Source organism: Lissotriton helveticus, chromosome 1_1 (genome assembly GCF_964261635.1).
Source record: "Lissotriton helveticus chromosome 1_1, aLisHel1.1, whole genome shotgun sequence".
Lineage (NCBI taxonomy): Eukaryota > Metazoa > Chordata > Amphibia > Caudata > Salamandridae > Lissotriton > Lissotriton helveticus.
Window position 1 is genome coordinate 1,788,174,751 of NC_136057.1, and position 136,053 is coordinate 1,788,310,803.

At 47.7% G+C, this 136,053-nt stretch overlaps 2 protein-coding genes across 3 annotated transcripts; one reads left to right on the forward strand and one right to left on the reverse strand.

The window, feature by feature from the left end:
* Window positions 1–49,634: 49,634 nt before the first annotated feature.
* Window positions 49,635–111,782, reverse strand: FOXRED2 (FAD dependent oxidoreductase domain containing 2). 2 transcript variants are annotated; one of them, XM_078640495.1, is made up of 9 exons: window positions 111,681–111,782; window positions 74,916–76,094; window positions 74,548–74,799; window positions 60,438–60,686; window positions 59,241–59,407; window positions 56,605–56,770; window positions 54,442–54,689; window positions 52,875–53,045; window positions 49,635–50,779 (listed from the first exon to the last, which is right to left on the reverse strand). In XM_078640495.1, exons 2-9 carry the CDS (start codon window positions 75,419–75,421, stop codon window positions 50,523–50,525), a joined length of 2,016 nt encoding a protein of 671 aa, XP_078496621.1. In that variant the 5' UTR covers window positions 75,422–76,094; window positions 111,681–111,782; the 3' UTR covers window positions 49,635–50,522. The 2 variants fall into 2 exon arrangements, with proteins under 2 accessions (XP_078496621.1, XP_078496628.1); XM_078640502.1 differs by having other exon boundaries at window positions 74,916–75,442; window positions 111,681–111,769.
* LOC144765421 (uncharacterized) lies at window positions 110,517–117,769 on the forward strand. Its single transcript, XM_078650325.1, has 3 exons — window positions 110,517–110,664; window positions 115,509–115,685; window positions 116,169–117,769. Exons 1-3 carry the CDS (start codon window positions 110,517–110,519, stop codon window positions 116,696–116,698), a joined length of 855 nt encoding a protein of 284 aa, XP_078506451.1. The 3' UTR covers window positions 116,699–117,769.
* Window positions 117,770–136,053: the final 18,284 nt, after the last annotated feature.

Consider the following 136,053-nt stretch of genomic DNA (forward strand, 5'->3'; position numbering starts at 1 on the left):
CCTCAGGCCCAGTTCATGCCACATAAAACAAACAGAAAGTCACTTTGACAGATGGTTTAGAGTGGCAGAGACTCTGTTTATTGCACTGACTGAGGCTGCGGTGAGCCAATAGGGATCTGTTATGACCCTGCATCATATGCTCTTAGAAATGCTCCTTAGGAGTTGTATCCGGAAAGAGGCCAATCACCAGCTAGAAGACCAGGCCTGTGGACTGCAGACCCATAATGCAGCCATCTATCAAGTTAGTTACAAGCAACCTGAGCCAGTTCGGTCTGTCAGTGTCAACTCTGACAAGACAAGTACCAGTGGGTTTGCTTTAAAAGTTCTCAAGCCAGTGAGACCTGGTCAGACCACCCCCACTAAACTGATATGGCGGAGGGTTCACGATGTCACTGCCGAAAGGTCCACTAACTGATCATAGCATGCTCGCCAAAATCTATCAATGCTTTTCTTCGGGACTCACGAATATCTATTAAGAAAGTTCCACACGTTTGGGCAATGTCAGGTTTATCTGCCGCACTTACAGGCAATTATGATCTTGGGCATTCCCTCCTTCATACGAAGTTCTGAGCTTCTTTACGAATCCTTTACACAAGCAAAATTAAACATATTCTGCTACAGCCAGAAACAGGTCCAAATTTACGACCTCGGGTGGATTATCTCATTTAGCTCAAATGCTAGAGGATTTGATTCGATGTTGGTCTCTTTTGAATGCAGTTCAGTCCCCAGTGACAGCTTCTGTTTACACGTGTACTAACGGGAACCTCAGAGCAGAGTTATCATCGATATCTGTGCTTGTGGTAATGTTGAGAAAGGGTAGGGAAAAGAATCTTGCTTACACGTTTTAGGATGGGCATCATTCACAGGTCACTTAGTTTCCCAGTCAGAAATGATTGGTCCAGACACTTGACTAGATGCCCATGTGACGAGCTTTTAGCTCAATCCACCATGCACGTTTTATTTTTTTGTAAATTTGATCTACTTCAGAAGAAAAGGTGGAAACTCACGGTGCTCAGATCCCTTGGTTCGCCACAATGTCGTCCCACATTTATGGTTATGCAATCCCTCAGGGAAGAGCTTGTAATTTTATCCGTTTCGACGTTTTTAAAGTCTGTCTTCTTTTGCAGAAAGACTATCTCCATGTGAGAATTTGAACTGTATAATATAACTAATTGACTTCTTATATGGTGCTGTTCATCCAGTTTTTCTGGCTAATGTATTTCTTTTAACATGCTATTTTAACTATATTTTAATGTGCTTTTATGATTACTTTTATAAATAGTTGAATAAAGCTTGATTGATTGATTGATTGATTGAGTAAGGGTATCTCTTGCTTGAAAAGAACTGCACTGTAACCATGATCCGGAACATATTATCTTGACACCTCTGTCATTGCTACCACATGCAGCCACTTGTTAGACTTGGCTTTAGCATTTTGCGGGTTCCTCACAGAAACCGCTTGTGCTGGAGCTGATGTAGAACGCTGTGGTTCCTCTTGGTGTGAGTGTAGCATTTCACTTGTCTGGTGAAAGGCTTCACAGTGACTGCCAATGCTCGATTGACTGACTACAGAACAGAGCTGTCCTGGGCCTTGACCACTCTATTTACAAGGTAGAACTCTGAAGATTCTTCCTGTTCAAGGTGCCCATTCTTGGCAATGACAAAAGGCTCTCTGCCAGACATTACTGCAGCAACGTGACAGTTACTGTTGTTGAAGGAAATTCTATAAAGCCACCTTCTCTTTAAAGGAGAGTAAAGAGGGGAGCAGCTCCATTTGCGGCAGGCCCAAACAAGAGGTATTTAATAGTAGGAGGTCGTCAAAAACTGTGGCGGCACTGTGACTAGGAGCAGACAATTATCTTTTGAGCACTTTTAGGTATTTACAAGGTGCCAACAAAAATGCCCCTTTGTCCAAGCCCTTTAAATATTTATTGTATAAAATTAATACACATCCAGGGTTCTTTTACATTTTGGGACATGGAGCCTTAGCTTTCATTGTTGCAGCTAGTACTTCGCAGTAAAGAAACTTGAGGGGGCCCCCACGCGAAGTACATGAGGCACCCCCCCCCCCTCGGCCAACCACCTATCACTTTGCCCCACCGCCAAATAATCTGGTATATTTTGAATTTAAACCTCCAACATTTAATGCAATTCCTCAATATTGTCTTGCTCAAGGTTCTAACAAGAAAGTGAGAAACTCTTAACCTTTAAGCTATGTCATTTGGAACAATATTGTCAAGAGCAGATTATTTAACTGAGACAGCAATCAGAACAATGCTGAGTAGCAGTCCTATTGTTTCAGTAACTGCTTATCGTAGAAGAATAAAGAACAACTACCTAGGGCCTGAATTTGAATTGACATTCATGGAAAATAACTTGAAAATTTGAAAGACAAACTTGCAATTTCACAGACTCGACTGACAATATCCACAAGGAGTATAGAAGATGTAACTCAGTATCCTGCCAGCTCCAAGAGAAATAAACTAGTGTAAATTATCTGCATGCCACACACTTGCATCTATCAGGGGTTGTGCATGATAATAACTACTCTATAGTATTTGAAATGAACTGAGGAAGCAATTTCAATTTCTACCAACATGGCTTTCTTAGTAAGCACGACAAACACAGGCAGACAAACGAGGCCGAAGATGAAAATTGCTTGGATGCTTCAGAACACTGATGCAGATGTTTGTCTGTTTGCATTTATTAGGTCTGTAGTGTAAACAATGCTAATTTCAAGATTCAAAGCACTCATAGGGCCCGGGTCAGGGGACGCTCTGGCTACCAGCAAGAGTCCCTTGTTCTGTCGGCTGAGCGTGCCGCAAGCCACTCCCCCTCTCCACGTCAGGACGATGCTACTCGGCCGGTATGGCCGCGGGTGAGTTTTCGAGGAGCCAGAGGCTGTGGGACTGAAATACCTTCAACGTTGGGGTTGTTGGTTAAAATTGTCAACCCGAGGAAATCTTACTGCGTCCTCCAGCTGTAAGCGGACAGAAAATAAGCGTGTTGCTTGGGAGCTGGCGGGGGGCCATAAGGATTCACTGAGCTCCCGGTTTTTGGTTCTGCCTGTTGGGCTGCTCCATTTTACTCGATGACTGGGTCATACGGGCAAGGAGTCAATTACAGGACCAGTATTTTTGGCGCCCTCTAGACCCATAGGACAGCAGCAGCAGCTGGGAGAAATCTCCTCAATTGACTTTTTTGCGGTGATCCAAGTGTAGAAAAGGAGATTTTCAGTCCAAGTAAAAAATAGAGCCACTATTAGATTAAAAAAAATAGAAAGCTTTGAGTATAATTAGTCAGTACAGGATTGTAGGGCAGACAGGTTTTGAGGAGTCTCTCCAGTGGACTTAGAAGAAGTCTACATATAAAGTCACTAGATGATGGTTTTATCCAAATGCCTTGGAAACCGGTGGGTCTTTAAGCATTTCCTAAATTTGAAGTAATTATTTTCCAATTATAGGTGGGTATGTAAGGAGTTGCAGAGGAAGGTACCTTGAATAAGAAGGGTTTATCCTTTCCTGTATAGGGAGCCAATAGAGAGATCTCAGAGCACAGATAACATTCTCCTGAAGTTTGAGACTGAATAATAGTCGGGCATCTGAGTTCTGAACCAAGAGGTAATTAAAGGAAGTGATAGGAAGGCTGATATAGGGTCCATAACAATAACAGACAAGACAAGACCACTATGAGGATCAAGGCAATTTTCGATTTAAAATCCCCTTCATTGAAGAAAGAGGGAAAATTAATTTTTATATACTACATTTATCTGAGGAAAGAATGTGCGATTGTTATCAATGATTACTCACACATGGTGCACTCGAATCACCAGCCTGGGGGAAGCCTAAATCATCGCGGGCCAGAGGACTAACTGAGCTAAAGGGCAAAATATCAGCCTTTTCCCCATTAAGGCATAGACCGTTATTTTGTATCCACCAGTGAATATGCGAGAAACCACAGGAAAGCTTGATGGAATTTTTAGGGTTGTCCTGTAGCTTCAGGAAGAGCTGAATGTTGACAGCATACAGGTGGGATCCATAATTACAGGATTCCAGTATTTCTGCTAAGAGTGGCATGTAGGTGTTGAGTAGAATGGAAGACAAAGTAGAACCTTGAGAAACAACACAATGGATATTGGATGATCTTGAAAGAAGTATCATGGGTTTACTTGAATGTGCAGTTTTGTAGGATGGGGGATAACCCTACCAGTGCAGTACTGTCTTCGCTGGGTGAGGTTTATAGTTCATTTATGAGTATATTGTGGTTGATGGTGTCGAAGGTGGCAGATAGGTCGAGTAGTATCAGCACACGAGGGATACCTTAATCGCAGGCTGATAGAAGTTCCTCTCTTGTGTTTAGCAGCGTGGTATCAGTGCTTCTGTTTAGCATTATTAGTATGTGTGATGGTGTCACTGGACGTAACGCCACACAAACTATGATATGAATAACAACACAGACAAGCATTGGCAAAGTCCAAATATTTTGCCTATGCAAAATCAACTGGCTTTGTCATTGTTTTTACATGTTGCAGAGCAGCGAAAGCTGTTGTGCAATATGGCCTAAAGTTTTTTTTTAAAGCGTAAGCCAGCATTGACCATCTCATAGCACTTTTTGCCCTTTAAGCCATGATGCAGAGCAGCCCTCGCTACTGTGAGATTTGTCTAAAAATAACAGAACTAGAGTTGGGGGCAGGCAAAATGAGGGTGGGAAAGATAAAGAGAGCAGTAGGAGGACGGGGGGCTGGGTGACATAAAGGAGAGTAGGAGGAGGCAGGGGCTAGGAGCCATAACAAAGGGCGGAGTTGGTCAAACAACGGAAGCTGTGGGAGTGAAACAACTAAAGAAAGTGGGAGGAGGACAAGGTGTTGTTTTTAAAAAACAAGGGAGAGCGGCAGAATGGGGGCTAACATCTCATTATGGAACACGGAGTGAGGAGGGGTAGTGGCCATCTCTGCAGAAAACCATACTGACGTGCAGATAGGTAACAGAGAAGGATAAAACACATTACAGATAGGTGGATGAAAAGCAAGAATAAAGTTTGAGACAAAAAGTGTTCTGCACTGGAAAGAAGGAGGGTAAGAGGCTGTCTGAAACGACAAAGTGTGGGGGGTGAAACTACAGATGAGAGTGATAGACGGGAGAGGGTTGATTTTCAAAACAGCAAAGAGGGGGTGTGAGAAGTTGGCCTGGTATATGATGCTCACTAGTTCTAGTGATCACCTTGTACCATGCCAAGCAACCCTTATGATGATGGTTGTAAGTCAACCTTATAGACAAGCTATCCTAGGGGTAGCATGGACTAAGCAGTCTTAGGCTAAACTCTGTAAAGGCATGTGAAGCAAGCTGTTTTACCATACACAATCCCCTTGAATACCAAATGAAAGGACACCACACAGATATATATTGAAAATATATATAGATTTATTTCTACAAATATCCCCTATACTCTTTATGAGCACAGAAGCAAATGCATTAAAACAAAACACAGTTTAAATATACAAAAGTTGCACAATTTGGATGAGCCCTAGGGGCCACCTAAACTATATACTAAAATAGTGGTATAAGAACCACTATTGGGAAAGGAAAGAGGCCTAGGGCCTGGGGAATCGCTGGAGCTGTTCGGGACTAGCAGTGATGAAGTCGGGAAAGGCCCGCGGGACTCGGGTGCAGCGCTTAAAGCGCACGCATGCACCAATGCAATGTCAATGGTGCGTAAAAGATACAAAGTTAGTGTTTTAGGAACCTTCCGATGGACCTACAAGGATAAAACTTCAGACACAGGCACTAGAGGTGTATACCAGTGTGGGAACACCGGCGTTGCTGAGTTACCTCACCCACAGGAAGCGGGTGCACAGGTGCGAAGTAGTGTCGGGTTTCGTCACGCAGGTCGATGGTGCTTGGAGCTGAAGATGCTGCAGGCGGGTCGTCGAGGAGAGTTCCGGTGGATCCAAGGGTGGATCTGAAGAGGTGAAGACCTGAAAGCAGAGGGGACAATGTTCAAAGTCACTAGCCAGTGACTTCCGTGGAACCAGGATGGAACCAGGCAATGTCGGGTGCAAACAGGTGAAGAAGTGAAGATTGTCTCTGCAGCCACTTGGACACGAAGAGGTCAAGGACGTCCAGGCGATGGTCACGAGCTGTCCCACGAAGGCTCTAGCTGATGGCGGTGTCGGCTTCTTGATCGGAGCAAACAGGCCTTGGCTAATGCAAGCCACGCAGGAATCGATGCAAGCTTCTCACTCGGACCAGCAAGGTCAGAGCGGGTGCTCCTTTTCAGGGGAATAAGGGCCAGTCTGGAGCAACCAGACCAGCAGTGTAGTTTGTGGTTTTCATCGCCAAAATGGCCGCTAGCCACGTGGCAAGTGGCCGGGATGGCGCGTCGAGTGGCAAAGTGCAAAAGGGCCCCACGCAGATCGTGGAGATGCTGGGGGGCTAATCTTCGGTGCAAATGCTGCTCGGTGTTAGGGCTTCTCAAACCCCAAAGCACAGCGTCTCGGGTGCCTCGGGTGCTGCGCAGTCAGCTTCTCGGGGGTCTTTCAAGGTGTCCGGTCCCACGTCTCTCGGTGCCTCCACGGGTCTCTTCTTTTCAGGGACTGTGGATCGGGCTCTGAGATGTCTGGGAATCCAGTTCTTGTCGGGCTCTGGGCTCGGGCTCCGGCGGGAGGCGGCGGCAAAGCAGACCTCGAGTTACTGGTTGGTGCCTGTATTCACAGGGTGGTCACTCCTTGGCCACAAGGGAGATTCTCTTCAGTCTTCTGTGCAGCAGAATGTCGAAGTCCAGTTTTCTTCTTAGTTTCAAGTCGAGTTCAGGATGATCTGAAGTCTTAGGACACAGCTCCTACTCTTATTCTAAATCTAGGGGCCGGATTACCTGCTAGGTCCCTCCTCTGGGTGGGACCAGGAAGGGGGGTGGTTACACCCCCTTTCCTTTGTCCAGCTTCGAACCAAGACTGGGGCTGAAGAGCCCCAGCACCGGTTTGAACTGGCCTATGCACAGGGACACCTTGTGTGCCCCAGGCATGACTGATTCTATTCAGCCCTGTCCTACCCAATACACAAAATCCTGTCTGGGGTGGTGCTAGCACCTCCCAAGGCAGGAAACCCTTTGTCCAAGCCTCCCTCGCTGGAAGGACTCCCAGCAGCAGGAGGTCAGACTTGTGTCTATGGTGGCAGCATCCATTTTGTGATGCTAAGGGTCACGTTTAACTTTAACCGGGGTTCAGGTTAGGTACATGTCGTGTCCCTCTAAAAGGGTGGAATGCTACCCCCGTCGCCAGAACTGGCGAGGGGGTAGTATTCCAATTCGTTCGACACCTTACTCGATATGTTTTGATAAAGCCAAACCAAAGTTAGCATTTAACCGCGAGGATTATAATGCACTTAAGAGTATATGGTATGGCAGTATCATGAAACAGCTAAAGGACATGGTTCCGAAAGCTGCAGACAGGCTCAGCTCATGCCAGAGCACCATCTCACATATTTCCAAGCACTCTGCCTCCAGGATTGATGAGGCCTTCCATAGGAGTGGCTGATAGGAACACGTGTCCATTTTAGGTTAGACATAGGCATACTATACCTAAGTAAGGGGTGGTTACACCGACTTACCCCAGCTGAGTGATCAGCCAGTTGTGTCAAATATGGAGGCCAGGCCAGGGGTGGGGTGGCACAATATGTGCTGCAGCCCCTGGTAGGCCTTGGAAGCACCTATGCCCTGGGTACCTGAGGTACACTGTTACAGGGGCCAATAAGGTGAACCAGTTCCAATTTCGTAATGCACTTAATTTGCATTGGCATTAATTTAGAGAGAGAACAGCAGGCTGTGGGTCTGATTAGCAGGCCCACAGCCACATTAAGTCATAAACCAGTGAAGAAAAAGCAAACATTTGGGGTGACCATAGGATAGCAGACCCTACTCTCCTACAGGGGGGTGGCTGGAATCTGTTGTATAGGTATATATTTTATAGGTATGTGGACACTATTAAAACAATCAGAATAATGGCAACAACTGCGAGCATAGAAACAGCCTGCAAAACGATGCACTCTGCTACACGACAAAAAAAAGTACCTCTGTAGGCACAGACAGGAAGCAGTGCTTGGTCCAAGCTCCACAGCATGAACAGACACGAGGACACAGGGAGGAAGGTGGAAGCGGGGGTTCGGCACTGTCCAATAAGAAGCAAGAAAAGAAGAGCGATGTGGGAACCAAACAATGGTAAGTAAAGGTGAGCAATGAGCGGCTCTAAACCCCTTTTACGTTTTTTAGGTCTCGCCTAGGCTGCGTGCATACGCTACTGTAGGAGATGACCTTTTGAAATCGGTCTGCTCCTTTTTCAAGCACACTCGTGCTTGTGCTGGCATCCACCTTGCGGGAGCGAGCAGCGGCGCGTGTGGTAATTGAAAACATATGGCTCTCGCGCGGCTGCTCGCTCTTGTGGATGCCAGCACGAGTGCTTCGCCTGGCATTTTTTAAAATTCCTTTTAGCGTGCGCGCGCACCACTTCCGGGCTTTGAATTTTGAAATGGAGTCAGCTCCAACAGTAGATTTCAAAAAAAGAAAAAAAAATGGAAAAAGCACGCTTCCAATGCACTTTATTAATAAACAGTAACATTTTGCAACTAAAAACATCGTTGCATTATTATAAAGGGGTACCATGTCCTTTAATATACAAAACATTTTTATATTCAATCTCTTTCAATATTTGCTTTTTTAAATTACAAGTACAAATTAATTATCTTTCTTGTCCAAAACATTACATTTAAGTTACAATAATGAAGAATAAACGCCAGTCTCCGTTCAAACAAAAGGCAACTGTTATATGTCAAAGATGACGACCTTTCTGATGTACTTCGCTATCTTCTTCATTCCTGCGACTTGTTTGAGCGTCAAATTGTTGCCTCCCCCTGCTGCTGCCTGTAGGTGTGCTGTGTCCGTGTACATGTGAATGCCCCTACGAAGTTACGATCAGACATGTCGACCTCTGTGCTGTCAGTGGTGTCCTGATTCCTGGATGAGTATCTCAGCACCACCCCGCAGCGACTGAAGCAGCTGGATGCTTTCCTGCTGTACATTCTGCTGACAGGGGGCATGCAATTTTAATACTGTCTGCTGGTGGGCACCTTCCCTATCAACTCCTTCCTTTCTGGATTCACCTCCTGCGTGGGCTCCTTTATTCTGGGTAGTAAGTATGCTCCCTTTCCAACCACACAGCTGACTTATTAATCAAGGCCATATCCAGCCAACCCAGCAAAACCTAGAACATGTCAGACAGCCTAGGTCACCACTACCAGCATATTGAATGATGTCATAGCTTTCTGAAGCACTTTCAACACCTTAGCAGTATAGAACAATGGGGCATTACCCACCAAAAGGCATTAACTACTGTTTCATTGGGTAAACCCTAAACAACCGTCATCAGGCTTAGCAATGTAGCCAAGCCCACGTGAATATTCCTGCAGTGGATAAACCAAAGCATTACAGGAATAGATAAATAGCGCTGGAAAGGAAAGTGGAATTAAGGGGCATGCTATGTGGCGTATCATATCATGGAAAATATATCACAGAACATATTCTTAGTTGTTAGTGAAGAGCTCTTTTTACATTTTAGCTCACTGGTAGATGCCAGTGCAATTCATAACTTGTTGATTTCTTAAGAAAAAACTATATAGATTAAAAAAAATCTTTTGTAAACGTGTTTCACTTAATCCTTTGATTTTGGTTTGAAGCACAGGAATGTCAATTTATTAACAGTATCGTTTTCACTTCCCAGAGAAAAACAGATTATGTAGGATTTACATAATGTACACAGCAGAAAACAAGCCTAATCATACAAACGTCTTTTAATAAAAGACGTGCCTCATTTTGTTGATACATTCCAGTTATATTCCTAAACTTGTTTTCATTTGCAGAAATGTTACTAAGGTATTCACTACAAAGAAAAGTAGCATCCGCACCGGGGATGCTTTGCCAGCATGGCTAAAACATCGACAAAGCGAATAAGTCCTAAAGGCGAGACCTGTTGGCTTTGCCAATGCGTGTTTTTCATTGCAAGAGATTTCACAAGCACAACGCTAAGGAAAGACAACCGAGAAATGATGATGACAATAAACATAAAATGAAATACCGGCCCCTTACTAAAACAGATTCCTATTTTACAGTTGCACTAAGTGGATACTATACAAAGGAATGCAAATTAAGTGATGGACAATTATTATCTCCAAGTAGTGGAGAAACGCTCTATCCAAATTGTCTTTTTCAATTAACATAGGGTGTGCAGGAGAGCTGAGCTTGGGGATAGAAGGGTGTCTTGTAGCTTCTACAGCAGCTTGAGGCTCTTTTGCAGGGCTCGAGTCGGGGTACCACGCGGGTGGACGGCCACCCCCCACTTATTTTACCGGGAGCTCGATAACTGGAGCAAATAGAGCCACACATTCACTCATTGGCCTCTCTGGGGTGAGATCGGAGTGAGCTCATTTAGAACGCTGCTCACGCGCTGGCTTCTCTGATGCAATCGCATCTAAGGAGTGAGCGAGGGGAGGCAATGAGTTTGATGGTGCAAGCCACCTTTCGTGACATCACTTCCTGCCGTGACGTCAGCTTCCCCCACTTCTTTTTTTTGGATTTGCGCCCTTCTCTTTTGCACACAGCATAACTCAGGACAAAGGTATACCGAAGTCAGGTTTGAACCTTTCTGGCCAGGGGTGTCATTTAGCCTGCTTTGAGTGGCAGCTCAGTCTGCCCCCAAATATGTATGTCTCACTCGCAATGAGTGAGATGTCAGGTCTCTGGTTGTGCTGCCAAGCACACTCGCTCACCATCCAACATGCTGTCCCCACTCAAGGGCTGCGTGCGAAGCAGCTCCTTTGCAGGACTTTTCAGCAGTGTTGAGGTGTCTCCTCTCCGCCGCCACTCAACCTGCCCAGAACCAAGCAGAGGCCTGATTTTGCCTTCACACAGTCTACGTGCACTGACTCGGTAGCACAGTGCTTTAAATGGAAAACTAGAAGTGTCGGTAATCACTAATTAGACTGAATAGGTATTGAGGGGCATGTCTAGGGGGCGTGACTGTGAGCCAGGACTTTAATAATAGCCACATAAGTAAGCTTTAATGCAAATGCTCCGATTGTCATGTAAAGCGCTTAAATGCCCATGGGCCAAATTCACGCAAAATCAAACTGCCTCCTTACATAAGAGACATGGCAAGCATCAGCTTCTATGTCATAAGTGCAGAGCCTAATTTTTGGCAGTTTGATATTGCGCGGATTTGTGTCATGGGCATTTAAGCGATTTACATATAATCAGAACATCTGCATTAAAGCTTACTTTTTTAAGACCCCTGGTTAAAGGAGTTGTCCAGAACCACAGGATGATGAGTGGACGTCGGGATTCGACCCTGGTTCCTCAGTTCCACTCTCGGCACCTCTGACCATATCCTCATTCTTGTTGCAATGCCAATGAGAACCAGAAACGCAACTAGAGTCGCATTTCAGGGGGGGTCTAATTCTTTCAGCAATAGGCAGCAGTGAGAAACAACAAAGCATCATTAAAAAGCAATTGGTCTTTTATGAGAAGCTGTCTCATTCCGGGCTGCCACACGACGGCGGGAGGGGGGGATGGGGGTGTCTGATGAGAACCTAACACTGCAGGAGCAACCCAGCGCAGAAATACACAGACTGTTGCCAACCAGAGCAGCACATCAACACGCACCATCTGTTGCACGTACCCATACTTCAGGGCCTGAGCCCTGTTGCTTCATGGAATACCGGTACTCTCCTTGTCTGAAAATAAGTTCCGGTACTCAGGGGGAGAAAACTGAGAAGTGCCGGTACTCCGTACCGGTGAGTAGGTTCAGGGAGGACGCGTCAAACCCAGCCATGTTGGAAGGAAAAAGGCAGCTATGTTTCCCGCTGCTGACACCCTGGTGCCTACTGCAACACAAGCAAAAACAAGCATTTGCAATGCAATAGTTCTCGCATTTACGAGAGTTTGAGCTATTGGCATTGTAAATGACAATGCCTTTTATGTATGTGTTGCTTTTAAAAACAGATAAATAAAAGTCATTGTTATTTACAATGTCCATAGCTTAAACTCTTGCGAGACCTATTGCATTGCAATTAATTTTTTCTGGAAATGCAGACCATGCCGCGCTTTCACTTTAATAGCGGTCGCACAGCTTGTCTAAAGAAAAGAGCGCGGCTGCCATTAAAGTGAAAGTGTGGTATGGGGCTCTTTTACATAAAAAAGCATCTCTTTGTCAAGTTGACAAACAAATGCTTTTTTTTGTAAAATCGCCCTTATGCCGCGGTTTCACTTTAATAGTGGCCGCGCACCTTTATTTAGACGCAGCTCATCTAAAGAAAGGGGCGTGGCCACCATTACCATAGACGTGCGTGATGGGGCGTATTTACAAAAAAAAACATTTGTCAACTTGACAAACAGATGCTTTTTTTAGTAAAAGCGACTTATACCGCGCTTTCACTTTAATGGCGGCCTCGCCCCTTTCTTTAGATGAGCCACGTTACTAAATGAGACAAGGCTGTCCTAAGGATGTACTACTAAGCCTATTGACCAATGAAAAGCCACAGTTTACAAAGGACAATGACACAAGCCAATGAAAAATATGGGCAGAGAGTGGGCGGAGCTTCAATTCCATACCTGAATACAGCATGCCTCACAGCGCGTGCACTGCCCAGGCTCGACCTAAAAAGCAGAAACAACAGGCAAGCTGCACATAAGGCCTAGCTCTGATAAAAGATGAAATGCATCCCAGTCTTGGTAATCAACACTCCTCCATTCAATCCTGCTCCCACCACAGGTTCACTGTGGGCAAGCCACTGCCTGTAAGCCTGCTTCTGCTTAGCATCTTATCACTCCAGGTAGGTGGCCGCCTATCATGATAGAAGACAATAGATGGATGACATGCTCGACAGCTTCCCCACACATCACTGAACTCACAGTCCCTGTTTTACATCGGCCTCCAGAACCAGCTGCATCTGAAGGCCACTCTACCCTCTGGAAATGCAAATGGTTTATCTGGGCCTACTAAACCAGAGGTGCCCTTCCACAAAACAGGAAAATAAAAGAGTAAGTGAAAAGTATAAATGAAAGAAGCAGCAAAGACGGTTGCCAGTGCAGCCGAAGAAACTGGGAGACTGAAAGGAGAAAGGTTTTAGAGCCGTTTGCAAAATGAGAGTTGACTCGATTCCAAATGAAGTGAAAGAGGAAGGGAGTTCCAGATCTTCAGAGCAAGGAATGACAATAACTGATCACTCATATGATCTTTTACAGTCTTGGGAACACAAAGAACCAGCAAAGACAATGGATGAAGAATACGTGTATCTGACCCAACAGCAGGCAATCATGGAAATATGTAGGAAGGTTCACTTACAAGGAGTTAGCATAATCAGCTGGGAGAGGACTCTGCCTTGAATCACTCTCCGTCAACTATGATCACGGACAAGATGGATTGTCTTTCTGATCATTCTGAGGTAGAAAAAACAGTTGAAGTAAAAAGCAAGCAAAACAAAATTTATTTCGGCGACTGCCAAAAAAGCACATGCAATACAGTACATGTATACAGTTAAGCCTTTGAAATCCACACGACTGGAAGGAATCAAAGAACAAAGGAATAAAAGAAAGACAAAAAAGGCACGCATAAAGCAAACATACAAGTGCAATACAAAGTTAAAAGCAGTTTAACTTCATTCATTATGCTAATGATTGGTCCATATTTAAAGCTATGCAAGGTGCATACAAAGCAACTTTATAGTAGGCGTACTGGGAGTAAAATCAATTCCCTTAGGTGGGGAGGGTTGGGGTACCAAGAACTACTATTCAGTCGACTTCTTCACATTGAAAGTAAAAGTGGGAGACAGAGAGAACAATCAATTTGGAGGAATTGACTTGAGTATCCTAGATGCAGTTCTGAAGTCCCTAATGCCCTCCTGTAGGTATGATATTGCGGACAGAGGAATAATATGTGATCAATACATTCCCTGGACTCAGGGCGAAATGGGAAATTCATATCTACTTCGGAAAAAGGACCACGCCACTACGTAGTAAAGGTGCTAAGCGGCAATGTCCTGACCCAAAATTATTGAACAGAGACCTGGCGAGCAGGGTCTCAATGAGGTCCATGTAGGCTTCCGAGCAGTAAGCATCCAAAATTTCAAAAAGCCAAAAGAACAGTTGAAGTACACTTAGTTCTCTTTTCCACTCAGATTAACAGAGAGTCAAAATAAGACTCCCAGGTTTTCCCACAATGGGTAGGTGTAGGAGGAGACAGCTCATATGGCCATCATCCTGAAATCTTTTTTTTATCTTTATTTTTCATTTTATCAACATTAAACATGGCACTCATTGCATTAGTATACTTATCAAGATAATTTAGAGCTATACATGGAAGGTTCCACCATAAAACATTCAATGAGCACATATGTATATTTCTGCTCCTCAGACATCAAAGAAGGTGATAAAGAACCCCCATCCCATTCCTGCATGTGCACCTTGAGGAAGCTACAATGGCACATTAATCCCCTTTTTCCAAGCATCCATGGGCATTGAGTCATCGGAGTCTGCACTTGAATCCGAATCTGTTGTCGCAATGGGGTCTGGGTCTAAAGGTTTATTGCAAAAAGCTCGCCAGAAGCTAAGAGCGTCTTCGATTTTGTCAACTCTTCTGCTAAATCGTATATGTGTCTCTTCCACTACAGACCACTCGGCCACGTTCTTATAACAATGCACTATCGTCGAGGCTCACTGAGACATCCATGTAATTGCAATTCTATGGCAGGACTGGAGGCTTCGGATTATGCCTTCTTCCTTCGCTTTATTCCTACACAGCAATAAGAAACAAACAGTAATAAAAACTACATTTCCCATGAACACTTGAGAAAGCAAAAAGTCTTATCGGCAGTCCTTCGTCTGTGTCCGCACTCTGGCCAGCTCCCATCATGCACTGCTGCTGTTTCCTCTTCCTCTTTCTTCGCTGCACAGCAGCAAGATAAGTGTGTTTTTCTCTTCTCTCCTGGGTTTTGGGGGTTATTAACCCCTTGCATACTGATGACGGCCCCATCCGTCATGAACTACGGCGCTCGTGTGCTGATGACGGCTGGGGGCCACCCACTCGCGATTTTGCCGCACAGGCGCAGAAGGGGTTAATGTAGCGTTTTTTAAAAAAATATATTTTTTATTTTAACAGTAAGACAAGAGTAGGCATTACAGATATCAGGTGTCAAAAGGTAAAATTCAGAACAGGGACAGGCGGGGGAAGGATTCATACAAAAACCATCATAAGGAACACATGGCACATCACGATTACGCACATTAGAAAGGAGAAATAAACAGTCAATTATACGATCCAAAACAATCCCATCCGCGCGACCCCGTCCTCAATTATACAGGATAATTAAAGCCAGTGTAGACACCCGGACAATAAAGGATCTGTGGAGAGTAAACAGCCCACCTCTCGTTGATATGAAAAAGGAAAGACAAAAGGGCCATAGAACAAAACAAAGGCAAAATAAAAAAAACCTCCCCTAACCCCCCCACCCTGCACCCCTGCAATGGCTACGGCCTAACCCCACTAACAGCGTGCCTGTCGCCCAAGAACTACCCTAAAAGAAGGGAAAAAGAGAGAAAGTGGAGGAGGAGAAAGCAAACACACTCCCGGTCTCCCGTACCCCCCGCCAACAGCGATCACCCCGAGACGTGGTAAAACCAATAGTCAGCAAAATATACACACCAGTCGGGGGAGTATAGTCAATAACCACCCAACTCCCGTCACAGTATAGGCACAACCCCGGCATTGCATAAAGCTATTATATCAGATCTAAGCGATCAAGTTCAGCCCTGGCCAGTACGATCTTTCATAAGAGTCTTCTTCACTCGAGCCGCCATCTTGACGGAAAAGGCAAAGCGTTCATAAAAGTTCATGTCAGTGCAGTAGGATCGAATACAGGATAAAAGTTCACAAATCGAACGAGGAAAGGTGTCCAAGAACAGCGAGTATCTCGAACAGTTACTGAGGAACTTGTTACCACACAGAAGACCGTCCATAGATGTGTTAGGCGGCAGCAGAATCGAGCAGGAGACGCTGGCGATAAGCACGGGCTGGCTTGTTGTTAATTGGGGACCGCCAAGGCTCATTAAATCCGGGATCTGCACGGGGACCTCGATTCCAGACGTTCGGTGCACCGCTGGTACCACAGCTAGCTGGAAACTTAACGCAGAATCGCCCTCCGGTTCCAGGATACCGTCCACTTTCACAATCAGTGTCCGGAACACAGCGATGGCATGCGAATGGAGCGCCCCAATGGCGGCCATAACGGCCTGCAGCGATGGCGTGCCTTCCGTCCGCACCATCCCCTCTCAGTAGGCGACAGAGCAGGACTTGAACCCCGGAGGCCGGCTACTCCGGGGTAGCAGGCCACGCAAATTTGATGTCGAACAGTGGGCGCTCCTCGTCTAGCAGAACACACCTACGCCGACAGTGAGGGCCCCAGCCCGCCGACCCCGGGAGGGCAGCAAGGTCCCCGGGCACCGGACCCCCACCCCGGCAGCCGGTGTGACACGCTGGTGCGTCCTCGGTGTAGGTCATGCACAGGATCGTCACCAAAAATCAACAATTCACGGCACACTTCGGGAGACCGGGCTCAGTCCAGGTCTCACGGCCGATGTTGATCAATTCCAACCCGGATAGGCTAGAAATCGAGGCCCCGGCTTCCACACGTTGTTAGGCCGAGAATGGAAACACGGCGTATCTTCGTCAGCCTATGAGGTAGAAAACTCGGGATTGCGCCATTAGAAGCAGAATAACTTCATGAACAAGGAAATCTGGTGTAAGTGCAGGATTAAAGGCAGGATATTCGAGCTGCTGGCGGAGGTCAGCGGAGCCGGGAGCTTACGCGGCCATCTTGGTTGCTAGCGTGGCTCCTCCTAATGTAGCGTTTTTATTTAGTGGTTAAGCGCTTGCCTACTTCTGTATTACAGATTCCCCCTATTAATCGCGGGACGCTTTGGCGCTCCTAACGCGATTTTGAGCCCAGTTGACAGTGCGGTGCGGTCCTCCCACCGCTAGGGGGCGAGTGCTCCTCTCTGTGGTCAGCGCGAGTGTGAGGCATTTCTCACAGCGTTTTTCACACGCTGCCCACAGAGAGCCTGTCCTGCCTCCTTCCACCTCGTCAGACACCCTGAGGGGTCGTTTTTTCCACATTTTTCATTGCCCTGAACGCCCTGGTGGGTCTGTACATTGTGTATTTGGACACCCTGCGGGGTCGTAAATTGCACCCGTGTTTGTGGTGCGGCACTTTCCCGGGTGGTGCCCTGTGATAGTGAGGGCTGAAGCGTCCCCAGGGCTAGTCCCTTCAATTGTGTGCCTGCGCGCCACCCACATTTGTCTGGGCCCCCTCCCAGCTTCAATTGGTGCCCGTGAGGGTTCCCTTAATTTCTGCTGCCCACAGCTCCTGTGTGCCTGTGGAGCCTAACTTACCTTATAATGCAGGGGGAGCAGGGCCAGTACCCAGAGGAGGACCCTCTTAACTACGTCCCCTGGGATGATGACTTTTATCAGGCAGTGGACAGCTCTATTTACAAGGCCGTGGATCAGGCCATGATTCCCGTAGAGCAGCGTCTTTCTGCACAGTTGGATGAAGCCTATGCGAAGCTGGCAGCCCTTATTTCCATGCAGCCCCCGGCCCCTGCGCCCTCTCCCCCCCACCCCAGTAAGAAGCCTTGCACTGAGGGGGTAGACACGGAGGCTTTTGCGTGCGTTAAAAGCGCATTTGTGGTGCAGGAGGTTCCCCAACCAGTCCCATTGCCCCTGGCTGATAGCTTTCCACCAATCCCTCGGACAGTGTCCCCGGAGCCACAGGATGATGGGGATTCCCCAGACACAGGCGAGGAAGAATGCTCCTCTAGGTCCTGGCTTCCTACCCAGACTCCTGCCTCGGCGGGGCCATCTGACATGTTGGACCCGGACAATATCGTCCACCCTCGGTCTTCGGACTGGGTGCCTGGGGATAAAGTGGCCCAGTATGTGGCTAGCCGTCTGCATGAACCGGTGGATAAGGACGCTCGCAGCCGCCTTAGGGCGGAGTGCCCTCGCCCCACCTTAGAAGGGAAGGTGGCGTTGACCAGAAAATTGCAACATTCTTAACAAACTTTTTGAGGGACCCTAGGAAGGGTATAGACCGCTCTTGGCGTAACTGCCAAGACAAGCTGCTGGATGCTGTAGGGCCTATGACCTTAATTCTGGATATGGCCGAAGAGGCCAAGGTGTCGGGGGACCTTATCTCCCCGGAGGTTCTCTCTAATTGGGCGCAGAGGGCCATTGTGTTCCTCGGGAACACCAACTGCGCCCTCTCAACGGAGAGGTGGAGGTCGCTCCTTATTAAGATCGACCCTAAGCTGGGTGACCTTGCCTCTTCAGAGGCCGGTGCAGTGGCGCAAGGGGGCCTGTTAGGGGACACTTTCGTCAATGAATTAGGCAAGTTTGTAGCAACATTCATTTCCCTGGACAGGGCACAGTACAACATTAAAAATGTCTTTGCCCCACGGGTTTTTGATAGGGCCAGACGTGGCAGGGGCCGCTCGTTCGGCCGTGGCAACAGCTCCGATCGGGGGCAAGGCTCCAGCCGTGGGCAGTTCCAGGACAACGCCTCTTCAATAATTTCTACCCGACGAGAGGACAAAGGTTCCGTGGCCGAGGAGACCAAAGAGGACAGCAGCAGGGTGCTGGAAGAGGTGAGTGTGCTGCCCTCAGCAGGCTTGCGGGTAGGGGGGCGGCTTGACGCAGTTCTTCCTGGCTTGGATTTCCCTTACAAGCAACGCTTGGGTGCTGCAGATGGTCCAGGGCTTCCAGCTGGCGTTTCATGGCCGTCCCTGTCAGCTGTATCGCCCCTGCCCCATTACTTTCTCGCAGCGAGATGCAGACTTGGTGCGTCAAGAGGTTTTCGCCCTCCTCCAAAAAGGGGCGGTTTGTTGCACTCGAGAACACCCTGAGGGTTTTCTCAGCGATCTCTTTTTGGTCGATAAGGTCGACGGTGGCCGGCGGCCAGTCATCAACTTGAAAGAATTCAACGAGTGGCTGGTATAGAGCCATTTCAAAATGGAGGGTATTCACCTCCTGCGAGATGTGTTGCGTCCATCCGATTGGATGGTCAGACTCGACCTCAAGGACGCGTACCGGACGGTGCCGGTTTTCCCACCTCATCGGCGTTTCCTCCAATTCAGGTGGGACGGTCAGGTTTACGAATTCACTACACTCCCTTTCGGGCTCTCCTCCGCTCCGTGGTGCTTCACAAAGGTTCTTCGGCCGGTAGTGGAGTTCTTGTGAGCGCGGGGTATGAGGATGATCATGTACCTGGACGATATGCTGTTCATGGACCAGTGTCCCAAGCGGCTGTTCTCCCAGTTGCAAATTGCAGTCAACCTCCTTCAGGGGCTGGGCTTCTGGTTCCTGTCGAACATGCAACCTTTTTGGTGTTCAGCATAGACTCAGTGTCTTCCACCCTGAGTCTTCCCACCAGGAAGATGGCAAAGATCAGGCACGAACTACGCCAGACGTTAGCGAAACCTCAGATATCTCCTTGCCAGTTGGCGCAATTGGTAGGTCTCCTTTCCTCCTCAATTCAAGCCATATTCCTAGGTCCCCTTCATTATCGGGCCATGCAGCGTCTGAAGGCGTATCACCTCAGAAAGGGCCTAACGTAATCTCAACTGATTCCGTTGTCAGAGGAGGTAAGAGACGAAATGCAGTGGTGGCTCATGCACATGGAGGCCTGGAATGGCTGTGCGATTTTCGGTTCAGCCCCAGACATAGTTATCGAGTCGGACGCCAGTCGCTCCGGCTGGGGGGTCAGGTGCGGGGATTTTTCCACAGGGGGCGCCTGGGCCACTCACGAGCAGTTGTTACACATCAACTGCTTGGAGTTGCTAGCAGGGTCCTTTGCTGTTCAGTGCTGGACGAAGGACAGGGTGCAGTTGTGTGTCCACAACATCTCGGCGGTCCGGTATATCAACCATCTGGTGGGTACCAGATCAAAGATGCTGGCGGACCTTGCGAGGGATTTCTGGCACTTTTGCCTGGACCGTCAGGTATCGGTCACAGCGGAGTATCTGCCGGGTCGGCAGAACGAGGTGGCCGATTGGCACTCCCGGCACCTTCTGGATGCCAGCGTGTGGATGCTAGACCCTCAGGTGTTGTCCTTGCTGTCGGAGACGTGGGGTCCCTTCTAGGTGGATCTGTTCACGTCGCGCCTAGACCATCAACTCCCGAGGTTCTTCAGTTGGTGCCCGGATCCATTGGCGGAAGCAATGGATGCTTTCCTCCAGGATTGGTCAAGCGAGCAGGGGTATGCATTTCCCCCGTTCTCCATGATAACGCGAGTATCGGCGTTACTGTGGCCTCAGTTGGCGGAGGTAGTGTTGATCACGCCATGGTGGAGGTCTCAAGTATGGCTTCCGGTTCTACTGGAACTTTCTTGGGATTTTCCAATCCTACTCCCCCACTCTCCTCACATTCTGCTCAATCCAGACCTGGTTCACCACCGGTTGGTCCAGAAGGGTTCGCTGAGGCTGATGGCCTGGAGGATCTCCGGCGTCGCTAGTCGCTCCCAGGCCTTTCGGGTAAGGCTGCAGACCTGCTCTCCAAGGCATGGGCAGATAGCACGACGAGGAGATACAGGTCAGCCTGGCATAGATGGCCATGTTGGTGTGTGCAATGGGGTTTTGATCCCGTGGGGGCAGATGTAGTCCACGTACTTCATTTCTTGGCGAGTTTGGCGGAGGAGGGACTGGCCTATCGGTCAATCAACACCTTCCGTTCGGCAATCTCTGCTGGTCATGCGGTAGTGCTGGGTTCCCCGGTGGGGTAGCACCCCTTGGTGTGCAGGCTCCTGAGAGGGATCCGCCTCTCGCTGCCCCCGGAGCCACGCTACTCGGTCCTCTGGGACGTGAACAGAGCTTTGAACCTCTTCCTTTCTTGGCAGCCGAATAGGTTTCTTACGCGTAAGGAAGTGACTGCCAAATTGGCAATGGTGTTGTGCCTGGTTTCCTGCAGGTGGGTTTCGGACGTACGAGCCCTAGACATTTCTGCCAGAGTTTTTCCCCGGACGGAGTGTCCTTCACAGTGAGTAGGCGGACTAAGTCCAACACAAGGGTTATTTCATATCCGGCTTTTCCAGATTCCCCTAAACTGTGTGTAGTGCAGTGCCTCCATGCTTACGAAGACATGACTGATGATACCCGCCCTCCGGGCGAAAGACAGCTTCTCATTGCCTTACGTAAACCGTACAAGTCTGTTTCATCCCCAACAATTGCCAGGTGGGTGTGTTGGGTCATGCAGGAGGTGGGGATTGATTTTTTTTTTGAAAATCTGTTTATTAGCATAGTAACACGAGCATCAATACAGAAGCAACAGTTAGGATCAGCATGAGAAGGTGGCATGCTCTCGTGAACAGAATATCAGCAAGTACATCGTACATTTTGTAGTTTGTGGTATACTTAATAATGTAACAGCTCCCCGAACTAACCGGAACAAAAACCCCACCCTCCACCCTCAGGAACCTCCCCCCCTTCGACACTCGTAATACATGTATGTGTAGGCTAGGTCATGCCTGGTGGCACCCATGAGTCTATTCCACTCAGTAGTATTGATTAATACAGATACAGATAGTCATGAGCAACATCATGAGCAGCACGGGATATCCCGCGCCAGTAGCTAGTGCACCATAGATAGACGCGGCACATGAAATTCAGAATTCGTAGGACACAGTGCAGTGCTAAGGCATCGAATCAGCAGAGTCCCCATCCCCCTCTGCTTCGAACATCCCCAATATGGCAAACCAATCCAAGGAGATCGGCGTTTTCCTAAGACCTCTGCGTTCTTCGCGCTGCAGCGCCTCACCTTCCGCTTTGCTCCACCTCGCCACTTCCGCCCTCCATAGCTCGGGGTCAGGTGGTTTAGGTGACTTCCACCTCATCGTTATTGCCCGCTTCGCCAAGAGCATGGCCAGGTCAGCAAAGCGTGTTGCTACACTTCTAGCGCGCGCCGCGGGTCCCAACCCCAGTAGTGCGTATTCCAGTGTGGGAGTGCGTGTTAAGGCGCCTGCACTGGCGAGTGATCCGGCGACCACGGACCAGTAGTAGCCCAGCTTGGGGCAGTCCCACAGCATGTGTAGCAATGATGCGTCATCCGCAAAGCATCGGGGGCATGTGTCTACAGCAGTAGGGAACATGGCGTGTATGCGGCGAGGTGTCAAGTAAGCCCTATGGAGAAGCATGAGCTGAATGAACTTGAATTTGGGATTTCTGGCCACTTTTTTGGGGAACTGGAGGATGCGCTCCCATTCCTTGTCCCGTAGAGGTCTACCCATATCACCCTCCCATTTAGCCCTGAGAAGCGATAGCGGGAGTGTCCTCCCCGATTTAATACTAGCAGCTAACCATTTAGTGAGATGGCTCCCCGTCCCCATAAGATATAGCATCGTTGGCAAGGGATTAGTGGGAGGTTCCAGTCCTCCAGGTGCCCACCTAGTAGCCACGTAATGGCGAAGGCCGGCATGCATGAGGAACGATCCCCCGGGGACACCATGTGTAGTCCTAAAGTCTTCGAAGGACAGTAGCCGCCCCTCGGCAAAAAGGTCCCCTACGGTTGTCACGCCAGTGTCATGCCAAGGCGTGAGTATGTGAGTAGTAAGTGGGCCCGCCTCTAGTGGGACACCCAGAAGTGGGATCGTGGGGGCATAGGACGTCGCCGGGGTGGTATATCTCAGGGCCTTCCGCAAGTATTGGATGGCAAGCCGGAGCAGCGGCGGGGTATCGCCTGGCAAGGCTGAGCGGGGTAACAGCAGGGCATGTATCTTCCCTTTAGAGTGGTCTGTCTCTGTAATGTCGACCTCGTGCAGGTTCCGACCCGCTAGCCAGTAGGCCAGCCATTGCAGCTGGCATGCAAAGTTGTAGGCCCGAAAGTCAGGTACTCCCATGCCCCCTGCACCGGCGGGGAGCTGTAGTTTGGCAAGGCCTATGCGTCTCCGCCCTGGGCCCCATATGAGTTCCGTGAGGAGAGTATCCAGTGACTTAAACGTCGAGGCGGGAATCAGAAAAGGCAAGTTGGTAAAATAGTAAAGGAGGCGGGGGAGCATCACCATCTTAGAGATGGCAACCCTTCCAGCCACCGACAAGGGCAAGGACAACCAAAATTGTATTTGGGATTTGAGCGCTCTCATAGCCCGGCCGAGGTTGCCATCGATAATCAGATCTGCATCTCTGTAGATTTGTATCCCGAGATAGCGGAAGGTGGAGTCCGCCATTTGAAACGTGTGTGGTGCGAAGGGTAATGGTGTGGGTTGGTCAGGTGCTGCAAACATGAACCCGTAGGACTTGGACTCGCTGATGGTGAGGCCAGATAAAAGCCTAAAGTCCTCGAATATTTTAGACACAGAAGCAAGGTCCCCCCTCAAATCACGAAAGTACAGGATAATATCATCCGCGTATGCGGAGACCACATGGGTGGTCGTGCCCCTCCGAATCCCATAATGGGGAGCTACCGCCCTGAGCTTACAGAGCAGAGGTTCGAGGGCCAGAATAAACAGGAGTGGGGAGAGCGGGCAGCCCTGTCTGGTGCCCCTTGCTATATCCACTGGACTAGAGATGTGTCTGGATGTGCGCACTCGGGCCGTGGGACGAGTATAGAGCAGTTTGACCCATGCAATATACTCGGACGGGATCCCGAACCTTGCAAGCGCAATGAACATGAAATCCCATCTGAGGGAATCGAAGGCCTGTTTCAGGTCCAACGAGATGCAACCTTCCGAACCCAGTATCGCCGGGTCCCGGAGCATCAACTGAGCAAGCCGCCTAAGGTTCATGGCCGTGCTCCTCCCCGGCACAAACCCGCATTGGTCGGGGTGTATCAGGTGCGGGATGTATTGCGCCAAACGCATCGCTAGTATCTTGCTCAAAATCTTGCAGTCGGTGTTGAGGAGAGATAATGGCCTGTAATTAGCCATGTGCATGCCATCTTTACCTGGCTTTAAAAGGGAGGTTATTAGGGCTTGGAGGGAGGACTGGGGCAGCGAGGTAGTGCGCAACGCTTCCAGGTAAACAGTGTGGAGGCGCGGAGCCAGCAGGTCCACGAACGCAGCGTAGAACTCAGCCGGTAGTCCATCCATTCCGGGGGTCTTGCTCTTCGGGAGAGCACGTATTGCCTGCCTAATTTCCGCAATAGTAACGTCACGCTTCAGGTCTGCTGCTTGCCCGTCTGTGAGTTGGGGTAATTCAAGGTCCCTTACAAAGTCCTCCAGCGCGGTCTCGGATAGGCACTGGTGTGGACCACAAAGTGTGGCATAATAGTCCCGGAATGCGGCGTTAATGCCCACCTGGGACGAGACAAGCAATCCGTCCTGGTCCGATATTTCCAAGATCGGATGGTTTACCGGAGAGTCCCTTATAATGCGGGCCAGCAGAGGGCCCGATCTATCCGCCTGCGTGTGTTGTCTGACCGTGTATGCTCTGTAATCTAGGAGCCTTAAGTCTTCCAGCAATTCTGCGTGCTTAATATGCGCCTCTTGTAATGGAGTGAAGTGTGTGCCTGCGCCTGCAGCTTCGCATTCCAGCATTGCCAGTGTACCCTCCACCTCCTTTAGGTCATCTATTACCACCCTCCTCCTGCCCACTCGGGAGGCCATCGCCTCCCCCCTAATGTAGACCTTGAAAGCGTCCCACTCTACCTGTCTGGAGCTGGCAGTGTTTGCGTTGGAAGTAAAGTAGGTCTCAATAGCGTCCGCCATGGATGACCGGAAGACAGAGTCTTCAAGCAGTTCTATGGGTAACCTCCAGGTCGGGACAGGGGCCTGCATCCGGCCCCATTGCAAGGAGAGCTCCACTGAGCTATGATCCGAGAGGGTCTTCCCCATGTGTTGGGCTTGGACGATCGATCCCAGTAGGGAGCGGGAACAGAATACGTGGTCTATCCTAGTGTGTAGCTGGTGCGGGGGGGAGAAAAAGGTGTATTCTCTTTCCAGTGGGTGTGTGCTGCGCCATACATCTGCCAGGTCCCAACCCTCCGCCCACTGCGCCAGCGAATCCGCCTGTCTCCTGCTTTCCGTGGCATGTAGGGGGGGGTGAGACCTATCTAGAGTAACATCCAAGACAGCATTAAAATCTCCTCCAATCACCCATTGATGATCCACCCAATCCGCAAGGACCCTATTGACATGCACCAGAAAATCAGATTGGCCAGAATTTGGCGAGTATACACAGCCCATCACAATCGTTTCCCCATCCAACAGGCCCTTCACAAACACGTATCTGCCCTCATTATCAATTCGCTGTTCAATCGGCTTAAAAGGAACAGAATTGCGGAACCAAATTGCCGCCCCCCTGGAGAACGCCGAGTAGGACGTGGCAAAAAGTTGACCCCTCCACTTCTTCCTGAGTTTCAAGCCTTCAGCGCAGTTCAGGTGTGTCTCTTGCAGACAGGCTATCATGGCGCCTCTGCGATTTAGTTGGGCCAGTATCCTGTGTCTCTTGTGAACCGAGCCCATGCCCCGCACATTCCAGGTGCACATAACATAAACGTTAAGCGGTCCCATGACTAAACCTGCAATGTAACCATGGTGGGACCGTGGGCGACCATGCCAAGCGCAGCATGCCATATGATAAGAGTGTCGTGCAAACAGCTAACCCCTCAACATTAAGGTCCTCGGGCCAACGGGCCCGTGATCCAAACCAGGGTGCCCAACATGGGCAGAAAGTAAACAGTTCCAAGTGCATACGGAGGGGGAGAGTGGGCCTCTCGCGTCTAACTTGTACTGGCCTGCGGTGGTGCGGCAGCCCTCCGTGAAACCAAACCTGCTAGTTACCTCCCAGCATGTGAGGAAATGCGTAGATCATACATTACCACCCGGAACTCGTTCAGGGTGCAAGCTGCCAGTGTTAGTAGTCTTCCGCCGTCTGCGCCGTGATCTTGGGGAACAATTGTAGGCTGTCCGCCGACCCCGACACCTCAGTGTGTGTGCCGGAGACACCGGTCTGATCCCCTTCAGTGACCGCATCATGAGCAGCGAGGGCTTCCTCAGTGAGGTGTACCACCGACGATCCGCCGGTCAAGCGGTTCCCAGCGGGCCGTCCCCGTGAGGGAGATTTTTGTGAAGGGGCTCGCCCTCTATTAGAAGCCTGGTGACTCCGTTCTGATGGATTCCTGTGTTTCGCACTCCCAGATGCCGAAAGAGGGTCTTGTGAGGTCGGCGGCGTCAGCGTAACCTCCATCCACTCCGCTGCTTCCTCAGGTGAGTCGAAGAAGTGGGATTTGTTCTCATAAAGAATCTTGAGGCGAGCGGGGAACAGGAGGGCATATTTCAAGTCTCTTTCCCTCAGTCTGCGCTTCACCCCCAGGAAGGTGGACCTAGCTCTCTGTACCGTAGGCGTGAAGTCAGGGTATATGGAGATGTTCTTGTCTTCGTAGCGAATTGGTGCCTTCTCCCGGGCCAGCCTTAGCACAGTATCGCGGTCCTTGTAGTGAAGGAGTCGGGCGATCAAGGGGCGTGGGGGTGCCCCTGGTCGCGGGGGTCTCGACGGCATTCTATGTGCCCGCTCTACACTGTACAGCGACGTGAGTTCTTCCGGGCCCGCCAACTTTCTGATCCAGTCCTCCACGAATTGGGTGGGATTCCTCCCCTCGCTGCGCTCCGGAATGCCTAGGATGCGGACGTTGTTGCGGCGGGCCCTCCCTTCCGCATCATCCACCTTGTCCCACAGTTGCCTGAGTTGTTTCTCCATGCCTTCCAGCTTCGCCGAGTGCTCCGTCTGCTGGGGAATGAGGTCATTCAGCGCAAGTTTCTGCTCCGACACCCTTTCTGCAAGTTTGTTATGGTCGGCTCGGAGGAGGGAGAGGCCCGTCGCCATGTTGTCAATGCGTGACTCCAGAGCTTCCCGCGTGGCCCGTATTTCATTAAGTATGAGGTCCAGCTTGGCGTCCTGCGAGCCTTTCCCAGTCGGGGGGATAATGTCCGCAGTGGATGAGGTTAGGGGGTCCTCCGAGCCGGTGGACTGCATGTCCGCCGGTGCGTTAAGTCCCTGGGTCCTGCCTCGGGGCTTCCCCATTGACCTGGTGTGCAGGGTGGCGGGGCAGCAGACGTACTTCACGCGCACGGTTCGCGCCGCCTGATATCACTCAGGGCAATGGCACTCAGGGCAATGTATGTAGGTGTCCGTGCAGTCACCAGAGATACCACGGAGAAAAGAATAAAGAGTCTCACCCTCGAGCCACGCCAGGCCCACAGCGCAGGATCCTCGTCAGTGCAGTGGTGCTCAGTGGGTGGTCTTCCACCCAGTCGTGGTTCCGGCCACCTAGGGTGGTGTGCAGGGGCAATAGGCCACCAACGGGGGGTCCGGTGGAAGACAGCAAGAAGGAGGTCGCGTCATCACAGCCGAGCCGGAGGAGTTATGTAGCCCGGGAACCTCCACGGGCGTTTCAGGTGGCCGGGCCCCGCAGGAACGTTCAGGCACCCCCTCTTCACTGTGCAGGGGGGGGGGGGGGGGCGCGCAATGTGTCAGGGCTGTGACAGACCCACAGCCGCAGTGCGCCCGGTGCAATTCAGCGCTCCGCGCTGGGCGTTGGAAGGGCCCGGGGTGCTGGGTGAAAGCAAGATGGCGGCCGGACCCAGCGGTTGCGGGAGACCGGAGCGGGTGATCCCCGCGTCCACCACAGGAACAAGGAGTTGGGCGGTAGTGCCTGCAGTGCGTCTATCCCAGGTCCCAGCTCCTTACCGGTGCCAATCAGGCGCGGAGTCCCCTCGCTGTCCGGGCAGTAGCCGGGGCGGCTGCGGCGGCGGATCCGGGCAGGTCGGCTGGAGCGGGCCCCCGGGCTCGTAGATTGAAGGGAGATAGTGCGGCGGCAGAGGGGACCGCATCCGGCGCCGACCCGGCCAGCGCCTCCGGGCTCCGCAGTCTCGCTCCCCTCCGGAGCACGCCAGCAGTCAGCCAATGCAGCACAGCAGCCCCGCCCCCAGACCAATCTAGTCCGCGGCTTGCCACGAGGGTTCAGGCCTCAAGGATCTCCGCAGGTCCGCAGTGCCTCAGCGGCGTCCAAGAGGGGTGGAATGCTCCGAAGGTACGCCGCTCACTCCCTGAACTTCGGGAGTGCAGATGGGGGGAGGTAAAAGTGCAGGATGACAGGATAATCCGCGTGTATTCAGGGCTCAGGACGGAGCTCCTCAGCTACACGTCCGCCATAGACAGCTCTCGGCCACGCCCCCGAGGTGGGGATTGATACTAAACAATTTGGTGCTCATTCAGCGAGAGGGGCGATGGCCTCTAAAGCTTTCGCCCTAGGGGCAAGATTGGAGGATCTGATGCGAGCGGCCGATTGGTCCTCAGATTCCACCTTTAAGAAGTTTTATTTTAAACTTGTGTTGGAGGTGGCAAGGCTAGTTGTCGACAAGCTTTGAACTGGCATAATCTGAAGCCTCCGGTCCTGCCATAGAATGAAAATTTGCCTAGCCTTCGTGCTGGTAAGTTTCAATTCTATTAAGGACTCGGAGGCGCGAATTATCCCTCCCAATGACTTCCGAAACGTGGACTCTCCCCGTAAGGAATGTAAGTAAATCATTCATGGGTTTTTTCTGCTTTTATGAGGGTTGATGTTTTGCACTGTTTTCTCTCCATTCGAGATATTCTGCTGAGTGAGGTTCTGCCTCTGACACTGCCTCTTTTGCAGGAAACGACGGTCCCAAACAGGATGCGTGAGAATGTAACGACATGTGCTTCGCGCGAAGGAAGAGGAAACGGCAGCAGTGCATGATGGGAGCTGGCCAGAGTGTGGACACAGACGAAGGACTCCCGATAAGACTTTGTTTCCCAAGTGTTCATGGGAAATGTAGTTTTTGTTAGTTTGTTTCTTGTTGCTGTGTAGGAATAAAGCGAAGGAAGAAGGCATAATGCTCGCATCCGAATCCTTAATAGAATTGAAACTTACCAGCACGAAGGCTAGGTAAATTTTCATTCTACGCCGCACTAATATCATGGCCTGCTGACCGAACTTAGAAGTCATCTTACGACCCTTCAGGCATTTGAAGTTGCCCAGTTAGCAATACTGAAGTGTGAAAACTATGGGCAGATGTGTGGCTCGTACCATTTTGTCCACGACTTGTTCCCTGGGGCTATACACTGCATCACAGGTCCAAGCCAAGTGTAGAAAGTCAGCCCCCTGGTTTTACATCAAGGGCATGTATCTGACCAAGTCCTTGCCATGTGATGGAGTTCTTTGTAGGTTAAATAGGTCCTTTGCAAGAAATGGTAATGTATCAGTAGAAAGAGGGCATTGCTAGACCCTGTCCGTGTTAGTTCACAAACCGTAGCCATTCAGCATCTCCCATGGGGTGGCAAGGTCAATGTCCCACCCTGCACGGGCCCATAGTGGTGCTCCCGTCATGCCCGACCACATAGCTTCGTAAAGAAGCGTAATCAGAAATCTGCCTGAGCCACAAGTCAGCAATATCCCTAGGGTGTGAGTAGGTTGTGGGGCTGCTGGGTAACATGGGCAAGTTTGCTTAGCCTTGTCCATTAGGCTTGAGTGTTGTAAGAACTGCCCCTTACCTAGTCTAAAGTCTGCGCAGGTATTTCCAAATGAAATAAAGGACTCATCGGGGTACAGGACTCACTATTGCTCACATCCCCTCTCTCTCCATGAGCGGAAGGACATATTAGCCATCATCTGCCTGATTGGTTTTATTATCCATATTGGGAGTTCCCTATGGAAGATTGCACATTTTAGCACTGCCACATCAAACCGTTGGCACTCCCTGGCCGTCTGTCGCACTATATAAGGAGTGCCTTTATCATGCCCGCTCCCTCCATCAGTAGTCTCTGGATTGTTTTTGTTCAGGAATTCTTCCTGCAACAGAGGCACCCTTGTACCATGGTGCAAGGGTGCCTACATTGGCGCTGGCATCAAATTGTGCTCCAGCGCAGGGGGAATGGACAGGAATGCACTGTATTTCACAAATACGGTACATTCCTGCCCTTTCTTAGTATCGTAGGGCAGAGCAGCAAGAAGAGTTGCAGTGCTGCCCTACGCCAATTTCTCATAAATTAGGCCCTTACGTTGCACCTAGTACAGCACCCTCTGGAATCTGCATTAGAAAAAGTCAGGACGTCATAGGAACAAAATAACAACAGTCTGCAGTAGGTGCACACTGAAAAATTATTGCCACAACACAACAATCAAACTCTAGAACAGTCCAGCAATATAACCATTGGCAGCAGCCCGCTACAGCAGGTAAGGAATCATTCAAACTCGAGCTACATCAAACACTACCATGCAAACACAACACTGACCAACTCCACTAGATACAACCGAATAAATGGCATCACAAAACAATCACACGCATTCTCTGCCACCTGTACTACACGCCTGTAAAATCTTCCTATTTGACCAAAATGGTGAATGGTTCCAGAGCGCACTCAGGCGAAACTGTTGCAATCAGCCACAACACCACAGGGTACTGTACCGTACCAGATTTTCACTCCATAGGTTACATTTCCATGCAACTACTTATGAAACTGCACTTACCCCAGGGCACTCCCTGAATACTACCTCTAGTGACAGGAACTGCTCTTTCCCCAGGTCGCACAAACAAGAATGCTAGATGTGTATCTCTTGCAATGGGGTACTAACCCACTTCCACGATCCTTGGACATGCACACCCCCAGCAAGTATCTATACAAAAACTTCCAGACAGGCACTGCAACCTCTTCCCCACAAAACCAAAAGAAGAACATTTAGGAGTATTCATTCTTTTTTTAATTCTGAATGATTGCCCAGCCAACACGTGTTTCGTCTGGGGAACACCCCAAGACTTCTTCAGGGCTGAAAGGATGTACAGGATTACAGGTAATCATGAAAGAATACTTATGCTCACCAGTACCACGGACATATTCACTAGGGATTGAACAATTTGAATGTGGATCCTTTGGATCTTGTAAACAGAGGTTTTATCACTGATGGTGCTTATTCACCATGTCACCAGTCGCCTTGTACAAATGCACCTATTACCCTTCGGGTTTAAGTGTCTTATCTCCTCTCTTATTGTACATCCTTTCAGCCCTGAAGAAGTCTTGGGGTATTCCCCAGACGAAACACGTGTTGGCTGGTTGAGAAAAAAAAGAAGAACAATTAATACTCCTGAATGTTCTTCTTCCTGTGTAATCTACCGTGATAACATTGTCACACCAATGTATGTGAAACTTTTTGTACTGAGAGATTGCTCTCCTTACAACATGAACGTGTGCACAGGCCCATTGTTACTTTGCTGATTGTGTGTCTATTTCCAGGGGTTTCCTGTGGTAGAGTCATATATTAATTGTAGCTACATACTAACGCACACCCGCAGCAGGCGCCATCGCATACCGCATACGCTTAAACCCTGTCCTTTGTAGTTCCCCACAATACTAACTTGCTCCATATAACCAAAAAATATGGAGTTGAACGTAAATACTCTTGTAGTACTCTCACAACAACCTATGGGTAGTTAATATAAAGTTCCCAACCCGTCTTTCAGTACTAAACATTCAGTACACCACTGCATTAACAAACTAGTTCCCAAACAACAGAAGTCAACTTACAAGGAAACGTACCAACTCAACAAATGCATCATCAATAAGGTGTATATGGCACTGGCCAATATGCAAGGATCACCACCAAATACCGTTCCCCAACCTAATTAAGCTCACAGTTAATGAGAAACAAGGAGCATTTCTTTAAAGAGGCAAATACAATAATATGAACTCCATGAATACTAAATAACTCCACTGATTAACCAACTGCATGTCCTATTTTAACTTCGCTATTGGACAAATGGCAGGCTGGCACTTTTTCTACTTCCCATGACTTTTAGGCACAAATTAACCAGTAGGCCTTATGGTAATCTTCCTTCGATGTCTCCAGATCTGTCCCAATAAAGCATCAGCTTACTACCCTCTTTCACGATGTTCACGTCTACATAACAAGCACCTCCACTCCAACACCCAGGTCTAGACATTGTTGGAGCTTTCTCACAAGCTAGTAGAGCTGCTATGCCCCCAAACACCATGCCTTCTTGCTCCAGTGACGACAGACTCACGTGGGAGCTGCATCGCTTCCTCTGGTCACTCTGTGCTGGATGTAATAAAACAAGAGGAATGCCTCTAAGTGCTGTTAGAGACAAAGTGCTGTCCTCCTCAAACTCGATCAGGCCTCATGCGCTCACCAGGATCCTTGACTGCCACACAGCACACACGCCTCTAGCGATGCAGGCAGAGATGTGCCTCTCGCGAGAGCAGTGTCTGGGCTTGTGAGTGACATATGAGCCCAGCACTTGTGCCTCTTGACATTAAATTCAGCAATGGGTAACCGTCACAGTACGCTAACACCAACAGGGCACACAGGACTTTAAAAGCATAGACTAGTCTGGGCTACATTCACCTTAATTGGTAAATCCTACTGGCACTTAACAATTACTATTACTATTATGCTGTTTTATTACGCGCTCAATTACTGCTGGAGTATCCTTTCGCAAAAAGAGAAAAGAAAGCAGAAAAGAGGAATAAGCTATACGGAAAACTAAAAAGCCAACTTAAACAGATGGGTTTTCAAGGCTTTTTTAAATGGCCCAAAGTTCGGGGTAGCTCGCAAAAATAGAGGAAGGTCATTCCAGGCAGCAGCGGCCTTCACCGCAACCGACTGCCCTCCCAGCCGAGAGCGCTGAAAGCGTGGGACCTGCAGCAGATGTTGGGCGGCAGAACGCAAAGGTCTGTTAGGAAAGTACCGGCAAAATCGTTTCATCAGATAGGAAGGACCATGGCCGTTTATAGCTTTATGCGCCAGTGTAAGAATTTTAAAAACGATCCGTTGTGGCACTGGCAACCAGTGCAATCTCTGCAGATGATTCTTTACACTCACACGGCTAGAGATGTTGCATAGAAGTCTGGCGGTCGCATTTTGAATTACTTGGAGACGCCTCACCAGATAGGCCGGGGAGCCCCTCAGCAAGGCATTAGCGTAATCAAGACGCGAAAGAATTAATGCTTCTTCTTATGTGACCACCACTGTTGAATGTAGAACTGCCTGATGCTCCATGGGTCATTTCTCTGTAAAGGAGATTGTGCACGGTCTCCACAGTGATGTGCGTATAACACTGTCTCCATAGCAATACCCTTATGCTTAGAACCATACCTGGTTTCTAACTCCCCTCAGCAGGCACCTTGTCTTTCCAGACTTTGCCCACCCTCCTCATTGGGTTCCTTCTGCCCAGCAGCTTCAGCTCACAGCTCTTGCCAGTGGATTTGAGGGCACGTGGTCCCAAACTAGTCCTCCATGGTTACAGGGCCACCTTCCTTTTTAGAATAGGCCTCCTCCTCCCAAATGCCATTAGAGTCCTGCTGCATCTTCATGCAGGCCCTTTTAACAACGTCTCACCTCAATGTTGAAGTCAGACAGCAAGGTCTTCATATGGGAGTATAGCCTGGAGCCACCCAGGTAGGAGGTAAGTACTTTCTTTCATGTTAGTCCCTCAAGTTACAGAAACAGCAGGTAGGTTCTATCAGGATTCCATTCTCCCTCCAGCTGTCGCTCTCTTACCTCCCACTCTAGATCACACACCAACTGTCTATTACATCATTGACTCTCAGGATGCATCGCAGATACCCACAGAATTGATACGCTATGTCGCGCATGGGTTCCGCCCATGTAGTCCACCAAGATATTTCGCTTATGACTGCCCAGTTTTTGGACCTTTTCTGAGGGTGAGTCTCATTAACTGAATGTCACTCACTATAAATTCATGGTAATTGGACTCAGCATTTTTGCCACCACAGTCCATCTTTTAAGATCAGGCTGTTGTGACGCAGCTAGGGTAAGGGGCACTGGGCTAGTTACACATAAACACAAGTGCACACATGTGGGCTGTGTGTTGTGAGACTACAGTCCTGCACAGCCGGGTGAATGCACACAGGTGACCTGCTGCAGAAGGGACTCTGCAAAGATATGTGATAACCTTTCACAGGCCTTAAATATTAGGGGGCATTCATAGATATGTTCGTGGGGTTGGCGAGAAAATCTGTTGATCTTTCACTGTATTAAACATATAGGTAAAATCTGTCTTTAAGTGCAGTTTAGCTCCAATTAGGCCTACACAGCCCTGCAAAATGTACAACGGGTAAAACATACATACAAGTTTGATTTTGTAGTTCCCAACCCACTAAATCAATATCCTAAGGGTCTTCAAAAATGTTCATATTTCTCTGGCTCAGCTCATAATCAGTTTCCAGGCCTTTGCCCCCCTCCCCCCTTTCCCTCCAGCTCCTGCCCTTACTGGGAAAATGTAATTACTCTGCTCCCCAGCAGAGGGAGCAAAGGCCTTCATACATAAAATGGGCAATTTTCAGTGATTGGAGCTTCATAGGAAAGGAAGGGTCTGGGTGATCTGCATCTAACAACTAGCTTGTCACACTGCACCTGGGCTGGGACAACCCAGGCCCACTGAACAAAGAAGGAAGCCCACAAATCTGGAGCCAACACAAGAGGGGCTTACCTTTGAGGTTTTGGCGGGATGGGATCTGGCAATAATGTCAGCTACAGGTTGAGATTTGGCCTTAAGAGGAGCTCTATTCATAGAAAACTTGACAGTACCATATTGGATAGTTCCGGAATGCTGTGAGGGAGGGTTGGGACAGGGATGGAGGGATGTGGCATCCTAAGATTGACCGGTGGTGCATGGTGTTTAGAACATTCCACCCCACATAAAACCCCCTGTACAAGGGAGAGACAAGAAGAAGGCTCTAGGCCTGATAGATGACGACAGCGGAAGGAACACTAGCTGGAAATAGAAGCCACCTGATGCCCTTCCAAGACTGACTAAGGACTTTGAATCCCGCTGACCCCAGGACTAGGATAGGTCTCTCCAGGGCCAGTGACGCTGGCCACCGTATGTCAGCAGAGGACCAGAAAGGGGAAATCCTCAACTGCCCCCAGGTACTCTGCAAGACAGCAAGGAGGCTCTGGGGCCTGGGAGTGCAAGCAGGAAGGTGTTCTTTTAACTGGTAACATATGATATGCACAATATGCTCCCACCAGAAGGAGAGGAGCGCCAGGAGCAAGGCAGAGGCATAGTCTGGTGCAGAATGCCAGAAAACCAAGCTCCTAGTAAAATGCGCACTCGTAGAATCTAGGAGGCCTCGTGAAAATGCCCCTTGCGGCGAACACTGGCCATCAAGGAACAAAATAAGAAATACCTAAAGAAAATGTGCCCATCAGGTCCTGATATATGCTACAGTAAAGATAGTCCTTTTGAAACATGACCTGACAGCAGCTCCAGGATTGGTTGGATTTGTATGCAGGAAGTAAACCACCTTGCTGGCATTGTGAGGCATATCCTGTTACCACATGGAGGTGAACCAAAAAGGCTGAATGCAAGGGAATGTTCTTGTCTACAGCATATATAAAAGCACTTCTATTTATTATCTATATTTAACTGTTTCCAATCTAAAATGGCTGAACCCTTTTCTGGATTACATCCCATCTTGTTTGGGACTATATAAGGGGAGTCCAGTTGGGACCAAGAGTGTCACAATTGTGCTTGCTAGATTGCTTACTCACTGGAATTGTGGACTGTCTGCCTTCTGCAGTTTAAGCTTGTTATTCTTTGCTCTTCGCCAAGGTGCTTGGCCTGGACATTTGGAAGGTTTTACTGGTCTCCAGTTTTTTTTCCTTCCTGCTGGATATTATTTTCTCAAGCAATACTAGAATTAGAGTTACAATTTGACATTTCTGGAGATAGTAGGCCATTCCTAAGCATGAAGAAAATACCCCACACCAAGAAGACCTAATCTTGACATATGTGGCCTTAAGTTCCTGACTGATAGCCAAATACTTTACTAATACTTGTTTTTTTAACAATTATTGATAAACATTGCAATACTTATATTTACAATGAATGCACTTGAAACATGGTTATTGATTTTGATGGTCTTAATGATAAAACGTAACGTGTTTATCATTATATTAATGTTGTAACCTCTTGACAAAGCCAATAAGCATGTCTGATATATATTGATGTTGTAAAAGCCTATAGGCTTCCTTATACATCGATGTGGTGATCCTTTGAAAAAGCCAAGAAGCTGCCTATGCATAATGACACACCCTTTAAGAGTAATGTTACATTTGATATAGGCAAGGGGCTTGTGGTTATGGGGTTCAACATACACGGAATGAAATGTGAAATGAGGGCGTCACCGAAGGTATTTACATCTACTTGAATGTATAGGTTTGTATTTAGTAGTGTGTATAATGTACATGCTTTTCCTTTTTTAAAAGATAAGGCACTAACTGGACAAATAAATATTGAGTGTTGTTGTTGTGTGTCAGAAAATTGGGATTGTTAGCCCACACCATTTCCCCTGAGTAGGAGTTATACTTCTTTGCTACTGTGACAGAATCAAGTGCTACAATGGGATACTTGGTGCCCAAAAAAAACAATTTCTCACACATTAGCTCAGGCATATAGACATATAGACATAAAGATAGATAGATATATATATGGATTACCTAAGGAGAATAAAAACAATGACAGGAACTATAACCCAGACAGAAAGGAAAAGGAAAATGTAACTAGAATAATTGTTGACTATAACAACCAGAGTCAGGAACTAAAAAAAGCTTTGAAAAGAAATTGGAACATCTTAATGCTTAATGAAACATTGAAAGAAAATTTGACCTCTTATCCCAGCATTTGTTACAGAAAAACCTCATCGCTAGGCGACATTTTAACTCAAAGTCACCTACAGCTAAAAATCCCCCAAAAAATATCATGGCTTACAACACCGGGGTTCTGGAAATGCTTGAAATGCAAGGCCTGTGAACATGGTACGAACTTAAAAGAGTACAGACTACAGTGTGGCCGTATTGAAAAAACAAGGGACCACATAACATGTGAATCTAAGTGTGTGGTATACAGACTGTGGTGCCCTTGTGAAAAACTCTACATAGGGAGTACAATCAACAAACTTAAACTTAGAGTCTTGCAACATCTGAGAGCGATCAAGAATGCGGACACGAGTTACCCTATGGCAATACATTTTGCTAAGTGCCATCAATCCAATCCAAGTTTGCTGAGATATGCTGGAATAAAACTATGGAAATTATCTGAAAGAGGGGGAGACCAAACACTACTGTTACGCAAACTTGAGTCACGAATGATATTAGCAATGGGCACAGAACATCCCTTTAAGGCATAACTTGGATGCCGAACTACACGTACATCTGTGAAATGAGTATGAAATCACAAAATGCCTTGCTGATCCAAGAATCCTTCTGTATCTTGATTTATAAATCTGCAATATTGTGAAATTATTCAATAAGAAAGGTCGCCACATTAGATCAAGTTTGTTCAATATATATACAACTTTCTGACAAAACTATAATCTGTACATAGAGAAAGACTATAATTCGGTGAAATTCAAAAACCAATGTGTCCCGTACTATGTTCTAATTTTGAATGTACTTTACAAAGTTTAAAATTGCAAATACCAGGTGAAATGTTGAACTGTGATAGTTATCTGAGAGGGTAGATTGCAATGTACACATCAGGGAATTGGTGATGAAAAATGACCGAATCGTCTTGTAAATATGTGAAATATGTACAGTCCAAGTGTACTTTACACCTAGTTTTGTCTTTTGGACTTTAACGATGGGAGGGGCTACAGCACTTAACTGGGCATTAGAACTAAATGTTGCGTAAAAAGCAAACCACCCCCATAAATAGAGAATCATACACTGTATATATATTGTAAATATGTAAGTGCAATATATATATATAATGCAACAATCTAACAAAAAGTACTTCACAGTAATGTTTGACTTGATTTGTAAAGCGTTAGTACAATGCACCTTTAAACCATCTATAAAATGGCGACAATTTCTGTTTGTAAAAGTTAATACAAGGTTGACAGTCTAGACTTTTAATTGAAATGGAAAAGGGGACTTAATTTTTGTACTGCACAATGCACTTTAAAAAGGGTCTAGACATCAAGGACTCTATGGTCCAGTGGAAGGCTTGTAGTAGCCGAAACGCGTAGGCCGCCCTAATCGTTGCACGTTCTTTTGCACATGGTGTGTAAATAAATACTTTTGTTTAAAAATCTACCTGTTGCTGTGTCGTGACTTCAATCGCCAGGAGCGAGGTGAGAAGAATCCAAGAAAAAAAGAAAAAACACACAAAAACACACAAAAACACACACACAAAAACACACACACACACACACACACACACACACACACACACACACACACACACACACACACACACACACACACACACACACACACACACACACACACACACACACACACACACACACACACACACACACACACACACACACACACACACACACACACACACACACACACACACACCCACCCACCCACCCACCCACCCACCCACCCCCCCCCCCCCCCCACCCCACCCCCCCCACACACCCCACCCCATATAATACTGTTAAAGAATGGGCTGCATTATGACACATGCTTTTTTGATTGGATGCACTGTACACTGTACAATAATACCCAGCAGAAACCATTTTTAAAAATCAAAAATAAATATTTTATTTACATATATGCAAAAGGACAAGCATAGTTAAAATATACAAATAAAAATACACCAACAAAGTACATGAGTAAAGTATCTAGGTTGAGAAGATGTCAGAAACAGTTAATTTAGCTTCAGTTGTTGCATCAGTCAGTGAGAGTCCGGCAGAACCAGAGTGTAGTAGAGTAATGAACTTATGTGAGACAAAGGGTGTCGAAAGATAGTCCACGAGGCACAAATCCTTGCCAGATTTTCAGGATAACACGAATTATGGGAATTTAGTTATTTTATATTACTCGACAATCTTTGTTACCACTCCGGCACCAGCTGGCATTAGAGTGCTTTACATATAACTTAATTAACATAGTAACAATCAAATAAGCACAACAAGTAAACCTCAAAGTGGCGTTTCTCCTTCTGATCACATTTTGTCCACCACAATTGGGTAATAGCTCAGACTAAAAAGGAGGATTGTTTTGGTGAATAGCTTTCCATGAAAGGCACAAATGTTTGAAAGTGATCCATGTGATTCCTGTGATCCACTGGAGATCATGGAATATGGGGGTAATATGAGCAAAAGTCCTTAAAATGGAGATCAGTGTTGTAGCCAAGTGAAATATTGATTTGAGTCACACAAGAACCGATTGGCATCCGCGAAGTCCTACCTAGAAATTAGGGGATGGACTGCTATTTTCCAGAGGTTTCCAGACAGATATTTAACATTTTGAGGGAGTGAAGACAGAAATTAGTAGATTTAGCCACATTTTGATCAATGGCATGAAAGTTAGGTTGGGATCTGGTGTGAAGCCAAAGGAATTTGGGGAGGGAAATTTACTGTGGGAGAGTGAAGGAGAGAAAATGTAAGGTTTCACTGTATCCAGTACTGAGTGGTGCAATACAAGCCTCTGGGAAAGTGTCAGGATCATTCTCTTTTTTTGTGTGCGTTTAATGTAGGAAGTTTTCAGATATTCTTTTCTGAAGATTGTTCAAACAAGCGCCTACTGCGAGGATGTCTGATTGTTGGTGTTTATACATTTCAATGCTTTGAATTTATGTGGACGAGGTTTATAAATAATTCCTGTTTTTATTTATTTTATGTACATTTATACTGTATAGATGGCATTGATCCATAGAACGTGAACCAAAGTTGCCCTCCCTTTCCTGGGATTCTGTGACTCTCTGAAGCCTCATTGGAAGGCGTGACAGCGCCAGGAGTGGCCAAGAGCCCTGACAATAACCAGATGCAGGAATCTGGCCGATAACCAGATGCAGGAATCTTACTGCACCTGAGCTACAGGTGCAAAGCTTTATGGGAAGGTGTATTTTATCCCCCAATGCCTGGGCGTATTGCTAATGTTTGACAGGCCCACAAACATAACACTGGTATTTATTAATGCTTACAGTTATTTATAGAAAATAAGTTAATTGTGGTAAGCAAAGAGTAGAACATTCACAGAACTGCTCAAGTTATAATTCTTCTACAATGTGTCGCAACAATGCTACAACAAAAGGCAGTGTGTCCTATCCAAGTATTTCCATGTAGTACGGTATTTCCGAAAAGGGAGAGTATTAAATGTTCAACAGAAGACTGGATAATTGTAGGCATTGTACTCTCAAAAGCTGAAAGTATTTAAAACAAAAAAGAAATGTTATTGTATGTCTGGTAATTTCAATAATGTGCATGCGTGAGTGTTTATTTTATCCCTTTTATATTGTAATTATAATTGTTAATTAGTACGTGTATAGCTCAGAGCCTGCCATTAGTAAGTCATCAAATCACCCTTTAATAGAACTGGGTATGACTTTCCAAATGTTTCAGTCACAGTTTCGAGTCTGAATCGGTTTTGTCAATGGGTGCGGTTAGTATAGTGGTTATGATAGTTTTAAGTGAGTTTTTTGGTGACCTGGTGACTGTATCAAACTGCTTTCTTATTTCCTCTGAAAATGGACACACATTTGTAGATTATGGTAGCAAGTAGTACTGGATGCCTTAATAGACCATTCACTGCATGATCAGACTCTGTTGAGTATATGTTCAGGGTTCTGTCTGAATGTGTTGTACTGTTATATCTTTGTGGCATTTTTGGTAAGCATTGCTTTTGTAACACATCTACCATTTCTTTCCAACTGCCATACATATATATTTTAAACTTGCAATACTGCAGTGGCATTTGGCTTTGTTCTTCCTGATCATCCATGTTTTTTTAAAATAAGTCTACTTTTTATATATATATATATATATATATATATATATATATATATATATAATTGTTTGATAGATATGCAAGTCTCTACTTTTTATGCATTGAATAGACTGCTACGTACAGCTTATGTTTATGATTTGTGAGTTTGTAATTCAGAGTTTGTATCCGCTGCTTATGTTGATTTATTTCTGTTCAGATCAGATCACATAGTAGATCTGCATATTGTAATTTTAGGGTTAGTAACTGCAGCGTTAGGAGGTGTCTTTGTTTTATGGTTAATAAAAATATTTTGTGGAAAAACAAACAGACTGATAAGAATGGTGTGTCATCAAAGAATTTATATCCAGTGAGCTTGAAAATGGGGTTGCCGCTCAGGCAGGTATTAAGCTGAAGGCATTTTCAAACGAAGATATTTTTCAAACATATGGGCTCATTACGATGTCAGGCAGAAAGTGTCCGCCTGACACCGACCGACTTGTGGTCGGCGGTTCCGTCCACCACATTACGATGCAACTGAATACTGTTTAGTTGGGTTCCCCTTGTTTCCTACGGGAGCTCGTGTTTCGCCCGGCCGTAACACAGGCTCCTATGGGGAAATGGTGTGTGTAAAGCCCTGCACCCTGTCGCGGGCACCCCATGGTGCCTGCCACATGGTGCAGGGTTTTGTAGGGGATACTTTAGGTACCCCGTGGGCCCCCAACCTGAGGCCGCAGGATAAAGGGGGCCCTACTAGGGGCCTCAAAGTCACTTTCCGACAGCCTTTTCGTGTCCGACACAGAAAGGCTGTATGAAATAGGCATAGTAATCCCGATAACGGAAATGCTCTCCGTAGGGGTGTACGATACAGCTCCGGCCAACACGAATATTCCGAGAGCCAGTCGGAACCGTTTCAGAATGACCAAGCGGTTTAGTTCAGACCGCGAACATCGTAATCGGGCAGACTGATTGTAAACCGACCGAGTCAGTCAGAAGGGCTCCGACACGGTTGAGGAGATTCCGACTGTTGGGAGGAGGCTTTCCGCCCGACATTGTAATGAGCCCCATGGTTTGTAAATGCTTCCAAAACTAAGCCATTGGGGTTAAACAATGAAAATATTAACTAAAGCATTTGATAGATTTCAGTCACAGAACTGAAATGGTCTTAGACTTCTAAAATGTGCATTGATATCAAAGAAACACTTGTGTTATTTACATTTGTTGTTGTTACAAAAACAGATGCATTCATGTAATTGGATGTAGTAATTGGTAAAAATGCATTTGCACACGTGAGAAAACAATTTAGTGATATATCTGTAAAAGGAAACATTTTTTGATGTACAAGATGTTCAATGGCTGCTAAGACCCAAAAACAATCAGACATTTTTGTGACATTTGTGATCCCATTCCAATAATACCATGCAGGGTCTGCAGTACTTCACCCACTGACCATGAGCAATATTATTCTTTAATATTCTTCCCCAAGCGATAGCGATTATGGTATTTATCTGTTCAAAAGTCCACTTAGCACAATAAATGCAAGAGGTACCACAAGGTGAGATTGTGGCATACACATGAAGCATGTGAAATCATCTGTTGCATGACACTTTAATGGGCAAAAATGAAACAGCAAAAATGCATCTGCACAAATTATAAATGGTCTCCAAACACCCCTGGCATAGATCACATTTTAAATTTAAACCAGAGAGGTATGTACTGGACACGTGAGACAAGTGTACAAATCTAAATTTTTTATATAAGGATTTTGAACAGGCTAATTTCTTTTAAGGTAATGCAAGAATTTCAGCATAAGGAAGCTTTGTATGTATTTCTACATTGTTGTAGTATCATAATCAAGGACACTGGCATTATGAGTCAGGAGAGGGCCAAATTATGCCGCAAGAAAACCAATTTTTTTGCAGGGTAATATGGCACATTTTGTGGCACTATGATGTCATTATTTTGTCATTTGTACGCATGCTAACACTGTCTGGGCAAAGGTTATACCTCTTGAATATCAGTTTAACACCTAAATACAGCAAATGGACTGCCATTGCACGGAAACACTTGGCAGTGATTTCGTAACTTGTGTTTCTATTTGACCCAGAAACAAAATATTTTAGTTAAAATCTGCAATTTATGCCGAAGATAAATTATGTGGCAATTGCAGTAGTAGCTCAGACTATAATATACAAGCATAAGCTGTTTTAAATCAAGGCCACTACATTGGTCAAATACCAGTCCAGTTTATCCAACCGGAAAATTCGAATGGAGGTGGTCTTAACATTGTTACAAATTGGTTAAAAGGACAGTGCACTGAAGGGAGTCAAATTTGAAGGGACAATATTGAAAAAAGTGTGTTTGTGTGTGAGTGAGTGTATCTCTCACTAAGACAATTTAGATGTATACACTTGAAGAAGCTCAAAGCCAATATTTCCGCTTTGGAGCACTTGTATTGTTTTGGTATTTGAATAACACTTCCCTACCCCTTGCAAGGCCCAAACTTCTATGCTCTCTATTGGTTTTTTTCCCAAAAATATTTATTCTTCAGTGTTGCTAAAAATGCCTTATTACTTACCGGTAATCTTCATTACTCCTGGTCCGGTTGTCCTCTTCCCATTAATAAGCAAAGTGATCCTATCTCACCAACAGGAAAAAAGAAAAAAGGAATGCTGGCCCTACCCACCCTCTCCCACTGGGAGCACATAAATATACCTACCCCAGCATTCCCTCTGAACTACTAAGCCCAAGATGAAGGCAGGCAAATCCGGGAGGGAGGGTAGTAATTAATGGGACGAGGACAACGGGACCAGGAGTAATAGGGCATTACTCCCAGGTCCCTCCTGTCCTCGTTTCATTCATAAACAAAGTGAGAATACCCAAGCAACAACCGGTATTCATCATAACAAACCATCATGACACAAGGCAGGCAGCAAAACCCAGTGATTTATTGACACAGAAAATCAAGAAGTCAGGAGCACACAGCCCGCAGCACTACAAACCAAAATTAGCATCATCCCCCAGCAAATTCTGGATCTGATAATGCGTGACCAAAGTATTAGAGGACACCCAAGTAGCCACCCTACTGCTTTCTGACAGGGAAACCCCCCTGAACCTCTGCCCAGGAGGCCGCCCCTCCCCGGGTAGAACGGTCTTGCACACACTCAGGAGAAGGGTAACCCGAAAGGGAGTACGCCAACATAATGATCTGCTTTAGCCAGCGCCAATGGAAGAAGAAGAAGCCTTTCCCCCACAAGAGGAAACCCCAACAGGCAAAAACAGGGAGTCCGACGCGTGCAATCAAGGTAGATAAGCAAAGCTCGGCAGACATCAAGCATGGACCAAAGAAGGTCATAGCCTGACAACAGAGAAGCGCTCAAAGCAGGCAACACCAATTCCTGGGAAACGATGCAACTGAAAAGGCACCTTAGGGACAAAAGAGGAATCCAGGGCACCCCATCATCTGCAAAAGACAAAAAGGGCTCCCATGCCACCAGAGCTCCCAACCCCCCAAGGAGCCTAGGCAGACGTAATGGCCACCAAAAAAAAAAACACCTTCAACGTCACAAATTTGATGTCCCTCTCAGCCAAAGGGAGAAGCCACCAGAGCCCGCAACACCAGGGAAGGCCCCAAAAGGAAAAGGACGGCTGCACCACAGGATGGGCCAAAGAAAAACTCTTCAACAACCGAGAGACCACGTCCTCCACATCTGACAGATTCCCCCAAGGGGAACGGAATGCCGTAATAGCGGCCCATTGAGCACGCAAAGTGGAAATAAACAACCGCTTCTCCAACCCGTCTCAGAGAAACTGGAGCACCCCAGGCAGAGAGCAATCCAGGGGGGACAATTTCAGAGCCCGACACCAGCGCTGGAAATTCCCCCATTGCAGCCCATAGGACTTCAGAGTAGAAGGTTTACAAGACTGTTGTAGAGCCAAGGCTAAATGCTCTGGGAAATCCTGACGCCGCCACCCCTGCCTCTCAGCTTCAATACCGACACCCACAACCGCGGGAGAGACAACTTCAGAGATGACCACTGGGGAGACCGAAAGCAAGGGAGAAACCAGGGCCCAGCACCGCCAACAGGCTCAGAGTGGGGAACCAAAACCAACGAGCCAACACTGCACCACAACCATCACTTCCTGGGACTCCAGCCCCAGGCGAACCAACAACTATGGGATCAACGCAAGGGGCGGGAAGGCATACAGCAGGTGCGACGGCCAAGGGATGATCAGAGCATCCACCCCCCGCCTCCCTCCTGACGGACACGGGAGCAGAACCGAGGCAGTTGACCAATGTGCCAGGAAGCAAAGAGGTTGAGAAAGGAAAGACCAAATCCTCTGCACACAAGCCGAAATGCCTCTGGAGTCAGAGACAACTCCAGGAAAGCAGGGAAATAACGAGTGAGGGTATCTGCCACCCCGTTGTCCACACCCCGGATATGCCCAGCCATGAGAGACAACAGATGCCCCTTTGCCCAACAAAACAAGGGAAATCCCCACCACATTCAGAGACTTGGACGTGGACCCTCCTTGATGATTCAAGTAGGCCACCGACACCATATTGTCGGAACGCACCACCACATTGCGCCCCAACAACCGACTGCGAAATCCCATGACAGCCCGGGACACAGCCGTCAACTCCCGCTAATTCGAAGAACACCGCCCCTTCGGAAGGGACCAACGACACTGAAGAAGCAAGCCAGACTCCAACATTGTCCCCCACCCGAAAGCACTGGCATCCGTCGTCAGGACCGCCGGAGGAGAGGGCTGCAGCGGCAGACCCCAGGAAGATTGTCAGACACCGTCCATCAGTGCAGGGCAGGGAGGAAGGAAGGAGACACTGGAATCAGAAGGGCCAAATTGCGAGACAAAGGATTACAACGGATACACCCACAGAGGCCTGAGATGAAACCGCACCCAAGCCACTGTGAACACCGTTGCACCCATGAGACTCAGAAACCTCAACCAGAGATGGACTAGGAAAGAGAACCCCATCAAAAACTCTAGAGCAAGGAAACACAAGGTTACCGCCCAAGAGACAGACATGAACACCCTGTTCAGATTGGTGCGAAAGCGTGTCCTGATGAAAGTCAAGTCCTGTGAGGGCTCCAGTTGACACTTGGAAGGTTCAGCAGAAACCCATGAGCCCGCAACGCAGAACATAACAACTGCTCCCGAGATGGAGCATGGTTCAGCCAATCGTCCAGGTACAGGTAGACGAGGATACCCTGAAGAAGTAACTAAGCCACCAACGGCGCCACCACCTTTGTGAACACCCTCGAGCGGACAGGACCCGAAACTGAAAACGACGGCCCGAAGGAAAACTATCAGGAACCTGCGAGAGATGGGGTGAACCGGGACATGATAGTAAGTGTGCTGGAGATTGAGGGGGCACAAGAAATGGCCTGGGAGACCCAACAGATTCACCCTCTGAAGAGCCTCCATCCTAAAGGGCAGATGAATCACAAATTTGTTTAGGGCTTTTAAGTCCAGGACCAGCCGAAACCCCCACTGGCACCTTGGGAACCAGAAAAATCAGGGAGTAACCCCCCCCATCCACCTCCACCTCCAGATGAGGAACTTCCTGAATCACTCCCTTCTCCAAGAGAGACTTGATCCCCAGGGACAGCTCAGCCCGCTTGGTCTGACAGGACGGCCAAGGAGTCAGACGGATCCCTGAATCCGGAGGAGGCCCTAAAAACTCGATGCGATAACCCAGACGCAAAACGTCAAGAACCCAAACATCTGAACAGGACTGCAACCAGGCCGGGAGCAAGTATTGAAGCCGACCTCTGACCAACAATCCGGAATCCACTGCCATATAGTCAGGAATGAGGTTTAGGACGGGGGGACTTAGCTTTCCTATCCCGACCCCAACCAGAAGAGAACCTCCCATGGCCCCTTGAAAACTGTCTCTGGGAAGGGGGACGAAAAAAGGACTTAGGCTTTGAAGAAACAGCTGCAGTAGATGGCTGCTTAAAGCAAGAAGTGTGCTTTTTTGCTTTAAAAACCCTATGTAATTTGCCCTCCAACTCCTCCTCAAACATCATAGTCGACTGAAAAGGCAAGCGCCGGCAGAAGCATTCTGAACAGAATCAGTCTTCCAGTCCTTCAAAACAAGAATGCGGTGGGCATGCCACACCAGCGCCCCAAAAAGGGCCGAAGCCCTCACCATGTAGAAGGACACATCAGAGAGGAATTCCACCTGCCGCTCGATATGCTTCAAGAGCCCAGAACAGACAGACGTATCATCCAATGACTGATACAGGGCCTTGACATCCGAAATCAGAGACTGGGCAAAGTATGTACCATAAATGCCAGCCCGATGGGCCAGATGAGAACCCGAGTACACCTTCCGAAGGGAAGCGTCCACCTTCTTATCCACAGGATCTTTAATCACAGCATCCTTAGCCAAGGAAGTCCGCCCCACAAGACTAGCCTCAAAAGAATCAATTGGAATGGAATCCGGCAAGTCCTTTGACATGTCTTGAAGCGGGTAAAGTTTAGCCATGAACCTGGGAAGCATGATACGATCAGGATCCCTCCACTCCCGCTTCAGAACCTCATGGATGTAGGGATGGACCGGAAACTGGCACAGCAACGACCCACCAGATGTGCTGGGCGCCTCATCAATAGGAAAACTCACGTTGGACTTGACATGCTTCAGCAAGTCTGGCAACATATCCTTGTCAATGTATTTCCCTTTGTGCTCCTCAACCCCCATCCAATCCTCCTCAGAAACGGAAGAACGAGAGGAAGGAACAGGAAAAGAGCCCTTGCAACACCCACCCCATCTCTTGCAAAGTTTCCTTAACAGACCGCTTGATTCTAGCGTCATCACCCTCCATGCGGCATTTCGATTGTGTCAGAGAAGGAGAGAAAGAAGACTCATAAGAGGAAGACAATGAGTGCTCCACATGCTTGCACTTCCTGGAACGCATCCCCATGTCTTGCTGAACACCAAGACTCCAACAGCACTAGGAAGTCCCAGGCATCACACAACTAGCTGCTAACCAGGCCTGACCCTGTGCAAGTCACAGAAAAGTTCAGGAGCAAGAGAGAAGTATGGCGTGGGAATCCAAGGCCAACTGAACAAGGGGACACCAGGCATTGTTCCTCAGCCAGATGCGTTCAACACTGTAAGAAAATAAGTCCGAACTGTCCCACAGCCGAGGACAGATGAGTAACAGGCAGGCTCCAAGATTAGGGCCATGGAGGCACAGATCCAGCCCGATCCGACTGAACCACCGAAGAAGCTAAGGCAGAAGGAGACAGAGCTCATAACAACACCAATGCAGTCCAACACGGGTACCCACTAAAACCTCTATGTGGTACTCACCCAGGCCGGTCGTTTTCAAGGAAAAAAGCAGCTCTGCAGCCGACCGGCAAACCAGTGACTGACTTCCAGCCCCGCCTTCAAGCCGGAAGCCAGGCAACGAAACCCAGAAGGGAACTCCTCCTAGAAACCATCTCGCCGAAGTGAAGAGATGCCGAGCCTCCCGACGTGCCTGGCAACCCAGGAGGTGCAGCCCAGACCCCTCCAGCAGCAACAAGAACCTAGCAGGAGGGAATCCGCATGTCTCCCCCCAAGCCAGGCAGGAAAGGAGACACGCAAACCAGCAACCCCCCGCCCTGCAGCAGAAACATAAGTATACCATGAGCCTCCTGGCTTGTCCCACTCTGTCGGTAGACAGAAAAAAATAACAGAGCGAATGCTGGGATAGGTACGTTTATGTACTCCCAGTGGGAGGGGTTAGGGTAGGGCCAGCATTACTGCGTTCTTTTTTCTGTTGGTGAGATAGGATTATCTCACTTTGTTTATGAATGGGGCGAGGACAGGAGGGACCTGGGGGTAAAAGTATAAGTATAAGGGGATTAAGAACATATCATAAAGGATGGTTTGCATGCTCAGAAAACAGAAAGCATGAATGATTGAAAAATCAAGACAATTAAACACATTCATGCAAACTAAGCACAAAATGATCTTCTCTGCAAAAAGAGTGTTGTGTTGGTGTGATGTTATATTAGCACAATATTACTGCACTCCCTGTTCTGCCAGGCATCATCTGCTGCAGAATTTCTCTTTCATAATTTATAAATGTTATTGTTTTTATGTATTTTTAGCCTTTGTCTGTTCTCAGTGCCAAGATGCAGTGCTGTTGTGGCTTCAACAAATAAATAATAACATAACATTAAAACATCCAGGGCTACAGAAAAACCCCCATGCCTGACCTTATAAGGTGATTCCTAACTATCAAACAGAAACTTGCATCTGTAGCAGCGTGTGCATTTGGGCAAGCTGGAGTTTGGGGGTAGGATATGCACATAACATAAACATCAAGGACACACCAGGAGTTGCAGCAGCAGGATACCGAGCGGTCTAAAGGACTCCTCACAACCCACAGACGTTAAGATATTACATTCTTCCTAGCGAGTGTCAAATCCAAGTATAGCAAACAATATTTTAAGTAGAAACCTGCTATCTTTACAAATATTTATGATAGCCTGGTGTTGATGCCACTATGCTTTGACTCTCTTGGTTTCCAGCACTTTGTGCTTTCCTCTGTGATTTGAAGACCCTGTTCTCTGTCTCTCCCATCACTCCCCTGCAACTCCTTCTCCCCATTTATATAATTTGCTCTCAACACTTCCTTATCTCACTCCTTTCCTCTCTTCTGACATTCCTCCACCCTCTGCTTTACATTTAGTCTTATCAGTTCCTGTTCTCACTCAGAGCCTCTCTTACCACAGCAAGCCAGAGTCGCCTTCCTTTCCCGGATCTACCATCACTCTCCTCTCTTCCCAGCCATTCACAGAGCTCATGTTGGGGAGATTGAGAGGTCGATCAGCTTTATGGTTCTTAGCAGTTTTGATTGAGGCATATCATGGATGTAGAGTATGACAAGCTGTGCGGCCCATCAAAGCACACATTAATGAGCAGAGGTAGAAAAGCTCTACAGATTGCACTTAGGTAGATGATCATACGTGTGAACATTGGCATCTACATGTGGTCATTGGCGTGCTTACGCTGGTGGCAGTTATGAGACCTGAATGCTGACTAGATCTGTGGTCATTGTCAGAGTTCATGGAGTTTGTACCAATGGAACCCAGGTACCCACATGTCCTGTGTTCTTTGCACACCTTTCACTGGTAGTTGCAGTGAGATTCAGGTGCAGACATGATCTGTGGTCCTTTCCAGAGCTCATCTCTTTGTCAGAAGTGCGATCCCTAGGCTGTCATGCTTGGTGTTCATTGGAAAAACTCATGCTTGTATCTTTTGTGGAACACATATGCTAGGATGCTTTCAGCTTGCATGCTTGGTGGTCTGTCTCAGTTTACATTGGTGGCAGCGGTGGGATCTATGTGTTGGCCTCCTCTGGGATCTGGATGCTGATACTGGAGTGGAAGGTGAGGAAAGTTAGCTTGGGTGACAGGAGTTGGACTAGCAGTACTTGGCAAAACACAGTTTGTAAACAGCATTATAGTGATAACCACTGTAGGTGTATAAGACTTTGGAGAGGTCTTACTTGTGGGCTAAATTGGACAGCAGTGCCTGCACTCCCTGTTCTAGCAGTTGTTTTTACCATCAATATGTGCAGATCCGTATGATAAACCAGAGAAAGCTGTCGACTGCCTCCAACCTGTCTCTTCAGAGCCATCAATATGACAGTCCTGTCTAGGAAACATACAAACACCCTTTGTTGCTTTCAAGCTGGCAGCATTATAGTTCATCCTTTGCATCTTCTTGGTTCACATGGTTGCGTGGGTTGGATGCAGAGTGATCTGTGACCCAATCCCACAACTGTGCACTGTTCTGTGGAGTCTCTGGGCTTGGTGTTGTATAATTCTGCATAAGTCCTGCCTCAACAGCATGGCGCCAGAGCTGTTCATTTCCCAGCAGCCCTTGCATCTTCAAATAGCCCAGCTGGCAGAAAGGGGGCTGCTTTCTGCGGGTCAGTGCAAACAGAAAGCAGGACTCTGGGGGCAAAGTAGGAGAAAATACATTATGACCCAAATGCTAATGTTCTCCAGTCCACATTCAACTTTCCCATAAGAATGCACAGTGTTTCGAAACAAATGGATCTTATGAAACTTTTCAAGTATTGGGTTCCTTGCCTGCTCAACTCTTTGGCGGGCAGCACAACAAGGCTTATGCAATCTTACAAGGATAAGAACGAAGTCCCATCACATACATTTGCTATTACTCTCCTCACTGAACACTAGGGGGCATATGTAGGTAATTTCCATTTTGCTATTCTCAAATAGCGATTAAGGAATCGCTATTTGAAAATAGCAAAATGGAATGTAGGTAATAATTCGCAATTTTTTTGCAAATTTCTAAGGCCCCGATGCATCAAGGTAAAATCCGCTCGCAAAGGGGCAGATTCTCAGAATCTGCCCCTTTGCGACCGGTATTTTTGCATTTGGGATGCATCATCCCAAATGCAAAAATCGCAAATTAAGAATTCGCTAAATTGCGATTACTTGCATTTAAGGAATCTCAAATTGAGATTCCTTAAATGCAATGCATCAAAGTTAAAAAAAAATAGCGATTTCGCTAATAGGAGTAGCAAATTACCATGAAGTTCAACTTCATTGTAATTTGCTAAAACTTTGAAAAATGCACTTTTGTGCATTTTTCAAAGTTTCGTGTTGCGCACAAACGTGCTCTAAGGGCATGTGTGTGTGCAACATATGTGCACAGATCAATTTCAGGGGTGCAACAGGGTGTCCTTTGGACACCCCTGCACCCTTGAAATTTCATTCTCAATTTGCGATTCGCTAATTGCGATTCGCAAATTGAGAATGTCTTCCCATTCATTCCTATGGGCCCCTAGGCCCATAGGAATGAATGTGGAGGTATTCCTTAATTACGACTCGCAATTTGCGAGTCGCAATTAAGTAATTTTAAGAAATCGCTATTTTTTGAGCAAGTTCTTCTTGCATAGCATTTTGCTATTCCTTATTAGCGATTCCTTATTTTTCGCGAATAAGGAATCGCAAAATGGATGCTTGATGCATCAGGGGGTTACATTCCTTATCTGCGATTAGCAAATTGCGAATCGCAATTAAGGAATGAGTGTCCCATTCATTCCTATGGGCCAAAAGGCCCATAGGAATGAATGGGGATACATTCTCAAATTGCAATTTTCTGTGAGAAAATCGCAATGTGAGAATCGCAATTCCAAGGGTGCCAGGGTGTCCAAAGGACACCTGTTGCACCCCTAGAATGTGCCTGTATGTACATGTGGCACACATACATGCCCTAAGGGCATGTCTGCGCCACATGGCACTTTGAAATTTTTTTTAAAATGCATTTTTAAAGGAAATTGCAAAATACCATGTACTTGAAGTAGGTGGTATTTTGCGATTCCTTATGCCAAAATCGCTATTTTTAAGGCACCCCATCATAGCATTTAAAGAATCGCTAAATTGCGATTCCTTAAATGCTATAAGCAAAATAAGGAATCGCAATTTTTGCGATTCCTTATTTTGCTATGTGCCACCTACATACCAAAGGGGCGTTTGCGAATCGCAAACGCCTACCTACATATGCCCCAAAGTTCCTACAGTGATATCATAGTTTTCGCTATCTCATCCATGTATGCAAATAGTGACCTCGTTCCACAAACCCGACGTAAGACTGTGACATCACTCTGAGAAGCTGATCTCTAATTGTAAAGTTACTCCAGAAACTTGGAGAGAGACTGTTATATCTTTACAAGACCCTGGTGCTAACAGAGACACCTCTCCACTTCTGCAGTCTGACATTACACACCGACACCACCACAGTGAACTGGCACCAGACTATGACGTCATTCCAAGAAACAAACCTCACACTATGACATTCTTTAAGGAACCCGATCAGGAACCTGATATGAAACAGTAACCTAACACCAGTAACCTCACATCGGTCTGACATCACTCAGGAATATGTTGCACTGTAACATCAGGCTGCCCTAAGAGCAATGCAATAGGGCACACCAAACTTTCTTTTTCTCACCCATCTTTCCCTTATCATAACTCCAACCTATTTATAACTGTTCATTCCCCCACCCAGCTGGACTAGTACCTGCAAAGAAGGTGCGCAGGTCGGTGTCCAGGCAGTTTTCAAGGAAGCGGCGGAGGGGCAGGATGTGGGAAAGTGGTGCTGTCCAGTCTGTCAGAAAGTCCTCCACCATGTGGTGAATGGCATCCGGGCGGGGGAGGGGCCAGTTTTCTGGACGCAGCTTCATTTGTTTCTCTGTACAGGAAGGGAAGATATCAGAAAGCTATAAAGTGTTTGGCAAAAGAAAGAGGAATGTCGCTACTCCCAACTGTCTCCCCAGGGATATCCCCTTTTATATCATTGTGATTGCTTCCGGAGGTTATCATGGCAGAAACCACAGAACTTTGGCAGTGGTGGAGCAACTCACATTTATTGCAATTGTGGATAGAGCTCAGGGTGGTGATGAAGGTTAGAAAGTAGTTCAGTTGATGTAGTAAGGTGCAGTAGTCATATTGAACTCAAAAGTGATGGGTAGAGAGAGACCCCTGATTGTTAGCAGCAGTGGAACAGAGTTCAAGTTGGTGGGAGCAGAAGGATACGTCTGGTGGTAGTGGGATAGACCGTAGGTTAGGGAACGCAGTTAGATACAGCTGAGGTGGGTGGCAGCGGTTGAGTAGCCATTAGGTTAGTAGCAGCAGACGGATAAAGGTCAGGTTGGGGTCAAAAGTGGGGTAGACATTTCAGGGGACTGGGATAAAAGATAGGGTGGTGGGACAGAACCCATAGTGCTGGCACAGAATTTGGGATGGCAACAGTGGTGGAATAGAGCTCAGACTGGTAGTAGCTTTTGGGTGGTCCTCAAGTTGGTGACAGCAGTTTAACAGAGTTGTCAGGGTGATGGGATAAAACTCCAGGCAGGGGCAGCTGTGGGCCAGAGCTCAGACTGGCGGCAGCCGAGATAAAGGACACTCGTAAGCTGAATAAAACTGAGGGTGTTGGATGGAGCTTACTTTGGTGGCCAAGGATGGATAGAGGTCCAGTTGGCTTCAGAAGTGGGATAGAACACAGGGTGGTGACATAAACCTCTAGTTAGCTATGGCAGTGGGACATAGCTCCAGTTGACGGCAGCAGTAGAATAGAACTCAGGATGGTTGAACAGACTTCTAGCTGGCCAAAGCGATGGGGCACAGCTCAGGTTGATGGCAACTGTGGGATAGAACGCAGGATCATGGGACAAACGTCTTGCTGGTGATAGCATTGTGAAATAATAATCCACATTTGTATAGCGCACAATCACCCGTTAGGGTCTCTAGGCGCTGGGGGCCGTTGGGAAGATTAAGCAAGCTATTGCCCAGAGTCACATGGTGCTGGGCTAACCTGCCGCCGGAGCCGGGGATCGAACCGTGATCCCCAGATTCCAGCGTCAGTCGCCCTGTCCGCGGCGCCACACCTCTTCCTCTCTTTCTCTTTGGTGGCAGCAGTGGAACAGAACTAACTGTACTGGGACAGACTTCCAGCTGGCGACAGCAGTGCGACAGAGCTCAGGTTGGTAGGAGCAGTGGCAGATCGACCGTGCTCAGCTTGGCACCACCCAGGGATAAACTATTTTTCCATTTCTTCTCCGGTCAGAGAAACTCTTCTTTCCACTCACCTGTTGGCAGAGCTCTGTAGTAATACACCACTGGGTGCAGGAAGTTAGACTGCCATGCCTCCTGGGCGTCCCCCACGGCTCGATTGTAGTAAAAGACATCCTTCTCTGGGCCTGAAAAGTTCTTGCCGTACTCCATGGTGATGACGAAGAGCCCCAAGCCTTCCTCCACTTCTCTCCCGGTTATGGCCTCCAGTTCTGGCAGCACCCCCAATGGGTACTCTTCCAAGTATTCAAACTGCAAGGACTCCCTACATTAAGATCATAAAAAGAATAAAATATTCAAGGTGCTATCAGGAAGAAGGCAGATTGGTTGCAGATATGGAAAAGAAATCAACTTGGTTCCAGTAGGTCAGGAAAGTGGCCAGGTTCAGGGAGAAGCCACTATTACCAACATTATTTCCTTGACACTTGTGTATCCATCGTGAGCTAGTAGCTGAATACAACAAGCAGAATACTGAGATAATGTTGCAGAATTAGAAAAATTAATGCAGCCCCTTTTATAGACACTATTTTGAGGTACTTTGCTTGTGCTGTATCTGTGGTGTTTGCAGTGCACTTCTCTAAGCTCAGTGTGGCCAGGGAAGGGTTGCTCTTAGGGTCAGATACGCTAGGGGTTGTGTTACAAAACAACTTGTTTCAAGATGGCGCTCAGTGTCGATTACACTCTAGCACCCAGGCTAAAGTGAACAACTACAACTTCCCTGGAATACCGTCTCCAAAGACTGTTACTGCCCTTGTAAAATTTAATAGGAAATGGGCAAGAAGCAGGTGTTGACCCATACATGAATCTGCACTTTCCCTTGGACCAGCTCAATAGTGCTCTCATTTTATAGTACTGACTAGCTCTACACTCACACCCAGGCCCTAACTTGACTCAGTGAATGACCTCAAAGCAGGATGGGGTGATTGTTGGACATTGGCAACCACGCTGTTTCTGCCGGCAATAGTTTAGAATTCAACTGAGGTGATATTTTGTAGTTGGGTATGCATGATTATTTTTACTAACTGGAGAAAATGAAAAAATGCATTTGGGAAGACAATTTATTGAGGTGGACTGCCCGTGAAGCCGTAAAATATGATGGATACCAGGCAGGTGAGAAGGAGGGTAGAGGGATTGTGAAGGCATGGGCAGATGTTCTAGGACACAAATAGGTCAGAGAGAGGGGTTTGTGTTTAACACACACGTGTGAGGGCCACTGTGCAGGTACAATATGTGAGAGACAGACTTCGCAGGTAACAGGAAGATGAGGAAGGAGGTGGTCGAAACAGGTAACAATTGTGTGGGAAAGTGTGACTGCCCAAGGGACAAATAAATGGAGAAAAGACTGCGCACATGACGGATATGCCATAGGGATGGAGAGACGGTGCAGGGAACAAAGAAGCATGAAAAGGGACACGGTGCAGGTGTGGGATGCAGCGAGGGACTGTGCAAGCAACAGAGAGGTATCAAAGGAAACTATGCTGGTGAGAGCGAGACAGAGGGAGGGAGGTGGGCTGTGCATGCAACGGATTGGGGTGAAAGGCCACTGTGTGGATAAAAGGTACAAGATAGATGGACTCTGCAGGTAACATAAGGTAATAAATTGGTCCGACTGAGGTAATAGGAGGAGGAGGGAGAGACAGAAAGAGACACACAGGCACAGGAAGAGACTGACAGGTAGGTGTGCAAGAGAGGGGCTATGCAAGTAATACACTGTTGTTAGAGATGGACTGCATAGGTAACCAACAGGTGTAAAAAGGACTTCAAAGGTGACAGACTGGAGAGAGAGAGATGATGATTATGTATGAGAGAGAGTGCGAGAGAGAGAGGGATTGTGCAGATAAAAGGGGTGTGTGAAAAGGGTTGTATACAGCAAGACGTGTGAGAGGTACTGCGAAGATAATGGGCAGGTGTGGGTGGGAGAAGCGCTTTGTGTAAACAACAGGTGTGCAAGGGACTGTGCAGGTAACAAACAAGTGTGAAAGGGGCTGCGATGATACACACTGGTGAAAGGGGGCGCTGCAGACAATAGAGAGGTGTCACAGAGCAACAGCAGACTATAGGTAGGTGTGAGATTAGCTGGGCTCTGCAGCCAACTCAAAGGTGGGAAAGGGTTCTTCACAAGCAAGAGACAGGTGTTGAAGGGTGTAAAACACTTGTGCATAGAGCATGCAGTTACTCACTCTCTCAGAAGTACCACGTCCCCTAGGACCCCGAACATCTGGTACAGGCCGGACGCCTCGTTCACTCTCCTCAGGATGGCAGTGGTGAGCTGGGTGATGGGGTACTGTGTCGCGGGCCAGGAGACCCCATGATAGCGGTGCTCCAACAGACGGTGTAGGGCTCGCACTGTGAGAGATAGGGGGAAAGCAAGTCACAATGCACTTTATTTCCAACAGGCTTATGTTATCTGCAGAAAATGTCCAGCACCAAATGAGCTCAACCTGAGGCCAAGTGAAGGCAACTATGGGCAGGAAGAAGTTGCCAGCAGTGCAAGTACAAAAAAAACTACAAGACATTTGTATGTTAAAATCTTTTTTTAATCAGTTTGTTCAGTTGTATATAATGTCATCTTGGTTTGTATAAAGGTAAGACAAATTCTTAACACTTTTTATTATAACTTTTCAACATGATGCACAGCAGCCACAAGTTCTGGCTAAACACATAAGGTCCCAAAGGTGAGACCTATTGGCTATGCCAGTGCTTGTTTTTTTTCTCTTTGTTAAACATTTTCTACACTTTGGGTGAAAAACCCAGTATTATAATGGACAATCTGCATATCTTCCAGTTCACACTGGTCATTGTATATTATTTAAGGTAGGGTGCCTATTTTGAGGGTGAATGTAGCAGGCAATCTGTAAGAAAACAATTGCAAATAAAAGATATTTCACAAGTATTGACAAAACCAACAGAAATGGCCTTTGGAACTCTTTGATTTTGCCACTGGTTTTTAGCAAATGATCTACAGCATCCCCAGAGCATCACAAAGGACGCAGTTGGGAGGGGGGGGGGGAAGGGGGAGGTAGGCATAATACTGATGTCACGTTTGAGGGGGGAGAATCACAAAGGATGCACACGGATGGAAGCATCACAAAGGAAATTGGGTAGGGTGATACAACATGTAGGGTGCAGGTGGAGGGAAGAATCGAAAAGGATGAGGGTGGGGTAACACCCAGGGTGCGGGAGGTGGGAAGTAACACGGAGGTTGGGGTTGGGGGGGGAAGCAACAGGCGAGAGAACATCATGGAGCGGGTGGGGAGGAGCACATGGGCCAGAAAGCAACGCTTGGGGGAGACGTACAGGAGCGTGACATGGACATGGCCGGAGAGAAGCGCACAGGTGACAGAGAAAGCAACAGCACCAGCAGTCAAGAAACAGAAGTACAGGTGGAAGACCGCTGAAAAACACAAGCACTCTCTTGGAGTGATTAACAATAAAGAAAAAAGTAGTACTTGAAAACCAAGCATTGGAAGGACATAAGTACTGCATCTATGCTCCAGGGGAGAGACACACAAGAAGAGGAAGGAAAGCCCACACGTGTTTTTAACTAAAACGCAAGCAAATAAGAGTGACAGTAAAGCCAACCAATGTTAATCAATGGGAAGGCTCTAGATCCACTAAACGCTAACAATAGATATTTTCACCAACAGTCAGCTGTGCTATCTGAAAGGTGAGACCTACAAAATACTATGTTTAAATGCTCAAATAGTTGTGGTACATCAACATACAGCCTACATTTCAAATGGCATGACCCGACAGGTTTTTCCCACATAAGTCAATACTTTTGCTAGTTCAATTTTGGTTTGGCTAAAATTGCCCTTGAGGGTTTTTGTGTAGTAACTCGTGGTGTGGTGATGGTGATGGTATTGGTGTCAATATTGGTAGGTGACAGTGTTTGTCTCATCGGTGAGAGCATGGAATTGAAGATGTGATTAGAAAGCAATTCGGTGGCTATGTTACAGTCAGGCTCACACTTAAACCCTGATAAAAAGTATTTAAAAATGCCCGCTGCAGGACATAACAAACATTTGCAATGCAATAGGTCTTGCGTTAGTGAGAATTTGAGCTATTGGTATTGCATTATTTTTTGCAATGCCAATAGCTCAAACTTTCAGTAATGCGAGACCTACTGCACTGCAAATGCTTGTTTTTACAACAGGCCTTGAATAGCCTTTGGTAACCAGAGGCCTTTTTCCAGTCTGCCAAAGACAAAGATATAATTGTAAAGTCGTGTGGAATGGTATGATCCGGGACAGGATGCATACATGTTCACCGTGAAGTTAAACTTAATCTCTTTGATGAAGTTATATACACAAAATGCACTGAGGTGCAAAAGTTCATATTTTTAATGAATGAGCCCATGTAAAAAATAAAATGCTCACAATACAGAGAAAGTGTTGCTTTCTGTATACACTGTGTATAGGTGACAAAAACGTGAATGAGACTAAAAAATCTGATGGCTGTGGTTTTTTTAAGATGTAAAAACGTCTCTTATGCTTTGTAATGCAAGCACTCCTTAAGAGGCAGTATGATAACTAGACAGCCAACAGCACGACGTTAAGAAACTCCTTGGGGCTGATCTAAGATGCGATTGATAATGCCTAAAGCAAATGGCTGAACAAAGCTGATACGAAAAAGCTAATGGCTTAAGTGGGCTGACCCAAAGCTCCCTCTATATGTGTTGTAAGCAATAGGTCCTGAAAAAAGACTTAGACTTATAAGAGGCCAAAGTCTGCTATACTGCCAGCAGATGCAAGTCGCTCTTCTAAGAGGTACTATGTACACATTTGCCATTTACTGGGTACCAGAAGGTACTCACCTGTGTAGCGGAAGCCATGGATGAAGCCGCCGGCCGATCGTCGAAAGTCGATAGAGTGGCTGGCTGTGCCCAGTACGAAGAGACCAGCAGTAGATCGGGCCTCATAGCTGGGCTTCAGCAGGGGGTACTTCTTGCGTCGCCCAGTGCCCGATGCCAGCCTTACTGTTCTGAAAAAAGGATAGACAAAAATTAATCTGGCTCGCCTGGAAGAAGTATAGTGCTGAAAAGTGCTGGCGAGGCTTGTCTTGTTAACAAACTCTTACATTACTACTAAGCCAACACCTTTTCCCAAGCAGGCAGTGTTTTAAATAACAGAAAATAATTGATAAAACTTTGCAAAACTTTATTAATTTCTATTTTGGGGTGTATCTTTGAGAGAAAAGAAACAGAAACAGTTAGGGAGCTGGGCTGATCCCTAGGCTGATATTTGTATGTGAAAATAAGAATGCGATAACCTGAATGCATTTCAACAAATATGTTTTTCCTTGTTAACATTAACTGAATAGAAGATTAACGTAAATCATGGCCATTTTGCGATGTCATCTTGCATTGACGTGTTGGGAACAGCAGATTTTCTCTGTGACCTTCTGAGGCACTCCCTGTGCAGATTGGATAATCACGCATGTCACCTTATCTAAACTCTGCGGTTTCTCCATGGCTATAGTTGTCATCTTGCTAAGGTCATTGCCCATAATGTGTCATTTACGGTGTCACCATAACAAGAATGTATGTGTCTTCCCGTGGTTACAATGTCAGTCCTGGGTTGTTTTGTCGAACTGCTGATGTATTGTGGGTAACCGATGATGTAACCTGGCTACAGATAAGAGCATGGGTAAACAACATAGGCCAGTTATCTGACCGATTCTGAGGCTACCCTTGTAAGATAATTCTAAGTAAAGTATATTGAATGGAACTTATTGACACAATGAGTGGTTAGTCTAACAACCTTGCATGGAATAGGCCCTCCAAGACCTACACTGGAAAAGCCATGCTTAGAGTCTATCTTGAAAGTACTAAGACCAATCTTGGGGAGCTATCTAGGTGAATTGTGGGTATCCTGAAATCACTTCAATCATTTCGAGTAGAGTGCCTGTGGCCCATGTTACAATTTTGTTTATCATTCTTTGATAACAGAGATAGAATGGCTGTTGACTTTAGCCTGCATTTATTTCACTCTTGGCCAGCTGTGGCACATACTTGTCAAAAATGGAGAAGTCGAAGTCCCAGCCCAGGCAGCGGATGACACGATCATAGGCCTCACGGGCAGCAAAGTTGTCCAGCTCGTCCTGCGGAAAGGCCTGTGGGTCCCGCTCCAGGTAGCGCTTATGGCTGACGTGCAGGCGACCTGTAGCGTCCTTGACAAGGGCTAGATTCTCAAGGTCACCTTCAAGGAGCCCATCGAGAGACTTCAGCTGGTAGGTGTCCAACAAGCCATTGTTGATCGCCCTAGTGATGAGAAAGTGAGATGCTCCTGAAGATACAGTGATTAAAACCCACATCTTCAGCTGGCAAGACGTCATTCTGTGGAGGAAACAGCTGCAGTCCTCATCTATTTTAGCCACATACATCAATGGGAGGAGGAAATGTATGGATCCCTCATCATGGAAAGGATCAAAAGCAGGGAGAGGGACAGGCATCGGGGGGAAAGGGAGATGAGGAGAGAGAGGTGCAGTGGGAGGTAGATTGATATAGGGAGAGGGGAGGACGGAGAGAAGGACCACCTGAGAACTAGATTCCCAATTGGGTAGGCTGATATGGGGGGGGGGCGAATAGTCCTAGAATAACTTTTAAGACACTGAAGTTGCCAAGAGCGAAGGGCGGTCTGAAGAGTCCCTGACCTGAAACTGTATGACTTGGCCTGGAGCTGTATTACTTGGCAGTGTGTCATGTGGTTATCTAAGACACTGATGATTAAAGCATAATATATCACAGCTGGTCCACTGAAGAGGGAAATAATGTCTATAGCACTCTGGCAATCAGGGCACACACACACACTAATTGGGTGAGAACAGTGGAGCATTGTTGGAAGCTGTATGCAACAAGCATTAGCATAGCCAATAGGTCTCACAGTTGGACCTTGTAAGTGTTTATCCATGCAGCATATTATCCTGGTTGCTGTTCCGCCAGGGATTGAAGAACTGTACAATTACTACACACTGGGTCATGCAGTCCGAATCAGGAATACATGCTTCCCTTGGGAAATATTTTTGGACACATTCCAATGCTTTTTAGAGCACAGACAGAAAGAAAAGTGCCTCAATGCAAGTCAAAAGCACTATAACCATCTGTGTGCGACTGCATCACTAGAGTATTAAACAGTCTGAAGAATTAGTATAAGGGGCAAGTTATGCTTAACACAATAAAATGACAGATTTAACACACCTCCTGCTGTAATCTATGCACTGAATTTACAAAAGGCAAATTCCAGTTCAGGATGTCTCCGAAGAACCAGACCAGTTGTGATCTGTTCTTGGATAACTATTCAGGAAGCAATTTAATCTTTGAACTTTGGTTCACAGGCGCAAAGCCGCCTGGAAGTTTAATTATGCCAACTATCTTTAGATCTGAAATATTACATAACTGGCACGAAGCTAGAGCAGCCTCGTGTGGTACAGTGAAGTTAACCTTGGGGCAGGAATTGCAAAGTACAGGTATAAGTCCTAATCTGTGGAAGAGGGTCTGAATTTTACTTCTGAGCTTAGAACAGAGGTGGGGTGAAATGGTCTCCTAGTCTTTAAGGCAGTAATTACAAATTAATGAAAATAAAATCATCTGAGGGTGATTAAAAATTTTCTAAATAGAAAGCACGTACAATTTGTTGATCACTTATTTACTCCCTTAAGAGATCATGCGAGTCTTATTGGACATCTGAGGTTGCATATAAAACAAGCCCCAAGCTCTGAAGGACAGCCTAATGCACGCTGGGAAATGTAGTGCGTTTTCTTCCAATGACTCCATGAGAGAGCAGCAACAATCACGCTGGTGTTTATTTTACATTTTAAAAGGTATTCCTCAACTAAACGCAAATAATTACATGTAAAGTGGCTAAACCTAAAGCCCCGCTAATTGTGGTGTTTTTTAAATGACGGCGTTGGCTCAATATCCTGTGATTTTGGGCAAATCACTTTCTTTCCCTGTACCTACAAAAAAATAATGTGTCCTTGTGTAATGCAACTAGTGCTCATGTAAAGCGCTCCAGTACTATTGGGCCGTGTTCGCACTTTATAAAGCTGCAATAAAAAAATTAAATAAAATAAAATTGGTAGCCACGGTAAAAAAAAAAAAAGCACATGTGCAGCCATAGAAGTATAGTAGACGTGATTCCTTCTGCAGGCGCTCTTTCAAACTTTCACAGGACTTGAACACTGTTCATGGATAAAAAAGTGCAACCACAGTAATAATAAACAAATGGCTCCTGTGCAGAACGGGAGTTAGCTGGACATGTGCAGACGCAGTAATAATACGGAAGCAGTGCCAGTACAGCCGCGGTGCTAGAAAGCCGTGCCCCAGTATAAAGTGGCATTGGAGCAGCCAGGTAGTGAGTGGCACCTGAGCAGTGGCAGAAAAACAAGCATTTGCAATGCAATAGGTCTCGCATTATTAAAGTTTGAGCTATTGGCATTGCTAATAATAATGCAACACCAATAGCTCAAATATTCAGTAATGCGAGACCTATTGACTTGTTTTTTTGTTGCTGTTTTATATAGCGCGAATTCGACCCATAGGTATCAGAGTGCTTTACATGAGCACCAGTTGCATTACAGACGGAATGGAAAGTAAACTTTTATGAGGGCACTGATTCCTGAAAGATAGAGGCAGAGGCACTAGATTACGTGAGAACACGGGGCGCTGATTTCTGAAAGATAGAGGCAGAGACACTAGATTACGGTAGAACACGGGGCGCTGATTTCTGAAAGATAGAGGCAGAGACACTAGATTACGGTAGAACACGGGGCGCTGATTTCTGAAAGATAGAGACAGAGACACTAGATTACGGTAGAACACGGGGCGCTGATTTCTGAAAGATAGAGGCAGAGACACTAGATTACGTGAGAACACGGGGCGCTGATTTCTGAAAGATAGAGGCAGAGACACTAGATTACGGTAGAACACGCGGCGCTGATTTCTGAAAGATAGAGGCAGAGACACTAGATTACGTGAGAACACGGGGCACTGATTTCTGAAAGATAGAGGCAGAGACACTGGATTACGTGAGAACACAGGGCGCTGATTTCTGAAAGATAGAGGCAGAGACACTAGATTACGTGAGAAAACGGGGCGCTGATTTCTGAAAGATAGAGGCAGAGACACTAGATTACGTGAGAACACGGGCGCTGATTTCTGAAAGATAGAGGCAGAGACACTAGATTACGTGAGAACACGGGGTGCTGATTTCTGAAAGATAGAGGCAGAGACACTAGATTACGTGAGAACACGGGGCGCTGATTTCTGAAAGATAGAGGCAGAGACACTACATTACGTGAGAACACGGGGTGCTGATTTCTGAAAAATAGAGGCAGAGACACTAGATTATGTGAGAGCACAGGGCGCTGATTTCTGAAAGGAAGACCGAGAGACACTGAATTCAGAGAGGAGAGGGAGATACCTGGGTTGTGGAAAGAGGGAAAGACACTGGATTCTCAGAGGAGTGGCCTTGGATAATATGTCCAGAGGAGGACCCTAGCCTGTTTGAGGGGAGAGCGAGTGATATTGGTTCATCAAAGGAGGTGGAAGACATTGGACTGTGATGGGGAGGAGGGAGAGGCTGGAATCTGGGAAGAAGAGGGCGAGTCACTGTTTTATGAGAGGAGAGGGGCACTGTTTCTGAAACGATAAGGGGAGGCTGTGTTTTGGATGAAGGCAGGGGGAATATTGGGTTGTGAGAGAAGTGCAGTCTCTGGGATCTAGCGAAGAGGGGGACGCTTGATTCTGCGAGAGTTTGTTGGGGAAGGCGGAGGCGGGAGCGATAAAGAAATAAGGAGTTTATGAACACACGGTCTAAGATGGGGCAGAGAGTGCAGAGAGACCGCGAGATAGAGAGCAAGAGAGACTGCAATTTGAGTGGAGGTGAGGGCGCGACATCATTCTCGGGTGAGACACCGGATTCCGAGAGAGTGGGAGACATTTGTTTCTGTAAGTGGAGTGGTGTGGCTCACTGGTTAGAGGCGGCAGACCCGGGAGCAGAAGTCGGCCCGGGACCAGGGTTCAATTCCCGACGCGGCAGGGTCGTGGACCAGGGTCAGCGGACTCGACAATTCTCGCCCCGGTGCCTACTCTAACCTGGGGTCCCACTCGGCAACTCTGGGCATTAGCTTGCCTAATCTCCACAACGGCCCCATCAACGCCGGGGATGCCTGGCTCCACCTTGGGGATTCCCAGTAGGGACCATCCCACAGGGAAAGCCAGGAAGGGTTCCTCAGCGGTATACAGCGCCAGGACGCCCCTTTGCTGGGGCAGCTGTGCGCTTTACAAGTATACAACATTTAACATTTAACATTTAAGAGAGAAAGAGACGGATTCTGGTAGGAAAAAGTAGGCAATTGATGAGGAGAGGGAGTGGGGGAAGCGGACTTCTCAGAGACAACTACTGTTTTAAGTTAAGACATTTTATATTTAATTATTATTATTAAAGTTATTATTGGCAATAATAATAGAAGAATACGTTGAAGAAAAGTCGCAAACTTGCAAACCGTAACATTAAAAGCATGCCGCATAGCAATGAAGGGTTAAAGAGTTTTCAGTCACTCCTGAAACCCCGTCAGTCATTCATATTCTGGTCAGTTGTGAGCGACACCAGTCTCGTTCTCACGAAACAGCTGTAAATCACAAGCAGAGCCGACTCGGTTTCTGCCAAAAGAGATTCTGGGTCTTAGAGAGAGCGGGGGAGAGTGACAGACTGGAGAGGGCTGGGGTGAATGGTTAGCATCCTGGGCAGTGGGTGCTTTACCCTACTTCTAGGCACTGCACTGTAAGGCGGCCAGATACGGATTCTTAACGAGTTGCTCGTCCTTCTTGGTGCTGTTCCCAGCCCCGCACCAGAGGGTCCCGGGGTAAGTGAAGCCACTCCTGGACCGCTGCACCCCTCCCTCGTCATGAGGCTGGTCTCTGGGGGTGCCTGTACCCCTGTCCTTGAGGAAGATCTGGGAGGCCAGCCTGGCTCCGGCAATCCCCTCAAAGCCTGGGTCCTGAGTGCCCGTTGCACCCTGCCACCCTTGGCCCTCGGGGACTCCTGCATGCACCAACCCTGGGTACTGGGTGACTGCTGCCGCCTTCACCCGACTGCCAGCTCTGCACATGAAGGCCCTCGCGGTCTCTGGTGCCCCCTTCAGTTCGGAAGGCACCAGCTGCCCCTTGGCATCAAGGGTGGACGAAACCAGCTGCAGCCCGTCCCACACCTGCTGGATATTCCTGTAGGTCTTGACGAATGCCTGTGCTATCGCTGCTCTAACAAGCACGGACTCGAAACCAGGGTTGCGCACGCACCACAGAGGAGCGGGGGCTAGCGTGGCAGCAAAGCGAACGCGCGATAATTATACACACGTTTATAATTACAACCAGATGCAGCTGCTGCGCGTAACAGACACCAATAGGACGTGGGCGGAGCAAAGGCAGGACATGCGCCCGCCTTTGCCAAATTGTGTGATGTCTTTGTTATAAAGACGCATGCAAAGCCCAATAGCCGGGGGAAAAACGAAAAGCACACGCACGAGCGTGTGCGATTCCTAGGTCCGTTTTTAAACCCCCTACATGAGGTCTCTCGCTGCGCAAGCAGTGCTGTCCACTGCAACGCTAGGCTTGAGACCTAACAAGGGGCACCCGAGCTACAGTAATAAGGACTAAGCAGCCCCTGAGCAGTCTAGTTGCAGAATTAGGACCAAGTGGCACCCAAACAGGCTCAGTTAGAAGAAAACAAGCAGCGCCAATGCAGCCCCAGTTAGAAAAGAAAGAGCACCTGTGCAGCCGCGGATGAAAGCGGCGCTAGGGCAGCCATGGCACACCACACCAGAAGCCATCTGAGGGAACAAAAGGATGAGTAACTCATTTCCACAAAACACGCTCCTGACAGATAATACATAGAAAACTCCTGCCTTGGAAGAAGAATTCAACAGGAGGGCCCGCACCTCCTAGAAACTAAGGAGTTGCCCCTGCAAACTCCCCACAGCCCTCAGGATGCGATAAGGGCACACAAAACAAGCCACGCATATAAAAATACAGCCAAATATAAAATATAGAACAAAAGTTAACAAAATGGATGTTGCCACAGCAAACGTTACAGCGTGTTTGTAAAATATTCAATTAAGTAAACAGAATGGATGCTGCGACAGCAAATGTTGTGGCGTGTTTTGCACTGTGCAGCCAAAACTTCTTTACAAGCAACACATATATAAAATACAGCGGCAAACATTACGGCGTGTACATATATAAAATACAGCTGCAAACCTTAGGATGTGTTTTCGCACTGTGCAGCCAAATCTTATTTAGAAGTAACACATATTAAAAAAATACAACGGGAAATGTTACGGCTTATTTTAGCACTGTGCAGCCGAAAGTTATTTACAATCGGCAAACGTAACAGCCTGTTTTAGCACTGTGCAGCCGAAACATATTTACAAGCGCCAAAAGTTATGGCGGATTTAGTGCTGTGCAGCTGCAACCTATTTACAAGCCTCACATATATAAAATACAGTCGGTTATAAAATATACATTAAAAAAAAAAAAGAATGCTGCCAACAAGACAGGCAGAAACAAACATTTGCAATGCAATAGGTCTCGCATTTGCAAGAGTTAGAGCTATTAGCGTTGTAAATGGAAATGTCTTTTACCCATGTGTATTTGTTTTGAGTGTTGTGGCTGGATGTGGTGCACTGTAATTGTTCTTGCATTTCTATATAGCTCTAACAAGATGAGCCTGCAGTGTGCTTAGAAAAGAATTAAGCAGGACGTGCTTGTTATTTAAAAGGGTGGAATTGACACAGCCAGAAGGAAAAACAAGCATTGGAAATGCAATAGGTCTCGCAATAGAAGGAGGCAGATAATGAAGTTTCTGTGCCCCCCCTCTATGAGAATAGCTCTCTGCCCCCTCCCCGCTCCCACCACGAATCTGACGGCTCTGCCCGGGATCGCTCTGCCAGCTCAGCTGGAAAGGAATGTAACCCTTGCAGCGCTGGGAGGAGGGGAGGGCAGAATGGGGGAGGTGGGGGGGGGGGCTGAGCAAGAACCGAGGAGGAACTGAGCAGGGACGAAGAGGAGGGAGCGGGTGGAGGGGTCCAGAGGAGGGGGGCGTGGAGGCGGGCAGGGGGGACTGTGAGGGGAGAACAGGAGGGTGGGAAAAAGAGATAGGTCGAGTCACTTTGAGATCAGATTTGTAGTGTGATGTATCCAGGGTACAGAAGACATCAACACAAGAATGGCTGTTTTCGCCTGCAGAACCTAATGTGTGTCATGGCCATTTGTATAATGTTGTATGTTGTAACTAGATCCAATTTGATCTAGCATAGCCATGTGATGTCATAGAACATGGAATGTTTAGCATGTCATGGGTGAGACTAGGACTGGCAACTGCTGTCCCGTCTTGGCAGTTGCTGTCCTGTCTTGCAGGGTTGGTCACACACTTGTTACTTGACTTATAATAAACCATTGTGAAGAAACTGATGGTGCATGTTCACTCCAATTGCGACGAGGATGGGATCCACCCGAGAAGAGCACTCTAAGTGAATTTGCGTGGGTACACAGTAGTGGCAGAGACCGAGCTGCGGTGGAGCTCTATGGCCAGGAAAATGGCGTCAGGACGTGTACATTTTAGTGCTGGTAATGGGGAGAAGAGCACCGTGAGGCTGTGACAGGTTTAATCCCTGAGGTGAACTAACGTAAGGTGGGCCAGTTTGGGAGAGAGAGGAGTTTGTGTGCCTAGTACTTGTGAAGTTTGGGGAGGGAGAGCATGTAGTGTGGCGAGTGCGTGACTGCACGAGCGCAGGCCAGTGCAAGTGAAGTGGATCGGTGGAAGAAGCCTCAAGCGCGGCGCGTGCACTGACTGCACAAGTACCATCCTGCGTTCTTGCGTGAGGTGCCGCAAACCGTGAGCAGGAGTAAGGGAATGGCGAACAGCCTGAGCGGCTGTAGCGGAGCATGTTGCGAAGTGTGCCAGGTGAAGAGATGTTCACCCGAACGGTGAGAGGAGCCCGTCAGCCTAACTGTATCTCGTAGGAAGACGGTCGAGGGCTGCAGGAGGTGCGTGGAGAAGTATTGCTGGTAGCACAGAATTCTGTATTGCTCGGTGTTTCAGGCAGAAGGAAACTTTTACAGTTCAGGGGCACTTGCTGGCAGTAGTGTCTGTTCGTGTAGAGCTGAAAGTAAGTGCTGGCAGTCAGGTGACCAGTGTTTTGAAAGCAAGAAGACTCTTAAAACAAGCGTGAGAGGACAAGGACGGATGCCGGCTTGAAAGTAGATAAACAAGCTTCTGTGATCTGCGACACGGCGGGCAGGGGAGGGGGCGGAGCGGGGAGAGGGGAGAGGTGCGACACGGCAGGCAGGGGAGGAGAGTAGGAGGAGGAGGGGGGAGGAGAGTAGGGGAGGCACGGCCTAGCGGCCGTGCGCTTGAAAGTAGATAAACAAGCTTCTGTGATCTGCGACACGGCGGGCAGGGGAGGGGGCGGAGCGGAGCGGGGAGAGGGTGTGAAAACAGCAGGGGCCTGGAGTGCGGCTGAGGGAACTGATGTGCACGCGCTTTTAAGCTCAATGCACATGCGCATTGAGCTTAAAAGTCACGGGCACTGCAAGGAATCGCCACGATTCCTTGCAAGTTAGTTAAAGAGTGGTTAAGCCCCAATAGTCTCGCAAGCTCGATGCGCATGCGCATCGACAGGCGAGACCTAAAAACACATGCCAAACAACTAAACATTCTGAAAACTTAAATAAATGACAACAGCTTCTAAAATAAATCTACTTACTACCAGATTGGGTAACTTGACAGAACTTGGGTCACTATATACAGAAACAGCATACATCCCAAAAAGTCCTTCTCAAGAGTGTTTTTAAAAACAGCTGGTGGGGTAGGGGTACGGGGGGGGGGGCATACCCCGGTAGTGAAAGCAGGGGCACCGAAGACACTAGAACAAAAAAAAAACACAATGTCGGTCTTTAAAGGAGTAGCACCCCCGCCATGTGTTTGTGCATGATGCACTTTGCTGCTGGCAGGCGATCGAACATTATGCACAGCAATTGCGGATTATGAGCCAAGTTATAGTGCCAAAGAGTAAACAGTGAACCTTATAAGCAACCATCCACCGTCTCAGTCGGTGGGCACTGCACTACTAGCGGGACTCTGTGCTTTGCATTGGTTAGCTCTCCCCCACATCCGGACCTGCCCGAGCCCTTTCTGTGGTGATGCAGGCATGGAGGATGCAGGCATGGAGGACGGGTGCAGGGAGCAAGGGCAGCTGCTGTTGAGGGTGTTCTGCCCCCGAGGGGGAACTGCCAAAACATATGTACTTGCTGGCCACACAGGACGAGCAGCACAGAGACCTAAGTCCCGAGCGAGGGTTCGGTGCAGGACCTCTGGAAGTTGGGCGTAAAGAGGGGGTACATGTGGCTTGTACCAGGGTGCTGGGGAGTTTTGGTGGAGGGGTGGCACGTTGCTCCAATTGTGCCGCAGATGGAACGGGGTTTGTGTTGTGCGTTTCCTGCGCGAGGAACGGAGTGGTGTTGCTTCTTGTTTTTGTTGCCGTGCCTAGCGATGCACGCTGGAGCTGAGGCTGCCGTGGTGGGTGGGGAGGTGTGGCTGACTATACATCCAGATGCGGGTGGTGTGTGTCCTGTCCCGCAGTGCTACTAGTCTTCACTCCCGCACCCCTGTGTGGCATCTGGCGGCGGGAGTGGAGGAGCGTGTGAGAATGTTTTGGTGGGGAAGGGGTTGCACGGGGTGGGCATGTTCGGGTGGAGGAGGAGTGGGTGGGGTGGGCTTCATCGGTGCGGCCAGGTGTGCGCAGGTGCCGGAGAATGGCAGGGCGGCGATTTGGGCACCATTCAGGGAAGAGAGATGTTTTTGCCGGGCTCTGCCCACTGGGCACTGGTGTGTAACTGGTCTGGTGGCAGGGTTGGGGGAGGGGGGGGGGGAACGAGGCCTTCTGAAAAAATGAATGTTTCGATAAGGTGAACAGGGGGCTGACTAGGATCCATGGCGCGGTCACGGAAATGTTTCGGAGGGGCAGGAGCGGAATGTTTGCGGGACTAGTTTGGTCCTGATGGGTACTGGTGTCCTCCCATGGAAGGTATATGTGGAGAAGTGCACGCATTTGAATATTTGAATTACTGGTTTGGTCTCGGTGGGTGCTGTACTCACCCATTCAATATATTTGAGAGGGCGGGCACCTGCTGTATTGTATGCACGACTTGCTTGGTCCTAGTGGGGGCTGGTGCTCTCCCGGGTGCTGTAGCAGAAGCGCAGCTGGAGGCAGGTTTTTGGGTGGCACTACAGCAAGGAGTGGCAGGAGGCGAGGGGGTTGTGGTATCGGGCGGCCGACTTTGGAGCGGGGTTGGGAGTGGTGAGAGTGGAGGGGCATGGGGGCCCTTGTTTCTGTGGCTTGGGGAGGGGCAGGGTCTAATTACAAGGGTAAGGCGGGCAAACAAGGTGGCATAGGAGGAGGGAGTTTTTCCGAGAACAATGGAGTGGGTCGGTGAGGGTGCATTGCCCCCCTGTGCCTGTAATTATGGTCTGCGTGGGGGTGGGGTACTCAAAGGAAGTGATGCAGTAGGCAAGCTTCGCTTAAATTTAAGAGAAAACGCAAGCGTAGTGCTACTGCACTGTGTGAGGTGAGGGAGGGGAGTAGGTTGGGTTGGAGGGGGCGGTGGGTCTTGAGAGGGATGAGGTGCCGTTCAGGAGGCTTAAAGGGAGGGAGAGATGTGAGGGCAGCCGGCGGGATATGCTGATGTGCCGGTAGAAATGGGGGCACACAGGGAGGGCGCAGTGCGGGTCGCAGTGCTGTCCAATAGATGGGGTGGGTCCTCGGTAGGCGGTGGAGTGTGCGTTTGGCTCCGCCGACAGAGGGCGGAGGAACGTGTTCTATGGCCTCGCCCGTGGGCGGAAATCAGGAAGCGATCGAGGGATCATTTGTTATTTTGTTTGCCTTAATGCCATATAGCGCACCGTCAGACGTAGCTAGCTGGTGCCTGTCTCCCCGACTGTATGGGTAATTAGTATACCAGGTACTCCGTTACCCTGTGGCGCTTCCGTTTTCTGGTTGTTTAAGTGTGCGGGGATTAGGTCAATGAAGCTGTGACTGAATTACTTTACTTTTGCAGCTCAAAATGCGCGCAAACTGTTCCTGGAAGTAAAGGGCCTGCCGTAGAGGAACATTTTATGTGTTGAATTTTCTTCCTCTGCCGCATCTTGGTTTCCTGTAAACAAACATATGCGCATGAAGCCAGGCTCTACCACCACGTTATTGCACGCATAAGGAGGGAGGGAAGGGAACGCGGGGCGCGCGGACCGCACAGCTAAAGAGATGCCGTACACATGCACATCACATATCTGTAGGCGTGCACATCTCCTCAGCAAAAGAGACACCGTACACGTGCACATCTCCTGTCCCCCTTCGCCCCCCAAACCGACAACAATAGGTCTCGCCAAGGCGATCAGCCCATGTGCTGCGTCGTTCGCCGAGACCTAACCAACCAAAAACAGTAGTGCACATAAACAATTAGACATGGAGCAAAGTGAAAGGGTAATAGGTAATAGGTCCCTGTACCATGGAAGGGAGCAAGACACCAAAAGGAGGGACAAAAAATACACATTATCCACATAGAAACAAGTTTTTCGGTGGGACACACAAATAAAGAATGAAAAGTGATGGGCGGGCTCAAAGCCCGGAGAGCAGTTGAAGCATGTCTCGAACAGACAGTGCATGTGCTGCTTAGGCAAGACCTGAAAAGGAGTGGATCTGGAGCCGCCTATGCTCCCAATATACAGCAGAGGAATATATAGAAAATCATTGATAATGGCATCGAAGGCTGGGCACAGGTTTGAATAGAGACAATTACAAATGTATATTAAGCAGGAAAACTGCACCTAATCCGGATCTCACTTAGTCATACAGGATCCCATGTGCCCATTTCCTGTGCTACGGTAAGCTGTTGGGGGCACATAGATGATATCAAGGGGGTAAGCAGTATGATGGGGGTCTGAGGCAAGCCCAGTATTGCAAATTACCCACACCTGTGGATGGGTAGAAAAGCAGTGAAATTATTGTATGAAACCAATTGGAACCATGATGAATTGAGTCAGAAGTGGTCAATCGATATTGGGACTGAAATTAGCGAAAAGGCCAAGGATAAAATACTGAAGTACATAAAGAAAGTATTGTGCAATGCAAGCCTAAAGCTGCTATAACTGGTCTTCCTGCATAGGTTATACCTTAGACCAGTGTTTACCAAACTGTGGGTCACAAGCTGATTTTAGGTAGGTCGGGAAAGTCCTAGCAATAAATAAAGATGCCTTTAAATTCTGTGTTTATTTTGTCACATGTCCAGATGCTTCAAACACAGAGGTCAAATGTCAGGCTATATCTTCAGACTAATTGCTGCTTGTTCTTTTAACATGAGATTTGCATTTACTTTTCTTTCTCTGACTGCAAAGAATGGAGTTTTTAAATTGAATTATGATACAATCTTGCTGCAGTACAGGACATGTGAAAGGAAAGGCTGCATGATGGCATTTTTTTGCAACACACAAAATGTAATTTCCTGTAAATGAACTGTATGCATTCAGCAGTTAGGAAAGTAAAAATGGAGCAATTAAAAAAAAAATGCTAAAGTGGGCTGGAAACTGTTTTTAATACGATCAAAACAAATCAAGACACTTTACTTGGCAAAGCACAAATGATTAATATGAACAGAAACCCGCTTTCCACATAATATTGTAAGTATTCTATATAGTTTAATCAGTAAAAATGTATGTCTCTGCACAGCTAGTGGCCATTTCAATGGAAAATTTACTGTCTGTAAATGACAACCACATGATGCTTTAGTTACATTTACAAATCACTCCTCCTCTAGCCCATTTTAGGGTGGCGAAGGTTTGTTGTTCTAAAAAGTGGGTCATGCTTCTAAAGAATTTGGGACTTACTGCCTTGAAAAGGTTACATAGGATCTACCCCATAGTCCTGTCATGCTGCCTGCGCTGTGCTGAACCAGAGGCGGGTTTTGTAGATTTGGTCTGCACCTATAAAGTGGTACAGAGCTACTGGGGAAAAATAGCCAAATTAATAGGACTAGAAGTTGACGACCCAGATGGTATAGCAACAAAGCAATGCTTATTGGGATCATTTACTAGGTTAAAGAACAAACTTAGTAACAAATAGTTCTACCTGTATATTTATCTGGCTGCTGCAATGATTGCATGTTTAATATCGATAAGGGTGTTAATAGAGTCCTGTGCTTTGCAAACCAGACATTTTTTTTTATGTTGTTTTTTAGAGTTTTATATAGCGCAAATTAGACCCGAAGATATCGGGTATCAGAGCGCTTTAAATAGCACCAGTTTCGTTACACAAGGACACATTACTTTTATTGTTAGGCACAGGGAAATTAAGTGATTTGCCCAGAATCACAGGATGTTGAGAGTCATTGCCGAGAATCGAACCCGGTTCCTCAGCTTCAAGGATGACTGCTCTAGCCCTAAGGCCACATCCTCTCCCACCTCAAGATGTAACATCAGCCTCATTCCTAGCAAAATGATTATCTTACTTTGACTTGAGACAGTAAGATGTCACAGGTTGCAAATATCTGTATGTGCATAGAGATATCGATAGCTCAGCTCTGTGTGTTCTCTCCCAATATGTTAATGGGATGGGAGGTCCTCTGGGACAGACAAGTCTGAGGAATTATGGCCACAGAAATCCCACAAATTACAGGGGAAAGCGAGCAGAGCAGCAGGATATGTTAATGGGTTACAGAGAGAAGGAATAGTTAGTTGGAGCAGAACCACTGGGCGGATGCAGGGAGTGGAAGACCGGAGTAAAAAGCAGTTGGCCTGAAATTTTCAAAAGAGAGGGGGTAGGTAAATGAAGAAAGCAGGAACTACAGAAGAAAGAGTGCAGAATGGAAAAAGGAAGGATGTGAAAGAAGTGTTGTGTAGAGGCTTGTTAGGAGAAAACAATACACTGCTGAATAAAAAACGAAGAGCAGAAAAGAAAGATGATCAGGGAAGAGAAGCAAGAACACCTAACAGGAGAGTACAAAGAACTGCGGACAACAGAGAAAATGGATCTTCGGAGGAGAGAGCAAAAGGAGCACAGGATGAGGTTAGGCTTACCTCAAATCGCCCACATAGTGGGTGGCCCAGGACAGTCGCACCCTTGAGCGCCCCAACATGTGCAAGAAATTGGTGGCGCCCAAGATGTTGTCAGCCGTCTCGAAGGCTGCATTCCCTCGTCCAAGGATGAGCACTGTCTGCCCAGCAAAGTCTTCAGGGTCCACAGAGATGGACTCATAACCTTCTGCATGCTCCGAACCTGGGAAAGGCACCTGGTGGGGAACTCCAAGGCCTGTGGCCACTAACAGGACACTAAGGAGAAAGGAACAAGGAGAAAGTCCTTCAGAGAGAGATAGTCAGTAGCACACTGAAATCTGGACAGACACTTACAACTGGGAACCACAAAGCTTCCCCTGCAGCATGCTCACCTGCACCTGTAGTGCTGCTCATCTTGGTCTGTTAAGTCAAAATAATGGCCGTTCCAGGCTGTTGGGTCCTTGTGTAGACGCACACGTGTAATATGAGTGTTGTGGCGCACCCGCAGCCCTGCGCTGAAGTCCTGCAGGTAGCGTACCATCTCATCAGCATGCGGGAAGTAGTCCTGGGAGTAGCGCGTAAAGAGTAGCCGTTCATCGTGGCTCAACAAAGAGTTCCAATCATGGCGCAGGTTGAACTCGCTGTTGTGGCGGCCTGTGTGCCGTTTGTTGATGCTAATGAGTTTGCGGTGGCGTGGGTAGTGTAGGAAGAAGCTTCCGGAGACATTGGCACGCTCAAAGACTATGTAGTCTCTTTGGGATTGCTGCAAGAAGTAGGCAGCCTGCAGACCGGATGGACCTGCCCCAATGATGCAATAATCGCGGTGAGAAGTGTCAGCACGCACAGGGGCCAGCGCAAAAGGTACCAATAACATCACAAGGCCTCGACAGAAAGGCATGATGGAGTTGTAAAAGATCTGCTGTGAAAAGAATGGACATTTAACTGACAAACAGCCAATGCCCTCAAACTCACAGACTCCAACCTGAGCTCACTTCAGTACTACAGACTTATGGGCTTCACACTCTCTGATTCCAAGCTGCACTCATCACCCTTCTACATTTTTATGCACCCTGGACACCATCCTGAGCTTTCCCCAGTACTACAGTCGCAGAGTCTTACAGTCAAAGACATGTCTCAGAGTCTTTTACTCAAGGCATCAAGCTGAGCTCTCTCCAGTATTATAGTGCCATGAGTCCCACCAGGGCTGGTCCTAGAACTGCTGGGGCCCCGGGCAAGAGGGAAGATGTGAGGCCCCTCTAATTTGCATGTAACATCACAAGAAGTGACATCACAGAAAGTGACATCGCAGGACTATTGATCTTATTTGGCATCACTGAAGAGACCTAACATGGACATCAGTTACATGGGCAAAAAGATAAATATACAAGTGAAATAAGTCCATATATTTGAGCACTGTACTAAATGGATTCCATTTGTCACATTGGATGGAGAAGCTAGGTGCAGGTTTCAAAAAGATGGATATTTTTTACTCCATGTTTCCAGATTCCATGATTGTTTCCAGATGAGTGCATGATAAAAATTCCAGTTCTGTGTCATAAAGTGGAGAGATCCTGTTGAGGTAATGAGGGGTGGGATCATTCAAAATATAAAATTAAACAAGACAAAAACCCTCACACCATGGATATGATCGCAAATTTCAAAAGGCTTCGTTATCTTTCTGTGCCATTATTGTTCCACCTTAGTATAACATTAATACTTAGTAAGTTGTTTTAACGTAAATCCTCTCACCAGTATCCCATACGCACATGCTAAGAGTCGTAGGACAGTCTTTTTTGTGTGTGGGCTCTTTACTCACCAGAATTATGTTAAGTGCAAAAACACAACACATATATTACAAAAATACAAGACACCATTACAAACAAATAAAGATTGTACATAAATTAAAAAAAATACTTAGAACCACCGAGACCACTACTAAATCATACATTGACTTTGATGTATGCTGTAGATTCAAGGGGTTTTCAAATCAATGTTTTTGATTTAGTGTTGGAACAGTAGGAAGTGGTAGAGGCCAGCTTTAGTGCTGTTGGAGCCCTGTGCGACAATGTTTGTTGGTGCCCCACACTGACTCCCTCTGCCACAGATTCCCTCAACAGTGCCCATTAAGCCTCCGCAACCACATTCTCGCTCAGATGCATTTAATTTGATCTACAGCTCCACTGATACCAGTGTAGGGTATCAGACCACTTTACATCACACACATTACACAGAATCAATCATACGTATGTAAAATACTGTATAGGAAATGTTAGATAAGACAAAGTACTACAAGGTATAGCAGTCACTTGACAATCATACATTTAGGCAGTATTGTTTAATAGTAATTGGTCTGGAGAAACACAAACCATGAATTTAGAACTTAATATCATGATTGGGGGTTCTCTTTAATAACCAGAATTGATTTCTATCCAAATGAACCCTTTTTGCAACATTGGGATAATCAAAGACTGGGGAAAGAACCATAATGCTCTAATTTATAACTTGCAGTTTGCATGCAGCTCTATGGCAGTTAATAGCTCACTGTTCTGTGTTAAAATGTTTGACTTATAAACTGCAAGTGACAAAAGGATCTCACTGACAAAAGCAATAACCCACTGGCCTATTTACATTATGTGCACTTTGTGAACAGCATGGTACATGTTCTATGCAGCAAGCACATTAACCCTCTGTGCTTACTTTTCAGGAGTCAAAATTTTCACTTGACAAAAATCCATCTCTCTCTACTAAGAACATTAATCACTGGAGTTATGACATTTTTATCGTTGCCGAAAATTGCTGGAGGCCAGGAAGGAGGCAGCAAGTGCTTTTAAAATCATAATATACTTGCAAACATGATGTCTCCACCCGAAGTCAGCGGCTAGAGCGATCGCACCGTTCGCATTGCCCTAGAGCTCAATGGTCCTGTGACCTCAGTGACATAGTCACTGTCGCTCTAGGTGTGCTGCTTCATAGGCCTGCCTGTAAGACTGGAGGTGAACTTCAGTATGGATTGTGGTGGAAAGACATCGAGGTTAACCCACACTTGCCACCTCTGTGGTTCACCTGCAGGAGCTAAGACACCAGGGCTTCTTCGGTCTAGCTGGCCTTCTAAGGTCCAGCAAAGAATGTGCTCCCTGAGGAGAGTGGTCTGGGAGACTGGTCATGATGGCTGAACCTGGTTCCCCAGTCCCATATTCATCATCTCTGACGATAATGCCACATCCTCCCCCCCCCCCCCCAACACCATACTGCCCCACTGAGAGAAACTCACACTGCCTTCAACTACAACCCAATCATGCCTCACTATAAACACCTTGATGTGACACAATTCAAAATTAAGATTAATTAAGAGTACTATGCTGCCTAAAAAGTAAAAACATTGTGGAAACAGCAAACACTCATAGGGAATGCAAGTTTAAGTAACACATATGAAATGTAGGAAGGAACAACATGGTTACCTTAACGCTTTTGCAATTATTATTCAGAAATCAGTGAGTGCTTTAGCCTGAAAAGTTAAGGACATGACTACAGGGCCCGTAAGGGACCAAATTCTATGTCCATTACCTATATCCTTACAAATCATAAGCAGTATGGTTTAAAGAGACCATATCCGTAAACACAAAGCAGTGGTACACATTTTATTTTCCAATCAACCAGGTATTGCAGTACCTCCAGGAATGGTGCACTTCCCTACCCTGGGAAAACAATGTTGTTCAAAGAAAGAAGAGAAAATAAAAGTAGCGCTTCACTGGCAAACTCTGTAAAGTAGCGCTAATGTGTTTTGGGTGTGAATAAAATCAATCTGGACACTTTGCGACCCACTCTGTCTTGTTTTATTTAGTTATTTTTCACATTTTGAAACTTTTATTTCGCTCCATCCCGAGGCTGCACTTTGCAATAGAAACATTTCCCAAAAAGAAATTTCCAGCAAAGTGTTTTTTTTTTGTGGTCAATTTCACAGAGGACCAAATAAATGAAAGGAGAGTGAAGAGGGAATAATGGCTACAAGGCCCGGGGAAGGGAGCCCCCACACCTAGACCTTACAGCAGGCTCTAGCACTTCGAGGCCCAGGAAAGGGGACCCACCTCCCCTGGGCCTGGAAGCAGTACGAGGCATTTTGCATAACACTGCCCTAGCACTGGCAGTACTACATACATTTTAAATGCGCATTCACATCAAACCTGTGTCAGGCTGGCCCTGGAAACACAAGGAGCCTTCTGTCACCTAGCAACAAAATGCCAAAAGGGCGCCTAGAATGGCCGGCGCTTAACAGGTATTTAACAGAGGCGCTGCCTCTCACCTGACACTGAGCCAACATAATTGGTGGCCCAGCTGCTGTACCAGCCCCATTCTGTTTGCTCCTTCACCCCACCACTGCACCTCCAGGAATGACACCACGCTTGGGCTAACTGTGAAAGTGTGGCTTTTCACAATGAAGCAGGCCCCCTGTTTCTCTGCAGAGCGCGAGGCCCTGGGCAGCGACCCACACTGGCCATGCCTAGCGCCGGCCCCGAGTCCCACTCTAACTGACACCAAGCTGGGCTCCGACCACTAGTACATCCTTACGGGTGCTGCACTCACTGAGTTGAGTTCTTCCAGTATCATAGCTTCAGGTCCAGTACTCACTGAGCTCCGACCCTTACCACCAGGGCTTGAAGTGGAGCCCAGCACTGATAATAATTAAAACCAGACATTGAAATTGGTGCCTACTGGGCCTTATATTCATGTTCTTAACTTTACAAGCAAAGCACTGATTTCTTTCTCAAGTATGTGCACAAGAGCCCTGCAAGTAATCTAAGTCCGTGATGGAGAACCTGGTCTATTTCACATGTTCTACTTCACAATGTATGGTAGATGTGTCTCTATTTCCTAGGAGCATGTCCATCTCCCAGATGTGTTTTTGTAGTTTTGTTTTTCATGCAACGTTAGTCTTGTGTAGCACAGGCTGCAAACTGAGTCGAGTCTAGGTTAAGTCAGGGTGTGGATGAGTGTTTAGGACAGGGTATCATTAAGAGTTCTGGAGTTGAGGCTAAACACAATGAAGGTTTCTGGCTAAAAAGCTAATTACCTTTGGTAAAACCTTATCTGGTAGAGACGCTTTTTAAGCCACAGATTCCTTACCTTAGAATTATCCCCAGGGGAAGACTGGATCCAGAAATTTTTTGTAAGGTGTACCCCTGCAAGCAGGTAGGTGGCGCTGTTCTGCATCACATGGGCACGCCAGGAAGGGATGCGCACAGTGCCTATATCCTCATCGATGCTGCACCTATTCCTCTGCTGTGCTGGACAGCAATAAAAACGGGTGTGGTCATGACGAGCTGAGCTCGTCATGAGCATCGAAGGGGTTATAGGAGTTACCCCAGCGCACTAACGTCAGTTTCGTTTTGCCACTTTCCATGCTGGAAGTAAGAAGCCACAAAGAACACTGACCACTGATGTGAAAAACAAGGACCATGAAAGGGGAACAGCAGTGTTGCTAGAAATGTATTTGCAGAGCTGGGAGGCTAGATAGAATCGCTACCAGAAAAGGCATTACCAAACGTAAGTAACTTGTTCATCTGATAGAGACTTCTAGCTGCAGATACCTTATCTTAGAAGAGATACAGAAGAAATGCTTCCCTGGTGGTGGGTCTATGAAACCATTTCACACTAAAATGTCCAGCAGGCCTGAACGAGCAAAATGCCAGTCTTGACAGACCTGACTGTCCAGGCAGCAGTAATGCTTGGTGAACATATGCAGAGAAGCCCACGTTGTTGCCTGGCAGATGTCCAGGACTGGAACTCCATGTACTAACGCGGTGGCAATAACCTTGACACTGGTACAATGAGCACAAAATACCTCAGGGAGTTGCTTCTTGGCCATATGTAGCAGATTTTAATGCAGAGCACGATCCATCAGGAGATGGTCCGTTTCTGCATGGTATTTCCCTTCTTCACTCCGAAACACCCCACGAAAAGTTTGTTGTCCACTTGGAATTCTTCTGTCTTGTCAAAGTAGAACAACACTCTTTATCAGTCCAGTCAGTGGAGTCGCTCCTCTTCCTTAGAAGGATGTGGCGGAGCGTAAAAGGTAGGCAGGGTGATAGACTGACCTATGCACCAATGGAGTGACAATATACAGCAGGAAACAAGCTCTAGTGTGAAGGGCCAACTTGTCTGGGAAGATGTTCAGGCATGGAGCCTCGAATGACAAAGTCTAATGCTCCATCACATTCCGGGCAGATTTCTTCACCACTAGAAAGGCCATCTTGATGGTAAGGAGCCTGAGAGGACAGTTGTGCAGTGGCTCAAAGGGAGTGCACATCAGAAAGGCGAGTACTAGATCCCGAAGAGGCATGATGAAGGGTGAAGGCAGAAACATGAGTTGCAGATCTTTCAAAAACCTAATTACAACACGGATTTGAAGAGGGAAGGCTGATCTGTCAACTGCAGCAAGGCCGAGATGGCAGAAAGATAGCCCTTTAAGGTTCCCAATGAAGAGCCCTGCTGGGCAAGAGAAAGGAGAAATAGAAGGACCTGAGAAAGGGGTGCAGTAAGAGGGTCAACTTGTTTCTCTGCACACCAGGTCACAAACTTGGCCCAACGGAAGGCGTATACTGTCTTGTTAGAGGAATGTCTGGCTGCCAAGAGAACTTTGTAGATTTTGGAGCTGAAATGTCAAAAGCTGTCAACGCTCAATCTCCACGCTTTAACCCCTTCGACGCTCATGACGAGCCCAGCTCGTCATGGAGTTTCCATTGACTTCAATGGAAATTACATTGAAGAGCCAGAGGTGGCCTTAGCATCCAAGTGGTTAAGGCAGAGCATTGACAAGTTCCGGTAGAGAACTCTCCCCTGCTGCTGTGACAGGAGATATTCCAGAACGGGCGGCAGATCGGAGGAACAATGGTCATGCTCAACAGCTTGGGATATCTCACTTTGCAAGCCCACTCAGGAGCCACCAGGATGACTTTGTCACCGTCATTCCTGATCTTCTTGAGAACTCTTGGCAGGAGTGGTACGGGCAGAAAGGCATACAGGAGGCCAGAGCTCTACTTGAGATCAAAAGCATCTCCAGGCAAGAGCTGCCTTGGAAACTTCAGCGCGCAAAACTGCTGACATTGCGCGCTCTCGGCAGTGGTGGACAGATCTAACCAAGGTTCAATCCACTCTTAAAGAGACCTTGTGCCACCTCCAGATGGAGAACCCATTTGTGATCCACTAGGCAACTGCGACTGAGTTTGTCCACCCAGGCATACAGAGAGCCCGCCAGGTGTTGAACCACCAGGGATATGCTCTGGTGTTCAAGCCTTGTTCAGAGGCGCAGGGTCTCTTGAAAAGGGTATACGACCCCCAACCCTACCCTGCTTGTTGCAGTACGATATGGCAGTGTTTTTTTGTCCCTGAACACCAGCACAAGCCTTTCCTTGATAGAGGGTAGACAGGTTTTCAGATCTGGTTGGGGAAGGGAGAGGGGTCTACCGCTGACCCAATCACAGTTAATAAACCACCACTGCAGATCATTTGGAGTGCCCTCGGAGATCTGTACCATGTATGAGAGATTCCCCTGATGCCACGCCCACTGGAGCTTCAGGTCCCAAAGCAGAGACTGCATATGCCAGTGGGCATGTGTCACAAGCAATATGCAGGAGGCCATGAGACACAGCAACCTCAGAGTCAGTTTCACTGAAACCCAGCATAGACGCTGAAACACATAGTATCATAGCCTGAATATCCTGGACTCGTCCTTTGGGAGGATAAGTCTGAAACTGCACTGTGTCCAGAACAGCTCAGATGAAAGGGAGCCTCTGAGAGGGAATCAGGTGTGACCTCTGCACATTGATAGAGAACTCCAGAGAATGCAGGAAGTTCACCGTAGTTTGGAGGTGAGAGACAAATACCAGATGTGAGCACTCCAACAGCCAGTCGTTGAGATAGAAGACAACTGGCACCCCTAATCTCCGCAGAGAAGCTGCAACCACCACCATCATCTTGGTGAACTGCCGAGTGACACTGGTAAGGCCAAAAGGGAGCTTGGCAAACTGGAAGTGCCGAAGGTCCACCCTGAACCACAGGTAACGCCTGTGGGCAGACAGGATGGGAATGTAGAAATACGCCTCTGGCAAATCCAACGCTACCATCCAGTCTCCCAGATCAAGGGCAGATAGGACTTAAACAAGTGTGAGGATTTTGAAATTCTCATTTTTCAGGAAGAAATTGAGATGGCACAGGTCTAGGATAGGATGAAGCCCTCTGTTCATTTTGGGTATCAGAAAGTAGCAGGAATAACAACCACGACCAACTTATGGCATCTGCACCCTCTCTATGGCTCCCTTGGCTGAGAGCTGCTACTTCCTGGCAGAGTAAGGAAAGACTGTCTTCCGTTAGCCTGTCACAAGTGGATGGCATTGGTGGAGGGATAGTCACGAAAGTGAGGGAGTAGCCCCTTTGGACAATTTGAAGAGCTCAGCGGTCAGAAGTTATCAACCTCCAGTGAGGCAGGTGATGCGTATCCTGTCTCTCACTGAATGGGGTGGGGAAGAGAGGGTTTGGACTGGCCCGATATCTGGCTGCCCAAACCACAGGGTCTGGGAGTACGGCGCCCTTGGCCACGCAAAGTCTGGGGAGCTGGTGTGCTGCGGTGGCTGGGAGGGTAAGAACATGGCTTGAAGTCTCTTCCACGGCTGCAAAAGGTGGACTGGGGTTGGCAGGGAGACATGAAAAGGCTGCAGAACCTGGCCGTAGCTATGTTATCCTTGAAGAGCTTGAGCCCTGAGTCCACCTTGTCTCCGAACAGACAGGAGCCATCAAAGGGCATGTCCATACGCAAAACGTGGACATCCCCAGAAAAGGCAGTTGTGCTCAGTCAGGTGTGACACCGTAAAGCCACAGACAAAGAAACCGCTCTGCCTAGCGAGTCTGTTGTGTCCAGCTCACATCTGACTGTGAACTTGGCCTCATCTCTCATGGCTGCCATAGCTTGGAAGAGTATGGCTTGGGCCTTGTCCAGGAACATGGGCAGCAGCTGTGCTGCCGAATCCCACAGAGCGTGGGAGCAACAGCCAAAAAGTCACGCTGTGTTCACGGACTGTCGTGCCAGGCTGGTGAAAGAAAACATTTTCTTGCCTAAGGTGTCCAGCCTCTTGGATTCCCTATGTGGTGGGGTGGTAGGGAATGTGCAAGAATTTACACAGTAGGTGGAGGCTTGGACCAGGGTGTTGTGTGAAGAAACTTGGGTCTCCTGAGGCGGGGTGATGGCGATTGGAAATTGTCCTGTTCACAGAAGCCCCTGTGCACAGGCTGGACCAAATCCCAAGCAGGACATCTGCAAGGGCTTCATTAAATGGGAGAGGTGGTTCTGAGGAGGTAATTCCCAGCTTAAGCACCTCTGTCAAGACGTTATTCTTAACTGCCACCAAGGGCAGGCCAAGGTCCAGGACCTCGGCCGCCCTTCTCACCACCATAGAAAAAGAAGTTCCCTCCTCCATAGCCACAATACGAGTAGATCGCATACCAGTATCTGGGCAAGAGTCCAGTCCGCTGGGGTCCGCCAATTCCACTCATCAGTCTATGTTGGGGTTTAGGGGCTGGTATTCCTCAGGGTCCCGGGTCCCCTCCCAATCTTCCCAAAGTCCTAGCCCATAGGAATAGGGCTCAGGCTCCGTGCTGAGGGCAAGGCTCCGGTCGGCACCAGAGTTGGGTGATGCCCCTTTTGCTCCATGTTGGAGTTGGGGATGAGAATGGGGATGACACCGGCAGCATCCGGACCAGCGTTGGGTAAGGTAGAGGTGGTACGACCAGCGCCTGTTCTAATCCATCTATGGATCCAAGGAAACCGACTGGTGCCGCGAGCAGAACTGCTGGCGGCCAACCAGTAGGGGCCCCTCTCAAACCCATGGGGCCTGAAGGCACGCCAGCAGGGATGGGTCAATTAAATATGAGGTGCATGAACTCATAAAATTAGCGGAGTTGGGCGGGGATCGTTCCGACTCCCAGAAACTCAGGGAGTTGCACAGCTGGCCACGGTGCAGGCTCAATTGTGGAACCAAGCATCAAATGGCGATGCGCCCTTGTCTCGTCAGATGACTTTGATGGATGAGGTGATGTTGAAGACCTCTTTGACTTCTTACTTTTCTTCTTTTTGTGGGGCTTACCAAGATCGATGGCTCTGTGACCGATCTCGGAATCTTCCTCTCAACCGGGCTAGAGACAGTCACACGTTGAGAGGCAAGGAGCTTGTGGGACTCTCTCAAAGCCTTGGGGTGCATGGCATGGCAGTCGATGCAGGTCTTCGGGTCATGGTTGCGCTTGAGATACCAGAGGCAAACAAGATACAGGTCCATCACTGACATCCGTCAGTGACAGGCGCCGCAGGGCTTCTAGCCTGCTTTACTTGTGGACATCCCGGCCACAACAGGAGAAGGCTTCTCAAAAAATTTCAACAAACAGTCAAAAAAAGAGTCAGTTACAAAATGAATGGGGATAGCTCTCTCCAGATCTGCGCAGAAAGAAATTTTCAGATCCAGTCTGATTCCCGGGGATAATTCTAAGGTAAAAAATCTGCTGCTAGAAGTCTCTATCAGACAGGGCCTTATGTTTTGTCATTAAGGTATCTTCCCTACATGCTCATCAACTCATAGCCACTTTGCTGAGCGCATAACGGGATGGGCCAATGTGAGCCAAATGTAATTAGGATTCTAGGGAAAAGCTTGTGCAGAAGGTACCCAGTTGTTACAATATAAACAGCCCCAAAGAAAAAGAAAATGTAGCATTTGTGTTTGTATATGTGAATTTGAAGAGACAAAAGAACACTAAGAAAGAGTGAAAAGACAGCAACAAAGAAGCAGACGATGAAGTGTCAAACAGGCAGATGGACAGGCTTCTGAAGGGTGTGTGGAGAAAAAGGGTGTAAGCGACAATAGCAAAGAGGGGTCATTTATTTCATACTTAATACAAATTAATGCTAAAAAGCACATTTGTAACACCAATGCATATGACTTGTTTTAGGTGCATGTGTTCTGAATGGCTCCCATAAAGAGCCACTATCGTTTATTTCAGTTTCCAAATGTCATAACTCACTAGTATGATGTAGCAACTGTTGATAACAAAACGTTTTACCCACTGTTGTTATGTCACAAAGGTCATCCATCCAGGCCATGCCGACATGGCTCTTTGAGAGCCTGCCAGTGATTGTCTGCTTTGAATGAAAGCAGAAAGCACAGCTGTAGCACTAGGAAGGAAAGCAGTGAAGGTGGTGGGGGTTGGTCAAGGATGGTAGGTAGGTTTTTATATGTTTTACCTTTTGGACAGGGATACATAACTGAGGCCATGTTATATATGGCCCACCCATTACTCCTCTGCCCCTGCATAGCAGTTGAAAGCAGGGGCAGATGATTTTGGGGGCCATACATAACATAAAATTATAGACTGGTAAGAAATGAACTATGGGGATGTTTTTCACTTCTGGATTCTGAGTGACATTATAGACAGCTCGAGCTGTCTATTTGATATAACTCAGAACCTCTCTGAGAAAAAAACTTGTAACTCACTGTTACACTTCTTTGAAGTTAGGCACCCTGCAACTTATTTATTCCACTTAAAACACTGACAACTCCAGTGTATGAGTACTACACTAACTGAGCTCAGCTCTCCCATTATTACAGCCTCATGGTCCCACACTAACCAACACCAACCTAAGCTATCCATTACTAAAGGCTCATGGGTGCAAACTCACGTATACCAAGCTCGGTTCTCCAAAAACTAGGACCAGCACTCACTGACACTCAACTATGCTCTATCTGCGGTCTCATTGTTCTTACACTCACTGGCACCAAGCTAAGCTCTGACACAACTAAGGCTTCAAGCACCTGCACCCACTGACAACACATGAAGCTCTCCTGGCAATACAGTCTCAAGGTCACACATTATTTGACACCAAGCGTAGTTTTTCAACTACTACACCCGATGGGACTTCACACTCACTGACACAAGGCAGTATGCTACCACTACTATAGCTTCAGAGCCCCATGCTCACTGACACCATGCTGAGCTCTCACACTACAGCCTTAGTGACCCCACACTGATAGCATAGCTGACAAGGTTTCAGGATTGATATGTGTGATGTTTTCATAATTTCAATGCAATTATGAGTGGCATTTCAATGACTATGAGTGACACTTTCTCGCGAGCAAAATCAAGCAATCAAGATGAGGGGAACATATAAATATCAGAAATTACACCCACTTGACCAATGAGATGGTCTTTAGACACACGTAGTTAAGCTAAACGGGCACGCATAATAACAAATATAAACCCATGTCCATCTCTTAGGGAGTAAGGTTATGAGGCAGATGGCATATCACAAGGAACCTGGCACTGTGAACATCTCTATGTAGAAATTCATGAGTGGGCAGGATTTCTTTACGTAGGAAGAAGGGCCCCTATGACAGAACATGCAAACAAATATTTCTGAATCGGTAGTAAGCAACATCACAAATATGACCACAGTTCTTTTACGCTATAGGTATATGACTGTAAGAACCAGTTTATATAAGAGTAGTCATGGCCTCATTGAGCATAGTACTCACCAATAATGTTATGCACATAATGCCATCGTATTAAACAGTCAACAAAAAGTAACATACTTTCAACTGCTTGTTTGCAGAACACATACCACTGCAACATTTAGACAGTCTGTGGCCTATATTTGATAACGAATAACTTTGATGTTAAGCAATGCTTTAATGGCCTCCCCACATAACAGACCACCCAGCTGACAATCTGTCACGCAAATGACTTGTTGCTTACTGTGACCGCATCACTGATCGCAGAAATCATTCTGCAGCAGCTAGAAGAATTTGCTCAATTAAAGGCATTCTTGGGACACCACAACTGCAGACATTACAGAAACACAGTTGCTTCCTTTCGGCACTAAAGCGTACATGTCAATATTGCAGCAGGTGCAGTGGCACCAAGGCCCAGAAAGTGAGCCCTTCCCGGATCCTTTTCTAGCTTACACGAGGGCCCATGGCATCCTTAGTATACCTCTGCTCGCACACAGCTGCTCTTGAGCTGTAAGAGCCAGAACACCAAAATTGGTTCTCTCACCTGTGTGAGGGGAATTTGGCAGTGGCATACCTCAGCCCTCCACGCCTAGCGGTTCCCTATTTGCCCAAGCCTGTTATGTGTCAGCCCTACTAAGTAAAGTGCCAACCACATTTTTTGCTGGAGAACCCATCATGTGTTATCCCACTGTAGCTCAGCCTATGCTTACAGGTGTATTCAAACAGTGAATGCCTGAGGCAGCGCACATATGTTTATTTAGCTTTATGTAGCGAGGTCCAGTACATCCTCGCTACATAAAGCTAGGGCGTGCTTTTGAACTGTGTACGTGCTACATGCATATAGTTGTGTATTGAAGAGGAAAACAATGTATTTGGCCAAACTTCATCAGATAGGTGACATGGGAAAACAGTGATCAATGGCCCTAGAGACTTGAAAAAAAAACACACACACAAGGGTGAAGGATGTTTTCCAATGACAAGGCAATAAATGCAGCTATTGAAATTATGCAGGAAGGGGCACCTCGAACCCAAAACCTCGCACGCCCAGTCAAGCATGCCTACTTAGAATTAATATCCCTCCTTACCAGCTCTCTCCGATAGCTCAGTCTTTTAGTTCGGGGCTTCAGTGTCCCGGAGGCAAGCTGGCACCTCCGGTCAGTATCCCCTGGTTCACCAGATCCCCTTTCACATTTCCTTGGCTGCACACTCTGACTGCATACAATGCTTTATGAGAACACATGGGAGAGCCTGGGGGCAGAACTGTCAAGTTTCCAAGATCTTTGCCTGAATAGCTCAGGATTGTTCTCGGAATTCAGACTCTTTAACCCCTTCCACGCTCATGACGAGCTGGGCTCGTCATGAGGTAGCCTCCTCGCACGCTCATGACGAGCCCAGCTCGTCACGTAAAGTGCGATTTAAAAAAACTCAGCGTACGGGCGGAATTCCGCCCGCACGCATGCGGATAAAGTACTACAAATCCCAGCATCAGGGGTGTGGAATTTAATAAAATATCCACTTGTCAATGGTGCAGGGTGCTTTATAAATCTACTTGTCCTGTAACCAAATCCACTAGTCCCTTTCGTGCCATGTAATGTGGCAATAAATTATGGCAGCAATCTCATTATATGTAAGAGCTCTAAAATAGCCTCTCCGATTATGCCAGGGCTCCTTCCATAGTAGGGTTTGAATACTAGCAATTCCCTTATGTTGCCACATTTCTGCAGATCTACATATTGAGGCTGAAGGTAATGGTAGGGAACAGTTCCAGGGTTGGAATGCCCCTTTAAGTCTGTACAAACCTACTAGCTTGCAGGGTGTAAGGGTATTCACCAACTCTTCTCTAATATTTTCCCATACTGAGAAAGGTTGGACATTTACTCTAGTCTGGACAATAGCAGACAAAACTTCTTCCAGGGTTGGGAAAAAAAGTGGTTGGAGGGAAAGTGAACTTGCAAACACTCAGATTTTCGCTTGAGCAAATCTACACCTGGATATTTGCTCATGCTGAAATGTAGTTCACAAATCTTTTTTAGGAGTTCTATTTCTTGGCCTACTTGTGTAAAGTGTAGTGAATTCACACAAGTCGTACATCTGCACTTAATGCAAGGACATGGGTGCACTTTTGAGACTTTATTTATTAATCGGGCCCCTAATTAGGTCTGGCGATAAGCATGACCATTTGTGTTTATTAACATTCGGTCTGTCTCTCTCTCTCAAATGGCTAGCTTAATTTTGAGTGACAGCATTGTGTTCTTTCACAAGGAGCATATTGACACACGGTCATTTTGTTCAGTGCCAGGAACACTGTGGCAATGTGTATTTTTGAGACCAACATGTTTTTGCTTTTGCCAATGTTTGTTATAATGGTGAGGGCCAGGCAACTCCCACACCAATAAGGTTTTACAGAAACCATGCCAAAAAAGTCCCACATTGACAAAACTAAAAGGCTGGCCAACAATTCCAGACCAACTGGCTTTTTCCAATGCTGGTTTATTAGGTTTCGACCTGGCCGTAGCTCTGCGAAGCAGGGCTACGCCCAGGCGAAAGCTATTGTTTTTTACATTATCGGGACTTGAATCCGCCCCTTCTTCCATTGGCTAGCTCCATAAATGGAGGCTAGCCATTGGAAGAGATTGGCAGTCAATCACGCTTTCCAGAGAAAACGCGATTCGGGGGCGTTTCTGGGTCTTTTTTTAAGCCCCGCCCCTTGTTGCCGTGTGTCCCGGGCCGCGCTGTGATTGGCTGCCGGCCCGGGACACCCCGTGACGTCAGCCAATCACAGCACGGCCCGGGACCTGACTTGTTATTTCTCTGCAGCTTGTTCAGGGCTTTTGTCGAGCTTCGCAGCTTCTGTGACTTTTTTTTATGTATTTAAGTGTCTATGCCTTGTACGCGCACGAGGTGTCTCGATGCAGATTCTTCGAACATTTTAATAGCGCCATCTGCACAACGCGCTTACTTCTCTGTGCCATAGCATCGGAGAGCAGTGATTACTAGATTGTGGGTTATTTTAATGAAGCCTATTGGACAGCTGAATGGACCCCTCTAGACTGTGACATACACGCTCTATAATTAAAGCGCTAGGGTAAGCCCTAAACACACACACTAAGGGCAATTAAACTGCAGTTTACACGTGACCAGTGCCCCTCGCACGTGCTCCTGTGGCATGGCGGCTCATTTCACCCACACATAAGGTTTCATTCATGTAGGCATCCATCCAGCTCATATATCCGTGCCCCATGCTGTCTTGGCAGCTCCCAGCCCACAGAGACCTAAACAGCGGGCGTGTCCGAGCGTGAAACGCCCGCTAGCCACGCGGATCCAGTGTGCTCGTCTTCGGGGCTGGTCGGCTCTTCCGTAGTGTTCAGGATCCCGGCCTCTCCCATCGCGGGGGCGTGCTCCTCTGCAGCTAGGGCGCTCTTTAAGGTGCCCCCCGCTGTGCACGGGCACATGGAGAGACAGATGCAAAAAGGAAAAGGGTTTCACGCAGAACTGTCACATTAGGGTTGGGCAACGTGCCGGGACTGAATTTGGGCTTACAAAATATACTCAGTTAATAGACATATTTAGTTGTATGTACAAACAAGATTGACAATTATCAGTGCTGTTATGGTTATGTGGTATGCAGTACCAAATATTGGGCAAGGTTATCTGATTCATACAGCAAAAAAAAAAAAAAGGGCTAGACACCTGATACCTGACACCTTCGAGTAAAGTGCGCGCTATATAAAAACGCGTAAAATAAATGTCCGAGTTCAGTGGGAGGTTTGAAGGTGTAAAGTTTATTAGGGTGCACTGCAGTCACTTATGAGGACGTGTGTTGTTTCCGTGTGGGGTTGGGCTTTGTGTGGTTGTGTTTAGTGCACGACCAGCACGTGCTGTACACATAGCACGTAGTTTGTGTTTTGGGAGGTCCGGCTGTGAATGGGGCGAGGGTGACCCCCGTCTCTCCTTGGGGCGTGTGTAGCACGTCCTCCACACTCTGATTGGCCGTTCCAGGGAGAGCCCCTCCTCTCGGTTTCAGGCTCAGTCCGTCCCTGGAGCCCTCCTGAGTGAGCAGCAAGTGCGCACTCCCTCTCCTTTACTCCCCAGCGTGTCCAGGCGCCCTGCACTCTAGCGCCGAGAAGCTGCTGCCGCCGATCGACCTGCACCTGGGGGTGGCACAAAGGGCACCCCCTTGACCATCCAGCAGAGGGCGCCTTTCACCGCAGAACACTGGTGAGTGACTGAAGGGCTTCAGCTTTTGTCTAGTGCTTTCCGTCGAGCCGTTGGTCTCTAAGCGCTAGTTTACTGTTAGTCAGGTTCGCATCGGCAGGGCGGGACGACGGCCGGTGCCCGAGGGGCCTGTGGCACTGCCCAGCTGGTGGCCGGTGTTCCCGCTGTAGATGATCTGCGCCCATCATTCGCCGGAAGCTGCAGCGGCCTTGGGGGGTGTTTAGGGCCCAGTGTGGCACGGGAGGGGGGCTCCTTTGAGCAGGCGCAGCAATCGTGGGGGGCTCCTATGAGCATACTCAGCATGCGCGAGGGGTCCTCTAAGCAGGCACAGCACATGGGGCTCCTTCTACCCTGGGGCGCAGGCAGTGCACATGAATTCAGGGCTCACAGCAGAGCTCCGTGGTGAAGGTGGCGTTGTGCAGGGAGGCACATCACGGGGGTGAAAGGGCAGTGTGCAGGGAGGCACATGGGGGGGGGGGGGTGACAGAGCGCTGTGCTTTGCGGTGTAGGCTGTGCATGAGCAAAACCAAAATGCAAAAGGAGGGAGGGGGCTGCTGATGCTGTGGGTTGGTAACCAGGAGACCCTGTGCCAATTTCGAACACTTGATGTGACACATCTGCAATTTCTCTGCAGGGACGTCTGAAAGTTACCTGTGCCTGGAGGACTGGGCTCTGCTTCGGCCGGAGGGGGCGAGAAGGAGGAAGAGGTGTGGGGGAGGTAGCAGTGCTGACTTTTGTTGAGTGGAATGTGAACTGCGACTCATTTTACGAATATCTGCACTTTGTGTTTTCCCTCTTCATGGACCCTCTTTGTCACACGAGTTATGCTCAGGGCATAGACGAAAATAATTGCAGAATGGGGAGAGATATGGAGAAAACGTTTACCAGCTGACCCTCTTGTTAATTTAAGTGCCTTTAATGTATTTTTTTATTTTCTTTACCCTTCGCTGTAGCAGCATTACTTTACTCTACATATCTAATCAGCTTGCTCTGGGTCGACTAACGGAGGAGGCTGTCTCCTTGTCAAGTGGTCTCATGTCATGTGACAGACACCCCCAGCCTGTCCCTCCTTTCCAGCCAACAACCAGCATGCTGCATTCCGGGACCTGTTGTTTCTATGTTAACATGGCACATGCGGGCTTTAAAATTCCCTGCATGCAAAGTGCTGTTAGCTGAAAAGCCGGACCAGCGTTAAGTGTTCACATGATATGTAGTGGAGCCACTCGCCAGATGGCCAGTGATTATGTTGGAGGAAGGTAGCCTGCAGATACCTTACTTGATCGTATTCATCACATGAGGAGCAGTGAGTAGACCTGCCACACTTAAGATGAGTTTTGCTGTGCGGTCATTCAGAAAGGGGACGGGGGCATGGTGACTGGGGCTTTGGACCTCCTTCTATGCCTCGGAAAGCCACTTTTCTGCCACTTTTCAGCTCTAACTCAATTGACCGAGAAGCCTGCACACAATGGTGATGGCGGTGGCCTGATGAACTTATTCCGTCAAACCGCCAACATATAAATCAGGCGGGAAGACAGTTCTGACTGCGGATGGACAGAACATTTATTTTTTAACAGACTGGACGCATACGTCAAGATATAACAGCAGAGTAAAGAGGCAGGGCAGGTTGTAATGATTGTGATGAAGAGTAGGACAAAGGATAATGAAAATTACCGGTATATAATTTAGATAATATCCCGTATCCATGTCCCTGTGGTTTCATATAAGGAATACCAAAGCCATGGTGGACATCAACCCTACCTGAAAAAACAAAAACAGCCTTTCACCCAAGCTCCTGAGTGTGATAATAGTTGACAAATGAATGAGGAGAGGCACAGATGGCTGCTCTAATAATCTCATAACAAGCATTTACAATGCAACGGTTTCGCCTTTGGAAAAGTTTGAGCTATTGGCATTGTAAATGACAAAATTTGTATTTATGTGTTGGTTTTGAAAACAGATAAATAAATGGCATTGTCATTTACATTGCTAATAGCTCAAACTTTTCCAAAGGCGAAACCGTTGCATTGTAAATGCTTGTTTTTTATGCTTCCCATAATATTATTAAAACTGGTTACACTGATTTTTCCTTTATACATATTTTTGGAAAATACTAGCATACTTTAACACATTTTACAAAATGATGCTGCAAAGAAATGGTACCTAAAATTTTACAGCAGTTTAGCTAAATGTTTTTCATTTTTTTGTGAACATTTTATTTTGAAAGCAAAGAATCATCAAACTTGCTTTTAAGGTTCTACAAATATTTGCATCTAATCAGAGTGCATTCTGGGAGCAGTGTACATAGCCTCATATTGCTAAACATTGAAAACTTGTGTACACGTTTTTATTAGGCCTGGGCGGTAAATTCCGTTCCGCTCACGGAATTTGGTTCCGCGGAGAACGCGAAATTGCCCAAAATGCTGCGTTCCGCAACTTCGTGAAATGTTTTGCTTGTTCACGTTCTCAAAATGCGTGTTCGCAAGACATTTCCCCCCGAGCACGCAAACAGCGATTGCAAACAGGAAAAAAGCACCGCGAAGTAGCAATTCCGCGTGTTTGCGGAATTTCTGCGCGTTCGCTGAGATTTTCTAACATTTCGCTGAGATGCGTAACGCAATTCCGCCCACCCCTAGTTTTTTTACTGGAACCACTGTTAGTTGTGCACTCTGAGCTTAGAACATTTAATTAGAGTGCTCACCCTAATAATAAAGGCTTTGCATTAATCAACCATAAATACATGTTCTGGACACAAATATTACCTTAACTGCAGGCAATGCCTTTCCCTGATCTATAATGCGGTACTGTAAACTGGCAGCCAAAGGGTTTGTGCTGCAGGGGGTTGGGCCTACTTGTCCCAAGGACAAAATACACATGAAACCTTGTTGCCCTTGACCCCAAACAATATGTTCCGGGACAAGCGCTTCATGGTGGTTTGAAGGAAGACATACAGAAGGCTGAGGAGAGGGAAAAGAATTAATGGTAGTGCGCGAGAGGCACTCAGAGCCTGTCCTAGGGGAAGGAAGGGAAGTGAGTGTTCATGCGGATTAGTTGACAGACTAGGTAAGGAGTCTGTAGAATCAATGTGTGGTCTTGGGGGAGGGGCAAGGGCTACATGTTGGAGCAGGGGGGTATCCTGAGGATACAGGACCAGAGTCAGTGTCCTAGAAAACATGGAGTAACACAATACAAGTTCCAGGAATTCAAACAGGGATAGGGGCATGATGAGGCACCAATTCGGCACAGGCAGTGGTGCGATCAGTGGCTGCTGCTCAAACTGAAACTAAAGAAACAAATTCATAACTTCCTCCCACTCGCACCAAGGCCCACCTCAAGGGCAACCTAACTTCCTGTCTCTCCTCTCGGCAAATGGACACACTGTTTGTTGCTGTCCTGACACGGCATGCCATGTCACATGAATGCAACAGCCAGCTAATGTGTTGCAGCTGAGCCCCCCTGGCTTGCCTGCATAATGTAACATGAGTGCAGTATCACTCACACAGTCTGTCTCTGCCACAGCTATGCCAAACTAGCCAGCGCACGGCCCACACTCCCGCTGCTTACACACTGCTACTTAACTTACTATAGCCTGGCGCTCACAACAATGAGACGGCAGTACTATAAATGTGCGACTTTGCATTTTAGTGTGACGATGCGGACCACCACGCTAAAATGTGTTAGTCTAACGCCTGATGTATGGTACTTGCTTGGCAGGACTGTGATAGGAAGCCAGACTCTCCCACAGGTGCTCACAGTCTTGGGGGAGCCTAATTGCTCTGTCACCAAGATGTGCACTAGCGGATGCACAGTCTCTGGGCCCCCTGCTAAGCGACTATCCCTGGTATGGGTATGAAGCACACAGAGCTACAGGTCACCAAGGGCACAATGACAAAGCTGTGATATTAAAAGAGGAGGACCAAGAGCCCAAGGTCACTGTTGTATTGTTCAACAGTTACTAAAAGAGGCAGGTTAGTTTAGTACTGATACTTCACTGGTTTAAACATTTGTGCCTAGAGCTTCAAGTCACTAGAGGCAGTCTGGTCCAGCACTGGTACCTCATATTAAAAGCAGTGGTGCACAGAGCACTAGATAGCCCAGGTCAAACAGGATTACTTTAGAAGCCATCCCAGAGTCATTGGATGATCATCCAACTACCTTAGAAGTCATTTACACGTCATCAGACATCATCAAGCTCTTGAAGTCATCAGCAAGCTGCAGAAGCTCAGCCTGATGATTTGAGGATGACTTCAAAATGAGTATCTGATGACTCTAGTAGGCGTCATTATTCGTGATGATTTAAGGCGGACTTGAAAATTAGTATCTGCTGACTTCAGAAGGTGTCATTATTCCTTATGATCTGAGGATGACTTGTAAATGACTCTCTGATAACTTTACAAGATGACATTGTTCCTGATGACTTTGGGGTGATTTGAAAATAAGCATCTGAATACTTCAAAGGTACTATTGTGTTTTCAATAAGATGTTTTTGCGTCTGGTGATTTTAACAGGAATTGTTTGTCTATTTAACCCCTTCGCTGCGGCGGCTATTCCGCCGCAGCGCTAAGGGGGTAAGGCGGCCGCGCAGCGGTTCCGTGCTTGTGACGAAACCGCTCCGTCACGGCTCGCGGGTGAGCTGTGCTTGTGACGGAACGGTTCCGTCACGGCCCCGACCGTTCTTTAGAACGTCAGCGCAGGCGCGGAATTCGCGCTGCGCAGGCGCGGCGGCAGGGCCGTGACGAAACTGTTCCGTCACCAGCACAGCACACCCGTGGCTCGTGACGGAACGGTTCCGTCACGAGCATGGAAGAGGTTAAAGAGCACGTCCACCACTTTGGTTTCAGCTTTCCAGAAAAATGCAAACTGTTGGATGATTGCACAATGAATTGCAGATAAACGTCTGACCTCCTGCAGCTGGGAGCCCCAAAACCCAAACACACCCTGAACCCCCAAATTAACCCTTGCACCCCAAAAACACCCTGAAACCCAATATTAACCCTGGCACCCCAAACCCCAAACACACCCTGAACCCCCAAATTAACCCTTGCACCCCAAAACCCAAACACACCCTAAACCCTAAAATTAACCTTGGCACCCCAAAACCAAACACACCCTAAACCCTCAAATTAACCCTGACACCCCAAAACCCAAACATACCCTGAAACCCCAAATTAACCCTTGCACCCCAAACCCAAACACACCCTAAACCCTAAAATTAACCCTGGCACCCCAAACACCCCCTGAACCCCCAAATTAACCCGTGCACCCCAAAACCCAAACACACCCTGAACCCCAATATTAACCCTTGCACCCCAAAACCCAAACACACCCTAAACCCTAAAATTAACCCTGGCACCCCAAAACCCAAACACACCCTGAACCCCCAAATTAACCCTGGCACACCAAACCCAAACACCCTAAACCCTAATATTAACCCTTGTACCCTAAAACCCAAACATACCCTAAACCCTAACACTAACTCTGGCACCCCAAAACCCAAACACAACCTGAACCCCCAATTTAACCCTTGCACCCCAAAACCCAAACCAGACCCTCCAGCTTATCGCGATTTGCAAAAAAATTGCGAAATCGGCCGATCTGTGGAAGTGCCGTGATATTTGGGCAAAAGCCCGCAAAATTTGACGTTTCCGCCTTAGATTTCGCGGCGAGAAGGAGCGAGGAGGTCGAGGGGGGGTCTGACTAGGTCGCAAAGATGCATCACATGATCGCGTGGTGCACCACGGCAGGCTCTCAGGCAGGCATGAGGTATGGTAGTGATTTAAATGTGAGCAAGGGTTTTAACTGCACCCTCTTCTGCAGCCGGATATTAGGGGGCCTGATGGAGGATTCTTAATAATGCTGCGGGTGATAATGAACGCGGCTGCTCGTCTCGCCTGCTGGGAGCAGACAAAGCCTTTGTTGGCCCAACAGGCGAGCTTCCGGCTCCGAGCAGCGCGTCCAGGTTGTAACGGAAGCGCCTAAATAAACCCAGGATGGCTTCGAACGGCAGAACAGCTGCTTTTGGTTTTTTTTTTTCATTTCAGAAGCGAGGCAATCGGAGGAGTGATATTGGGAGCTCATTTGTAAGGGGTGGCAAATGAGGCTGGAAACATTAAGCATTGGCAAGCAGTTTGTAGCACCCGGGGGGGGGGGGATAGGCAGTAGTCATATGGAAAGGGGGGGGGTGGTTACGAGATACAAAACAGGGGGAGGTAAGGAGAGAGAATGGAGGGAGAGACATGGGAAAGAGAAACAAGAAGAGGGGGTGAGTTACAGAGCGGGGTGGGGAGGGGAGAGGGGAAGAGAAGGAAGTGAGGATAAAGAGAGAGGGTATGAGATACAAAATGGGAGAGGGCGAAGTGAGGGGGGAGAGGGCGAAGTGAGGGGAAAGAATGGAGGGAGAGAGGAAAGGGAAACAGAGAGAGCGGGAGAGGGGGTGAGAATGAGAGAAGGGAGGGAGAGGATGGGTGAGGGGAACAAGGGGAATTGAGGAGAGAGAGAGAGGGTAAGAGATACAGAGCTAGGGGGTAGTGAGGAAAAGGAGAGTTGAGGGAGAGAGAGGAAACGGAATCAGAGAGAGGGAGAGAGAGAAAGGAAAAAGAAACAGAAGGAGATGGGGTGCGACATATGGAGGACGGGGTGAGGAGAAAGAAGGGAAGAGAGAGGAAAGAGAATCAGAGAGCGAGAGAGTGATGTGAGAAAGAGAGGGAGGGATAGAGGTGAATGAGGGAGAGAGAGGGAAAGAAAGGGCAGTGAGAAAGATCAGTGAGAGTGAGGAGAGAGGTCCGTGAGGGACAGGGTAAGGAGAGAGAGAACAAGCATTTGCAATGCAATAGGTCTCGCATTAGGAAAGTTTGAGCCATTGGTATTGTAAATTACATTTCTTTTATTTATGTGTTGGTTGTGAAAATAGCTAAAGTAATAGCTTTGTCATTTACAATGCCAATAGTTTTAACTTTCACAAATGTGACACCTCTAGCATTTGTAATGCAATATGTGTTGTATTTTCACGAAACTCCAAGAACAGAAGTGAAATATTAACATTTTTTTGTGACATTTATAAGACAGACGTCATTGTTGTTCGAGTACTTTACGCTGGCACACCTCTTAAAATTATGCAGAGTACGCATGATCTGTATTAGCCGCAGTAAGATTGTTTTTAATGAAAAGTGAAATCGAACTATTGTAAATAGCAGCTTTTGAAACTGAATAAAATTGTTAAATACATAATGGTTGGACAAGACCCTCTGCAGCGTTTCAAATCATATTTACTAACATAGAACTGGAAGATGCTGCCAGAAAGAGCATTTGGAACCAACACCTACAAATTATAATGTAACCTGAATGTATTGCCTTAAATCATTCAAGTAATGTGACTTGGAAGAGTAAGTGCAGATTCTGTTGTTCACAATAGAAGTTGTGAGGGCAATCTGCAGCAGAAAGGATGCATGTGAAAGCAGCAAGGCTATAAAATAGTGCTTAAGGCGCAATCCCCAAAAAGTTCTCAGAGAATGTGATATCATTAAAGCTGTGTTTTTGAGCCGTGATAAGTATTATAATGGGATGGGGAAATGAGCTACTGTGAATAAAATACTTCCGGGCTGTGTATGTGTGTGAGCGTGCGTGTGTGCGTGTGTCTTGGAGTCTGTGTGTATGCGTGTGTAACTGTGGGGGAGGAGGAGGAGGGGGTTGCCTGTCTGGGTGCCTGCGTGTCTGTGTAAGTGTAAGTGCGAGTGCGCGCGCGCGTGTGTGTGTGTGTGTGTCTGTCTGTGTGCATGCATGCATGCGCGTTAGGCTGGGAGTATGGGAGGGCGGCGCAGGACGGAACGTGCGTGTTCGCGCACACGAATCCAGCCTGAAAAAGCTCGTGTACCCTCTTGTCCTCCTTCCCCCGTAACAGATAACTATTGGTCTCCAGCTGGACAAATGCATCCTTGCGGATGCATTGCCAGCGAGACCTAATAAAGGGCTGATTGGGTGTGTCCAACGAGGGGCTAGAATTATGGGAGAAGTTGAGTGAGAGGAAGAGTGACGATGTCGAGCAGTTGGGATGGGTCTGTGATGGAATGGGCTGCCGGTTAGGAGTCGAGGTACACCCGTGATTGGACCATGAGTAGCTGCTGCAAGGATGCATGGTATAGATCTGCCCACATCATCTTCTGGTATGACGTAGAGAACAAGCTGAATACACGCTAATGTGAAAATAAAGCGAGTGGTGAGATGTAAGTTACTGGTGCAATGCACAGGGCGTATGTGAGTGCATGTAAACTATCGGGACAATGCATGGGACAGACATGATCACGGAAGCTGCTTTAAAAACTGGGTGTGTATGAGCACGCTGAGCTGCGGAGAATAATGAGATATGCACGTCACCTGCTAATAGATTACATACCAGCTGCTGCACTTTTATAGGGGCATACCAGCTTCTGAAACAATCGCTTCTTTACAGGCCGGCAGAATGGTGGCGATCGATACCGGAATCCGCCACAGATATGCAATAGATGGCTGTAGAATGCGTATTAGCTGTCAGTGCAGAGGGTTCCTTGTTTGTCCATCAGTTTCTGAGGGTTTTCACACCATCTGTGAGGAAGTAAAGGTGACCTGTTCGTGGTCACCAGCAATCAGAATAATGTACGGACAGATGTGCCCATATAGTGTGAAAGATAGCGTCCGACAGATGTGCTTCAGCTGCTGATGTAATGCAATTGCGAAATATGCCGACATCAGCTGCTAAGCGGATGCATTTGATATATTTGTATACATCAACTCTTGTTGCGAGAAAGCAGCATGCGGATGTGAGCACTGACTGAGAAAGGGAAATGTTGGTACCAGCTGTTTGTAGAATGCATGCGAAGTATACACGAGTCAGTTGCTAAGTAAGGAAGTGGGCTAGCTGTCTACCAATCGAGTGTACACACGGGCGCTCACCACCTGCCAAAATAATGCCGGTGACCGGTGTCTGCATCAGCTGCCAGGGGAAGTGGCGGGCAGATGAGTCTATGTTTCCTACTTTGCTGAACAAATTCAGAATCCTATGTTTTGCCGGCAGTGTTTTGGAAGATGAATGTGTGCATATCACTCACCGGAAGAGTGTATTCGACAAACGTGTACATGCGCTGGTACAGTAGACTGTGCAGACATAACTGAACACTGGGAACGGATGATTGATTGCACATAAACTGCTGGGGAAATATGTTTGCGCATTAGCTACTTGGAGAATGCTGCAGATGTGCAAACAGCACCTGGAAGATGTGTACGTAAAACTTCTGATACAGTACACGTGTACAAGCTGAATACACGCTAATGTGAAAATAAAGCGAGTGGTGAGATGTAAGTTACTGGTGCAATGCACAGGGCGTATGTGAGTGCATGTAAACTATCGGGACAATGCATGGGACAGACATGAGCACGGAAGCTGCTTTAAAAACTGGGTGTGTATGAGCACGCTGAGCTGCGGAGAATCATGCGATATGCACGTCACCTGCTAATAGATTACATACCAGCTGCTGCGCTTTTATAGGGGCATACCAGCTTCTGAAACAATCGCTTCCGATACCGGCCGACTGAAGAGACATGATTACTCCTTGAATAAAACGAAGTACGGTGACACGAGGTCGCGGGGAAAAAACCCACGTCACCAGCCACACCATATCCCAAATACATGAATACATGAATAAATAAATACCGCCTTCGGGTAAAGTCCGCCCTATATAAAAATGCTTAAATACATAAATAAATAAATAGCGCCTTCGGGTAAAGTCCGCGCTATATAAAAATGCATAACTAACTAAAAATATAAATAACGCAAATCACCGCCGTCACTTTGCCGGCCTGCGACCAGGAAGTCAGGCAGGCCGACGCGACAACCGGAAACAGGAAGTAGGAGGGCGGGAGCCAACCCCGCCTCCCACGGAAGAGCCGGAAGAGCCGCGATTGGTTGCAGCACCGGAGCAGGCAGGAGCCTACCCTGCGCCCCGGTGCCGAAGAATGGAGGAAGAGTCCTGCTGCCGGTGAGTGGGGCTTCGCTTTGTGGCTGGCCTGCGAGGGCGGGAGGGGGGCATGTGTGGGCGCGCGCGCGGCGGCGGCCTGTGTATGTGTGTGAGCGTGCGTGTGTCTTGGAGTCTGTGTGTATGCGTGTGTGACTGTGGGGGAGGAGGGGGTTGCCTGTCTGGGTGCCTGCGTGTCTGTGTAAGTGTAAGTGCGAGTGCGCGCGTGTGTGTGTGTGTGTGTGTCTGTGTCTGTGTGCATGCATGCATGCGCGTTAGGCTGGGAGTATGGGAGGGCGGCGCAGGACGGAACGTGCGCGTTCGCGCACACCAATCCAGCCTGGACAAACTCGAGCACCTTCTCGTCCGTCCTTCCCTCGAGACAGCTAACTATACGTCTCCAACCCTGGACGCATCCTTTGGATGCTAATTCCAGGGCGAGACCTAAAAAAGGAGTGGGAGAGAAAGCGAGAGAGATAATTGGGAAAGAGAGGTGGGAGAGCAGCGAGAGAGAAGCAGGAGATAAGCACAACCGAGGTGAAGGTAAGGCAGGGGAAGGAAAGAGGATAAGGAGGAGAGAGGAGTTGGAAAATGGGGAGAGCGAAGAAGCAAAGAGAAGGTGTGGGTGATAGGAAGGGGACATGAAGGAAAGAGAGGCGGGCGAGAGAGGGGGAGAGTGTGGAGGGAGGGGAGAAAGGGGGTGATAAGAAAGAGATAGAGAAAAGCGAAAGAGGGAGACAGACAGAAATGTGGGAGAGAGAATGGAGAGAGAGAGGACAGGGAGAAAGAGAGGAAGAGAGCGGTCGAAGATGAGGGAGTGAGGAAACAGAAGGGGAAGAGAGAAGAGGGCACGAGAGCGGGTAGAAAGGCGAGAGATGGTAGAAGATGTGTTTGGGGGTGTGTGCGTGTGCTTCATGTTGTTAAATAACTAAAAAAAAGTAAGATATCTGTGTTTGTTGTAGGAAAAATGGCCACATTTGTAAGGGGTGGCAAATGAGGCTGGAAACATTAAGCATTGGCAAGCAGTTTGTAGCACCCGGGGGGGGGGATAGGCAGTAGTCATATGGAAAGGGGGGGGTGGTTACGAGATACAAAACAGGGAGAGGTGAGGATAGAGAAGGGAGAGGTGAGGAGAGAGAATGGAGGGAGAGACACGGGAAAGAGAAACAAGAAGAGGGGGTGAGTTACAGAGCGGGGTGGGGAGGGGAGAGGGGAAGAGAAGGAAGTGAGGATAAAGAGAGAGGGTATGAGATACAAAATGGGAGAGGCGAAGTGAGGGGGGAGAGGGCGAAGTGAGGGGAAAGAGTGGAGGGAGAGAGGAAAGGGAAACAGAGAGAGCGGGAGAGGGGGTGAGAATGAGAGAAGGGAGGGAGAGGATGGGTGAGGGGAACAAGGGGAATTGAGGAGAAAGAGAGAGAGAGGGTAAGAGATACAGAGCTAGGGGGTAGTGAGGAAAAGGAGAGTTGAGGGAGAGAAAGAGGAAACGGAATCAGAGAGAGGGAGAGAGAGAGAAAGGAAAAAGAAACAGAAGGAGATGGGGTGCGACATATGGAGGACGGGGTGAGGAGAAAGAAGGGAAGAGAGAGGAAAGAGAATCAGAGAGCGAGAGAGTGATGTGAGAAAGAGAGGGAGGGATAGAGGTGAATGAGGGAGAGAGAGGGAAAGAAAGGGCAGTGAGAAAGATCAGTGAGAGTGAGGAGAGAGGTCCGTGAGGGACAGGGTAAGGAGAGAGAGAAAAAAGGAGTGGGAGAGAAAGCGAGAGAGATAATTGGGAAAGAGAGGTGGGAGAGCAGCGAGAGAGAAGCAGGAGATAAGCACAACCGAGGTGAAGGTAAGGCAGGGGAAGGAAAGAGGATAAGGAGGAGAGAGGAGTTGGAAAATGGGGAGAACGAAGAAGCAAAGAGAAGGTGTGGGTGATAGGAAGGGGACATGAAGGAAAGAGAGACGGGCGAGAGAGGGGGAGAGTGTGGAGGGAGGGGAGAAAGGGGGTGATAAGAAAGAGATAGAGAAAAGCGAAAGAGGGAGACAGACAGAAATGTGGGAGAGAGAATGGAGAGAGAGAGGACAGGGAGAAAGAGAGGAAGAGAGCGGTCGAAGATGAGGGAGTGAGGAAACAGAAGGGGAAGAGAGAAGAGGGCACGAGAGCGGGTAGAAAGGCGAGAGATGGTAGAAGATGTGTTTGGGGGTGTGTGCGTGTGCTTCATGTTGTTAAATAACTAAAAAAAAGTAAGATATCTGTGTTTGTTGTAGGAAAAATGGCCACATAAAATGCCGCAAAATTGCCGCTAAATTTCCATATATGTGCCGCTAAATTTCCATTTTTGTGCCGCTAAATTTGCTAATTCATGCCGCTATATCCTGGGGGGTCTGCCAAACACACCCTGAACCCCCAAATTAACCCTTGCACACCAAACACAAACACACTCTAAACCCTAATATTAACCCTTGTACCCTAAAACCCAAACACACCCTAAACCCTAAAATTAACCCTCGCACCCCAAACCCAAACATGCTCTAAACCCTTAAATTACACCTGGCCCCCCCAAAACACAAACCCACCTGTAATGTTTGAAGACTGCTCACACGCAGTCTAGTTGTTGCGCACGTAGCAGTGCGCTAGCGCGGCCGTGATACGTCACGCCCGCGCTCTAGATAAATAAAGGAGGCGTGGTCACGGAACTAGTCCGGACCACGCGGAGACCGATACGGCGTGTCCTGTGTCCCCTCATTAACGCGCAGCTGCAGGGGCGCTGCGTATGTACAAAACGGGCCACAACAATGGCGGCGAGGGCCTAAAGAGCCCATGCAGTGGCTGAAAGCACTCTCTGCCCCTTTCTGCCGCCTATCCTTGGCGCTCCTGGCCCGGGCGAGCCCAGCTGCTATCCCCACGTGTGACCCGACATCGGGTTGGTGACGCTGGCGCCGCGAGCGCAAGGAAGACCTCCTTGGCACCCGCTTCCTCCCTGGCTCAGAGGTAGGAGGTCAGCACAGCCCTGGGTTGCACATCACGTCGGCCCTACTGACGGCAGCGGTCTGCAGCACACCCTGTCGCCACGTCTGAGCGGACTGCGCGGTGAGCCACACCCAGCCTGCGGTTCCCGCGCCCCACGTGCCCATGGCTTCAAGAGGCGACCTCTCCCCTCACCATGGCGAACATTCCGCCCATTGAGCCATTCACAGTCGATGGCGCACCGGCTTCCCTGGCCCCAAGGTGGAAAGACTGGGTGGAAAGGCTACAGTTTTACTTTGAGGGAGCTGGTACTGGGAGAGGAAGGCGCAGAGCACTACTCCTGCATCTTGGTGGGAAGGACATTTATCGGATCTATAAGACCCTGGTGGAAGCCACCCCCCAACACCTATCTCACGCTGCTCACCGCGCTCAACGCCCACTTCGAGCCTATGCAAAGTAAGGACTATGAGCGTTTCATCTTCAGACAGGCACGCCAAGAGGCGGAAGAGTCCCTCGACGCGTTCCATGGGCGCCTGAAAGAACTAGCGAGCACGTGCGGATTCCGCGACGAGCAAGAAGAAATTTGCGGCCAAATCATCCAAGGCTGTTACTCCTCTGACCTAAGGGTGAAGATCCTCCAAGAAGATGGTAAACCCTTAGCGGATATGTTAAAACTAGGCCGGTCGAAAGAATTGTCCCAGGCGAGAGCGTCCCACATGGAAGCAGCGCTCCACAGACAAGTCAAGACAGAGCAGGTCCACGTAGCAGAGCATGTCAACGCGGTGAGGCCGAAACAACGCCCTGCTGGGAGAGGAAGACCGCCGGACCGCCGACAAGACTGTGGGTACTGTGGGGGCGCGCCACATAGAGCACAAGACTGCCCAGCGCGCAGGAGAAAATGCGGGTCATGCGGGCGCATGAACCACTTCGCATCTGTATGCAGATCATCCAAACCAAAACCTGAGGCCGCCCATGCGATACGGGAAGACCCTGAAAGCGAAGACATGGATGACGACGCTAACAGCTATCCTGTGCACTACGTGTTCGCCATAGACCAACCGCAGAGGAAGAAACAGAGACTTCCAAAGTGCAGATTGACAATACAGCACCAAGAGGTGAAAGCGACGATCGACACAGGGGCCTCGATCGAACTCATGGCGGCAAATGTCTACCATCAGCTGCGAGACAAGCCGACACTGAAACCAGCCAAAATCAGAGTTTTTGCCTATGGACAAAAGACCCCAATACCACTAATTGGGTGTTTCCAAACGGAGATACGACATCAAGAACAAAGGACACCTTCGACCATCTACGTCACCAAAGAAGGCAGCGGAATGCTACTCAGCGGCCAAACAGCAGAAGAACTACACCTGATATCCTTCGCTATGGCGGTGTTGGAAGAAGAATTGGACACGATCCTCGAAGAGTTTGACGACACGTTCAAGGGCATTGGATGTCTCCGCGGAAAAGAGGTTTCATTACACATTGACCGATCCATTCAGCCCGTGGCCCTTCGGCATCGACGGATAGCATTCCACCTAAGAAAAAAGGTGGAACAAGAACTAGAAGACCTCGAAAGACAAGGCATCATCGAGAAAGTCAGTGGACCCACCCCTTGGGTGTCGCCAATCGTGGTAGCTAGGAAACCAAAACAACCAGGACAAGTCCGCATATGCGTCGACATGCGCCTGCCCAACGCCGCAGTGAGAAGAGAGAGACATCTAACGCCGACCATAGACGACATCCTCGGAGAACTCAACGGAGCTAAATGGTTCTCCAAAATGGACCTAAGGTCAGGGTACCATCAATTACCCTTGCACCCGGACTCCAGGTATATCACCACATTTTCTACTCATGTAGGACTCCGGCGTTATCGACGACTAAATTTTGGAATATCAAGCGCCGCAGAGGTTTTCCAGAATACAATTCGAGAAGCCCTAAGCGGGATCACAGGAGTCCTAAATGTCAGCGATGACCTGCTGATATATGCTAACACCGTGGAGGAACACCACCAGAGGCTCCGGAGCGTGTTACAAAGAATTAAGGCCTCAGGCCTAACATTACATCGAGAAAAGTGTCAGTTCCTACGGAATCAAATCAGTTTTTTCGGATACACCTTTTCCGACAAAGGAGTGGCCCCCGACCCCGAAAAAGTGAGAGATGTGCAAGCAACCCCAGCGCCAACCAACACGTCGGAAATTCGGAGCTTCCTGGGGATGGTGAACTTCTGTGGGCGGTTCATCCCCGACCTGTCGAACATCACCCGACCACTACGGGAGCTCACCAAGACCACCACTCCCTGGCAATGGGGAGACGAACAAGAGGAAGCGTTTCAAAACACGAAGGCGGCCCTGTCAGCCAACACAACCCTCTCCTACTTCGACCCGGCCAAGGCAACCAACATAGCCGTAGACGCTAGCCCGTATGGACTGGGAGCAGTATTGACGCAGAACCAAGGTGGTGAAGACTGGGCGCCCATAGCTTATGCAAGCCGGTCACTGACTGAGACCGAACAACGCTACTCCCAAATCGAAAGAGAAGCCATCGCCATCCATTGGCCCTGCAGGCACTTTCACGTGTACGTCTACGGACACCCATTCACCGTCTCCACAGACCACAAACCTCTGATTCCCTTATTCAAAGGATCGGTATCTAAACCTCCACCCAGAATCGAGAAGTGGATCCTGCAACTTCAAGAGTATGGTTCAAGAAGTCTTTATTCGATTAATGCGTCATAAAAGACGTAAAATACAATATATACACAATAAAAATACTCTAAGACCATATTAAATCACATATACAGACTTCATAAAAGTAAAAACAAGAAAGCATTAACACAAGGCATAACCAATGAATACAGTATAATAAACTATTCGAAACAAAAAAGCAGGGACATTGGTAAGAACCCCCGGTTAAATATTTTTTATATATCTGCTTCTAAGTAGCCAAGCCCAGCCTAAATATTTTGCTACCCCCACAACAATTAATGGGGTTAGGTCAGTTTTTAGAATTCGACTTGCTTCGACGGCTGAGCGGGTACCTAGGTTTCTACAAACCGGGCTTAACCATTTGGCTCCAGGGGCAGAGTACAAAGGACACACAAACAAGAAGTGGTCTAAACTTTCTCCCTGACCTGGACATTTTGGACATTGCCCAGACCCACCAGAACCCCACTTTTTGGTGAAATCCCGTAGGGGCAATGAGCCACATCTGAACTGGTGGAACAGTTTGCGATCCAGGGGCTTTGTAATTATGTCCCAATATATTTCAAGCTTGGGAATGTCTTTATGGACAATGAATAGACCTGTAAGATTGCTTGAGCACAATCTCATGTGTCTCTTGTTGACCGCCCAGTCCCAATATCGCGTTTTTAGATTTTTTTTGTGGGGGAAGATAGCAGATTCTGGGCTTGTCCACAGGTCACCATACCCCAAGGCTAAAAGGGAAGAACTTAAATCCTTAAACCAGCCTATGTTGGAGGAACCATAAAGATCTTTAACCTCCGAGCAAGCCTTTGCATAAGGGAGAAGTTCCGGCGTTGTCCATAGACGTCGCCAAAATGCCAGTGGGCGGAACCGCGCTTGATCCTCCACGGGTTGGCACCCAAGGTCGTACAAAAGTGGGATCCTAGGAGTTGACTGAGGGAGGCCCGTTACCACCCTAAGCAATTTATTTTGGGCTGTTCTCAGGGGATCCAATTTGCTAAAACCCCATAGTTCCGCTCCATATAAGACTGAGGGTAAAACCTTAGACCCATATATCTTAAGTAGCGGTGAGATTGGCCTAGTAAAAGAACCTTTATGTTCTTTTATCAGGGCACCACCTATCTGTAGGTGTTTTAAAGCCATAAGCTCAACCTGGTGGGACCAACTAAGGGTCTCGCTAAATGTGACACCCAGGTAAGTGAAGTACTTAGTTTGTTCCAATGGTGTCCCCCCCATAGTAACTCTTGCGGTGGTGTGGTTGTGTCCTCTTAAGACCATAAATTTGGTCTTTGACACATTCACCTCGAGCTCATGTTCGCTGCAGAAATACTCAAACCTCGTCAAGGCTTGTTGTAAACCCTGTCTGGTTTTTGATATCAAAAGAGTATCGTCAGCGAACATGAGCAACGGAATTTTCATTCCAGCTAGAGTCGGAGCGTCCGTGGGGTGGTTTTCAAAGTACTTAGTGACCCTATTAATATATAAGGAAAAGAGGGTGGGGGCCAACACACACCCTTGCCTAACACCTTTGGCCACAAGAAACCTGTCCGTCATCTCCCCTGGTTTACCCCAACAAACCTGGGCATAGGTGTTTGCATGTAGATTCACCAACAGGCGAACAAGGGGGGGTGGCATACCTATTTCTAGTAAACACTTCTACAACCCAGCCCTCGGGACGAGATCAAAAGCAGACCGCAAGTCCACGAAGGCTGCGTAAAGGTTGCCTTTGCCCAGGAAAACCGTCTTCCAAAATAAAAGCATAAAACGGAAGGCCTGGTCCAGGGTGCTCACGTGAGATCTAAAACCGGCTTGGAGAGGAGTTAAGATATTATAGTCCTCAATCCATTCCTGGATCCAGGCGGGCTGTAATTTTTTGTACCGCGTCAATAAGACTGATCGGCCGGTAGTTGGATGGAACCGACCGATCACCTTTTTTGTGGATGGGCAAAATGTCTGCACCTGCCCAGGAATCAGGAATTCTGGCACCAGTGGCCAGAGCATTTACCAGATGGACTAAGTATGGTACCCAAAGGTCATGATCATGTTGGAATAAATCAGGGCATTGGATGTCTCCGCGGAAAAGAGGTTTCATTACACATTGACCGATCCATTCAGCCCATGGCCCTTCAGCATCGACGGATAGCATTCCACCTAAGGAAAAAGGTGGAACAAGAACTAGAAGACCTCGAAAGACAAGGCATCATCGAGAAAGTCAGTGGACCCACCCCTTGGGTGTCGCCAATCGTGGTAGCTAGGAAACCCAAACAACCAGGACAAGTCCGCATATGCGTCGACATGCGCCTGCCCACCACCCAGAATCGAGAAGTGGTTCCTGCAACTTCAAGAGTATGATTACAAGTTGGAGTTCAAGCCCGGTGAAACCAACCCCGCCGACTACCTCTCCAGACATCCGAGAACAGCAACCACCCAGGAAAAGGAAGATGCCGAAGAGACAGAGGAATATGTGAGAATCATCCTTGAACGGTCGAGACCACTTCCCATGAGCATCGACATGATCATAGACGCAACCCGCAGGGACGAGGTTCTTCAGCTAGTCATAACTGCCATACAACAGAACAATTGGAAGACACTCCAGGCGTCTCTACAGCAGAGGACTCCGGAAGCCAAGCGGGCTCTGGAAACCATTCTCAAAGTAAGAGATGAATTATCCGTGGACGGCCAAGGATGCCTCCTTAGAAGACCCAGAATTGTCATGCCAAAGAGCTTAACTCAACAAGCTGTCGAATTAGCTCACCGGGGCCACCAGGGAATGGTGAAGACGAAAAGCAGACTCAGAGCAAAGGTGTGGTTCCCGGAAATGGACACGAGAGTTGAGCAGATGGTCAAGGAGTGCCGCTGGTGCCAAGCAGCAGGTCCACCTGAACCATCACCCCCGGTGATCACCGAAGAAAGCCCAAAGAAACCCTGGGAACAAGTCAGCGCCGACTTTGGACATCTACCTGATGGCCGCTACATGCTTGTTGTCATTGACGATCTGACCAAGTATCCTGAAGTGGAAATAATCACATCGCTGGCTGCCAAGGAAGTAACGGCGAAATTTGAGAAAATCATCGACACCCATGGCATTTTTGAGCAGGTCAAGACCGATAATGGCCCGCCATTCCAGAGTCAAGAATTTGCATAATACCTCCAGGAATGGGGAATACAGCACCGGAAAATCACCCCCAGATGGCCTCAAGCCAACGGTGAGGTGGAGAGATTTATGAGGACACTCAATAAAGTCATCCGGATTGCCCATGCGGAAGAGGCATCGTTGGAAAGAGCAATATTCACGTTCCTGAGAGAATACCGGCTCACGCCCCATCGCACAACCACAGCTGCTCCGGGGCCATCCACAATGGGGCGAATAGTCCGAGACACTATTCCCCATCATCACACCTGGACACCAACAGATGCAAACCCCCGGCAAACCCTGCTCAACAGAAAACGTTCAAATGAATATGCCAGTTTCAGACGCCGAGCCAAGGAGTCATCCATAGGAGAAAGAGATCGAGTCTATGTAAGAGATCGATATCCCGGGAGCAAGTTCAGGCTCCCGTTCGAACCCAGACCCTGGACAGTCACACGTCGGACAGGCACGATGATAACTGCTCAAAGGGATGGAGAAACCGTCACCCGCAATGTGTCCTTCTTCAAGCGGGCCTCTGCCACATCCGAAGATCAGCCCAGTCAGGAACAGGACCGAGCGACGACAAGCCCAACAACACCCAACATCCGTTCCCCAGTGAGTGAGCAAGGGAATGACAAAGACCAGTCTACCGCGAGCTCACCAGCGTCTGGAAGGCCGAGCGTTGAGAGTCCCCACCCCTCTGGCGACGGGCTGTCGCAGACCCCAGCTCGACCATATGTTCCACGAAGAGTTCTGTTCCGAGGGGAAGCTGCGGGCTATGGACTGAGGAGAAACCCCGCCCCCTCCTCGCAGTTGGCAGACTTTGCAGTAGGCTGAGACCGTGGAACCTCACTGGTAACAGGCCTGCCGGCCATCTCTTTGACTTTCATATATCCAAGCGAAGCGAGTAAATAGTTAACGGACTTCATGTTATGGTTTTTGTTTTAATAAAGGTTGAAAGGAGTGTAATGTTTGAAGACTGCTCACACGCAGTCTAGTTGTTGTGCACGTAGCAGTGCGCTAGCGCGGCCGTGATACGTCACGCCCGCGCTCTAGATAAATAAAGGAGGCGTGGTCACGGAACTAGTCCGGACCACGCGGAGACCGATACGGCGTGTCCTGTGTCCCCTCATTAACGCGCAGCGGCAGGGGCGCTGCGTATGTACAAAACGGGCCACAACACCACCCTCAACCCTAAAATGACCATGTACGCCCTAATTTAAATCCAAAAGCCCTACAAACCCCCAAACTTTTTATGAATGCGGAATGCCGGGAGGCGCTGTTGTGATATGATACTTTCTGTACCCCCAGGCTGCACTTCCTTCATAGAGTATTTCCATAAACACATAGGGGCAGATTTACAAGCCCCTTGCGCCACTTATGCGTCACTTTTAACATGGGAAAAGTGACGCAAAAGTGGCGCAAGGTTCTTGTAAATCTGCCTCATAGTTTAGTGGAATCCGATTGTTAGACTCTTTAAACAACTGCGGACAGACCTGCTCATGCCCCGAGGAATAGGTCTTGCAAAGGAAAACAAGCTTTGTCGTCATGGTGACTGCCGAATTCACTCCATCACAATACTAAAATACATTTTTAAAAAGCAGTTGCCTCGAACACAATGCCAAAATCACCTACTGTAAACCATCAGTCTGCCGGCTGGCTGGGACTCGAACCGCAGATCCTCAATGGAGAGCAGCTCTCTCACCTTTTCATATACCGGAAGCGGGTGTATTCCTCTAGCAAAAGCCTACGCACATCCGTGAGCGCCGGAAGTGACGTCATTGTTATGCGGCAAGAACGAAGACTGCCGTGAGTGCAATGGCCATTAAAGAGACAGGTGGATTGGCATCGGTCTCTTTATTTTTCCAACTCCACTTCCTTCGTCGATTCCAGCGTATACTCAGGTAAGTGCTGCAGCTGTTAAAAAAGAGCAGCATCGATCCTCCGCTCTCGGTCCCAGCTGCTCAATTTCCGTCCCAGACCAGCTTCCTCATTTTTCGGAAAGCACGAGTTTTCATTAAGGGGGCAAATTCAGACGCAGCTCCCTGCATGTGTGTGCTTCGTACGTGTTATAATTAATGCGTGCGTTGCAAATGTGTGTGTATTATGTGTGTTTGATGTTTGTCTGTATCAGCCTGCCTGTTTGTTTAATATGCACCTTTTGTGTTTGAGCATGTGTATTTTTGTGTATGTGTGACGTAGTGCGTGCCTGTGTAAGTTGTGGAAAATTGCAAGAAGCCTAAACAATGTGTTTTACAGCAAGTTCTTCGCCGTAAGGAAAAATAAATTACTGCCCGTATATTGTAGGTTCCAAGTGCACCTGCGTGTATTCAAGATTCTCGACCAAATGGAACAGTTTTAGATCTACTGAAAAGTTGTCGATCAAAGAAGGCTAAATACATTTATTTATTTATTATGTGAATATTGTATATTGTTGAGCATTACTTGTGTCCTTGCAACTTGTAGTGAGCTTTCATTACTAAATTAATGTGTGCTCTATTGTTGAATCCTGGTCACGTTCCCCAAGCTGTGTAGTGTGCAGAGCAGCACATCTTCTAAAACACCGGCAGTTTTCATGGATGCGTTTCAAAGCATAAGGATAAATGCTTCAGATAACTTAGCCGTTGTAAAGCTGGTTCCTTATTTGTTTGCTATTTGTGTAATTGAAAGGCCTGGTTGCCTATGGCGATTGAGATTAACGCCATATTTAGGAAACGTATTCCAACATCTTGCAATATCTACTTTCTCAAAACAGGCTATCATTCTGGTTTCGTTCCATGTGCATGCAATGTTTTTAACTTGTTTGTATATATTATTGAGACGGGCCAATTACGTATTCCCTGTTTACGCTAATTTACCTTGACCGCTAAGATCTCTGTAAAAATGAAGCAGGTCTTGTTACATCTGCCACTATCGATCCCAGCCATATATTATCCAGTTACAACCTGACCTACTGCTAAAGTGCAGAGGGATCAAGCCCTGAGATAAATCACATTAATATTTCTCTCGCTCTCTCTCTCCTTGCGCGCTCTCTCTCTCTCTCCTTGCGCGCTCTCTCTCTCTCTCCTTGCGCGCTCTCTCTCTCTCTCCTTGCGCGCTCTCTCTCTCCCCCTTCTCGCTTCTAGCATTAAGGTGAAAGCACGCACAAGTTGCAGTAACGCGTGCCTTCCCCATTGATTGAGATCTTATAAGAGGTTTCCCCATGCCCTCTTCTCGTTTGAACTGCGGGTACTGCATGTGTCAACGAGTTATGGGATCCCTTTATGTTAAATTGCATCTCTTACCAAACTTCCAAACACCTCTGGCAAAACACTTATAAGGTCCCAGAGGGGAGACCTATTGGCTATGCCAATGCTTTTTGCTTTATGTATTTGCCATTGTAATGCCTTTTGTTTCATTTATAAAGCCATTACATATTGCACAATTAACGTACAATACTACTAGCAAAGCTAATATCTTTAGCTTAATAAAAGGTGAAACCTATTGCATTTTTAACGCTTGTCCTTTCATGTTGGGGGTGCCGGTGGGCAGAGGGTAGCAGGCATCTGACTCTCTATGCATCTTTGGGGATAGGTAACTTGATTTCCCGTCACAAACCCCAGTGTGAAAGTTCACTTATTGATAGTTCTTCTATTTCTCTCATAATGCCTCTACTTTGCTATTACTATTTGTCCTGAGCAGCAAGACCTAAGCATACACTGGCTCTCCAAAAATAAAGTTGATTATTAGGTAATTTCCTCAATGGCCTTCAGTGCATGCCCAAACTCTTCTTTGTAGTCCAAAATCTAGGCATATTAGATAGAAATTGCACCAGGTCAGTGTACTTTTTGGGGTGCTTTTCTCCAATTAAATCTGTTAATCAGTTTGATATGCTTTGTATTTTACCTCTGAAACTTAAACCACACACAAACTAATTCCTGATTTTTTTTATCTAGCAGGACATAAGCATGGCTTCATTCAACGTCCTGTTTTTCACTTGCGATCATTCTGCGTGTGTTCGAAAAGATGGTTTTAGCAAAAATTACAATGGTTTTTAGTGGCCTCGACGAGGTCCTAAGGAAGATACTTTGGTTATGAAATTAATTCATAAAATTAATTAATTCAGGGAGAGAGTCTTGGCAGAATACCATATAGGTCAATTTTATTACAATATTGTTCAAAAAATAATAACGATAATTACTTCCTTAACAGGTGCTCACATATGTGACAAAAAAGTGCTCAAAGTGACTTTAGTGAATATATTAAAAAACATTTATATACAAAGATGTCACCACAAGGTTATTCCCACAAGAATTATATACAATGAAAAATAGGGGAGTTTTCCTTGAGTTTGTCGACGGCGTTTCGATCTAGGGTATTTTAGATCATCATCAGGACGTGAGCTTCCTTAAGGAAGTTTCTCAACAGGGATTCCTAGACGGTGGCGAAATTAATTCTGCCGGTATACTGAATCACACTTTACGTAGTCTGTGCACTAAACGTCGGTAAATGGGGAGACTAATACTGTTTATTTGTAGATTCTCCGTTTCCAGAAGGTCATCTATTCAGTCTTTTTGTGGCCGTGTTATTTCCTTGAGCCAAGCTTTGTTTCCATCGAGGGGAACGTTACGCAATGCAAATTTCAGTCGCTCGTATGGCGGCGTCAGAGCGGGAGTTAATCACCGCTGAGTCCTTTGCCAAACAGTAACGCAGCTATCTCAAGATTCCGGCGTTCTTCCGAGCCGAGGTGCTCGGAAGAACGCCGGAATCTTGAGATAGCTGCGTTACTGTTTGGCAAAGGACTCAGCGGTGATTACCTCCCGCTCTGACGCCGCCATACGAGCGACTGAAATTTGCATTGCGTAACGTTCCCCTCGATGGAAACAAAGCTTGGCTCAAGGAAATAACACGGCCACAAAAAGACTGAATAGAAGACCTTCTGGAAACGGAGAATCTACAAATAAACAGTATTAGTCTCCCCATTTACCGACGTTTAGTGCACAGACTACGTAAAGTGTGATTCAGTATACCGGCAGAATTAATTTCGCCACCGTCTAGGAATCCCAGTTGAGAAACTTCCTTAAGGAAGCTCACGTCCTGATGATGATCTAAAATACCCTAGATCGAAACGCCGTCGACAAACTCAAGGAAAACTCCCCTATTTTTCATTGTATATAATTCTTGTGGGAATAACCTTGTGGTGACATCTTTGTATATAAATGTATATAAATGTTTTTTAATATATTCACTAAAGTCACTTTGAGCACTTTTTTGTCACATATGTGAGCACCTGTTAAGGAAGTAATTATCGTTATTATTTTTTGAACAATATTGTAATAAAATTGACCTTTATGGTATTCTGCCAAGACTCTCTCCCTGAATTAATTAATTTTATGAATTAATTTCATAACCAAAGTATCTTCCTTAGGACCTCGTCGAGGCCACTAAAAACCATTGTAATTTTTGCTAATACTTTCACCCCAGGTTTTACTAATGGGGTACCCTTGTTTTCTTTAATTATTCGAAAAGATGGTGACTTTGTGCTTTTAGACAATCCCGGGGAAGTTCTTTGTAAATGGCTGGTCGAAAATGTAGATGAAGCTGGTCGGCCAATCACCGAAGAGAGAGATTTTAAAGCTATGATTCTGTTCCAATCATCTGGTAAGCACAATAAGTAAACCTTTATAATAAGTTTGCAACTGTAGGATAACGGTACAAATTACCAACCTGTTTCAGTAAAAACCTACATTTGTGATTAATTAATCCAATAATGGACAGTAAAAATGAACATGCATGTCCCCACATATACCTTGGATTGCTCTCCAGAGACAAATGTAACACTTATGAAAAGGACTGAAACGTTTAGCTTGTGGCACTACTATAAGGCAGCCATTTTTGGATAAACTATTTTATTTAGGCAACTTTTTTCAGGAGGTTCAAGTTCAGGCTTACAATGTGTACTGTCTATTGAGGAAAACTTACTTACTTGGTTATGGATAGATTGTACATTTGTCCTTTATTATCAATACCTCTTTATTTATATATTATGGCTAGAGCGTGAAGATATATTGCAAGTGGTCAATGTGTTCTTTTCTGTTTTGAAGTTTATATGTAAATATATATTTTTTTCTCTTGCTTTTTTAGTGAAGAAACAGTGTCTAATGATTCAGGATATTTTTCAAGAGATAATTGCAAGCTATTCTGGCACAACAGAGGGTCTAAAACAGGTGTTACTTCAAAGGGCACTGGAGAAAAAGCAGATGTTAATGGACTGTGGCAATCGGGGAAGCACTGGTAGACTTAAGAGGGTGTTACGTGAACTACAAGAGGAAGAAATTGCAGAGAAAAGATGCAAGGACAAAAAAGCCAAGCAGAGTGGACTGGATTATATAAGAGTTGGTTACAAAGCTCATGCTGAAAGCACAACTTCTCAGCCTGGTGATGCAAGTTCGCGGATGAATTTGCAGAAACTTGAAAACCTGGCCCTTTTAGAAGGGATTGCTAGTGTCCATCAAAAATCCACAACTAAAAATGACGCATCAAACCGTGAAAATGAACTTGTCTTGGAGTCCCCGCTTAAATCCAAATATCAAGGACAAAAACATGCCTCCCTTTCACCACGTCATCCTAGAGTAATCAACACTCATTCTGAAAATATAATGGGGCCATTCTGATGTAATCCATAGCCATCCTGAAGCTGTCATAGGATCATCCAGGAATAATCCACACTCATCCAGAAATTGTCATGGGATCATTCCAGAGTAATCCACTTCCATCCTGGAGCGGTCATAGGATCATCCTGGAATACTTGACAGTCATCCTTAAATTAGCTAGAACCCATCCTGGAGTAATTCTCCCTCATCCTGAAGTTGTCAATTAGTATTCGTGGAGTTGTAAAAGGTAATCATTCCCTGCCAGTAGAAGTCATCAGAACACCATCCTACTGTAGTTTTTGTGATGAGTCTAGGTTCGTCATCACATTTACATTTTTTGTCCTACAGGCATACTTCAGGATGGCTTGGGATGACTTCCCCCAGATAATTGCAGGAATAGCCTGACTGTAATCATCAGATGAGTCCAGGATGATCTTCCTTTTTGACATGGGAGCGCCTGATCGATTCCTAGCTTTGCAGGTGGAAGTATCACAAAAGATTAGCTTACTAGGACAGGTAGGTTCAGTCCTGGTAACATGGCTAAAGGGAGCACAGAGGGCTGGGTCACTCTGACAAGCAGGGTCAGGCCTGATATTAATAACGGAGCTCCAGGTCAGTATGGACATGCTGGCCCAGTCCTGATAATGAAGGTTAGGAGCAAAGAGCCCCGAACCGGCGCTGCGCACAGCAACTCAGTGCCCCCCATCTCATGTGTGACACCTTCACCCAGTAACAGCGTTTTAACCAACATACTTCGCATACTCATTTAAAGAAAAGGATTGGCTCGAGAGGTTTCAGTCATTTTATGGGGAGCTCCTTGAGCATGAACAAACCTCAATTACTTATTCCTTGCCTCTCTTGATGCCTTCTACATTCCTGTCAACCGAAAGCACATCAGAGGGACTGGGAGCCCCCCTCCGCTTTTCCAGCTACTGCAAGCAGCCAGCCCAGAATCACAAAATTGATCAGAACGCCATGATAAAAACCTGTCGGGAGACATGTAAACATATCGGACATTTTTAGCTGTGATGCTGCGTTATCATTCCAACGAGGACCGCACACAAATAAAGTAAATAATGTACTCAACGTGAATTTTTCGTGGAAAGATTGAATAACTGTGTTTACAAGATATTAATATTTACCAATTTTTAGACCAGACTCAAATATATGGTCTTTTTTATTACATAAGCCACTTTACTAAATGCCTATTTTTATCAGCACATAATCGTTATTTTGACCAAATGTAGGGCGAACATTTGAGTTTAATATATGTACTCGCTGTCATCAATAAGCACAACAGAGTTTTTTAGGTATTCCTAGTTTTTTTTTGCCGTCGTCTTCGGTCCAGCGCAGGCTCTGATTGGCCCACTTTGAGTCTTCCTCTATTGGCTGAACCTTAGACAAGCTTCCGTCTGAGAGCCTCGCTGTGATTGGCTGGAATGATCGCAGCAGTAATAGCTGCCCTACGGGCACGAAGACATCTATGAGCTTGGCAACTTCTAAAATTGAAATAAAGGCATCCCTGCTGCGCTGAATGCTAAAACCTTCAGGCTCTTCTCAGCCTCTTTAATGGACATGGTGGCTCGGAGACAAAGGTGGGGGCAACCCAGGGGAGAATGGGGATTGCGTCACGGCATGGCGCTTCCTATCTCTAACAAACAATTAAAGTTGTGGGCACCTACAGGAGGGGCAGGTGGCAAAGAGGTGTTGAGGAAGTCCATGGTGGGCTAATACATCTCACTTTCCCACTAAACCCTAGTGTTCTAGCTGGTATTTTCTGTTTTTTAGGCATGTTCTGCGCAGTTTACTTACCAAGCCATGGCAGTCACGTGTAACCTGTTATTTCACCTTGCTTGATTTGCGCAGAGCATATCATCAGATTCCCCTTTCTCCCCAATCTACTGATTTGACAACTTTTATTACGCCATTTGGTGCCTATAAATATCTAAGGTTACCATTTGGATTAGCCTCTGCGGCTAGTGTATTTCAAAAGTTTATGGACTCCTTGCTTAGTAACGTCAAATCCGTTCAGGCCTACCAAGACGATGTCTTAATCTTTTCTAACACACAAGAGGAGCATGTTAAAACACTGAAAGAAGTTCTTTCACGTTTTAGAGAGGTGGGGATTACCTTGGGTCAAGACAAATGTAAATTCTTTAAATCAGAAGTAGATTATCTTGGTCATTCTATTTCCTCAAATGGTATTAAGCCTAAACTTTCCCTCACAAAAGCCATCTTGGATGTTCAGGTACCCATCAATAAGGATGTATTAAAATCTTTCTTAGGAATGACAGAGTATTATTCCAGGTTTATCCTGGGATACTCACAAATTGTTCAGCCTTTACGTGAACTTCTTAAGAAAAATATGAAGTTTATTTGGTCTGATGTTGTGGATAAATCCTTCAAAACAATCAAGAAATCCATTCTTGATTCTCCAGCATGGTCTTCCTTTACTCCGGGGGTAAAGTGCACCATCTCCGTTGACGCAAGTCAATTAAGTTTAGGCGCTGTTTTGTGTCAATGGGTTGGTGCAACTGAAAGAACAATAGGTTTCGCATCTAGATCTCTCTCATCTGCAGAGAGGAACTATAGCACCATCGAAAGGGAGGCCCTGGCATGTTCATGGGCTGTTAAGTTTAAAAGTTATATATGTGGCTCACATTTTAATTTGTTAAGTGACCACAAACCTTTGCTGCACTTGCTTAATGGTAAAAATTATTTGCAAATCCTATATACGTAGCGTTTTGCGATTCTCAAATAGCGATTCTCTCAAAATCGCTATTTGAGAATCGCAAATGTATCCTTCGATACATATGCCCCTTAGTGATTTTCCCAGAATCACAGGATGTTGAGCTGACGCCCCCCAATTCCAAAGTCCGTAGCTCTGACCTTTACTATGTGTATTTCATAGCTGTCAACTTTTCATATTGCTTGACTGTGATATTTTTATAGTGTCAGTGAGAGTATGAGTGACATTATACTTCCATATGTGTGACTAGGGTTGTCACATGGCTGTAAAGTCATGGGCCGAAGGTCCACATGCTGAAAAAAATTATGACACTGACTCTGCTTGCATGGATAATTAACTGGCCCAGGGCACGTGCGTCTGGCTCTTTTTATTGGCTGGGTCACCTGGCTGGTGATGCCTATGATGGGCGGGGTGGGTGTTAAGGCAGCCTCCGAGGAGAAGCTGCATCACTAAGTGTCCAGCAAGACCCTACATTCCTCCCAAAATCCTAACAAAAAGGCAAGTCCAACCTGTGGAAACAAAATAAACTAGACACCACTTAGCCTAACGCTAAGGCAGAGGAGCAACACCCCACAACAAAAATAAAATAATAACAATGTTATCATTTTATTTTTCACTATTCTCTGGGGTTGTAAAAGTGAGGGCACTCTAAAGTGGGCATGATTACTTGGCCGGCCGTCTTGGCCCAGCCAAGCAGTCATACGCACTTTGCATGTTCCCCACCCGGCTGCATTACACCAGGGGTGTGGAATTTATTAAAATATCTACTTTTCCATGGGGCAGGTTGCTTCATAAATCTACTTGTCCTGTAACAAAGTCCACTTGTCCCTTTGGTGCCATGTAGTGCGGCGAAAAATTATGTCAGCAATCTCATTATATAAGAGCTCTGATATAGTGTCTCTGATTATGCCATGGCTCATACCATAGTAGTGTTTGAATACTTGCAATGGCCTTGTGTTGCCACGTTTCCACAGATCTACATACTGGGGGTGAAGGTAGTGGTAAGCAATAGCTCCAGGTTTAGAATGTCCTTTTGAGTCTGTGCAAACCTACTAACTTGTATGTTTTAAGGGTTTACAACAACTCTTCTCTAATCTTTTCCCATACTGGGAAATGTTGGAAATTTTCTCCTGACAAAGGCAGACGTAAGCCTTCTTCCAGAGTTGGGAAAAAAGTGGTTGGATGGAAAGTAAATTTGCAAACACTCGCATGAGCAAATCTACACATGCATTTCTTCTCATGCTAAAATGCAGTTCACAAATATTTTCTAATAGTACTATTTTTTGTCCTACTTTTGTATATTGTTGGGAATTCACAAAAGCCGTATAGCTGCACTTAATGCAAGGACATATGCCATGGGTGCATTTTTGAGACTTTCTTTATAATTAGGCCCCTAATTTAGTCTGGCCATGACCTTTTACGTTCATTAAAATTTTACCTCTCTCTCTGTATCAGCTGGCTTCACTGTGAGTGATAGCATTCCGCTCTTTCGCAAAGAGCATGTCGGCACACAAAGTAATTTTGATCAGTGCCAGTAACTAGTGTGGCAGTGTGTGCTTTTTGAGACCAAAAACAATTTTTGCTTTTGCCAATGTTTGTTATAATCTTCATGGCCCGGCAGCTCCCACAAATATAACGGTTTACAAAAATCATGGCAAAACAAGTCACACATTGACAAAACTAAAAAGCGGACTACCAATTTCAGACCTACTGGTTTTGCCAATGCTTGTTTGTTTTTCTTTCCCATAATCTTATTGAAACTGGCTACACTGATTTTCCATTATGTACATTTTTGGGAAATACTAGCATGCACCAACACATGTTACTAAATGATGCTGCAAAGAAATGGTACCTGGAATTTTACAGTAGTTTAGCTAAATGTTTTTTTCTGCTTTCATTTTTTTGTCAACATTTTATTTTGAAAGCAAAGAATCATCAATCTTGCTTTCAAGCTTCTGCAAATATTTGCATTAGATCAGAGAGCATTCTGGGAGCATTAGATATAGCCTCATATTGCTAAACTTTGAACATGTGTGTATACATTTTTATACTGGAACCTTTGTCAGTAGTGCAGTCCGAGCTTACAACATTTATGTAGATCGCTCACCCTAATAATAAAGGCTTTGAATTAATGAACCATAAATACAAGTTTGAACAGCAATCACATATGGACAAAAATATTACATTAACTGCAGGCAGTGGCCTTCCCTGATGCATAATGTGATACTGCACACTGGTATCCAAAGGGTTTGTGCTGCAGGGGGCTGGGCCTACTTGTCCCAAGGCCAAAATCCACATAAAAACTTGTTGCCCTTGACCCCAAACAATATGTCCTGGGCGTCGGGCTATAGGAATTCCACATCCCTGATTACACAGTCTGATGGGGAATATGCCCAGGCCCCCAGTCCCCATCTGATTGCCTTGACCAATCACAAATCTGCAATGCAGCATTGTGATTGGCTATGGGGAGCCTAGGTGCTTCCTCTTCCTGCACGACTCGTGGACAAAGTGAACGGAGGAGAGCCGGCTGCAGGTAAGGTAAGTTCGTACTGTATTGTACATTTTTTTCCCTCTTTTCTTTTTTTAACACCCCATCCACCACTTCTCCCTGGTAGCAGCCACTACTGGAGCCTATAGGACTCTAGAGTCGATCAGCAGAACAGCACAAGACGTATGTGTAGCGTTCTCCCCAGCCTGGGTACTCGCCAATAACTACTCGCACACGGAGCTTAGTATAACATGTCTTTATTCTTCTGTGTGTAACCGCAAACTCAACATTCTAAACCTGCATTCACTTCACTCCGCTTTAACGCTTACGTCACAGTTCTACAGAGTCCATCAGGAGCCACAAGAGTTTCCTCATTGTAAACTCACAAGACACCACATCTCTGAACAGCTGGACAATGCTAAATAGCTTTCTTAAAAGTGTTCATTAAACGTTCAACATGGCCACTGGCCTGTGGCAGAAGAGGTATACTCTTCTGATGCTTCACATTTAGATGACTCAAAAAGTCTCTGACCTCTCTGTGTTGAAAGGTGGCCCGTTGTCAAATTTTAAGATCGCAGTCACACCCCATGTCCGAAGATGTCTAATCTCCCGATGAGACTTTCTTGAGTGATAGATGAGAGATCTTCTATCAATGAAAAACTGGATTATTTATCAACGATCACCATCTGGGGATGTCAGTTGTTAAGAGGACTAAAAAAGTAAACAGCAATTCTTTCCCATGCATGTGTGGACACCTCTGACATGTTTAAGGGTGTTGAGTGGTTTTCTATGACAGGGAATTGCATAGATGACAGGCCTTTCATTCTCTTTCAGCTCTTGTTGAGATGTGGAAACGAGACTGTCTCGGAGAGCTCGTTTGGTGGCAGCAGTCCCGCAATTACCTTCATTGGCCACTCCAATTATCTGTTGTCGCACACTCTTTGGAATGACAACTCTAGAATTTCTTAGAATAGTACCTTCTTAAGTAATGGACCGTTCATCTTTGACATTTTTAAACTTCTGGTATTAACTGTCACTGGTAAGAGGTCAAGAGTGCTGGTACCAAGAATGATGTGTAATAATGTCTTTCCGTTTTAGCATGTCACTATCTGTACTTGTGGCAGTGACAATTTGTTCCAACGAAATGGCAGCTGGGGTGCTTGGTTTCACAATGAAATTTACATATGCCCAGCCGTCTTGAAATGATTGCCAGGGCATTGTAGAGGCCCTCATGAGAAGTAGTTGGCAGGGTTTATATCTTTCCCTAGACAATGCACAATGGTGTAGTTGTATTCTTGCAATTGCAGACCCCAACGTTCAACGTGTGGAGGCATTTTTGCCTTTGGATTGCCAAAGATGGTCAATAATGCTGGATGATCTATCACACATGTGAAGTGCTTCCACAGAATATGAGTAAGCCCACACCACTGCTAAGCTTTCTTTCTCAAGTTGTGAATAAGCATTTGCAGTTTGGGAAAATCTTCTGCTTGCATATTCCACAATACGTCTTCAAGTATTTGGGTGTTTGCTGGGATGTGCTAGTATGGCGACCAACCCGACTGGGCTAGCGTTAACAGTAACCTCGGAATGAAGCTTTGGATCAAAGTATGCCATTTCAGTAGCATTCTCAATAGCTTTTTTGATATTCTGAAAACCTTGCTTGCAGTCAGGTGACCAATGAAAAGAAACATTCTTTTTCTTCAAGACTGTTAATGGCGCAGTGGCAAAGTCTTGTATGTATCTAGAACAAAAGCAGGCCATGCCAAGGAATGAACGTAACATGGAAACATCTTGTGGGGGACTGGCAATTGATAGTGCTTGCACTTGAGCTGGATTGGGTGTTATGCCCTCATTAGAAAAGGTATGGCCAAAGAACTTTAACTTTGTCTTAAGTAACTCACATTACTCAGCATTCAAAGTTAAACCTGCTTAGCGAGCAAATGAGACACTTGCGTGACTGCTTTATCGTGCTACTGCTGTGTAGCTCCAAAAACCAATATGTCATCACTATAGTTAAAAGCATTCATGACTGGTTGTATGATATGTCGAATGACATCTCGAAGCAGCTCAGCAGCTGATGACATACAGAAACTCAGGACTGGATTTAGATCCTGGTGGATGGGTTACTCCCTCACAACGGGGATGGATATCCTGTCAGCCGAAATATAAATCCCATAGAATATAATGAGAATTATATTTCAGCGTACTGGATATGTCACGGCTGTGACGGAGTAGCCCGTCCGCAAGGATCTAAATCAGGCATAATGTTTATCGACGCACCACCATCCATAATGAAAGGTATTGAACAACCGTTTACTTTTAGTGTGATTTTTAGACAATGTTTGTGTCACGTTTTACCCTCCCCGACCTCTGGGAACTCACTGTCTGCCCGGTACTGAGAAACGGAATGGGAAACTACAAATCCCATGATCCTTTGAGCCGCGCGCTCCTATGACGCGACGCTCCTAGGGATTAACAGGAAGACGGGCGGAAGACGCGCCGCCGATTATTCCTGCTTGTTGTCTTGGTTCGTGCTCTGTGGAGACTTGTGGTTATCGGCGGTGGCAAACTTTTGGGTCTTGCAGAAAAGTCACGCCGCTATCTGCGTGTGGATTACTGGTGAGGCTTCGGAAGCGCCTGCAACGCGGTGTTCCTTGGTGTGGTGCCTCTCGTGTTTGGATTAACCAGGAGGGGCTTAGGAAGCGCCCGTGTTCGTCCTTCAGTCCTGCAACAGGTTTTTCTTGGAATCGAGAGGGGCACATACAATTCATAGTGCAGTCCGTTTGTTGAATACTTGCAGGGAGCGTCTTGCTCCGGTTAGTGCAGGACACCTGGGCATAGGTGCCGCCTTACCTGTTCTGTACTATTTGTCCATATTCGAAGCGCTTACAGAGCAGGATCTGTAGAGACGCTATAACCATTTGTTGTGTTGTGACAGAGAGCGTCTTGCTCCGGTTAGCGCAGGACACCTTGGCATAGGTGCCGCCTTACCTGTACATTACTCAATATCCACTTGGAAGCGCTTACAGAGCAGGATCTGTAGAGACGCTATACATATACTTTATGCTGGGCTTATGATTTACTTTCTTAACTATTACTTTTAGGGAATATTGGGAGGAGAGATCCTGGGGTTGTCGCGTCTTGCACACCCGGAGGTCGTTCTTCTAATTATTTCCTCGGAGGAGAAAACCTTTTGTTGTTTACCACTGTGACCAGGAATGTGATCGCTATTTGTTTTCATCGATTGATGCTCTGGGGCAATTCTAGGTTGTCTATTTCCTACATAAGGGTAGGTGTTCATTGCTGGCTACCTCTTACAGAACACAGGAAGGGAGGGAACCAGGGGGTTGCTAATGCTCTCTATATTATATTTTCCAGTACTATACCAGGGGATATAGAAGCCGCCCTTAGATCCTTCCTGCATACAGGCAGACCTGTGGGTTATCCAGGTGAGGTAACAGGAGTGTTGTTACATAGCATATGTCCCAGTTTAGGGTTCTGTAGTCCTGATCCATTGCTTTTGTGGTTACAGGTTTTCGGTGCCAAGAGCCCAGCTGTTCTCCTCCGGACCCAACTTTTCCCCCGCTTGATCACCTTAACAGTCTGGGCACTATTTCAGTCAGACTTGGGTTGATCTAGAGGTGGGCCCCCTTATAGCATCGACCCAATCCTGAGGAGCATCCAGAACGGACCTGACAGAATAATCGGCCTAAAAGTTCTGCTCCTCCTGGTTGGGTTGATTCAAAGCATGGATTTAGAGGAGGTAGTGGCAGCCTTAGGCCTAGTTCAGGCTGAGTTAGCCGCCTCCCGCCAGGAAACGGCTGCGTTGCAAGCACGCATGGATGCTATGCAGCGGAACCCGTTTGATGCAGGGAATCCTGCCCCACATCCAACTTCGTTGGTAGTGGAAATGCCTTCTCCGGTTCCTTTGGCTCCCCCAGAAAGGTTTATGGGAGATAGAAAGAAAGTGCAGGTATTTATGACCCAGGTGATGATGCACTTTACCTGTAAACCCAAATGTTTTTTAACTAATCAATCACGGGTTTCCTTTATAATCTCCTATCTGGGAGGAGAGGCAGCCCAGTGGGCTGTACCTATAGTCAGGAATAACGAGGGAATCCTTTATGATTGGGACCTGTTTAGAGCCGAATTTGAGAAAACGTTTGACAGGAGAGCTGAGACCTTCTCAGCGGATAAGGAGTTGCTTGTTCTCAAACAAGGCAATTCAGATATAGTGACGTACCTAAATCATTTTAGGAGATTGATTGCTGAAACAGATTGGCCTGAAGCCAAACAGATGGTTTTGTTTTACCAGGGACTCACAGACAATCTCAAAGATGTAATAGCACAAGTTGAACCCCAGCCTACCACATGTGCAGCCTTTATCGATTTGGCGTTACGCTTGGATCACAGACTGAGAGAAAGAAAAGGAGAGACCGGAAGAAGAGACAGACCTCTGGTGTTCGGGGAGAAAACAACTAGCGGGGAGAAAGCCGAAGGCAAATCCGAGCCTATGGAGGTTGGTGTAGTACGAGCATCTCTCACTACCAGTGAAAGAGAGCATCGTCGCAAATTCGGGCTGTGTTTGTACTGTGGGAAAAAAGGCCATTTTTTGCGAGAATGTCCGGTGAAACCGAAAGGAGGACGCTATCGAACGGGTCAAGGAGCCTTATCCACTGTTGATAAGGGTTCGGAAAACTCCGAGGCTTGAGTCCTAAGGAAGGGAGGGACTCAAGTGTTCATTTTATCCCTTCTATAACCGAAGAAAACCGAGTGGGAAACCGATTGTTCTTTATAGACATTGAATTATGGATTGACCAAGACCCTAAGTATGTACGTGCAATGGTGGATTCCGGAGCAACAGGTTGTTTCATGGATTTGGCAGAAGCAAGGAAGTTGGGTGTGACCCCAGTAGATAAACCTGTCATGGAAGAAGTGTTCGCAGTAGACGGTCATGTGTTGGAATCCGGTCCTATCACTCAACACACTCCGGAGTATGAAATGTGGTATGGGGGTTATCATAAGGAACAGTTGTCATTTAACCTCATCCAGGCTCCTAATTACGGTATAATTTTGGGACTCCCTTGGCTGAAAAAACATGAACCCGATATCAAATGGAAAGAACAATCCTTAGAGTTCTCCTCTTCTCATTGCCAAATCCACTGCATCCAGGAGACCCCCGACCATCAATGGTATTGGCTGTTACTCACACCATTTCCACAGCAGCGGAAAAAGAGGTGGAACTGCCCCAGTGTTACCAGGAGTATGAAGAAGTGTTCAGTAAAACCAAAGCAGAAGTGCTTCCCCCACATAGGGAATACGACTGCCGCATAGACTTAACACCAGGGTCAGTGGTTCCATGTGGTCGTATTTATGCATTGTCTCAGCCTGAAACGAAACACCTACGGGAATATTTGGACGATCTACTCGCTTTGGGTTTCATTCGACCATCACGATCCCCAGCAGCTTCCCCCCCTTTTTTTTATTCCGAAGGCAAATGGGGAATTACGCTGCTGTATCGATTATAGGGCATTAAATGCGATCACCATAAAAAATCAATACCCTCTTCCGTTGATTCCTGTATTACTGGAACAGGTGAGATCAGCCAAGATATACACAAAATTGGATCTCCGGGGAGCATACCATTTAGTACGCATACGCTCAGGCGATGAATGGAAAACCGCCTTTAAAACTAGGTACGGACTTTTTGAGTATCTTGTAATGCCCTTTGGGCTATGCAACGCCCCAGCCTCCTTCCAGTTTTTTCTTAACGAGGTGTTGCGAGATTACCTGGACGTCTTTGTAGTTGTCTATATAGACGACATTTTAGTCTATTCTAACGATGAACCAGAACACATCCAGCATGTGAAACAAGTACTGGAAGCTCTTCGACAAAACCAACTATACTGCAAACTGACGAAATGTGAGTTCCATGTCACGACCGTGGAATTCCTGGGAGTCATGCTCACTCCATCAGGGCAGATAATGGCTGAAAGGAAGGTACGAGCCGTTGTGGAGTGGCCACAACCCGCCACCGTCAAGGATATCCAGAAACTTCTGGGCTTTTCGAACTTCTATCGGAGGTTCATCTCTCACTTTTCGGATCTGGTGGCACCTCTCACGAAATTAACCCGGAAGAACACCCCCTTTAAATGGGGAACCGAAGAGCAAACAGCGTTCGATCGGTTGAAAACCGCTTTCACTTCTGCTCCGGTCCTAATACATGCTGACCCACACCTCCCTTTTGTGGTAGAGGCGGATGCGTCTGACCTCGCAGTGGGGGCTGTTCTCTCGCAGAGGAGTGAAGATACCGGACATCTGCATCCCATTGCCTTCAGGTCACGCAAGCTAAATTCGGCAGAACGCAATTACACGATTGCAGAGAAGGAATTGCTTGCTATTAAAGACGCCTTCACAGAGTGGAGGCATTGGTTGATGGGTGCCACCCACCAAATCACGGTCTATACAGACCACCGGAATCTTCAGTTTCTGAGAGCCGCACGCCATCTCACTCCCAGACAACTGAGATGGATGCTCTTCTTTTCAGAGTTCCATTTCGTGGTCACCTTCAGGCCGGGATGTAACAACCGGAAAGCAGATGCTCTCTCCCGTCAAGAAAGTCACCCCGCCTTGAGGGAGCTTCCTGAGACCAGCATCATCACACCGCAACGGGTGATAGGGGTGATCCATACGGCTGACTTTCTACACAAGGTCAAGAGAGGCATCCAGACCTACGCGTGGAAAACATGGATTCGGTTGCACCCGGAATGGAGGATACGTCAAGGACTGCCAAGGAAGGGATCTCAATTGCTTCTCCCTACTCTTGCATTGAGAAAGCAAGTATTCAAGTGGTGCCATGATCTACCTTGCGCTGGACACACTGGAGGAAAGAAGACATTGGAAAAGCTGTTACGCACTTACTGGTGGCCCACCATCCGGCCGGATGTGTTTGCTTGGGTTCAACGATGTGAGGTCTGCTCGCAAGCCAAAAGCGATCATAGACCAGCGCAAGGGCTGTTACAAACAATGCCCACGCCTGTGAGTCCTTGGGAAAGCTTTTCAGTTGATTTTGTGGTGGGACTCCCTCAGGATCATGGGATGTCTGCTATAATAGTTGTTGTGGACTACTTAACCAAAATGGGCCACTTCATAGCTTGTAGAGGGGTACCCACAGCTAGTCAATTAGCCCAGCTGCTGCTCATACACATTGTTAGATTACATGGCTTACCTAAGGTCATTGTGTCTGACAGAGGGGCGCAATTCACCGCCAACTTTTGGAGGGTCTGGTGTGATCGATTGGGCATTGCCTCCTCCTTGTCCACAAGCTTTCATCCGCAAACTGACGGGCAGACCGAACGGTTAAACCAGACCCTCAAACAATACCTGAGGTGTTTTGTAGATACATCCACGGAAGCATGGGTGGAATGGTTGTGGTCGGCGGAGGTGGCGTATAACGACGCGATTCATTCCTCCACCTTGTGTACCCCGTTTTTTTGTACATATGGGTTCCATCCCAGGTTTACCCCGTTGAGTGTGCCAGGTGTAGAAGCCCCGATTCCACAGTTACAGACAAGATTGGTACAGTTAAGAAAGACTATTGTACAGGCCAGAAACAATCTTGTAAAAGCCAAACTTCGGTACAAAGCGCAGGCCGATAGACATCGTAGGCCTTGTCCTGGGTACACGAGAGGGGATTGGGTGTGGCTATCCACTAGGAACATTCGGTTCAAAAGGTTCAGTGTTTTCAACCCCAGATTCATCGGTCCTTACCAGGTGGTTCGTCATGTTAACCCCGTAGCCGTGAAACTCAAGCTTCCCTCACATTTCAGGATACACCCTGTGTTTCATGTCTCTCTGATCAAGCCTGCCCAGGGTCCAAGTCATAAGGCCCCTGTGCCGGTTAGGGTTGAACAGGAGGTGGAGTATGAGGTGCGGCGCATCTTGGACTCTCGCAGAGTAAGGGGACGGCTCCAGTACCTGGTGTCTTGGAAGGGCTATGGTCCCGAGGAGGATTCATGGGAACCGGTGGGTGCGGTGCATGCGCCTAGACTGGTGCGGAGGTTCCATTTGTCACATCCTGGTAAACCTGGTGGCAGTCAGTGAGTGTTGTAAGAGGGGGTGTACTGTCACGTTTTACCCTCCCCGACCTCTGGGAACTCACTGTCTGCCCGGTACTGAGAAACGGAATGGGAAACTACAAATCCCATGATCCTTTGAGCCGCGCGCTCCTATGACGCGACGCTCCTAGGGATTAACAGGAAGACGGGCGGAAGACGCGCCGCCGATTATTCCTGCTTGTTGTCTTGGTTCGTGCTCTGTGGAGACTTGTGGTTATCGGCGGTGGCAAACTTTTGGGTCTTGCAGAAAAGTCACGCCGCTATCTGCGTGTGGATTACTGGTGAGGCTTCGGAAGCGCCTGCAACGCGGTGTTCCTTGGTGTGGTGCCTCTCGTGTTTGGATTAACCAGGAGGGGCTTAGGAAGCGCCCGTGTTCGTCCTTCAGTCCTGCAACAGGTTTTTCTTGGAATCGAGAGGGGCACATACAATTCATAGTGCAGTCCGTTTGTTGAATACTTGCAGGGAGCGTCTTGCTCCGGTTAGTGCAGGACACCTGGGCATAGGTGCCGCCTTACCTGTTCTGTACTATTTGTCCATATTCGAAGCGCTTACAGAGCAGGATCTGTAGAGACGCTATAACCATTTGTTGTGTTGTGACAGAGAGCGTCTTGCTCCGGTTAGCGCAGGACACCTTGGCATAGGTGCCGCCTTACCTGTACATTACTCAATATCCACTTGGAAGCGCTTACAGAGCAGGATCTGTAGAGACGCTATACATATACTTTATGCTGGGCTTATGATTTACTTTCTTAACTATTACTTTTAGGGAATATTGGGAGGAGAGATCCTGGGGTTGTCGCGTCTTGCACACCCGGAGGTCGTTCTTCTAATTATTTCCTCGGAGGAGAAAACCTTTTGTTGTTTACCACTGTGACCAGGAATGTGATCTCTATTTGTTTTCATCGATTGATGCTCTGGGGCAATTCTAGGTTGTCTATTTCCTACATAAGGGTAGGTGTTCATTGCTGGCTACCTCTTACAGAACACAGGAAGGGAGGGAACCAGGGGGTTGCTAATGCTCTCTATATTATATTTTCCAGTACTATACCAGGGGATATAGAAGCCGCCCTTAGATCCTTCCTGCATACAGGCAGACCTGTGGGTTATCCAGGTGAGGTAACAGGAGTGTTGTTACATAGCATATGTCCCAGTTTAGGGTTCTGTAGTCCTGATCCATTGCTTTTGTGGTTACAGGTTTTCGGTGCCAAGAGCCCAGCTGTTCTCCTCCGGACCCAACTTTTCCCCCGCTTGATCACCTTAACAGTCTGGGCACTATTTCAGTCAGACTTGGGTTGATCTAGAGGTGGGCCCCCTTATAGCATCGACCCAATCCTGAGGAGCATCCAGAACGGACCTGACAGTTTGGATGACTTTAGTATTTTGTCTTGTCGACTTTTCTTGGACTGACATTTTTCCTCACAGCAACCAGTCCAACATGCATACGTTTCTCTGAGATAAACTTCACAATGGCACAACTATCTTCTTCACTATCACTTGATATTGATACTGAAGAACAGTTTGATGAAGATTTAGATGCTGATCGACTTTGTTTGGTTTTCATTTGCCTCAGCTGATGGGGTCGCTTGGTCTCGTGGGCATGCGTCGAACATCGCTTCTGGAACATTTAGGCGACTATTTTGTCTCTGCACCGCGACGCACTTGCTTTTTCCTTCTCCCTGTAGACCGTTACAAAATGGTTCTCCTTTCCACAGCCTTTGAAGATCTGCCCAATGGTGGTACATTTATCGTTGTGTGGCAACGAAAATCTACATCTCAAGCACAGCTACTTTTTCTGAGGAGAAATCACTTTGTGCTTTGACTTACTTCTCAAGTTCATGACTGACTCACTCTGGGCACCTCCAGCCTCCATGTCAGCAGTTTGTTGATAAGCACCTTCTTCAACTTTGGCAACCATAACAACTAACTCTAGACCATGGGTACTCATAGTACGGGCCGCCAGCGGCCCAGCAAGCCTTCCCTGGCGGCCCGCGGACCTTGCAGACAATTTACCCGTGTTTAAAAAAAATAATTAAAGAGTGTCTGCAAACACTGCGCGCCGAGACTCTGCTGCTCTGTGGGGGCCCTGGGCATTCCAGTTATAGTCAGAGTGGAGCTGCAGGGGTGCTAAGAGGTGAAATACAAAAGCCTCATTAACATACAAATGGTCTTTTAAAGACCTGTGAAGTGCTCGGTCCGGCTGTGTGTGTGCCCGCCCCTGGGAAGCTGTCTCAGCCCAGGCAGACGAAGAGGGTGACAGAGGTAGGTAGAGGGAGGGAGATAGACAGAGGGAGAGCGAGGGAGGGAGTGAAAGGGAGGGAGAGCAAGGGCGGGAGGGAAAGGGAGACAGAGGGAGAGCGAGGGAGGGAAAGGGACGCAGACACAGACAGAGGGAGAGCGAGGGAAGGAGGGAGAGGGAGGGAAAGGGAGGCAGAGAGAGGGGGCGCGAGGGAGGGAGGGAAAGGGAGGCATACAGAGGGAGAGCGAGGAAAGGAGAGGGAAGGAGATCAAGAAAGGGAGGGAGGGAAAGGGAGGCAGACAGTGGGAGAGGGAGGGAGGGAAAGGGAGGCAGACAGAGGGAGAGCGAGGGAGGGAGGGACAGGGAGGCAGACAGGGAGAGCGAGGGAGGGAGGGAAAGGGAGGCAGACAGAGGGAGAGCGAGGGAGAGAAAGGGAGGGAGGTAAAGGGAAGGGGAGGGAGGGAGGGAAGGGGGAGGGAGAGCGAGGGAAAGGGAGACCGAGGGAGTTCGGGAGAGGGAGGAAAAGGGAGGGAGAGCGAGGGAAAGGGAGAGCGAGGGAGGCAGACAGAGGGAGAGCGAGGAAGGGAGGGAAAGGGAGGCAGACGAAGAGGGAGAGCGAGGAAGGGAGAGGGAGGGAGGGAGGGAAAGGGAGGCAGAGAGAGGGAGAGCGAGGGAGGGAGAGCAAGGGAGGGAAAGGGAGGGAGGGTGACAGGGAGGGAAAGGGAGAGGGAGGGGGAGGGAGGCAGACAGAGGGAGAGGGAGGGAGGGAGGGAGAGGGAGGAAAAGGGAAGGAGAGGGAGGGAAATGGAGGCAGACAGAAGGAGAGGGAGGGAGGGAAAGGCAGGCAGACAGAGGGAGAGGGAGGGAGGGAATGGGAGGCAGACACAGACAGGGAGGGAGAGGAAGGGAGGGGGAGGGAAAGGGAGGCAGACAGAGGGAGAGCGATGGAGAGAGAGGGAGGTAAAGGGAACGGGAGGTAGAGCGAGGGAGGGAGGCAGACAGAGATAGAGGGAGGTAGGGAAAGTGAGGGGGGGGAGGGAGAGCGAGGGAAAGGGAGGCAGAGGGAGACCGAGGGAGTTCGGGAGAGGGAGGAAAAGGGAGGGAAAGGGAGAGCGAGGGAAAGGGAGGGAGGAAGAGGGAGGGAGGGAAAGTTAGGCAGACAGAGGGAGAGCGAGGAAGGGAGGGAAAGGGAGGCAGACGGAGAGGGAGAGCGAGGGAGAGCAAGGGAGGGAAAGGGAGGCAGACAGGGAGAGTGAGGGAGGTAAAGGGAGGCAGAGGGAGAGGGAGGGAGGCAGACAGGGAGAGCGAGGGAGGGTGGGAAAGGGAGGGAGGGAGACAGGGAGGGTGACAGGGAGGGAAAGGGAGGGGGGGGAGGGAGGCAGACAGAGGGAGAGCGAGGGAGAGGGAGGGGAAGGAGAGGGAGGGAAATGGAGAGGGAGGGAAATGGAGGCAGACAGAAGGAGAGGGAGGGAGGGAGGGAAAGGCAGGCAGACAGAGGGAGAGGGAGGGAGGGAATGGGAGGCAGACACAGACAGGGAGGGAGAGGAAGGGAGGGGGGAGGGAAAGGGAGGCAGACAGAGGGAGAGCGATGGAGGGAGAGAGAGGGAGGTAAAGGGAACGGGAGGTAGAGCGAGGGAGGGAGGCAGACAGAGATAGAGGGAGGTAGGGAAAGTGAGGGGGGGAGGGAGAGCGAGGGAAAGGGAGGCAGAGGGAGACCGAGGGAGTTCGGGAGAGGGAGGAAAAGGGAGGGAAAGGGAGAGCGAGGGAGGGAGGGAAAGGGAGGAAGAGGGAGGGAGGGAAAGTTAGGCAGACAGAGGGAGAGCGAGGAAGGGAGGGAAAGGGAGGCAGACGGAGAGGAAGAGCAAGGGAGGGAAAGGGAGGCAGACAGAGGGAGAGTGAGGGAGGTAAAGGGAGGCAGAGGGAGAGGGAGGGAGGGTGACAGGGAGGGAGAGGGAGGGAGGCAGACAGAGGGAGAGCGAGGGAGGGAGGGAAAGGCAGGCAGACAGAGGGAGAGCGAGGGAGGGGGAGGGAGAGGAAGAGGGGAAGGGAGGGAGGGAACAGGAGGCAGAGAGAGGAAAGCGAGGGAGGGAGGGAAAGGGAGGCAGAGAGGGAGGGAGGGAAAGGGAGGCAGACAGGGAGAGCGAGGGAGGGTGGGAAAGGGAGGCAGACAGAGAGGGAGGGAGGGAGACAGGGAGGGAGAGTGAGGGAGGGAAATGGAGGGAGAGGGAGGGAGAGCGAGGTAGGGAGGCAGACAGAGGGAGAGCGAGGGAGGGAGGGAGAGGGAGAGAAAGGAAGGGAGAAGGAGGGAGAGCGAGGGAGGGAAAGGGAAGAAGACAGAGGGAGGGAGGGAATGGGAGGCAGACAGAGGGAGAGCGAGGGAGGGAGGGAAAGGAAGGAGGGAAAGGGAGGCAGACCGAGGAAGAGCAAGGGTAGGTGGGAAAGGGAGGCAGACAGGGAGAGGGAGGGAGGGGGAGGGAGAGCAAGGGAGGGAATGGGAGGGAGGGAAATGGAGGCAGACAGAGGGAGGGCGAGGGAGAGGGAGGAAAAAGGGGAGGGAGGGAGAGCGAGGGAAAGGGAGGAAGACAGGGAGAGCGATGGAGGGAAAGGTAGGGAGAGGGAGGGAGGGAGAGTGAGGGAGGGAAAGGGAGGCAGACAGAGGGAGAGCGAGGAATGGATTGAAAGGGAGGCAGACACAGACTGGGAGAGCGAGGAAGGGAGAGGGAGTGAGGGAGGGAAAGGGAGGCAGAGAGGGAGAGCGAGGGAGAACGAGGGGGGAGGGAAAGGGAGGCAGAGAGAGGGAGAGCGAGGGAGGGAAAGGGAGGCAGACAGAGGGAGAGCGAGGGAGGGAAGGAAAGGAGGGAGGGAAAGGGAGGCAGACAGAGGGAGAACGAGGGAGGGAAAGGGAGAGCGAGGGAGGGAGGGAGACAGGGAGAGCAAGGGAGGGAGGGAAAGGGAGGCAGACAGGGAGAGAGAGGGAGGGAAGTAAAGGAGGGAGGGAAAGGGAGGCAGACAGGGAGAGCGAGGGAGGGAGGGAAAGGGAGACAGAGAGAGGGAGACAGAGAAAGGGAGACAGACAAAGGGAGGGGGAGACAGACAGAGGGAGAGAGACAGATAGAGGGAGGGAGAAAGGACAGAGGGAGGGAGAGGGTAACAGAGGGAGACAGGGAGGGAGACAGACCGAGGGAGACAAACGGAGGGAGACAGACAGATGGCGACAGAGAGAGGGTGACAGACAGAGGGAGGAGGGAGGCAGAGGGAGGAGGGAGACAGAGGATGGGAGACAAAGAGAGGGAGACAAAGAGAGGGAGACAAAGAGAGGGAGACAAAGAGAGGGAGACAAAGAGAGGGAGACAAAGAGGGAGACAGACAGAGGGAGACAGACAGAGGGAGACAGACAGAGGGAGACAGACAGAGGGAGACAGACAGAGGGAGACAGACAGAGGGAGACAGACAGGGAGACAAAGAGAGGGAGACAAAGAGAGGGAGACAAATAGAGGGAAAGGGAGGGAGACAGAGAGGGGGAGGGAGAAAGGGAGAGGGGGGAGACACAAAAAGGGAGAGGGAGGGAGACAGAGAAAGGGAGAGTGAGGGAGACAGAGAAAGGGAGAGGGAGGAAGACAGAGGGTGACAGACAGAGGGAGGGAGGTGGATGACAGACAGAGGGAGGAGGGAGGGAGGAGTGTGACAGACAGAGGGAGGGAGGAGGGTGACAGACGGAGGGAGGAGGGTGACAGACAGAGGGAGGAGGGTGACGGAGGGAGGGAGGAGGGTGACAGACAGAGAGAG

Bases quoted from the DNA above. Each gene is read 5' to 3' on its own strand.
- FOXRED2 (XM_078640495.1), bottom strand. From the start codon at position 75,421: ATGCCTTTCTGTCGAGGCCTTGTGATGTTATTGGTACCTTTTGCGCTG. The intron at 74,800-74,915 runs GTGAGCATGCTG...CTTTCTCCTTAG, and splicing joins GAGCAGCACTACAGGTGCAG to TGTCCTGTTAGTGGCCACAG. The intron at 56,771-59,240 runs GTGAGTACCTTC...TATCTCTCACAG, and splicing joins CCATGGCTTCCGCTACACAG to TGCGAGCCCTACACCGTCTG.
- LOC144765421 (XM_078650325.1), top strand. From the start codon at position 110,517: ATGATAACTGCTCAAAGGGATGGAGAAACCGTCACCCGCAATGTGTCC. The intron at 110,665-115,508 runs GTGAGCAAGGGA...CTTTCACCCCAG, and splicing joins CAACATCCGTTCCCCAGTGA to GTTTTACTAATGGGGTACCC. The intron at 115,686-116,168 runs GTAAGCACAATA...TTGCTTTTTTAG, and splicing joins GATTCTGTTCCAATCATCTG to TGAAGAAACAGTGTCTAATG.